This window comes from Aphelocoma coerulescens, assembly GCF_041296385.1.
Source record: "Aphelocoma coerulescens isolate FSJ_1873_10779 chromosome Z unlocalized genomic scaffold, UR_Acoe_1.0 ChrZ, whole genome shotgun sequence".
NCBI classification, from domain to species: Eukaryota; Metazoa; Chordata; class Aves; order Passeriformes; family Corvidae; genus Aphelocoma; species Aphelocoma coerulescens.
Window position 1 is genome coordinate 56571271 of NW_027184085.1, and position 144179 is coordinate 56715449.

Sequence of the window (144179 nt, forward strand, 5' to 3'; positions counted from 1 at the left end):
TGCTGTATGCTTCCATTGCTCCCAAAGCTGCTGCACGTACTTTTTGAAGTGGCCCGTTACAGTTTTTAGTGCTGGTCAGACCTGTTTGGCTTTTTAGTGAAAAGCAGAACAGTTAGTTTTGTTTACACAAATCACTAAGCTAGGGTCCCAAGTTCATGCAAGAACAGATCTCTGTTCAGGATCTATATTATCAAGTCTCTTCCCTAAACTCCGTCAACAACATAAAGGCAATGAGACGCATAGTCTTCAAGAAAGTTATGCCGAAGGCTCTGAACCACAAGGATTTTGATTCAGCAAAGAAGATGAACATTCATTCCTGTCTATTTGTAAGCTACCGGAAGGTTTCTAAAACAGTGAGCTTGTTTGGAGAAAAGCCACAGACTAACAGGCTGGATCCTCTGTGGAAACAGGATAATCTCAAATAATTGAAAGGTATGGGCTGTGGTTTCTGTGACTGCACAGTAAGGTGGAAGGATCAGACTTCCAGTACATGGGCAATCCTCTGTTGCTTTGTATCTGATTGTTGTTGCCCAGGCAGCTTCAGGGACCTGCAGGGCTGCTGAGCAGCTCTGTAGAGATTGTACAATAGGTCTAACAGTCCTGGGGTTGAGCTTCATGCGCAGTCTATTGGAGCCTCTGAGAATGGAGACCTGCAACCCCACGTTCTCAGGTGGTCATGCATAGGAGCAGTAAGAGTGAGAAGCAGTCAGAAACAAGATTCATTACCCTTTTGTTTCGGTCAATTCTTACTGAGTTGAGAAAAACAGACGAGGTGATCGCCTTTATGCTTTTGAATTGTATGTGGTGATGAAAGACGTAAATAAATTCTGCCAACAAAGTTAATTTCCCTTTTTCTGCTTTAACATGTCATGGTGACCCATAAAAACATCCAATGGGCAACAGGGAAAACACTGTGAAAAAGAGGAGATGGTGTTAGCAATCAGGTGTTCAAATATTTGTTCTTTTTTTCTTCAGGTTTTTGTCAAACAACTTCAAATCAGAATTGAATTATTTGATTGGAAAGTCTTGTGTATCATTCTGTACTACTGGTCCTATTGTATTCCTCCAGCAGAGCACAACACACATCAGTTACTATTTGCAGGTGTAGAGATGTATATATTTACTATATCTTTCCTGAAAGGCTTGAAAATAAAAGCATTTTCATTTAGCTTATTAACATTATGCAAATGACAAAATAACTAGTCTTGATTTGCTGCCACTACCTTGGAATTATTTAAATATTATTATTACTGAGCTCAAGCTTTCAGTTTTATCTCTGAAATTTATGCTTTTAGGCTCAATATATGCTTGTCAACAAATAATGATCATAGATGTGAGCTGGTTCATAATCCAGAGGTACTAGGTTACAATGTGTTGCCATGGAAACTGTGTTTTATTGCATTTTCTGTACTTGATTTAAGACATTTGACAATCACAGCAACTGTTTGCCTGTCTTCCCATATCATAAAATATTCAAAAACACAAACAACCAATAGGAGACATTCACACAGTTCTTAGACCTCACTATAAAAAAAAAAAAAAAAAGAAATTACAAGCTTATGTTTAATAGGGACCTTTTGTGAATAGTTTATCTCACAGAATGTCAAAGAGTGTTGGAAAATTCAATCAGAGGTTAGTCATCGAATGGACCTGTCTTGCCTGTGGTTCATTTTGTTTATTGCATCATATATCTTTTATGATCACTGGGACTTTAGCCTGAAACAGCATTTTCTTTAACAAGAGCCATGTTTCCTCTAACGTTGTTTATTGCATCTGAAACATTACTCTTTGAAACCACAGTACATTTTCAATTGAGCAAAGGTCTGTAACAGAATACAGCATGTCTGTGTTTATTCAGGATCGTGAGTAAAAAATATCCCAGTTCATGTAACATTAATCACTTTGCCAGTGTTCAGCTGAGGTCATTGCCACATTCCTAGCAGTATTAAGCCAAGTCAAGATTAATCACGTACATTAAACCCTGCAAGGAAAGCACGTGCAGCGGATCTGAAATTAGACATTTGGTGAAGGACTAAGAGAGCACTGTAACAAAATATGTTAGCAGTGCTGTACCAAGCTTTCAGAACAACTTTAGATTTTTAACCTCCTATGTTCTTGTCAGCTCATCTATATTTAAGGCTTTGTTGCTGTCTCCTTCATTTAGCCCATTTTTAAGAAATTCTAAATAAAACCACTAAAATCCTTTCTACATTGTAGGAATTATTTCCCCCCTTTTTTACTCATTCATATATTTTAAAAATGCATTAATGTATTCTTATGTGACTCAAATTTGGCTTCTGAGATTTTTAAAAAACAAGTAGTAGAATTCTGAGATATTTTCAGATAGAGAAGTTAATAATCAAATAGTATTTTATATCAATTATCCTTTCATACTTTCATCTCTTTTTGTATGTGCACATACATTAGTGCCATAAAGCTTCACATTTTGTGCTGATGTTGCTGGAAGTGTAAAAGATGCATTTTACATCATGTCTTTATGTTCTACATGGTAGACAGTTAGAATTCCTTTGTCCATTCTTGTAAACTTCCATTAAACATTTGCTTGGTTTTTTATGGCACACAATCAAAAAAGGATAATTGAAGGACAAATAATTTCCACTGAAAACCCCAAGGAGAAAACCTTGTTGTGACATGAAGTTTACAGTCAGTTATTTCTGTCTTGAGAATATATTGACATGTCAAAAAGACTAGATTCATGTTTTTAAAAAAATTAGGAAACTCAGCAATTCAGCAACATAAATGGGAACTAAACTGCTGAACTATAAAATTAAAGGAAGTAGATTAACATTATTTTGCCATTCTGCAGTGGCTTAGCGATGGCCTTCAATACCAAATGCTTCTTTTTTTCCAAAGATAACAGAAAGTTTTTTCATACAGCAAACATCCAAAATCTGAGCTTGCCATAACTGTAACTATGTCCTTATACAGCTGTACAGGGTCACAGAAGTATATAAAACATGATCTCACACCACCAACTCATCCAAACACACAAAATGCTCCTAGCTGGGGATGGATGGACTGCTCACTGAAGGCAATCCTTCTCTGCTTGGAAAGTTCTCTGCTGCCTGCCTGACTTTTGTGATGAGCAGGAGGGATATCCCCACCTCAGCGTCCTCAAGAAAAAGGCTGTGTTCTACAGGAAAGGTAAGTGGCACCTCATCTTGTGAAAGACTCTCATCTGGAAAAAGACACTTAGCACCAGTTTCTGCAAGGGTTCAGACACTATAGCATTTTTTTATCTCCTTCTTTATGAACTTTCACTCACCAACAGTGGGCTTTTTATAGTAGACCAGCACAGAAAACAGTGAGAAAGTTTAATGCTTCCCTGCACTTAGAGAACAACATTCCTCTTGTGGATCATCAGAGGCATCTCCAGCTTAAGGTAGAAGATGCTTCTAGTAGCAATGACATTTATGAGACATCTGTGTCATGTGTGTTTGCCACAACTTTATGCTAAACTGATGTCTGGAAACAATCCTTATTCAGATCCAATTGGCATGTATTCTTGATTTTCTTCTATAGAATTAATCTTATTCCAGTGGTTGTGTGTGAGATTCGTCTCTGCTGCAGAGGCTTACAACACTGGATGAAAAGTCTGCTGCCATCCTGGGACATACTATAGCTGTGTTTTCTTCATGTTTGGCTATAGATCTCACATTTGCTGTAAGACTTGGGAATTATTTCTGTGGCCTATGATATTTCAGTAATATGTAGAATATATTCTGCTAAAATACTTACTGCAAGGTTTTCTGCAATGGCAGGGATTTGGATTTCTTACACAGTGTCCTCTCCAAACCCATACTCTAGGGATTCAGTGATTCTGGCTGTTCTGCCAAAGATGTAATGCATGACATTCGAACTTGTTCTTGTCCAAATTACCTGTCTATCCAGCAGTTTGTCTACTACGTGTCTCTATAATGTTTTGGCTTCTGCTTCATATTCTAAAGGGGTATTTATGAGAAATAAACACACCTTCTTGAGGTTTTTTTGAACTCTTTGTGGAAAATAAGAAAGTTTTATCAAAAACCCAAAAGACAACAAAAAAAGAAGTGCTGGTCCTCTCTTTTTTGTCTTTTGCTCCCCAAAACTTTATTACTGCAAGTTAAAAGTCAACTGAAAGGATCTTGCATGTCTACAGTTTATAAAACTGCATATGCAACATTTTCCCTGGAAATCAGTTTACCACTGGCTTTATCCAAGACCAAATTCATAGACTCACTGAATACGCTGAGTCAGAAGGAAGCCATGAGGATCACTGAATTCAGCTCCTGGTCTTGTGCAAGACACCCCAAGAGTCACACCATGTGCCTGAGAACGTTGTCCAAATGCTTCTTGAACTTGTCAGGCTGGTGCTGTGACCACTGCCCTGGGGAGCCTGTTCCAATGCCCAGCCATCCTCTTGGTGAAGAATTTTCCTGATATCCAATCTAAACCTCCCCTGACACAATTTCAGGCCATTCCCTCGGGTCCTGTCACTGTCACCACAGAGAACAGATCAGTGCCTGCCCCTCCTCTTCCCCTCACAAGGAAGTTGTAACTGCAGTGAGGTCTCCCCTCAGTCTCCTCTTCTCCCGGCTGAACAGACCAAGTGACCTCAGCCACTCCTCACACGGCTTCCCCTCAAGGCCCTTCCCCATCCTCGTGCCCTCCTTGGGACACTCTCTAACAGCTCCATGGCTTTTCTGTGTTGTGTCACCCAGACCTGCCCCCAGCACTCGAGGTGAGGCTGCCCCAGTGCAGAGCAGAGCGGGACAATCCCCTCCCTTGCCCGGCTGGTGATGCTGTGCCTGATGCACCCCAGGACACGGGTGGCTCTCCTGGCTGCCAGGGCACTGCTGGCTCATGTTCAACTCACCATTGACCAGGACACCCATTTGCACTAGTACCTGTGCCAATGGCTTTAGGTGATGCCATAGTATTAGACTGAGGTAAAAGTATTAACACAGCTAAATTTTCATCACCATGACAACCTGAAAATATTTTTCTGAGTCTTTTTTGCTTTGTTTTGTTTCCTGGTTTTGGGTCTGGTTTTTTTTTTTTTTTGGTCACTATTTTGTGAGAGGGAGGTTGTTTGGCTTTTTTGTTGTTGTTTTTGGCTTGTTTTTGTTACTGCTGCTGTTGTTTTTGTTGTTGGTTTTTTTGTGGTTTGGTTGGTTGGTCTTGTTTGTTTGTTTGTTGATTGATTGATTGATTGATTGAAGTACTGATACCCCATTACAGATTTTGAATGAATAGTAAATCTATGCCAGTCCTGAAAATAGGAATACCTCTTAGAGATATTTGTCCATGCTCAACTTTAGAGCTGAAAAGACAAAATGAATGTGTCAACAATGTCAGTAAATCCTTCTGGGTTTGTTGAATTCATCACAGCAAAAATAAGACTGTTGAAATCTTCCGCAAAAAAAATATGAATCTGTGGCTTCATGTGTATTCAGTGAATGCCAAGGGAGATACCACACAAAATATTCCTCATGGGTGAGTCTAATCAACAGATAAATAGCCTGTCCGAAAAAGCCAGTGGGTATAACAAAGCAAGAAATCAGGTCACTTTGTATACTGAGCCCATGTATCTGAAAGAACTCACACAAATCATACCAAGATTTACTTTGGATTTCTAAGATTTCTTACAAATTTGGAAGATCATTCTGTAGTCAATAGCCTGAATATTCTCTGTGACTTTTCCAAATAATTTATCTGCCAAACCATTTATTGCCTTCAGCTCAGGTCATCATCTATTGCCTATGTTGATCTCACAGCCAAACTGCCTTAGTCTGCTATGAAAGGAGGTTTATTTCTCCCCTTCATTTGCTTGGGATTTCCCAAGTTCTCCATTAGCTCCGCCTTGATTTCTTTGATATATTATTTTCACTGAGAAAGTTACTGCAAAGTGTACTGTTGTGAATTTATAGCACAGTCATTCTCCTGCACTTAATCCCTCACAGTGCTGATGCTCTAAGGACAGAGGCAAATAATTTCTTTTTACTCCAGCTGTGCCAAAGGAAGGGGTTTCTATCCCCAGGTACCAAAAGTTTTTAGCTGTTCCTCTGAATGAGGTGCTATCATGAGTATGTCTTAGCCTGCTCTTGGAAAAACGAATGGGAGTGGGTTATGTCTAAAATGTGGTTGTTTTGGGGGCTTTTTTTTGGAATTCAACCCACAGATCTGGTGATGGTAGGTCTCTGTCCTTATGGTGCAGTCATATTAAATGGTATAACCCAATTTCATGGTTTACTGCAATTAAAAGGGGTCATCTTGAGCTGTTCAGGTCTCAATTTCCTCTCCCTCACTCCCACCTATACTTTATGCTACCACTGACCCCCTTAAGAGAAGAGGTGACACATCTGGTCCTCTGACTGTGGAGTGCACTCATTCAGTTCACTGAGCCAGCAGCACAACCCCACAAAACAGTCAACAGTTTTTGTTGGCTTAACAAACTCCACCGACTCACTTAGGGGTCAAATGAGTGCCAGATCTGTGCAATGGAGAGGATGAGACCACACAACTTGAAGGGCTGGAGAAAAAGTGGGAAAACGGGGCCTTAGAGAAACGGACTTCCTCTTTTGGCAGCAGCGAGCTGTTAGAGCAGCTGAACTGTCTGTCTGAACGGCACTCTCACCGTGCACAAAGGATGCCCATACGAGAAAGAATGCAGTAGTGTGCTGTAAAAGTCACACCCCTGTATACTTTGCAGTAACTTCACTTGAGCCATAACTCTTTTGTTCTGTATTTGTTCTCCAAATTCCCTCCCTGCAGGCAGGTAAGGGAAGTAGCTTCAGCTAATCCCCTTAGCATACCTATTGTCTGTCTAAAATACAGTCATTATGTTCAACAAGCCTCCATTATAACGAGTCTGGAAGAGAGAAGACACAATCCATGTGAGTCGGATACCCATTTGCCAGGGCATTCAGAAATACAGCAAACCTGCAAGCTCACTGCACCAACCAGAAATCCTAAATCTTACCCATTCACCCCATCGCTGCATTATGTCAGAGTTCAAATTACTAGACATTGATTAGGTGGGAGAAAGGTTTGCCAGAAAACTTTTCTGGCTGAATGCACATACATTGCACAGCAGAACATGTCGGGCCCCTTATCTAATTAATTCTGTAATTAACAGACATTGCCCTGTTTTGGAGAGATCAGCCTTTTTGTGAGCACAAGTAATGCCAGTGACTGGGACAGAAAATGTGGTTTTGAATTAAATTTTCAGTGACCAGTTTTGACCTATTCCCTTCAGTAATTAGCAAGAATATTCTACTAGAATCAATGGCTTAACAGCAATAGAGGCAGCTCCAGGATATGACTACTGGGCTGCAAACAACCATTGCAGATGAAATGGAGTTCTTTTCTAAGTCTACTGCGACTTGTTTATCTCTGCACTCCCATGTCTCTCATGTCTCTTCCCAGAAGTAACTAAATATCATCTCTTCCAGGAAGATCCCCCATCTAAATCACTTCTGCCTAAATGGATTCAACTACTTAAGCAGTGAGGAAAACAGTTTTGCTAATTTGCCTCATTTTTGTTGAAATGATCTAGAGAGTGCTCAGGTGGAGGGAATATGATGTACTGTCCCCAGGCAGATGACGAGTTGTACCTCTTCACTGGCACAGCTATTTACAGAGTACATTGTTTACCTCTACTGCTGCAGTCTCCCAGGAAGACAAACCAGGGATATCTTCAGCGTAAGAAACTTTTAAAGTGCAATTAGATATATACTGGATAAGCCATTAAAACATTATTTCATTTTAATGATTTGTATCAGCAAGAGGACATAAATTAGTAATGGCTTATCAAACTTTACAGTTAAAGTTACTTAAAAAGACTTCTGAATAGTAGGTGATAGCAAAATATATGTATACATGTATGTATATATGTATATTCATATACTTATATAGCTACAGAAAGAGCTAAAATCACTATTTTTGTCTCTCACAAAAGAAATGGTTCACACATGCTGTCCAGCTTGAAAGTTTCCAAGAGAGCTGATTGCCAGCAATTATTTTATGTTTTATGATGCATTCTTTCACTCTATATTTGGTTTTGTTCATATGGAGTGCACAGTGCAATACAAAGTTTTGTAGGGGTTTGGAATTCCTAGATTTCTTCTGAAAGCTTGCTGCTATTAACAGAGGCTGCTTAAAAAAACTTTTCCATGGCTGCTGGCTGCTCCTGAAATGCATAACAAGATTTCAAGGGAAAAAACCCCAACTGTAAAGAGAAAAAAAATGAGAGGACACTAATTTCCCTCATTCTGAGTAGGAGGTATAATGTCTTTATAAAGTAATAATTAAAAAAATACAAAACAATGACTGGTGCCTTATCTGGACTTTGCAGCTGTACTTCCCTCTTTTGCATTAGCAGTGTGTGTTCTAAGGTTATGAAAAACCATGAAAATTGCATCTTAAGAGGAGTTTTATTCTTTTTCCTAGGATTTGATTGAAACAGACAGCTACATTTTGTGTATATATAATTAGGCAGTAAAATAGGCTTTGAAGGCAGATTTCTGTTTAGTATGTGAGTCACACGCACAACAGTCTTTCATTCACCAACGAAAGACTGATCTTTTTAATGCCTCAACTCGCTCAACATGTTTTCTGAATGCTACATCTTGCAGGAAAGAAAAAAAAAAAAAAGGAGAGAAGGGGAAAAAAAAAAAGACGACCCAAGCAGCTTTAAAGCCATATTTCTCTCTTTCTTTCTGTTTTTTTTCCTTGTTTCCCCAAATGAAACACAATCTGAAAAGCCAATCTAGCTAGTCTGTAGTGATTTAACCTTATGACAAACTGATTTTTATCGTCTTTCTTTCCAGATGGTTGTCCAGGGCAGCACTGAATGCTGCACCAGCTCTAGGCGTATCTAATCCCTCTCATAAAAGGCCATTGTGGTAGTAAAACTGAGACCAATGGCTTTTTCATTCTCCACATCTCAGCTCTCCAAAGTAATGGCAATGGGGTCTCCTCTTCATGTTTTTCTTTTCAGATGCATAATTTCTCCTTTTAATAAGGCTAAAATAGAGAGAAATAAAAGGAACACAATCACATTTTCCTCAAAGCTCTTTCTATAAATACCTTCTGGATAACTGAACTTAGGAACAATTATCTGCATTCTGAGTTGTTGTGACACTGTGTGAATATAGCAAAGTATTCATGGAAGTTTCTGATCATTATGAAGTATGTGAACATATTCAAATTTTGGGCAGATATCACTTAGGGCTTCATATTTTCTGCTTAAGGTCACACTGGCAATCTTCTTCATCCTAAAGCCTAAGGTTGCAATAAGGGTAGTGCTCAACACTGGGACAGTTCTCATACTTATTCCTTGCAAAGTAATAATGTAAAAGCAATTATCCACTTATTTTGTGCATTTGCAATGCATTCTTGCCAACAACATTTTCCTTAAATCATAACCCATATATTTTTACAAAGAACAACTAAGAAGGTTAGACAGCAAATATTCTCTGGGAAAAAAAAATGTATTTTCCTTTTTTTTTTTTTCTCCCCCAAAAAGCCTTGACCTCGGTGCTAAATGTTTTCACTAACAATATGTTAACGGATTATATTTCAGAACTAGTTCACCATTTTGAACAGCAGTACGAGAGAGTTGGCCTGCATTTAATTACAACTTTTTATTTGACCTCAGAGGAATGCTTTTAACCAGCAAAATACAAAGTGCTAGATAAAAAGATTTACAGCCAGAAACAGTTCACATAAACTCATTTCTCCAAATAAAAAACCACTGCATTTTAATACACCTGGTTAATATTGATGTACTTACAGATATCTTTTTATATTACCATTAAAATTAAAACCCACCAACACTATTTAAATGATATAAAATTTTGATTTGGGCAAAATATTGATACAAATTTTTTAGTTCTGAGGGAATTACATTGGTGCCCTTACAATTATAGAAGTGTAAAATGAAAAAGCAAAATTTTATAATAAGAAATATACAATTTATTTCTAAATTTCAAATCTGGAGTCAAAAGGAACGAGATGTATTTACTCTGAAAAATAAAATTCCATAGCATGGAATAATTCATAAGTACCCTTGTCTTTTAAATACAAGAAATCTTCAGGGCATTCTTGATGAATATGAGCTAAAATACGTTCTGTAGAAGCAGTGATCCTCACAAGATTTCTTCCAGGTTCTTTTATAGTACATCTGTGGGAAGATGGCTGAAGCAGCACTTCTGGCTCCAGGACACCACAGACAACCTCCAGCCAGAACAATTCCTAAACATCTCTCTTTCACGAGAATTACAAAAAGTGCACCAGATTTTCTTTTTTTACACATCCCCAGGCCGTTCAGGGAACAAGACAAAAAGTCTGCTTCCATCCTGGCTTAAAAGGTTCAAAAGGACAGAGCATCTTTACATAAGGCAGATAAAACTGAGACCCCTGTGTGACTCTTGGAACTTGTCATTCTTTTCTCTAGTCCCAAAGAAGAGAGCAGTTGCAGTCACTCAAGGTCTGCTTTAATAGCAGCTATTTGCAATACATGTCTAAATCTAATGCAGATGTTCTTAATCACATTACACTTGATCTCAATATGCTTAACAAACACAGTCCTCAGGGCACCCTGTAAGGTAAGTAATCACTGTTACACAAAATTACAAGTGAGGAAGCAGAAGCTTTGTGATGAGAAGACCTGCAGGTTTCAAAGCCCAGACTGTGCAGAGGCTCACCAGCTAAACAGACCACCTCTGCCTTGTTGTCTGACATGAACAGTGCTATGCTTGAGCACACACCACTGCTTTAAAACAGACAGATGTGAGGTGCTCTGTTTAGCTACAATCACAACTTACTTCCATTAATAAGAAGAATGATCAAGCAGACATGATGATGTTACTTTCTTGTACCACAGCTGTGCCGTGTAACACCAGCTATGTTTCACGGCCCCTGCTGTGGTACAACTCCTCAGTGCTGACCGTAACAAGGTGCATAACAAGGCTATCGGAGTATTATAAACACACCACATATTAACAGTAGGAAGTCACTGAAATAATTTTGCATGTTGTATAAAATACTCTAGATTCCCAGGTGTTTTGTTGCCTTTAGCGGGAAATTCTCACTGCAAGTTTTTGGGTTTTTTTTACTTGATGTTCCTTACTTCTGGAATGTACTTCTCAGTGCATTCCTTGGAGTTTTTTGATTTTGGTCTGTTGTTGGTTTGTTCTTTGGGGTTGTTTTTGGTTTTTTGCATTTTCTCTTTTATTTACCAGGCTTCTTTTTAAATTAAACTTTTGCAATCATACCTGTGCAGAAAATATCTAAAAGCTTGATGGGTCTTCTCCTCAACCTTCAGGAATGCAGTTCTGCAATGTTTCAGATAGCTCCATGGAGAACATAAACCTTGAAATGAGTAATCTCACCTGATCCCATTTCATCATCAACTAAAAAACATAGCTGAGCTACTTTTGGCTAAAGGAATCAATGATATTTTTACATCCACTTATTGCTTTACTTACTATTTCAAGGCAAGATGGCCAAATCACAGTTGTCACAAAATGATTGTGAGACAGCTGAGAATAAACTGCCCCTATTCCCCATCTTCTGTACCAACCTTCCCTTTTTGTATTTACAGTGTCCTCTTTACTGTCTTCCTCTCTTGGTCTCAACCTCCCCCCCCTTTCTCTCCTACTGTCTTGCTCCCTGTTTCCTCATGCTGCTTTTAGAGCAAGTCCCTTCTTGTGTAGTTGAGGGTACAAAGCTCTCTTTGTGTTTCTCTCCTGCCCCAATACAGCAAAGGAAACAACAAAAGAGCAACAAGGACAATCAGGAAAGCAAGAGAGCACAGTTGCCTGCTCTGGTACACATAAAGAAGTTCTTAGGGTTACTCTCTTCACTTGCAGCTCCAGTGGTCAACATATTTAGTTTGTTTAAATGCTTCTCATCTGGATCATCAAAATTTTAGGTATTTGTGTGCCCCAGAGCATAGGTTTTCTCCTCCCTCTGCAGTTTTTAAAGCTACTGGGCTTAAACCTACATCCAAATAGACTCTGATACTTCTCTGGTGGATTTTCAAGGGTCATTCCTCTTTCAGCTCATTTCTGTTAAAAATGTAGCAGCATGTTTTCCTCATTCTTCCCCCAAGGATGATATACCTAACCTTGGTTCTGAAAACTTTCGGTCATTCCTCACTTTACAGACAGTATTCATTCTGACTGTTAGTCACCTTTATGTTATTCTTAGTATATGCTGATTTCATATATGGCCGATTCCTTCTGCTTATCCAACATCATGCTTCTTGCTCTCCTTTCACATTGGGAAAGCCCCTCGCAAACCTGCTTCTGCTGCAGACTCCTTATGCCTAGCTGGCTACTCCTCTGCAAATTCCATTTCAAGACTCATCTTCCCTCTCCCTGGCCTATGACTCCTAGCCTTTCGTCTAATAAAGCAATCCAATCCTATTCACTAAGCCTCAGTTTCATTTCCCCACGCTCATTTGTTCTCTCTGAAAATCTGAAGTATGGTACCCAGCCACTGGCCTTTTGTACATTTTTCACCTTAGCATGATTATAACGTGGACACACTGTCCTACTAAAATACTGAAACTGCATCCATCATTTCTATTACAAATTATAATGGACTGTGAAACATTAAGCTAAGGCTATGACAAGACCATAACAGATTTTAGCATGTATTGCCTGTTTCTCAGAGCACACTCCCTATTATGAAAGAAATAAATGTTTTTAATGTTATCTGAATGTTTACACAAAGCACTACATAAATAAATATGCTGTTTAAATTACTTGAGAAATTTACTATCTATACTGAAGTCTATACTCATGTCTAGACAAAGGGTTTGTAATTCAAATTCTACACTTGAACTTCAGAGAGCTGTTAATTTACAAAACAGAAAAGACTTACTAGGTCATTCAGTCCACTCTGATGCCGAAATGGAGTAATTCCCCATAGTATTTATTTTCAGTGCTTTTTCCAGCCTAATTTTCAAGTCTTATGCCATGGGACTTAGGAACTTCCTTCTTACTTATTCCTTCCCTATTTATTTCACTGATTAGCACATTTCACTGTTAGGATTTTTATGTATTTATTTTCAACTGCTGCTGTTCTCTTTTCCTCTTTCCTTTTTCTTTTATTTTCTCCATTTTCTTTTCCTTTTTTTGTTTTATTTTCTTTTGTTTTCTTATTTTTTATTTTCTCTACTTCCCCTGTGCTCTCAGAAGGATAGTTTCTATCCTCTTTACATTTTACACTCACTCTGTACCCCCAAATAAATACAAATACAGACACAGAGGCTCTTTCATAAATCATTCCCTCTAGTTGTCAGGTCATCTTTGTTGCTCTTCAACAAACAACATAGCAGCACTTTGTTTCCATATAGAACCTATATTTGTGTGCTGAAACATCAGAGACACTGACCTCTAGATTAGGTATCAAACTGAGACTCCTTGTGAATATGCAGATAAATGTAAAAGAGTCTATGGACTGTTCTAAAGAAGAAGGAAACATTGTCAGTATTGCCTCTGAAAAAAAAAAAAAAAGTATCTAGCAGGAGTATCTGCCAAGTGTATAATGACTCCTCTGTAGTTTGTATCATCAGTTCCCACACTCTGATCTGTGGATCACTGGCAGTCAGCAATGCTATAACAAATTACCCACAACTAATCTGCAGACCAGTAGTTTGTGCACACCAATTGAAAGTTCGTCCATAATACTGTGGGATACTCCGAGGGTCCTAAGGATGCGCTAATCCAAAATTTTCGGGTCAATACAATTTCCAATGTACTGCTCTCAAATCTTGCTACAGGAAAGAAACGCCACTCATGGTTTACATAATTAGTCTGACAAATAAGTCCTGATGAGAAATGGATTTTTGCCCTCTCTTTGGCGCGAAGTTGAAGACAAAGAGACCGATGGTTTACTCTTTGCAGACATGCTGCCTATAACAGCGAGATTGGAGGCGCGGACGCGTACCCGTGCTCCCGCAACATGGAACGAGGGAACAAAGGGTGCAGTAGAGAGAGGCTGAATGAGGGGAAGCAATTAAGGCTTTGCTGCAAATGACGGTAGGACTACGTGGCATTACAGCAATTTACCCCACCACGTGTAACCCCAGTGATGTCAGCAGTCCTCCCTGCTGGCTGTGCGGGGCCGGGGCGCGCAGCGGCTCCCTCAGGCTCGGGGCCGCCGCCCCCCAGGGAGCTCGCCCGGGGCCCGCGCGCGGGGGCACTGCGGGCGCGCGGCCGCCGCCCCGCCCCGCCCCGCGCGCCGCCGGCCAATGGCGGGCCGCGAAAGCGATTTCTGGCGCGCTGATTGGGCGCCGCCCGCTCAGCGCCCGGGGGAGCGGGCAGCGCGCGGGGTCCGCGGCCGCGGGAGGGGCGGGAAGGAGCCTCGCCTCACGGCACACGCGGGCTGCAGCCGGCCCGAGGGCAGGGATCCCCGCCTCGCGTCCCTCCACTGAACAAAGAGACCTTTGCCGGTGATTTTCCTTGGCGTATGCAATGCATATGTCTGGAAAGGTTTAAAAAAATACCCCCAAAAACCAAAACAAACTCCCCAGCAAAACACAAAAACGGGACGGGGGGTAGGGAGGGTGAGTGGTGATCTCTTGGTATTATTAGCGGTCTGCAGCTGCATCAATTAAACCCGGATTTCCTATTGTAGACAAACATCATTAACTTATTTGCCTGTCGTCTGTCGTCTTGTAAAATGCACAGAAATACAAAGTTGTAATTTAATTTGGCAAGCAGGTAGAAATTAAGGCGGAAAAACCCCTAAATCACACAGCGGGCCCTGGCTGCTTTTTGAAATACTGATGTTCTGAACCTGACAAGACAATGTGAATTAAGCGGTCCTTTTGCAGCCACTCATGGGAATCGGCTGCTGCAGATGCACCCACGGGCCTGCGAGCAGTCTTGCTGTAATTTCTGCCACAGAAGTGGATAAATAAAACCCTGCTTCGGTAACCATGTGGTACGCTGGGCAGGCTCCTTCCCTGTAGAGTCATGCACAATAGCCAGGAGGGAAAGGGGCGAGGGAGGAGACTTCCCTTCGAATTTTGTGATCTAAGGAGGTTTTTAAGGATGCTTTACCCATCAGGTGGCCTCTGTGGTTGGAGAAATGGCTCTTCCACTGACCGTTGCTTTAAAAAATTAAAATGATGGTGTAAGGCAGATAAAGCAGAGGCATTTTTGCAATCTCTCCCAGTGACTGTTCCTTGGCTAGTTAACAGACCATCTATTCAGAAGCAATTTTCTTTGGGCTGAAATTATGTGCTGACCGTAGCAGATCACTTCCCATAATACCCCTTCCCCCACCCAACGCTAAATACAAACCGTCTCCTACTCACTGTATAATAATGTGAAAATGACTGTAATTTCGCAGACGAGAAGCAGCCCAAAGTTAAACGTGTCTAAACAGAGGTCGATACTGAAAAATCAAGGCCATTACCTAAATCTGAAAAATACATACTGTAAAGAAACAGGAATAGTGATCCACGACTAAGTAGACCAAAAGCTTGGTGTGCTGATCTTAAAATTTTGCTTAAAATTTAAAAGTTTTTCGGTACCTTGTAATATTATGCATGCCCACTCCTCCACGAATTGCAAATGCTGGGCACAAGTGTCCCCTCCCTGGGGGGAGGCTGGCAGTGCCCTCCTTGCGGTTATCCCTGCGTTGTCCGAACGCCCGGGCGGGAGAGCAGGGATGTGTTCACTATTTACACCTCAGCATTTCTTCTTTGTACTACACACATGCCATGACTTTTTTTTTTTTTTTTTTTTTTTTTTTTTTAGCTTCGTTTCCCCTCTCCCCCCACCCCCGCTTTGTAACGGCTTAAACATTTAATGTGATCAAGGGCCTCCTTGACAATGAACTTATCCCTGCTAATAAACCCTTCATTATCAGCCCCTGAAGGGGAAGTATTTTTGCACAGGAGAAATGGAGCAGTCTCAGACCAGGCAGCCTGAAGGCCTCCCAAGGGAGCGTATGTTGGTGACCCCAATGCCCGCGGCGTGAGGCCGCAGGGGCAATCGGGAGCCGGGGCTCACAGGACCTGGAGGGCAGCCTTTCCTCCCGGGGGCCCTGGTCACGGTGACGTGGTGGCCAAAGCGCGGTCGGCTGCCATGCCACGGGCGGTTTCTAGCTCCACTAGTCTTGTTTCACCTTCCGCAAAGCCCCCTCAGCAAAGCCGGGTCTGGGGGGGCTTTGCTTCTCTGGTACCTCTCCATTAATCGCCCCTTTGATGGGAAGCGTGCAACGCGGGGACGCTGACGCGCGTGATTTGCTCAGCTGGATGAAATCCAAAGAGGTATTTTGTCACCCTGTCATGGGTGTGCAGGACATCGTAAATGCCACTCTTTGACTTCTTGCCGGAAATTTTGACTTGGGCAATGCGTGCGCTTGGCAAGAAAAACATCCCGTATCGATTTTCACAGGGCGATCAGTCCCAGCAAGATCAAGGGGAAAAGGAAGGGGGAAAAAAAAGTAAAAGAGAAAAACAAACAAAAAAAAAGTAGATCGTGCTTAAGGGTATGAAAAGGAACAGGGTGCCTGCGGGGCCAGGGGCAGTGCCCCCCACCTCCCGACCCCCCCGTACCCGCGGGCGGCGGCGGCTGCCGCCCCCATCCCACCCCCGCCGTCCGCGAAGGGTTAAACGCAATTTAACGCAGTGGTGTAGCATAATGGCTCCCAACGTAAACAAAAGGAATGATTAAGGGGGATATTTTCGAGCTACACAAAGCCCGATAGGGAAGATTTGTGTTACTAATTCCTGTGAAAGGATGTTCACGTGGTAGTTATAGGGTCGCTGGCATTCACACTTCAGTGCGTGCGGCAGTAAATCAGCAGTCTGGAAACAAAAGGGTTATTTTCTGCTCCCCTTCCTTCCGAAAAAGAGGAAGAAAAAAAAAATAAAGAAAGAAAGGAAGAAAGAAAGAATAAACCCGACCTGCCTAACTTAAGCCATATTGTAAAAACGAACATGTAGTAAAATACATGAGGAGCTGAAAAACTGAATACAAGAAAGAGGGTTGATCCGAGAGCGGAGCAGCGCCTCGGTGACCCCCAAGCAGAGGTGGGGGTGCTGCCCTACCCTGAGCCTCCCTTCAGCCCCTTCCTCCAGACACTGTTTGCTTTTCTCCTCCACTAAGCACGAAAATAATAGCACATGTGTATCAGCAACCCTCTCTCGCTGGCTTCAAGCTGTTATAATTTTGAATGAGGGGGCATTTAAAAATTATGACTGAGATTCTAAATTGCCTCTTTGAAACCGGCACAGAAAAATCATTCATCATGGCTTCGAAAACTGCCCTGAAATTAAATTAAAACGAAATGAGGGAGTCTTCCTCCCGACGTGTGAGTCTTGGCAGAGCTACACTCCACCTTGGTTTTCTATTTTTTTCCCCTCCTCCCCCTCTCTCTCTTTTTTTTTTTTTTCCCCCCTCATTTCTTTTCCTCTCCCTAAGCCCTAAATGCTATGTAGGATAATTGAAATGGGAAACACGATTTGTATCTGGCTGCAGAAAGGAGGCTCGGTGTAGGCTGCGGGCTGCAGAGAGAGGGGCTGCGTGCGTGTGAGTGCACAGTGTGTGAGTACACAGTGTGGGGGGGGTGTGAGGGCGCAGTGTGCGTGAGGGTACAGTGCGGGTGTGTGAGGGTACAGCGTGTGCGGGTGTGTGAGGGTACAAGGCGTGTGAGCGCGGTACAATACGCGAGCGAGCGCGGGTGCCGGGGGTGTGAGCGGGTGCGTGTTTGTGTCTCTCGCCCTCGCCGGCAGGCAGGAGGAGCGGCGGGCCAATCGCAGCGCCCGGTTTCATAAAAGCTGGGCGCTGATTGGCCGGCAGCGAAAGGGCATCGCGAACAAAGAAAAGTCCCTCTCAGGTACCGCGCGGAGCGAGGCTCCCACTCCCCCGCCTCGGCCGCTGCCGTGGGGGCAGCGCCCCTGTCCCCTGTGCCTGTGTGTCAGCCCGTGAGGGGACAGACACACATGCCGGGTTTTTCCTTCTCTGCCCCGTTTTTCTTTTTATTTTATCTTGGTTTCTTTTTTTTTTTTTTTTTTTTGGTTGTTTTAATTTTGTTTCTAGAAAGAAAGGAAGGTTCATGAAATCTGGTGCTGTCTTCCTCCAAACACAATAAATCTGTTGAAGACATTAGAATTTTTTTTCCTAAAATAAAAAGCGGCTGCAACAAAAACACACTCAATGCAGTTAGAAGGAAAAGGTCAACTCGATCCAATACAGACCGTAAGTACGGTTGCGTGGTGTGTCTATAGCACTTAGAGGGGATTTTTTTTTTTTTTTTTCTCTGCAAACGGGAGTGTTGAAGAGTTTTGGGAGTTGAGATAACTAGGGTTCTTGGGGAGGAAAAAAAGGAGGAAAAAAACCCCCAAAACAATCCCACAAACAGTGTGAGTTATTTGAGGGAATGAAAGCACTGTAGCCACACAAACCATACCTGACGGTGCACTTGGGGGGCGTTAAAGCGTAGTGCCTTTTTTGGGTTTTAACTAACGCAGGGCAGGGGGAGGGGTGGGGGGGGGATAAAAGTGACACCATTACAGCCAAGCCTGCATTGCTTCCCCGCCCCCCCCGGCCCCGAGAGCACGGCGCTCGTTAGCAGGAGCGATGGGGCACCGACAGACCGGGAGGCACCTCGCCTGTCACACCGAGACACCGGAGACGCGAGGTTGGAGCTGGGGGGTGGGAGTGGGATCGTCCGTCGGTGGCTGATGCCTGGGCCGCTTCCACCGCCGTCTCGTTCTCCCGGCGCTGAGGCGCGGGAAAGGGAAAGCCCCGAGGTAAATGCGCCCCCCGGGGAGGCGGCGGGGGTTCGGCGAGGCGTTCCTGGGGGGCACCCCGGGGCTCCAGCGGAGGCGGCGGGGCCGCAGGCAGGGCGCGGCCCGCCCCGCCGGGTGTGTTTGGGGCGGGCCGCGGCCCGGCCGCGCTCCGCGCCCAGGTCGGCGGCGGCCAATGGTGCCTGGCGGCGTCACGTGACGCGGGCGGCGGGACCGCCGCGCCTCCCCCCTCCCCCCGCCCTCCCGCCACCGGCAATTCATTACGGCTTTTAGCTTCCCATCGCCGGCTAATTAAAAATACTAAGCTAAAGCTCCGAGACCGTCTGACTTGGGGAGAGGGGAGGGAGGCCGAGGGAAGGGGGAGGGGGTGATAACGGTAGACTGCGAGGTTTGCTGAGACAATAAGGTGGGAGCGATCTGTCCTGACAAAAAGGTCGTCTGCTTTATCTCCTCGGACTCTAATTACTGAATTACTTACCGCATGACTGACTAGCCCAAGCTCACGGGTTTTTCGTTGTTATTATTTTTTTTCCCCCGAGACAGCAATTCGAAACTGATACGTGCCTATGCTGATTTTTTTTTTTTTATTTCCTATTTTTAAAAAGCGCTGATCTAAGACTAGAGGGGGGAGGGAGGGACGGGGGAACGGGGACAGGCACCCCCCTCCCCGAAATCTTACCCTTGGGAAAATTTAGTTCTTTTGAGAGCACGCAGTCCTTCTTCCACTCCCACAAAATGTTTTGATAACCGGTTTATCAGATCAGTGATTCCCCCCTCCCGCTCCTCCTCCTCTTCCTCGCCCCCCCTCTTCCCCCTCCCCCCGCCTCCCCCGCCCGTTTCCCCTCAAGTTACTTCAAGAAATCAGATCTGTCAGGACGGGCGAAAAAAATGCCACTTCCCAACTAACAGGCGGAATCCAGCCCAGATTTTCAGTCCTTTCTTCTTCTTTTTTTCCTTCCTCCCTTTCACTAATTTATCCCGATGTTAGCACATTCTGTCTTGTAACACCCGGGCGCCTGTAGGTTTGTTTCATGGGATCATTACTTACTGATCGGGATGGCTCCCAGGTCCGGGGCTGAAGACGGAGTGTGAAGTTGGGGAAACATTTCTTTTTTCTTTCTTTCTTTTTTTTTTTTCCCCTTTTCTTTTTTTTTCTTTTTTTTTTTTTTTTTTTCAATATTACTGTGATGATTATTACCTCTCGGTGCTTATTCAGGAAAAGCAAACAAACAAAAATCTGGTCCTTGATGCTTCACTTCTGAATGTGAAATATTACCTCCCAGCTGGTAAAGTTGTGAGGCACAGCATTTTTTTTTTCCTTTTTTCTTTTTTTTTTTCTTTAAGCAAGGACGAAAAAAACCTAAACAAACAAACAAAAAAAAAGGACTTCTGATCCGTGGGCCAAAGTAGGGGGAGATATGTTATTGACCGATTTATACTGGCTGAGATGATACTTGCTTTCTACTTGATCACTTGCTCTTTAAGTAAAATGAGGCACAGAGTTGTTGCTGAGACGAGTGGGAACAGCATTTTGATTTGCTGGTTTAATTAAAAATGATAAAGGATTTAAAGGTAAGAATTATGCATATATATGTATAAATATTTCGGCAGTCGACTGTAAAAGGGAGAGATCCCTTTAAAAATCGTTTTAACTAAGCTTTGTCAAACACACACTCATTTGCGGTCACTGAGGCCACCTTGGTGCAGATCACTTAAAGTGTATGTCTTAATCAGTTTCCTGTACAGTCAGTAATACTATATTTAACAGACCTAACAATTGTGTGACCTAGGAATACATTAGAGCTGCTTTTAAAACTGTTATGTTAAGAATATTTTCTTAAAGAAAAGAAAATTTTTATTTCTCTTCACTTTTTTTTTTTTTAATTTTAACCTATGGACTTTAATATTTTGCAGTTAACATTTGTGTTTGTAGGCTGTTGTTTTTAACAGAAGGTATATTGTGGCAGGGAAAATGAGGTTTCCCACTTCCCTTAGCACTCTCCTGCCCCCAGCCCCCCAAGAGACTAAGTGGAAGGGGGGGTGAAAGATAATATAGGAGAGTCACAAAACTTCAAGGGTTTGGTTTAAAGCCACAAAATCCATGGAATGCAGTGAAGAGTGAATCCGTGTCCTTCCTTTTCTCCTTTTCGTGCCTAGGTGGTGGTCCAAAGGGTTAGATTACAACATGTGCTCCAACAGCTAGGCACCACTTCTATGACTGTATTTCCTGAGCATTGTGGATTTAAATCATGTAGATAATTTTTCTTCTTTTTTCTTCTTTTTTCTTCTTTTTTCTTCTTTTTTTCTTCTTTTTTTCTTCTTTTTTTTCTTCTTTTTTTCTTCTTTTTTTCTTCTTTTTTTCTTCTTTTTTTCTTCTTTTTTTCTTCTTTTTTTCTTCTTTTTTCTTCTTTTTTCTTCTTTTTTCTTCTTTTTTCTTCTTTTTTCTTCTTTTTTCTTCTTTTTTCTTCTTTTTTCTTCCTTTTTCTTCCTTTTTCTTCCTTTTTCTTCCTTTTTCTTCCTTTTTCTTCCTTTTTCTGGACATGGCTTTTTAAGAGAGGTTGTGGATATTGGTATACAACTAGATTAAAGGTGCTCGTTATAAAAACATCACAGGTACTGCCTCTGGTTTAACGAACTTAAGAACGTGGCAATGGTGAATGTTTTCGCTCCCCCCTACCTTGCCCCCTCTTTATTGAGTGACGTTATATCATGGTAACACCCAGACAAATACTTGACTTTCCCTCCTCACAGGACAACGTGGACGTGGACTGCAGGTTGTGAGCCTAGACACACCTAGGGGAGGAAGACAAGAGTTGAACTTAAGAGAGAGCCCAACGGAGATAAACGAATGTCCCCTCATCTCCAAAGGGAAGTTCATCGGATTTTTACTCTAGAGATCTCATCTTCAGGATGTCATTGAACACTTCCACTGCAGGAAAAGGTGTGGATCCAAACGCAGTTGACACTTATGACAGTGGCGATGATTGGGAAATTGGTGTTGGGAATTTAATAATCGATTTGGACGCCGATTTGGAGAAGGACAGACAGAAATTTGAGATGAATAATTCTAATACCACCAGCAGCAGCAACACCAGCTCCAAGGATTGCGGGGGTCTGGCTTCCAGTGGGGCTAATGCTACCTCAGCCTTAGCTGATGGCCTAAAATTTGCTTCTGTTCAGCCCTCTGCTCCCCAGGGGAATTCCTCTCACAAAGAGACTAGCAAATCAAAAGTGAAAAGGAGTAAAACTTCTAAGGATGCTAATAAATCTCTGCCTTCTGCTGCCTTGTATGGGATTCCTGAGATCAGCAGTGCTGGCAAAAGGCAGGAAGTCCAAGGGCGCCCTGGAGAGGCAACTGGCATGAATTCAGCACTGGGTCAAAGCGTGAGCAGTAACCCAAACGGCAATAATAGCAACACCAGCAACACCACCACCATTGCCTCTTGTGGGAAAAACAAAGAGGAGAAACCAGGTAAAGCCCCAGGCAGCAGAGGCTCCAAGCGGGATAAGGATGCAGGAAAATCCAGGAAGGACAAGCAGCATGACCTGCAGCAAGGCCACCCCAACGGCAGTGGGGGTGGCAATAGCCAAATTCCCTCTGGGCACCTCTATGGCTTTGGGGCCAAGGGAGGCAGTGGTGGAAGCAGCAGCCCCTTCCACTGCACCTCCTCTGCTGTGGGGGAGGTGAGCAAAAGTACCCCGGATTCAGGGTTAATGGGGAACTCTATTTTGGTAAAGAAGGAAGAGGAGGAGGAGGAGAGCCACAGGCGAATCAAGAAATTGAAAACAGAAAAGGTAGGACAAAGCTCCTCTCCACCTCTTCTGTGTTTCCCCATGTCTATAATAAGTGTCCTGTGAGTGTCCCATGACCGTATGTCTGGCTCCTCTGTTCTCTGCTGTGTATTTGTGACATGCGTATGTTCTTCCTCTTTCCCTTTCAAAAAAAAAAAACAAAACAAAACAAAAAAAAACCAACACAAAAACAACCCACAGACCTCTTCCCTACACGGACGACACCAGGTTTCCAGCGTGCTGCTCTTCCTTGTGGTTCCCTCTCCCTGTCTTCACCTGGAGAATGTTTCTGTTTTGTCTGTTTGTTTTAATTGCGCTTGCCCAGAAGGAGAAAGGTAGAGAAGACCCTGAGTGAGCTGTCCCCAGTTTTAGCAGAGAGCAGCGGTACCAGTGGGATGGCAGTGTTTGCCTATGGGGGTGCATAGCTCAGGCTCCAGGTGCAGCAGGTCTTGTATGTGCTGACTCTCTTCCACAACATCAGCAGGCATCTGTGGCCGTTCCTCTCCCAAAGTCTAAAGGAACCCCTCTCCTTTCTCTGACCCACTGCCTGGAGCTGAGATTGTGCTTGGGGGAGGAAACAGGAGCTATCGGCAGAGACCCAGGCTCCGCTGTTGTGCTTCGTGGAGACGCAGGATGCTTATTGTGCTGGGGGGCTCCCGTGGCACTGTAGCCCAGAGGCCCCAGAAACTGGTGTAGCGGCTGGGAGGAAGGAGCCAGCAGACAGGCAGTGCCTCTTGTCTTCCTGGAAGGAGGATGCTGGGAGGAGGGAAATGCACCTTGTGCTGAGAAGCGTGTGTGCGAAACAGCTTTTGAAACAGAGGGGAGCAGTTTGTCTCCTGTCTTGGGGAGTTTTCCTCTCTGAGCCACGATGCCTCTTGGATTTGAACTACTTGTTTGTTGAGTGGTTGAAATATATGAAAGAAATCAGATGGGCGTGTGTGATTTTATTCCTTTCTATTACATTGTGAAGGATGCTTTCTGTATGAATAGATGGCCACTACTCTATTCTTCGGGAAGGGTGGAATGAGACCTTGTTGTCTTTTGTCAACTGCTGGTTCAAGGATGTTCTGGTGTTGGTGAGAGTTCTGTTCCTAGGGCAGAAGGCATCTCCTGGGGGACCAGAGGGCGAGTGTTGGCCCAGGATTACAAGTATGATAAAATTCTACAGGTTGTTAAACAAAGACAACCTGCTCTGCCTGAAAAATAAAGGAAACCAACACCCTCCAAATGAACAGTCTCAGGGTGTTAGATTGTGACTGTATTGTCAGATGTTGGTCTTAAATTACCTGCTTTTACAAGTTCCCCCAGTGAACGTTCAGCGATGGGGAAACTTTTGGGTCGGTGTTAACTGTATGGTCTGCAAGTGTCTGGGAGGGCTGAAGGTCTCATGGAGGGGGGAGTTATATCTTTTTATGACTTGTTACCAGCTTTTTGTATTTCAGTCAAGAAGTTTTTGTAATTCTAAGTCGACTGGAGGATTAGATCTGTGTGTTTGTGACATCAGATATTTGTTAGTACTGGATGACAATTCCAAGGGACTGTGTTAAAGGCAAGGAACAAATTAGATTTCATATTGTATGCCTATTATTGCTTTTAAGATAGCATATCTATGGATGAATTTGAATGAGCCTTATGACCTTGTCTAAATGCAGATGAGAAAACCAGATTGCTGTGTAATTTCATGTATATATGTTTGCACTTTGATTTATGAAAAGTGCTGTTCGCGGCAGAAGGTGTCTAAAAATCTCATGGTCTCTTTATTAACTTAGTACAGTAGGCATTTACTTCTGTTGCCAATAGTCTTCAAATTGCAGTTCTCTAATCTGTTTTAACTATCTAGATAAATTGCCCTAATCCGGTCTTCACAATGGCTGTGGTTAAAGAGTCAGAGCCATTTGATTGGATTCAGTGGCTGCCTGGAATGTGGGAGGTACTGCCCTTTTGCAACCCCCTTAGCCTTTTAATCTCTCAGCCAAATGTTCACATTCAACAATTTTGTTTAGCTGGCAATCTGAACATTTCAGTATCTCAAAGGCTGCTGCCATGGCAACAGAGATTAGAGGGTGGTGTGGTTTCTCCCTTTTTTGTGTTCTTTCAACTCTCTAGTCACACAGGAAATTGTATGAAGAATCTATATACGTACGAGTAATCTTATGTGCAATGTAAATGGGATGGCATGCAAATTCAGAGCAAACGTGTATGGAGGAGTTCAGCGTCAGTGGCACACTCTGTGTGTTATAGATGTCGCTCCAGGAGGAGGTCTGGAGCTTGCATTTCCAGCAACAGCCGCTGCTGTTGGCACACACCGACTTTAATACAGGCTTTGCACATCAGAGTCGTGCAGCCTTGGCCATTGTCTGGCACAATGGTGTGCTTGCTTGCTGTCTTAAGTAATGTCCCTTAGCGTTTTTCTTTGCCAAGAATGCTCCCTTTTAGACGAATAATAATAATGTAGCTTGTTGCTGATAATGGTTGATACTTTAAGTCCAGCCAATGGCAATATTAGTAACACTCGAGTGTTTTATGTTTGTTGTTCTGGTTTTGGTTTGGTTTGTTTCCCCCCCCACCCAAATGATTAACAGTCATTGGAAAGAATTCTTTAAAGGTTTCAGATTCCTGAAGTGTTATTGCTTTGACTGTTTATACACTAGAATATATATGCCATACCGACACAAAGCACCTTGTATCTGTAGCTAAATACATAATTTTCAGCCTGCATGTTGAAACCAATGTTCAGTTATCTTACTATTGTGCAAGACATGCCTCATGAATTTGGAAGTTTCCTCTTAGAATCAAATGAGTTCATGACTGTTGATTCAAAATCTACATGTTTTTATGTGTGGTGTGGAATATAATACTGCATTTGTTTACTATTTGTGAAAAGCTTGGAGCAGATTCCCAGGAGTTGTAGTCACTGTTTAGCTTTCACAACATGCTTCAATTCTATTTTTAGTCTAATTATTATGTTTTCTTGCTGCAGAAAGTCATGTAAAACATGATAAATTGGATCTTATGAAGCCTAATTAAATCAATGACTGCGTTCTGCTGGCTCTTTTATGCAGAAACCACAAATATGTTGTAAAAGTCGCCACTCCCCTAATATGTGGATAAAGTCAAAGTATGCTGTAATTCTAAGATGTTTGAGCTATATTCGTTCAGTCCATTTTGTGGCTAAGCCACCAGTGACATGTCTGAATAAGTAGCTTTGACAGGTAGGCTAACCACTCCTAAGATTTTTGGTGTTAAAACCTGTCTCCATTTTCCTTTTCTCATCCATACTGTTTTTAGCACAGTTACTGATTGTTTGTCAGCATGAACTCTTCATCTGTTTCAGCTAAGTTTTTTGTATTTTTAACAGCTGTTACATTGAAAAGTGTTCAGAATAGCTACAAAATTTTCTTTGTGTGCATTGTGAGGAGGTTTTGGAATTCAGTCAGTCATAATTTACTCTGAGATATGGGAAAACTGTGTTTGGTGTGTGAAAATCAGTATGTTTACATGAAATTAATGCAGAAGATACAAAGCTGTAATCAGAAGGGTTTAGTTACAGTTCTAAATGTATCAGTCTAGTGGTACTTCAGGATTGACTTTTTCTCTTTTTTTAGCTTAGTGCTTCTCATAAAGACTTCATTTCACATTTGTAAGTTGTCTTCAGCAAATTAACATGTTGGCTGGTATTATTTATTCACTTCTTTTGTTGTGTTTTAGTGTTAGGATTTGAGAGTTTTTTGTACACCATCAGGAGTCTCTGGATGAATTTTACCTATTGATGTAAATCATTTAAGTGCATGCTTTGATTAATGATGTTATGGAGATATGCTCTTCATGTACTTTTCTTGCCGGCCTTGTGTGCAGTTTATTCACTGTGAAATAAAAGGGCAGGGAGGTCACTTGCTGTAATTAAAGAACAAAGTCTATTGTTGTTTGACAGCAAACTGTTTTGAAAGCTACATAAGGGATTTAGCTGTTAAAAACATTGATAAGTATGGGTGTCTAACAATAAGCACAGCTCAAGGTTCTTAAAGTTCTGTAGTGCTGTCTAGTAGTGTGACGGTGCTTTTCGAGCTGGGTGAAGAGGTGTTGCCCTTTGGCCAAGGAAAGCTTTCTGTGTGAACCTACTGACCTCTGCCAATATGTATGACCAGATCTGCTATTGAATTCCTATGCAAAGCAGGAGTTAGTGTAGCACAATGGAGGCTGGTCTAGAACATCTATCAAATAAAGTAGGGAAGCTGATAACCATACTCGGAACTACTGGAAAAATATTTCACCTTGGGCATTGGTAATTTTACAATTTTAATAACTTCATAAATACCCAGTAAAAAGGAAAGGATTGATTGTCCAGATGTCATGAGGTTAACCACGTTCTCCATGTTAAAGGGCTTTCCTGCAAGATTGTTTTAATTATAGCTATATAAAGACTTGTTTTTCCAAAGTAGCATTTTATAGTCCAATAAATGAAATGTATGTTAAAAGTGCTAAGCAAAATCTCCCGTAACCATAGAGGTGTTCAATAACCAGATTCAAGTAACATGGAAAGTACCATCTGTTTCTAGTTTTCAGCATGAGCCCAGGAATTGAATAGCTGAGATTTGCTCGTATTTTTCCGACTCTCTTTCTTTTTTTAATTATTATTATCATTATTTTAAAAAGTTCACCTGGCACTTTATAGAAGCTTTCTGAAATGCAATAATACAGGAGAGACTGTGAAAACACATGTTCGTACACACAGTTAACCAGTTCCACTTTCATTTAAAGAGATTTCCAGAAGCTCAGTCATTGAAGAATTTATAATAGTGAATCACCTCCTGCAGGCAAACACAATAAGGGTCAGTTCTTCAAAGGTCTTGCTATTGAGGTAGAACCTGATTTACTCTTTCCTTATGAAGTAAAAGGAAGGGAAAGCCCCCCCCCCCAACAATAACAACTAAAAAATCCCACCCCAACCTCTCAAAGGATAACTTTAGCAAGCTCTTATCAGGCCCTTAATTGCATATGATAAAACTATTGACTAAAATTTTCCATGCAGACTTTACTGCTGTTCAGGGAAGTGTTCTAGAATTGTTGATAGGGAGAAAATCACTCTTTTAAAGATAACTTGTTCTAAACTGATAGGCAATGAGATTCTTGGCTGTAGCCTATGAGCCCTGGATAAAACGCCATCCGGCCTTTGTTTGAGGTCTTTTACTAAAGCTAATGACTGGTCTTGTGCCGCCCTGAGATAAATGACATTATCTCTGAGTGGTCTGACAGGAAACAGACATGTTAATGGTGAAGCTGCGGGGAGGATCTGCTGTAGTTCTGACAAAAGAGTAAAGCTTGGACCCCTGGTTGTGATCATTAACACAGAATGCATTCCTTCATAATTGGAAGGCTATTTTATCGACAACAACGTAAATCATAAATCTGAAATGTGCAGGGTTTTTTGTGTGGTAAAACTGGTGCCTCCCCCCTCCCGTCCCCTCCGTATAAGAAATGGGTTATCTCCATAGTACTGACATTAGTGGGAGAGCCTGGGGTCTGCTTTCTGTTAACTGGACACATCCTTTGCACGTTGAATGCAGGTTCCCCTTTTTGTGCCCTGTGTTATCCATGCGATTTGCATTTCTAAGAGAATAAAATAACACCTGTGTTTCTTCACATCTTATGCTGTTATTGATACACGTGCTACTGAGCACGTTTTACAAGCATCGTCAGGAGTATCATTGCAGTAGTATTAACATTTCAGATATCCCTTTCACCTTTACTCCCATTTTGGATAAGGACGTATATATCTTTTGGATTTCAGTCACCCACTTTTGAAAAGGTTATATTGCTTCTGCAGCAGTTTGGGCAGCTTTGTGTTATTTTCACATGGTCTGTATTTCTCAAATGTAGAATTCCCATTTTGAGCGGCATGTTCCAGATTTGTTCCAGGGTAGACAGTTGAAATTGCTGAATGTAACCATGTTTCAGAGTCTCCTGTGGTCTGAGCTAAGATACTTTGTACAAATGATCCAACAACCAGGTTACTATTTTTATCATATGATTAACACTTTACCAGCTTTATATTGTACCTATATGATGTTCTATTTCACATGGTGATATATTGCTATGTTCTCTGAATGGCTGGAGAGATTGACTTCTTAACTGTGCTTCATTTTTTACAACAGAAATACATCTTCCCCTGAGTCCTCAGGTAGGCTCACACCTGTGGATGCAGTGGCTTCAACTGAAGGGCTGGCCATACTTTTTGCTAAAAACTACCATTTGTTTTAGTGTGTTTACGTACTAAGGAGTTATTTCTATTTCTTAACAAACAATCACAGAATATATATATGGATATTTTAAAAAAAATATGGTCTGTACATAACATTTCCTGTTGGGTGAAAGACAGAAAAACGGTCTTCCATGAAAAATTCTGATGATGACATAATTGCAAAAAGTAAATACCTTTCTAAAAATCAGAAAAGTTAATTTTATGTATATATTTTTTTTCTATTTCAAAAACCTTTTTCTTTTTCTCTTTTTGTACCAGTGTTTCTGCCCAGTGCAGCTCTTTTTCAGTGCAGCCTTTCACCAAAGTGAACAATAACACAATCTATCATTCTATAATTTGCTTAAAAATATGTTTGAAATGTGATAATTTTAATAAAGGTAATTGCCAGTTGTTATAGGAGGACTTGAGGGGTTTTCCTAAAGGAGATTTTAAATCACGATTGTTTAAAATTATTATTACATTCTTGATTTAATACCACAATTTACTGAAGGAAATGAGTAGCCATTTGGGCAAAGAGGAAGGTCAGACAATGACTTTTGGTTGTGCTGTAGGATTTCAGTAAGCATTCTCTGTTGCACTTTCTCTTTTAACTCTTACAGAATGGTCTTGGCAATTGGAACAAAGCCTTTACATTTGAATGAAAGGTTGTAAAACTATTCAGAGCGACTTGACTGACAAGCAAGCTCTTTGTAATATTTTTTTTCTTTTTTGAAAAAGCTGAGAGAAATATCAAGCTGTGGGAATAGGTAGTTTGCTCTGGCACCCCATCTACGTGTATGCTTCCATAATATATATGCATATAAATATAAGACTACTTGATTAAACAATTCAAGCAAGCACGCAGGGCAAGTTGCATGCAGTGAAGTAGGATTCATGTCTGTATATATAGGTTTTCCAGCCTTAGGGTCACTATGGTGTTGATTAGATTTTCTGAAATCTTAAGCCAACTCCGCAAGTAAGAAAGGTGCATTTAGTGACAGATTTATAATCTTACTTTTACTGTAAGTTGACAAATACTGCTAAATCTCAAGGTGAAAAGATCAACTTCTCTAGCCTGTAATATCTATTGGGAATTAAATGTGAAGCTCTTTGTTTCACTAATTTTGAAGTGCAATTGTGTTATGTTCAGTTGTATGTCCTTTGTGATAAATCTTCATCAACCATCTTCAGAAAAAAATGCCAAACATTTGGTTCCCTTATCTTCTCACAGCTTCTGAGTCTTCCTAGACTAAATCTCACTCTTGTGCACAAACCCAGCTTGGCTGAGGTGTTTGTCTCCAGAGAAACTCCACCAAATAATAATGGATGGAAAATGACCTCACAAGGATGTTTGAAGCATATGCCAATAATGGCATGTGAATGCAGTTTTTGCAGTCAAAAGAGCAAACTAAAATCTATTGATTGTGGTTACTCGGTGTTTTCAAAACACTAGCATTCGAGTTGTTGAATTGTCCTGTCATGTTAACCAAGAAGCAGATGGCATAACACCACAGAAGTGTATTTTTACTTAAAGAAACTTTAGAGGTTTTGATGTGTTTTCTTTTCCTCTTATTTCCCCGATGGCTTCTTTTTATTGAAGAGTAACATGAGGAGACCTGGTAGCAATTTTATTGCTTTCCCATAACAGTTTGAAATAATAGGTTGGTCTTTGGTTGCCAGTCAAATTTCTACCAGTCAGCTTGATTCTGTTTTTTATCATGTGGCAGTGGAACATAAAAAGTGTATGTTTGTAGTTTACCCTCAGAAACTAGCTTTTTTCTCCATGCTTCAATTAGCAACAGAAGACTAAGCTTCAATTGGTCACACTTTCGTAAACTCTGAGAGCTTGCTTTCTTCATTCTGATAAAAGAAAGTGCCAAGTTTAGGCTCTGTTTCCCAGGAAATTTTGAGGCACATCTGGCCTCTTTAACTGTGTTCACTAGACAGTTTGATTTTGCACACATTTAGTCGTTTGCATTATCCATTGAATTAATTCAGGGGTTTTGTTAAGCCCATCCCCCCTGCAACACAAGTTCATGCTATTCAAATGCCACCTTTATTGATGAATTTCAGTGATGCTGTGCTCAACTGTGGTAGAAAGAGGTCTGTGGGTACCATAGTTGCTTGTTACGTAAGCACAGCTTTCATAATTTTCACCGCTTCCCTCACCCAGTAAGAAGAGTGAAAAGCAAACTGTAATCTCCTTTCTCATAGTGCGCAGGGCCAGACCAAATTATTTTTGGATTTCCTGTCACCTCCTTGGCTGATTTCTGTGGATGGCTTATGTTAAAAGCAACAATAATGTTTGAATTGGAAGGGTTTTGGTCTTTGGGTTTTCGTTCTTCATGGAGAACTGTTTATTTGAGTGTGGTTCACCACACTACATGGATAGTACTATCAAATCTGTGCTTTATTATAGGCTTGTAGCAGTGAAGTAATGGCTGTATTTGCATGTTTCAGGGTTTCATGTTCTTGCCAATTCTTTCTTTTTGAAGGAGGGAAATGAAACTAGATCTGTATCTCTTCAACAAAAGGTAATAGTTAGAAGCAAATACAATTAGAAATGGACCACATTACTTCATTGAACTTTGTTTTGCTGGTAGGAGTTTTAAATCTGATTTAGTAAATATTGAGGGATTTGTTTAGTTAGCTTGCACTGACTACAAGGATCTAATATTCCAGGAATATTTATGGATATAATAAACATATTTGACATTAAGTTTTGATGGTTAATTTTTGCCCTGGGTTTAATGTTAGGCACTATATGTTGTATTGCACCAGAGTTCTGAAATTTGAAGGAAAAATACTGCTGCATTTTGAGAACAATGAAGGTGGTTTTTCCACACCCAGTTTTACTGAAAACATAAATTGATGTTCTTGCCCACTTCATCTAATAGTAAGGTGCAATATTATGTAATAGTGTTACTAGTTGCTGTTTAAGGAGATGGTTGTGTACACATATGTGTGTGTATGTTTATCAGTACAGATATTCACATATATGGTGGAGGTGTGTGTATCTATATGTATACACATACATGGACATACATACACAAGAAAAAAGAGCTGCTACTGTTTTATAAATACAGCAACTGAGTTTTGGCTAATAGTTTTATTTACATTTCATGTCCAGATCTTTTAACAGTCTTTCCTGTGACGCTGCAATGGATGCCAAGCACTGAAGGAGAAAGCTAGCAGCTGTTTCCATTACAGCATTGGTACATTAGCCTCTGCACTTTATTTTCATTTTATGATCTCCTCCAACCTTTCCTAATCACCCCTTAAAAAGGCTTTTCCCCTTCTGCCTCTGATTTATCTGTCTGCAGGGTTCTGTGTTTTTCTTAGCTTTAAAAATGTAAAATCTGTGTGGTTTTTCTTTTTTCCTAAGAGCTTAATGCTTTGACTCTTACTCACACTGAGCAAGGGCTTATCATCCTTTCTCAATTCAAGTAAGTAGTTCCTTGTGTTGTGTCTCTGTAAGCCCTTACTTGAGATGAGTCCAGGTTGCAAAACAGGACCCACTGTGACCAATTTGATTATTCTTGTAACAACTTGAGCCTCTGTATGATTTACAGGTTTTTTTGCATGCCACCTGAATAGTGTTTTGTTCATTCTTGCTCTTTCCTTCGCCATCTCTCTGAAAATAATTGTTTCATGGCTGTATGCTCTTATTGCTGAGATATGACTGAAAACTGCATGCAGTACAGTGAAGCACATTCATTTTCATCTAGTACCCGTTTATTGCCTTGAGCACTGTAAATCTGTCAGCTCTTCACGATGCTTTCACCTCTTTCTTCATTTGCTCCAGCTTCTAGTTTGACAATGTTCCCCTGAGGCAGAATTCTAATCTGCTTCCAATTAGTTGCAAAATGTGACTCAAATTTCCACATTATGGCTGCTGTTTTACTTGCACGAACACATCTAGAAACAAATTAATGCTCTTGAATATTTATTTTTGAGCCTTCAGATTTACTCTAGGTGGAAAAGTTGCCAACTACATTCAAACTGCGTCCAAGATTTATATTTTTTCTCAAACTGAAATATTCCTTAAAGGTTTAAAATACCTCTTAGTGCTTAATTTTCACAAACCATTTTCAACTGGTTGGTAATTATTGAGGGTACATTGTATTGTTATAAATTAAACAAGTTTGCAATACACATAATTAGCGTTTAAATATGGATGTGATTGCTGTGTCAGTTTAGGATAAGAGGCATTTCTTTTCTGCAGGGCCAGCACAGTCTTTTTCGGAACCTTTAAGTAGTTTTTCAGGACGAACATACATACTTGACACCTGTCTGACTGCCACCTATTATCTGCAACTTCAGAAGTTGTCATTTGGCTGAGGGGGAGGGAAGGAGACTCATTTGATCTCTAGTGAGTCTTAATAGGTACAGCTAATTAAAATCTTTTTGTGCGTCCTTTTGTATGCATCTGTGCTTGTCTATGCATCCATATAGATGAGTGCATGGGTGTACATTTAAAATACGATATCTAAATTAAGTTTCCAGGGTTTTCCTGTAGTGTTCATTTTCCTATGAGTAGCTGCAGTAGGAATATGCTATATTCAGTGGGGAAGAAGTCAGATTTTCTGTGGAGAGTGTGGAAATCAGGATTAAAACACCAAGGAGAGGACTGGAATCCAATGGGAGTCTGAAGTTCATTCCTTATTCAGGCAAAACTAGCATGAGGGGCTCCATGACAATTCTACTCTATTGCCCATCCACCTCTAATGCCTATGTCTGTAGTTGCCTATATAGAGAAACACAGAGTATTTAATTCAAATATACCAGTAGCTGAACTTGTAGGTGAAAATCTTTAGTGGAGATTAGCACTCTAAAGCCTGGCAGATTGATGTCAGCAGTCGTAATAGACTTTAAATAGGCTTGCAGAATTTCATTGGAAGTATATTGCTGAAATTGAAATAGCTAAGTACCTGTCATTTCTAAATGATATTTACACCTGTAAATTTATCTTTCCATTTACAATACTTTACTTATTTAAAGTATTAAGTATTAAAAACATACAGACATGTTTTTCAAAAAAAAAATTTAATTGTCTTTACTGTTCTGCATTGAGGTGGTAGCCTGCTAATCTTGTGTTATATGTATAAACATGTCTGTGAAAGCAAATATAGACACGCTGTGTTCTGGTTTTAATCCCTGAGAACTTATTTTCCAGAAAGAAAAAAACCTAATTTTGCTTTATCTCTATTTTTATCTCAATGTTATTTTATTTTCTCTTGAGTCATGAGTGACTTTTAACTGCAGAGATGAAAAAGCTAACATTATTTATTTCTCTGAAGGTTTCACTTACTCTAGTAGACTCCTGTGATTCACAATGTCATTCTATAAAGAAACAGTATTTGCAAACATTGTGAAATGCTGCAGCAGCATGGCATTTTTTTTTCTCATACAATATCAAAGTACTTGAGGTTCAACTTTGTAGCCGTGGTGAATCACAGTTCCTGTGATTGTCAGTTGTTGATAAAAAGTACACAATTAAAATTCGAGTGAAATGCATGTATTTGTAGCTTAGAATAACTGACTTAGACATGCAGAGTGAATAACCAGGCCAGTACATGAAAAACCTCCTCCACCGTATCCACACGTATGTGTACACATATATAAACATGCAATCACACATTATTAATTTTTCAGGCAAAAACCACAGTGCTTCAGAGAAGCATTAAATGCTTTTGTTGGTAGCTTATAGTTTTATAAACTCTAAATGAGCTTATTGCCTTTTAACCAGCACTAAATAATAGAAGAACCTATGAGCCTCCACATTGGACAGCAGCCAAGCAGCCAAAGAAAGAGAGGGTAAAAAAAAAAAAAAAAAAAGTGAATAGCTTAATTGTAGAGCAAATCATTTGTTTACAGATTAAGAACTATTTGGTAGCTAAATCCTATGGACAAGGAGGTGAAAGAATGAGGCACTAAGGTACAGGAAATGAGCTTTATATTTTGTGCCCAAGACCTGCTATTTTTGCCTCCTCCTAAAGCAGAGGAGGCAAGGAAAAAATGAGTTGTATAACAGCAAAGACTGCTGAACAAACCGTACATATTAAGTAGGAACAAAAGGGTGGGAGAAGGGAAGTGTTGGTGCACTTACGTGCTGACAGGAACCTGACAACTGGAGCTGCTTCCAGCTAAGGGGCCACCAGCAAGATGAGCTGCCCTATTTTGTTTTCCTTCTGAATGGGGTGGGGGAGAAATGTTTCTGTTAATTTGAGCAAACATAATATATTTTCTTGAAACTCTCTCCCCAATATGCCGTTTGGCTTGCTCACTAGAACTGCCTACCCCCCCTTTTTTTCCTTCTCGCTTTTTCTCCTCTCTTCTTTTTAAGAGCAAGGTTTTTTTAATAGGCCTTTGTTTCAGTATTGTAATTAATTAGTTGACAGTTCAAATGGTTAAGAATTGCTTGTGGTTCCTGCTTTATTGTTGTACAACATTTTTTTAAAGACCCACTTACTGGTGGCCTGTAAATTTGAAGATATCATTTTCATGAGTCATTGGTTTAAAGATCAAAGCCAAGAAAGCATTATAGCAGGAATGGAGTAACCTCTGCAGTAAATGTTGTTTAAGTTTCTTCAGTTAAAACTCACTTTTACAGTAATTCATAATCTTCCAAAATTCTTACCTTCTGAATAGAATTTTCCGTGGCTTCTCTTCATCACTGCTGTGAAAATGAATTTACAAAGTCTGAATAAGGAAATAGGTCCATAGGTCATGGAAAAGAAAACATTTTATTTTACAGAACATCCCTCCTGTCAGTATCTTGGTAGGCAAAACCTTCTGAGAAAATGCGCCATGATTATTTGTGTGGAAATTGGCTTTGATTTGATCAGATCATAAACCATCTGAAGAACATGTTTGGCCTGTGTAAAACAACTATTCCATTTTCCATCTTCAGTGGCTGTACTAATTTGCATGGGAAAAAGAGTAGACATAGCTGAGTTTGGTAAATTGTGTCTGGTCATCTGTACTAATAAAATACATTTCGAGTTTGATCTCCTTAACTTATAATAAAATGGACATTTTTATCCCTTTGGCTAGTGGCAAGTTTGTGCAAAGAAAAATCAAAATATGCATGAAAAAAAGAACTTGTCAGTTGTTCTTATTGAAATCCAGTATAGGAAAGTTTTTAGTGTACGTTATACTGAGTAATTTTCGTAAGGGGACAAGGAAAATGTTAATGAGCTTCAGGTGTGACCTTTTAAGTGCTTGGCAATGCTGTGCCTTGTTTCTTTACATATTGCTTGATTGAAGTTCACTGATGTGATATAAAATGTTGCGCTCTTCTTACGTATAAACAAATGTAGAGTGTGTTGCCAGTAGGTTGTGCTATTAAGAATGTATCTCCCTCCAACTAGGAGTCTACTAAGTAGTAGCCTTAAGAAAAATATTCTTAATAGCACTTCTTTCTTCAGATTTAGTTTCTTCTGCATTTCCTGATCACAAGAATGAGATATAGTGCATGGAAAAGTCCTCCCAGCTGCATTTCCTAGTCACAGGCCACTTCACCCATCGCATTTAGGCACAGCAGCTGATTGCTTCAAAATGAGCAGCAACATGAGCACTGACATTTCTGCAAGAAGAATGCTGCTGTGAAAGTTACGTAAGAATTGTGTCTTTTATATGCAGTCTAATTATAAACATATTTGTATATGTTCATGCCCCTTTGTGTTTTCCCTAGGCTGTGAAATGACTGTGTCTGTTGGAACATTAAACCAGGCTGTTATCTGATATCTGTTTGGTAAAATGAGCATTGACATATTTTACGTGATTGAAAGCAGTGTTCTTAGTGGCGATTAAAGAACTTTACATTATGTGCATGGCATTGTGATTTTGTTCACACTGTACTTTAAAATGTGTATAATGTGACTGGCAAAACTATAACACCTGTTTTTAATAAGAAATTTGCAGCAGGAAATTTTAAGGCAAAATGGTAGTAATTTTTGCATCTACTTACACATATATAATTTCCATGTTATTATTGCTTCTAACAGATACACAGTTGGTCTTCAGACTGCAAGTTAAAAATTATAACATTGAAATAAAAAGTGAAGTTTCATAAATTTTCAAAACAGAATTACTCTTTTTTTTGTGGGTATGCATATGAGGCTTAACTACCAGTAGACAAATTCACTCCAGAATAAGTCTTTCATTTTTGATAAATGTAGTGAAGTAGGACCATATTTTTCTTTATCATTAGTACCTTACCAAATGCTTGATGGACTTAATAGACTTGTTTGTATCCTTGGCAGAGTAAAAACCAATGATTAAGCAATGTTGCCCTGACTGTGGGTCTCAGTAAATTCAAAAGGAAATTTGCATTCTAAATCAACAATTTTAAGACAAAGAAATAATTTAATCTCAGGATTTGGGGAAATTTGATTGAAATTTATTTTTTGTTATTGTTGTACTAGAAGCCAAGGGTCTGGTAAAAGTCTGAGAAAAAGGAAGTTGCTGACATTAGCTCATTAGGATAACAATAGCTCTGGATGCTATTTATGGTGTCATAAGAGCTCATCTTTCATATAATTATCAACTTTTAATTCTTTCAGGAAGAGCCATGCTAATACAATATTACTATCAGAATTGAATGGGGAATGAGTGGTGTGACTTGCACTAACAAACTTCATTATTTTGCATGGGACAAGCCTTTGATGAGTTTAAGTATAGAGGTCAGAGCACAATTTTCTGTCCTGTTAGGCTTGCCATTGTTGCACAATGAGTCACTGTGTTTGCTTTTTTGAATAAAAATCAGTTCCAAGGATGAGGAGTATGACACTTTCGTGGTTCATTCCTACACTTGTAGTATTTTCAGTGTTTTGACTTGGAGAAGGTCATTTGATCTGGAAGCCTTGAAGCCGGAAGTCAGTATACCAGGTTTGTCAAGTAATTAGGCTAATTTGTTTTAGTTGTTACTGAATTTGTAGAGCATTTGCTGACAGACCAGGCTATGAGCAGGGAGGAAATATTACTTAGAGATCAAGTAAATCTCCTTTTAAATTGCGGCTTTATTTGAAATTAAACTTGTAGCCCACTTTAGAGTTGAATTACTGCATTTGTTGGTTTGGGGTTAAAGTTAGGCTGCACTTAGAGGAAACAGCATCTCCAAGACTAAGTCCTCTTACAGCACTACAGAAATTCTTCAATCTGGCTTTTCCACTGTGGAACTGGGCTATGGTAAATCTTGTTTTTTTCGGCTCTGGACACAAAAGATGATATTTTTGCTCAGTTCTCCCACAAAAGGTTTTGCACAGAGCTCATGCAAAAGAGTGTCTGCACAGGTCTTGGCTGTACCCTAGTCTTTGCATATAGATAAGCAGTGAAGCTGTATCTGTGACATGGGTAGGAATGAAGCAGTGCCAGGACAACACTGTAAGCTGATGACCAGAGCATGCCTCAGCCTGCAGGTATCAGTGGAACAGTTTTGTTAGGTTTCTGAAAATGAAACTTGAGCTGTAATCCCATATTCTAACAGCATCTACCCAGAATACTATCAATACATATCACTGAGGTGTATTTCTGCAAGGTGGGCCATTCTCTAGCCTGCTCCAAAAAGAGGTCTAGGTGATCCACAATAGTGTGCTTTTTCTAAGCTAGTGTCCAAGTTGACTAGGGTGAAAGGGGAGGGTATACAGGCAATGTAAAGGGAAAGGCAGTGAACTCCAGAATAGGTGTGTTTGGGTTGGTGATGAGTACCTAGCTTTGATACCCTCATTTCTATTTACCTCAGCTGCAGAAAGGTATGTGACTGCAGCCTAAATCTGTTGAGTTTATTTGGCCATTTAAACTGACGTTTGGAATCTCCTGGATAGAGCAATTTATTTTTAAAAGTAAGCATTACATTGCCTGCTTTTTTCATAAAGGCCATCATGACTCGATGTATCATGCTTTCTCCTTCCCATGAGATGAATGATCATTCAGACTTTTCCTTGAATTTGTGAGATACTTGTTCCTTGCACATCGTAGTGCCTTCTAGTATTTTTCCCATCTTACTCCACATTCAGTGTTAGTAAAAGAGGTGGAATTTAAGAATAAAATTACCTCAAGACTCCCCTGTTAATTTGACAGATTGTGCATGAAGTCAAGTCTCTGGTTCCATGGTGTATTATGTCTGTCTCCCCTGTTGTTTCTGTGAGCTTCCCAGCTGGTTACTGAGGAGAGAAAAGTATTTCCAAATTAATAGGAAAATCTGTTGTGAAACCTCAAAAATGTACAGAAGTCTCAAGGGTAAGCTGTGTATCTGGAACACTTTGTCAGGGCTTTCCTTTTTTAAAAGCTTTCATTAACCTGAAGGGATAGTGCTTGTAGAAACCTAATTGCTGAAATCCCTGTCTCCGTTTGCTGTCCTGCTTTGGAGCTCTCCATCTCTTTAGCAGCATTTGAAATTCTTATCTGGCTGTCTGGTGGCTAAGTGCTCTGGATATAACTAGGAAGAATATCACAGGTAGCAAGGACAGATTTTTCAGGCATGATGGTCAGACTTGGAACTGAGTCACTTGATATAAATGAAGCTCACTTATCTAAGATTAAAATTCATGCTTAAGTTCTTCAGGGAAACTTTATCTCTTGGAGTGAGGTTGGGGCAGGGGGTGGAGATTGAACATCTGTTATCTGGTCATGAGGAGGGGGGTTTTTTGTTGTTTGTTTGGTTTTTTTTTGTTTTGGTTTGTGGGGTTTTTTTTGGTGTTTGTTTGGGGTTTTTTGTTTTGTTTTGGTTTGGTTTTTTTTTTCTGCTTTTGTTGGTTATTTTTGGTGGGGCTTTTTTTTTGATCATAGTTTTCACACTTACCACCAGACAGACAGACCACCAGAAAACATTTCCTGTAGGTGTCACAAGATAGGAACAGCCTTGTCTTAAACAGTCTTTTGCTTCTTCATTGGTCTGTCGATTGTCTTGTGTACCCAGTGAATTAGTTTATTACAACTTATGGAAATAGGTAAGCATACAATTCCTAGTGTAAGTGATGCAATTTGACAGATTCTGTGTTTATGTGTAAATCTCTACTGTTTAGGAGACAGATGTGACATTCTTTTCCTCTGCATTTAATACACATTAACTAGCTTTCTGTAAGATATTCAGTGATGAGGAAATTAAAAATCACCTCTTTGTAAAGGAAGAGGAAGCAAGTGAGTGTGTATGCCTTTGGCAAGGGAAAGGCAGTCTTTCCAACGACTGTGTTGCCCACTTGAAGTTGTAGCACAAAAGTGACTCTTGGCTATTTTGTCCCTCTGTGGCCTGAGCCAGATACTATTGGTGGTGCTGTGTTTAATACTGAAATGTATCTCAGTAACCATTATAAATCAACAAATATTTGTAAGCTCCTTCCTGTTAGATATGTTTCACAGTGCAGAGAAGGCTATGGCACTAATCGCTGAAGAGGTAGTTTTTTCTTCAGTATGATGGTGTTTCCATATAGATGCTCATGTGTGTAGTTACTTGGATTTCAAGCTATTTTCATCTCATCAAGAGAAGCCTAAGAAACATAAGAGATGTATACTGGCTGTGTAAGTACTGAGGGCTGAAAACAAAACACTGTCTTTCTTTCCTGGTTACAGTTAACCTCTGGTTGAACTCTTGACGGCTCAAACTGGCACCAGCCCCATTTCTTCTAGAGCTTCCTCATCCAAATTTATACATACAGATATGTGGGAGTTACTAGGATGATGACAGATGCCATTTACAGGACACTGGAGGGCTAGCTTGATTGACCTGACCTGAGAAATGCGCTTTAAGTAGCGGTAGAGACAAAGGTATTTAATGTGTGAGGCAAACAAGCCTAGTAATGACAGTAGTTTCCAGACTGCTTTCCTTTGTCTAGCCTAATTAAATATCCAGAGAGTTTTTTTATAAGCTATGTATTGTTCAGAGAGCCATAGTTACTTCCATAAAAGTAAGCTTAAAGAAATGTGCATAATTGGAGAAAAGATTGTGGTGGCATGGGTGTGGCTGCAAATCTTGAGTTTATAGACAGGGAAGCTGTCTTTGGTTTGCCCGCAAAATCTGTGGTTAATCTAGTGGATAATAACGTAGCCTTTGATTATCAAACAGTTTCAAAGTTCGGTGACACAATGTTTGTTTCCAAGCTGTTAACTTTCTGAAAAGTCACTGTATCTCAGTTAATTAATAATGTTATAGGATCAGCATGTTGCTCAATAAGCAAATTCATCACATTAATTAAAACGTGAGTGTTGTAATCTTAAAATACAGTTATCTGACCTTTTAAAAGAACGGCTTGTGTGCTACTCCGTGCCACTGTTATAATGAATTAGAAATAAAAATCTAATAATGAGTATGTTTTCTCTCTAGTGAAACTAAGCGTGGAGATCTTTTCCCTGTGTGTCACTGCTGTTACAGTCAAGGGTGTTGTCAGTATTAAAATTTAAATACCACCTCCTCCTCCTCGGTGTGATGACCCACCCTTAAGGGGAAGGTGGGTCATCACACGAACTCATCACCGCTGAATAAAGTTGGTTTCGATTGTAACTTTACAGATTAGCAGTTCCTTAGTTCCCATATTGCTCTCCAAAGCACAGGGGTAGCCTAAAATGGCTGCAGATTATGATGTATGGCTGCTCTTGTGAAGCTGCAGCTGTGAATCTCAAAGAGGATGTAACCATGCAGAATCGCTCTTTTAGATGGTCATTAGCGCTGCATAAGTACAAGCCTCTTTTTCAGATAGCATTTATTCTTCACGGTTCTTCTACTAGTATGTGATGGCAATGTCATTTGCCAAGCATTGAATAACAATGAATGTTTTATTGAAGTACAGTATTCTGAACCAGTGCTTTTTTAAGCTGTTTAAGTGCTTAATTTTCGTTTGACTGCTCCTTTTCATGCAAATGTGAGTGTAGCAGAAAAATCCAATACATCCTCCTCCCTTGTGCTTGTGTGATGTATTGGACTAAGCTGAAGGCTTTTGTGTGGCAGAAGGAAACACAGCATAATTTATCAGTTATCCACTGGCACCCTATCCTATTCCGGTTTTAGTTGTCTTTTCTTCAGTTTGTTTAGAACAAACATGAACAAAAAACCAAAGCGAACAAAAATACCCCGAAATTTTTCTGTGTGATCCTAAGGTAAAAAGCAAGTCAAGAAACAGTCCCTTCCTTGCCCTTAAAATTCCCGTCAAACAGAGAAAAAATTAAGCACAATATTCCTTTTTTGTGAATGAAAAGTGGAATTGGGTCTAAATATTTCAATGCATGGTTCTTTCACTCTTCTTCCAAGGACCAAGTTGCACTTGGAGGCATTATGACTTCATTTATGAAGGGCAGGTTTTTAATGTGGCTAACATCTACATCTTTGGCAAGATTTTTTTGAACAGGCTAGCACCTACTTTTGCCATTATGAGGATCTGAGGCTAAACTCATGCACCCAGTGTGCTTTGTCCTTTTGAGCATCTGGCCCCTTGTTTTGATTTGTGAGCTATCTTGAAAATCTGGCATCAGTCCTGGGGTTTAAGTTCTAATTAAATAAAGTACACAGTCTGGCCATAAGCTTTGCAATACACTGAGGAAAGGAAGAAGTGGGAAAAAAGCTATCTTCCTTTTATAGTCAGTGAAATTGAGATGGCGAGACTACAGAGTTACTGAAAATAGACAATATATTTCCATGCTGAATATTTCTTTCAAAAATGGCTTTTAGAGCTTACATACAGACCAAACCAAACGTGTCTGTGTTCTCAGAATTCCTAGGTTTTAGTACCATAAAGCAAGTTATGACATTATGGCATGAAAATTAGCCATGCCATGCCATAGTCCAATACATGATTGTATGCATTCCTGTATTATCATCAGACTCTTTACCATGATTTGGGAATGCAAAGTAATTTTCACTTGTTTGGGGGCAGAACAACAGATACTGTGCTTGTTCTATGGAACAGTAAACAAATACTTGTCAGAATTCAAGTGCTGTGATTCTAATTTTAATAAAACACGTGATCTTTTCTTCCTGACTATAAACAATATCAAAAGCAAGTGGTCAGCCTTCAGGAGATACTCAAATTAATCCAGTCTAATGTCTCTTAAATATGTACTTCTTTGCTATGTAAGAGCAGAGAACTTTCTATATTATGCCTATCAAGATCAAAGAAGGTTGTGTTTATCTGATTCTTTTTGCCATTTTTTTCTCTATAGAAAAGCTAAGTTGAAATGTAAGAATGTGTATGAAGTTCTTTGCTTGTGTTCAAAGGTCCACTAGTTCTACCTCTGTATCTTGGGTGTATGATTTTTCCAGAGTCTGTGTGTGTGTGAGCCTTCTTTCTCTATCCTCAAAGAAGCAATGCATCTTCAGGTATCTTTGATCCATTTTCTGGTTGGCCATTAGTCATATTGATTCTCCAGTGATAAAGGAAGCTTTGTTCTCAATGCAGTTTTAACAGTTCAGTGTCAAGGTCTGTCACATAAACACTGTTGACATCAAAGATAATTTGCAAAAATGTATAATTTTGCAAAAATACAAACTCAGTTATATTACACCTTTTGTATTTGAGATCGGGAAAGGAAAACTGAGCAGGTTGGTTTTAATATCCAAGAGGAGGGAAATTCCAGGAGCAAATGAAAACAAAACAGCTCCCTCAAAACTGAAAAATAAACATGTCCTTAATTTCAGTATCTGAAAGTAGTGATTTGAACTACTTTGTTCACAGGTAGGCTTTGAACTAAAATACTGTTTACATACATATTGAGAACTGTTTTCAACTGGTGCACTTCTTATATTTTATTGTAGTACAGTGCTTGCTTTAATCCGTTTAATCCATCCAAGAGTCAGTCCAATGAGAAGGAAGGGAAAGGCAGCAGAGGTGTAATAAACACTGATTTAATTTTTACAGCACAGTACATTATAGAACTATAAAATTGTGTGATTAGCCAACTCATTAACACTGTCTTAAAGCAAATAAGTGTTTAGAGCTTGACACACTTAGTGCTGAAAACCTTTCTAATAGTAAATTTTAAAAGTAACCAGTGTTGCTTGGAATAAAGATTGTGCTGCTGTGCATCATCAGGAGCTCTGTATTAGGACTCTCATCCAATGATTCAATTCTAGTGCATTCCCTGTTTTACAGCACTCCTGTCTGTACTGCTTTGACACTTCCTTGAGAGTGGTGCCATGTAGAACCTGCAGCACACTTGTACAGGACTGCCACAAAAATAACTTAATGATTTAAGTACTGCCCTCCACTTTATAAAAGGGTTTCTTTTCACTTGCTCTTTTGTCCTGCATGTATTGGTAGTGACTTAGGAGGTATAGTAACAGCCAATATGAGTCATTGCAGTCACCTGAAGTCTGTACTTTTCTGGTAGAATCCCACTGATCTAGTTGCTGTGTTAGTTGTTTATGCCCTTAGCATTTTCAGTGATGATTTAGGAGAGATCTAATTGCCTGGTATGAGACATCTGAAAATTCTGAAGATTTTTGTACATAGACTGCCCATGGAGTGCTTTTTGAAAATGATGTATTTGAGCTGAAAATTTAGAAAGTCTTGACCCCTTTTGGAAGAGTCTAAAAATAGATAAACAGTCTCTTTTTAATTTGCTAGATACTGGGAGGCCACTCCTGTCAAACTTAACTCATGTCACTTTGTGAATTAACTCCAACATTTGGTATTAATTTGTATTAGTTCTTTCAAATTTGAAAACAATGTTAGAAAATGCTTGGAAAACAAATTTACTGTCTCAGCCAGCTTAACAAAAACATGTCATCTCAATAAATTTAACCTTTTTTTAATCAGATTTTTTTTTTTTTTTAAAGTAATTATCAGCTATACAGTGGTGAATCACTTTCTTGTTTTAATCCTGTGCTTACAAAGTTACTACTTTGGAAGAGATGCGCCTGATGAATGTTTCCCCAGGTTAGCTTTTAAGCAATTGAATTGTAAGATCACTAGTTGTTACAGAATAACAGAAAGAGGGAGCACTCTGAAATTAACATCTTGAGATGTTTTAGGGTGAGGCTCATAGCACGGTGGGTTTTTTTTTGGGTATATATCAGAGATAATTTTTTAAAACAGATATATTCCAAAAACATGTCTAGGACAAGTTAAAATGTATTTCTAAAATTGTGTCAGCCATTGAACTACAGGTGATCTATCTTTAAGGGCCTGTTGTGTTCCAGGCATTGCTTTTGCTATGGGAAAATAAGTGTAAACCTGAGTGAGCAAGGGACTCTCACACACAGTATTAGGCTATGTGATTTAGCTCAGTGATGCTTAATCACGTGAGTTTAGGATGTTACATTTCTCTAGCAGCAGTTGCCATCGGCATGTGCTGACAAAATGATTGTGAGAGAGAGTTCTGTCCCTTTTGGTGCAAAGCACACACGGAGCCTGTGGTTCCACCTCTGGAGAAGCCAATTTCAGACTGAGCTGTCACTGCCACGCTCTCTCATGGACTCTGTACAATGAACTGACATGTCAAGAATACCACCAAAAGTGTGAGACAAGGTGCGGGATTTAGGTCAGATCCGAGTTGTCCACAGGTTTGGATGTTAGAGACACAAGTACTGCTACAAGACTGTACCCTTAGTGAAAGTTGTCATTACAGGTGTCCCTGGAGCAGTAAAGCTGTGGAAGCTAGAAGTGCCATGGCTGCCTGAACAAACAGTCTGGGGCTGATACCTCTTTAGTCCAGCTGTTTACTAAAGGAGGAGTTCCACAATATGAATCTGGTGCTTGACATACTTGGTGCCTTTATGTGCTTCCTCGAGTAGTTAAGACCGTCTTAGCTGTGTCAATTTGACTAACAGGATGCCATCCTGAAGTAGGATATAAGATGTGTGGTACTCTACGTAAGAAAAGTAAAGGGAATGATTGTCTGGAAGACGACAGCAAAGTGGGAACTGTTAAAACTGGTTTATGTCAGAACACAATATGTACTCTGGAGCTGTGCCTAGAGCTACTGGCTCTGGGACAGTGAAGAGTCTAAAAGGTTCTTGCTTCTTGCTTCCTCTTTGCTCAGAGGTTAATAACTGGCAGTAACTGAGATAGCTTGTATAAAGGTAGCTCTGGAAAATCCCTACAAATAAATTCTCTCTTCCCTTAAATACACAGTATTGGTAGGATTGGATTCAGGTTTTTTGCAGCCATGCTGTGAAACCTCTCTATTTTTAGACCCTTGAGTAGAGTCCAGAGAGAGCAGACAGTGATGGGACTAAACCATCCAGCTGAAAGTGCTGCATTTAAAATGTCAGCAACAAGGCGTTTGAGGTCCATCTTCATAGGCATGTTTACTTTCGTACAGAGGAATAACTGTTCCCGTTGGAGTTACACTCTTGGCTGGTTTCCATTCATTTATATGCAAGAAGAGTAAACCTCTAGTCAACTGCACTCCATAGAAGTCATTAAGAAAGGCATAATTGTGGATTTTTTTTCTCCACACACATTTGAAGACCAAAATGAACCTGAAAATGAGTTGGTAGTATTTCTACTTCAGTTTTTCAAAGTCATTAGCAATACAGAGTAAATGGATGCCTTTAAGTCTGGCTAATTTGTATATAATGGTAAATAGATCTGGTTTTGAGGATGAGCAACGTCATCAAACACTTCAGTGTATGTATATTCATTTCCAAGTATCCGAATAATAGTTGCAGGATTGATGCGTTCAGGAAAGGAACACACAGAACTTGTTGCCTTTGTCCACCAGCTAGAGCTTTTCCAGCCTTTCACAACTTCCCATATGTTAATGAAAAACATTTTCCGAGAAATTGGCCGCTTCGTGCTTTGTAACTAATGCCAGCTTTTTTCATGGACCAGTTCAAGGCAGAGCAAAGGGAAAAATGCCTTGTTTTAGTGCGTGAATTACTCTGACAAGCTTTCACATCGCCCCTCCTCTTATTAATATTCCTTTTGATGTGAGCTTGTAAAACAGAGGATTGGCTGTTAATCTCTGGGATCTCAAGGGCTTTTGGCAGTGGCCCATAATTGATGTGTTCACATGGCTGTTGTCTGACTACTAATGATTAGACAGCAGTGTTATCTCCCAGCTAAATCAGTGTTGCTTATAAATCACACTTGATAAAGTGCAGTTTCATTTCTTCAAAGGGTCTGTGCATGTCTATATAGTTTGATGCAACTGCCAGAGCCATTTCATTATTTTGTGACAGCTTAGATTAGGTTTATTTTTATGAGCAAGATATTTGAATTTCTACCAAGCATTCAGAAATGTTTTTGTTTTTTGGGGGTTTTTTTGGTCTTTGTTTTAAGCTTATTGTGCAGTGGGTAGAATAGAAAGGATATGTGCAGTTAGGGCAGACCATCCTAGAAAGTGCAAGTAACTGGAGAATATAACACATGAAAAGTGGAATACTTGGACGGTTGAATTCTTTTGCTTTGTTTGAACAGAGAGGGTGCTTCATTTGCAGTAGGTGTTGATCACTCTGTTGCACTATAAAAATAGTCTGTGAGAGCATAAGAAAGGACATATGGAAACACAAGGTATTTCAACAATGGTGTCTGGGATTTTCTGGGCGAAACTGGGTCCTTTGCATGCCTCCCTTCTTTTTCAGCAGAACAGGAATGATAAATCCTTTATCAAACTCTTCAAATAAAAACTGTGTTTGGGTTCCTAGAGAGCATGCTAATGAGGATCTTAAGGTACTAAGGCAAAATCAATAGGCAAAAATGTTGTTGAGATAGGGACATGAAAACAGAGATCTCAAGGTGACCTGAATACTCAGCCACTGAAAGGACAAGATTTGTCTGTCTGTTAGGTAACCTGTAATCAGATAACTTGGTGCTGATAGTGAGGATGCTCTCATGAAAAAGAACTAAGAGGACACTAAATCTGGGTTTCTCCTCTCTGCCCAAACTGAATGACCTCAGAGTTGAGGCAATTAGGTCAGAAAATTTTGAAAGATCTTTCTTGCTGACTCTGGTTCTTGTATTTGCCTTCATATTGTAAGATTAATCCTTCAGTCTCATTATTAAGGGTATTGAACACTTTGTGTCAGAAACCGGCACCAACCCAATAATTTGGAGAGAACAGATATTAGTCGTTTCCTCCTCTCAAGGATTATTTACCCTTAAAAAAATCTTTACTGTACATGTATTATTTTTGGATTTTTTTTAGAGCTCTTATTTGAAATGCTATCTACTTTTCTCCCTGGTAAAACAACCACTACAGTCCAAGCTCTGCCCACAGTTATGCTTCAGTGAACCTACTCTGGATTTATACCAGTGAAGGTGTACATCAGCTGGGAAAAAAAAAATGTCATGAATTGTCTTTCCTGAAGACACTGTAAATAGATCAAACTGCATTTGAGAATAAAGATTTTAACTAGATATCCAACAATGGGCAATTTCAAGGAGAGCTAAACAATAACGTTTCAGCTCCTTTTTCAGTTGAACTGTCACAGTGAAAAGGAAAGCTGAAAGGTCATTTTAGAAGTTTTCCTTTAGTGACTTGCTAAATAATCATGAATGTGTATGTCCCATTCTTGAAAGTAATAATACTGTCTTGTCCTTTAAGTAAAATTATGACACAATATCCTACACTTGGTAGTGCTTGTAGCTAATAGTGTGAAGTTAGCCTAAGGAACATAGAAAAAAACCTAACTGATACGGATTCTATGCACTATCAAAAAGCACAAGGAGACCTCTAGAGCAATAATACAGGAATATATTAGTCAAAGACCCACATGTCTTGCCTAAAAAGCCTAAGGGCTTTTTAAATTAAAAATTTTAGGGTCTGTAGACACCAATAAATATGGGGCCATTAAGTCAAATGCTTAATTTTCAGAACATGCTGAAAATGCCACCCATAAGAATGTAGTCAGGCACTTTAAAGCTTTTGGTATGCATAGGCCATCAACAAAGTTCAGTTCTGTTTGTGAGGATTATAGAAGGTCTTTGACAACCTTTTGGAAGAGAAATTAGTTTAGACAATTTTTCTTAACAAAAATGTACTGAATTCAGGGAGCAACAGCCTGAGACATAAATATGTGCAACTTTGCAAAGTGAGTGTTCAGCAAGTGGGTAAAAGGCAGCAGTGGGCCGTTGACATGCAGAAAGTCAAAAAAGTACAATGAAGCCATTTCTCTTCTGAGTTTTGTTTGCCACTTTATTATACATTGTCCTGGAGTCCTGGAAAAACTCCAGAAATTTTATTGAATGTCTTATGTTCCTGTACTCCGGAATGGCTGAAATGGCAGCTCTTCCACGAGACTGTGGTTGCATCATCAAGTAACTGAAACCATCTTTTGGTAGTGTCGAAATTCTGCTGTGGAGTCATAGAGTCATGATTTGGTTGGACATTAAGAATGAAAATTTGCAGTGGAGCAGTGAAATGATGATGCAATCAAATTAAATATTATCTTCCTATATACACCATTAAGAATGAGAAAATTTTCCTTAGTCTGTTGGAGTCTTGATCTGTCATAGAGCAACCATGCCTTCTTTCTCGGGTTGAAGTCTTATATGTGTTAGAAATAAACATTTGAAAACTGAGGGTAATATTTATTTATAATGCTATGAGATTTATGTAAGCAAATACCATATCTATTTTCAGGCTCAGAACCCTGGAAAGTTGACTGTGGCAGAAACTTTGGAATAAAAAGAACTGATTGCCATTGTTAAAATGAAAAGTTTTTTTCTTTAAAATGAAAAGCTTCTAAAGGGTCATATAACTTCATAACCCTCATAACATTCATAACCCTAGGAACCTAGCTGTCACCAGTAAGTGGACAGGCCTTGGTTTTTACCATATTCAGTTGCATGACTCTGACAGATACTGGACATCATTATGCAGTTTCTATCTAGCCCCAGACAATCCAGAGAAATATCTTTCTTGACTATTCAGAATAATAATTCCTTTCTTAATTGTGGACTACTGTGTACCTCTCTACACAGGATAGATATCTTGAGTGAATTTCAGTACTTGTTTATTTTGTATTAAAGCTTAGCAAAGCATAATGGCTAACTGAAGAAAAGTTTGGAAGTGCAGATTGAAAAGCTGACCAGGAGAAATCAAGACTCAATTTAGAAAGGTGTTCTAGAGACAATTATCTCAACGAATGTGATTTACTTAGGCTGAATGAGGAGAAATGTCTCTACGAGAAATTTGCAGGTGGTGATGGGGGCATCCTCCCAGGACTCTGCCAAGCGTTAGAGTTGACATACAATTTTTCACAGACACAGCCTTGGCAAAAGATATCACTGGCAGCTGTCAAATGCTAATCTTTCTCACAGTAAAATATGTGAATGGCTTGGGAAATCCCAATCATCTGAGCTAGAATGGGAGATCCAAGAGAGGACAAGGAAGTTTCCTTGCCTTTTGCTCAGCACTGTTGTCCTGCATTAGACCCTGCTCAGAACTTTGGTTTTTCATCATAGTCTTCATTAATGCTGTTCTGAAAATAAAATACAAGCATTATCATGTCTTTGGAGGTGCTGCAGATACATAATGTCACATAGTCGCATAAGGTCTGAGGAGGTCTGGAGGTCACCCTGTAAAAAGAACATGCAACTGTCAAAAGATGAGTTTGCAGAACTCTGTGTGCTGGTCAACATGGCTGATGTGAGTGGCAAAGAATATTTTGGGTACAAGGGGGACTTTTTTCCTTGTTCCCTGTATTGAAAGTTTAGTAGCAGAGTAAGAGTTATAAGTGGATATTTTTTTAGCTTAATAGCAACTGTTCAGAATATTGAAGTCATTCCAAATGTGAGTGATTTGCTGCTTTACTAGGGAAAAAAGTGTCAGTTCTGTTAAGGCCTTTTTGCTCTCTCCAGCAACTCAGTTGATTGAAGTGGAGACGTTAATTTTAAGAGTAGGAAATACTTGGAAACTGCAAGTAGATGCTACTTGTGTTACTCAGTTCAACAAAATTACGCATCGCGTTTCTTGTTGATAATATGATATTTGTAAAGCATAAGCATTAAAAAAAATATTCTCAAGCAGAGGTTTCAAAGTGGGAAATTTGGATGAAATTTATCGGTTTGAATCATCTTTGTTGTTCATTTATGTTTAAGCTCTTGTGATTCTCAACTAGGTTCACCAAAATAAGTAATTTTCTTAGTATCTCTGACTTTCCTGAGTTTTGAATGTAAAGCTTGTAATAGATATGTCTGTCCTATGGCAGAAATTCCCTTCTACATCCATGTCTTACAGTATTTCTTTTTTTCTATGCTGTCATTTATGGTATTGACTTTTCCCCCCCCCTTAACAATTTGATGTAGAACATTTGAAGAAAACAAAATATCGTTTCTGTTAAGCATGATGTCACAATGCTTCTGAGTTGGCCTCTGATATGATTTATAGGCAAGAAATCCTGAACTGAGATTAAAATGGGATCTTTCGGACAAAATGGAGATTTTTCATAGTGGCAATTCCTGTCACATGGTAGAATATGAAGGAGTAGCTTTAGGTTTTGGATATGTAAATTCTCTGTAGGGCAAGGTGTGTAGCAAGAGGAGAGTTGAAGATTGGTGAGATGTTTGGAAGTGCAGACATGCTTCTGAGCACACAGGCATTTTTTTCATGTCACATTCTCCCATATTTGTTTTCTTCCAAAGGAGTTACATTAATTTCATTAAAATTACTTCTGATTTATGATGTTGTGCATGAGATTACAGTGAGGTCTTCTGGGGTCACTGTTGCTTTAGAAAATCAAGATGGAGGCAGGTATACTTTATGTAAAAACAGGCTAGTCTCCTTTTCACTGTAAAATCTAGAGAAAGCAATTTTTAGGACTCAAAACTTCCAGATAGGGCTGAATTCCTTTATTTCCTGTTTTTCTTTCCAGACACAGTGATTCTGTGAAGTATTAATTCATAACTGTAAAGAACTTCTCAATGTAATTTTCAGAGTTGGAAGTTTCTTAGTCCTTTCTGTCTTCATGTTGTTGTCTTTGAGAGGGAAGATTTAGGTTTGCAAAGGGCCAGGCTTTGGTTTTTAGTTAGACCATATAATAGGATTCAGATCTTCTTTTCACATTCTTTCTGTTAGTGCAAACATTCCCACTGGGAATGCTTACAGTATTTTTCTTTTTTTCTCCATTTGAAAAGAAGTGCTTTCTGGGAAGGGCTTGTACTTAGCCTGAAACCTTCTCCTCTGCCTTTCTGCTGGCTGTGTTGGTAGATGGATTAAATGGCTTTTGGCATATACATTTCAAAATCACCTGGTGTATGACACTGCAGTAGTGTATGACCCACTCTGGTCTTAGATTGGTAGACCATGTTATTGTTGATATCTATCTTCAAAGATACACCTTCATGAAATCAGGAGGGTGAGTTTTGATGCACAGCACTTGATTCCAGCATGTAAAGTGCCTGAGTAACTGAATGGCAACCTTGCTTATTAGAAAGTCTTGTCTATTTCTTGTTAGTATGATATTTCCTTTCTTTTCCATGTGTGCTTCCTCCTACTGACAAATGTTATGCAGCCACCAAAATAGACTTTTTTTTTTTTTTTTTTTTTTTTTTTTTTTTTTTTTTTTGGTAAATGTTCAGATAAAGGATTGCTCCATGGAGCAGTGACTAGATTGTTTGGCAGGCAGTCTTCATTTTCTGTGAGCTTTCTGCTACTAAGCATCGTAGCTCTCTGATACGATCAAACACTTGGCAGTGGAAAACTGCCATGAATAACACTGCAGCTTTGTAGCCTTTGTCACCAATCAGCTCTCAAAAGCTCTTGGAATTAGGTGAAGAAAATATTGCTTGAATATTTCTGTCCTTTTGTACTCCTTTGATTATGTGTCTAAAGAGAGCATCTATGTAAATAACCTTCTTCAGATTCAGATTTTCAATCTCATATTGGAATCTCTTGTGTGATAAACAGCAAGGCTACTGTTCAGTATGCGCCAACACCTGGGAATAATAATGAAAAAATAACAGTGAGAAACTGCAGAGCATCTGTTCTTGACATTAACTTTCCTCAGTTTGACAGACTGCCACCACCAGATGTTAGTCTTATGTGCCTTTTTTTCCACTGGAGATGGCGGCCTTCCTGCCTCTCTTTGCCTCTAATAGCTTACATCAGTGCCCTTTGGAGAATTCATGAAAACAATTGTGTCACCACAATGATCTCTAAGAACCACCACTTTGCAGTGCTGTTATGATTATCAAACAAGATGGGATAATTTTAAAACATAGAAATCTGGAGCAATGTTTAAGCTTAGTATATTTTTTTCTTTTGAGTAAGGTCAATGAACAGGTACCTCAGGGACAGTAAGTGTCCAGTTATTTCTCAGCCAAAGGTTTAGTGTTTTAATTCACAGAGAAACAGCCCCGTTTAGTGCAAGCACTCCTATTTGGCCTTGTCCTGGGTGAACGTTTCTAGTGGAAAACATGAACGTTTATTAATGGCAGACCTGAGTACAAATATTTGTTACAAAGAACTTAATAGGATACACTGTCAGATCCATGCTTTCGTTAGCTCCCCCTCACTGTTTATAATACTCAAAAATGGAAAACACATCTGTCAGTTTAGTCTACATTCACTTAAAACATTGGCTAGTTTAGTATGACCACAGAAAACACTTTGGATTTTTTTCCTCTGGTTTTGTGATGAGTATATTTTACAGAAAAATGATGTTGCATTTGTAGTAGGAGGTTTTGCACAGCTTTACAAAACACCATGTAAACTGTCAAACAGGCTATTCATCAGCATTTTTTAGGTTTATAATGGGATGTGGCTTAGCTTTTCCTAAGTGCTAGGCTCCATTTACCTGCCAGTTACTGATCCCAGTTCTCTTCTGGCTTGAAGTAAGGTATGTTAAGAACTCCTAAATTATGCCTGGGGTACAGATTGACCCCGTTTCACTGACAGAGCACCATTACACAGCCAGTGCCAGGGAGCAGGGCTCTGTGCCATCCAACCGTGTGCCTCCACTTGGCAGCAGACAGCAGGAGCTGTAGAGCAGAGAATCAGTGTCTCCCCACGCACGGCATACACAGTTATGGTTTTGTGTGATGTGTGCTATTAGATACTGCAAGAAACAGCTGCTGCTGGGGGTCAGCTGATATTTGACTTTCCTGTGTGCATTCAGGTCTGCTCTGCAAAGCATTCTGCCTGTGCTTTAACTGTGCCGCTCTGTTGGCATAAAGAGAAGAATAAAGACATCATTGCTTGAGTGCATTGTTCCTATGCCACAGGAGCTCTGCTTTAACCAGTAGAATGTTGATAGTATTAGTAGATTTTTACTCCTTAGGGACGCTTTTAGTACTTATGTTTTGCTTTGGTTTTGGTGTTGTGGGGTTTTTTGTTGTTGTTTGTTTGTGTTTTTTTGTTTGGTTGGTTTTGGTTGTTTTGTTTGTTTGTTCTGGTTTTTTGTTTGGTTGGGTTTGTTTGTTTTGGTTTTTTTACTTACCTTGAACCTGAAGATTTCATTCTAAATAAAAAGAATCCCCTCTAAATGAGGAATACTTTGGTGAAGACTGTGGTTATGGGTCCTTCCCCTCTCCTGCCTAGTTCTAATGTAATTGAGATCAGAATCCAGGCTGGTCATACTAAGATCATACAAAACATTTTTACAAAGTTATTGAGAAGTGTTCAGCACACATAAGGCTTGCATACACAATTAAAAGCCTTGACTCTCAGTTTGCGTCAATGAATGATGCTAAAAGCAACAGAATTTGTTACAAAGGCCAATGGTACCAATTGTTACAATTTTTAAAAAGGTCTTCCTAATTTGTCATTTTATTTTCTCATTGTGAAAAGTGTCCATTTGATGAAGTGAGTCGATCTATTATACATGTATAATACCTTTTAGTCTGTCCTTTTCTTTGTATCCCCATTTTGCTTTACAAGAACGCAAAATGAACTTTGATCTACATTAAGATACATTTCAGCAAAACCTAGATGATGTACGGTGAGTCATTATGTCTTTTCTGTTGAGTCTTCTTACGAGGTCCAAAATTAAAAACATAGTCTTGAAGACATCTGATCATCTATTTTGATGCAGCTAAAAAGCAGCTATTTTTAAAAAAAATCATTATGCTGAAAAGTGGTTTCTTCAGGTGATATCTGTGATCCAGTGGGCTAAATGAACATGAGTTCCAGGTGGTTTAGGTAGTTGAATGGGCACACTCACATCCTTATCTAGCTGTCTTTTATGTGACAAGGGACGTTAGAGCCCAGTAACATATTGAAAACCTTCAGCCATATCTTTACACAGAAAATCTGCTACTGAGGAGATTGGAAGTTATATGGGAGAGATGATGATGAACTTCTTCAGTTCATATGCAGATATTGTCTCTGTGAATTGTCTTGTGCATAGGCTGATTGTCTGGCGGGATGTATTCTTCTAAATATGCATTTTGGAAACCCTGAGAAATTAGATGGTTTGGCTAGATTCTTACAGAAGTCCTCATCTGTTATTCCGAGCAGAAAGATCCAAATGTTGTCTGTAAGGTATTAGGTGGGTCATCCTAATGTATTTTAAATGATTGGATGACAAGAGATTGTATTTGCTGTCGTATGGATATTAGAATTGTTCCAACTACTAATTTCTCTATGATACACATGAAAGAATGGCACTTGTGTCTTTGTACTGTCTTTATAAATGTTTTTCTTTAAATAGAAAATGAAGTTCCCAGTTCGCAAAATTAATTTCCATCCACAAATCAGTCTCTGTCAGTGCCAAGAAAAAAGTAAACTTAATCCTTGTTTTATTATTTCATACTAACAGTCTATCACAACAGGGAATAGTCTAGTAGAAACTTAGCAAGTTGCCTTGTTTAGCATGTATGATAGATATTTTTGTACTTAAGTTTTCATGTGCAGCATTTGGGCTAATGTCAAAAGATTGGAACTCATAAGACTGAAATTACCTGTGATACACCAAATCCCTTCATAAAGAAATTCAGTCTTGGCAAACTGGGCTTCTTATACTTTTAAAAAAATTTATTTATGTATTTTATTTTTATTTTATTTTACTTTTATTTTTTTAACTCTCACAGCACCATTATAGTAAGTTTGTCTGTTGTTTTCAGGTTGATCCCCTGTTTACAGTGCCTGCACCTCCACCTCCGATTTCCAGCAGTATCACACCTCAGATTCTGCCTTCCTACTTTTCCCCATCTTCATCCAATATTGCAGCACCAGTCGAGCAGCTTTTGGTACGGACACGTTCAGTGGGTGTAAATACTTGCGAGGTTGGAGTAGTTACAGAACCTGAATGCCTTGGACCCTGTGAGCCTGGGACCAGCGTGAACTTGGAAGGAATTGTGTGGCATGAAACTGAAGAAGGTAAATTGTTTTTTCCACTAGGTTTTTTTGTGAGATTTGTTGACAAGGGGATACATGCTGTATTGGCCTGGGTGCTAACTAAAGGCTTGCTAAACTGTTGGGACACCATTATATATACAATGACAGTCACAGCTTTACAGCTCAGCTAGTGAGTTTTTATTTTGAAAACAAATGGCAGGCCTTTCTATTGTTTAAAGCAACTGTGTTTTCCAAATGACCTACCCTGTAACCCCATCTAATAATAGAATTGTTTCCTCTTGCTATACTAAGAAAAGCATATGAAGAAATTGCTAGTAGAATAGCATAAATGTGCTAATTAAATGTACATCATGAAGAGGTGTTTATGTGATGGGAGTTGATATTTGAATAGTTTAGATGAAAACTTAGCTGAATATTTCAGCTGATAAGAAATGCCACCATTATGTAACAATAGAGGCCCCAGAGATCCTGAAAATTGATGTGATTATTTTTTCATTTTGGTTATCTAAAATATGCTTTAAGAGGAAGGCTTTCTTGCTTGAAGAAAAGTGTTCATGTGGTGAAGAAGTGCTATCAAAACTAGACTGATTTCTTTAATATCCTTTGAAGACATTTGTCCGCGTAGGAGTGCTGGAAAGCTTTGGGGAACACTAAACACTGATTTGCTATGATTTAGAACAAAGTAGGTAGGAAGAGGATTATGCTGTGATATGCAGATTTTTCCATTTTGGTTTTCAAAAGCTTATTATTAAAATACCCGCTTTCTCCTGCTAAAAGTACTGCATGTGTACACTAAACTTCTGCAATTTTTCATTTAATAATAGCAGATGTTTTCATTTATAGCTGTGTGAAAATCTTCCTGTGATAGTTCTTCTATTTCTTTTGAGGATTATTTAATTTTTAGTGGTCTACCTTCCTCAACAGTGAAAACAAGATTATTTACAAAATGATATAATGACAGAATACAGCAGTGCATCGCTTCATGATAAATCCTGACATGCTTCAGACCGTATGCACAATGGCATTTCGTCCTTTGCAGTGATATATAAGACCTCACCAAAGTGCTCTACACTGTCCTCTCAAAAATCAATAGAGAGAGTCAGATTTACTTGCTTTTATATGCTTTCATCCATCCATCTTTCTCTCTGTGTATGTCTGCAGCAGATTCATAAGGTAGATTGATCCTTTCAGATTGTTTTTAAAGCACAGTATAAATTCTGTTTTAAAATATCCCTGCAGAGATGACTGCCCTTAGCAACTCCAATCTTTCTTGACTGGCCTATATTAACCAGAGTTGGAATGTGTGGGTGTTAACTGTGTTGACATGAAAGAGCAGTAGCTGTTAATGGTGTTATTCTTGCTGAATAAACTAAACTTCTGACCCCCACTGAATTTAAGAGGCCTTCCTTGCGAAAGGTTTGGCACCAGAAATGAAGTATTAAAAAAAGTGCATTCTGTTTACCAGTATCTCAGCACTCTAATGGTTTAAAAACCTTTGTTAGTTAGCAGAAATTAACTCCCTTAGCCTTTTCCTAGTTTGTTTAAAAGAATTTTCTGAAACAACTCAATTCAGTGATGGCATGTTTGAGCAAAACTGTTTTGAGTGTGTCTGTTTTCATAGCTTTACAAACACTTCGGGAACACTACAGCTATGAATGACTACAAATACAGATAAAATGGGATAGTAAAATAGTCTAGAAATTTAACTAGAGTGTAGATTAAGAGACTGAAGACAGTTGATATGATTTCTTATTGTGTGCTTTGTACCATGCTCTTTGTGTTTGAGTGTTTCAGACCCTTCTGACTGAAGAAAATAATAAAAATTTGACTGTTTTGTCCCAGAGTTCACAATCAACACTGTATTAAGAAAAAGGAGTTCCTAATGATGATTTTTTGCATTTAATTAAGTTTTGATGTTTGGAGCACTCATATAAGTGTATATTTAGGTGTTTTCAAATTTTCTGACATGTTCATGAAGCAGCTATATAGAAGCTTGCATGGAGCCATTTCTGTCTAATTCTAGGGAACAGCATGCAGATGGGTCTTCTATTTATCTTTAACAGAACAAAAAATACTACCAGATACTAATTTTCTCCAGTTATGATTTTGACTTTAGGGTAGAACACAACCTTTCCTAAACTGGTGTAAATCCAGCTTACTCTAAGTGAAGTCTTTGTAACTAGGTACATCTAAAACCATCTTGATGTTCATGATGACCTACAAATTTCTTTTGTGATGTTCATAAGTTTCTTTAGTATTCACTCCCTTTACTGCTTTCCAAAACTTAATAACAACACACATGCAAACAGACATTTCTTTAGCTGTCTGGATATCCTATAGCTTCTTAACATAAAACAATCCTAAGAAGCTAAGGTATGAAAATTTCTAATCTTGGGTTGTGTTTTGAGATATTTGAATTATTTTATATCTAGTTTAACCATTCTGTGAAGTTAGTTGTGAGGTGATAAGAATAGGCTTGTAGGATGTCTGCATACAGTATTGCATATGAACCAAATATGCTGCTGAGCAGCCTTCATGTCCTGCAGCAAGTAGCTGTGGGAATGCAAATACAGAAAGGATGTGGTGAATCACAGTTATTACAACAAGAATAGTAGTGTGAGTGGAGAAAGATAAAATCAAATCGTTTATGTAGAACTCATTATTAGCAAAAATGTAATACATGCTCTATAAAAAAGAAGGCATATATTGAGAATTCCTGTTATGAAGGTATCTGAAATAACCAGTTTTATGTATGTTAAACAAGTTGTCACATTCTGTTGCATTTGTTCTTTGAGGTCAGGAAAAGGATGATGTTCAGGTTTATGAGTCATATTTTTAAGATTATCACTCCAAGGGTGGGGGGCAGGGGAAGAAAGCAACACTGGATTTCAGACAAAATTCTGAAACACCAAAAAGGGCATTGGTACACAGCTCATTACTTCCACACCACTCTATTTAGTTGACTTGATGTAATAAATCAGACCATTTTTCCCAGAGTGTTTTAATCCTAAGAGGTGTAGACGGAAGCTGGCATCTGACGTCTGTGACATTTAATTACAGGGGGTGGTAACTAACCATAGCTGGTTACTCCTACAATTGATTGAGACTGCTGGTTATCACGTGGGCGTTTCTCAGTTGCTCCTCTAAGCAGTGTAGTGCTTAATTTCTACCTATGTGTGCCAGAGGCATTGTCATCTGCATGACAACCTTGTTTGGATGTGACTTGGTAGTGTGGCCAAAGTGGTGGTAATGTCTGTGAAACAGAGCATTGAAGGAACTATCTGAGACTACCCTGTAGAAGAACAAAGAGAAATTATTATGTGGGCAAGTCAACACGAAACTGGCAGCTGATGTGGATATTTGACATCAGAAGCTATCTTCAGTAAAAGTCCTCCACAGAAACAAGCTTGGTAGTGTTGACTGGAGTGTATATTCTGGTTTGGTTGGTTATTCTGATGTTCTGGGAAACAGCTGCTAAAAGTCTCTATTGCTATACTGAGAAAAAAGTTTATCTAGAATCAGGTACTTGCTAAATTGTGTCATTATCTTCTGGGAAAACAATTTCGAAGCAAGTAATAATTGTTTCTTATTGCCTGGAGGAAACATAAATGACCCAGAAGAAAGGGAAACCACCAACCAACTTTCTAAATTGCTTAGCGCTTGCATCTTTGTTTTGCCTCTCACACGCAGTTGACCCAGTTGCCCTGGGTCGTGTCCTGGTTTTGTTTCTGCATCTAATAGTAGTGTTTGCCTTTAGATGGCAAGCAGTAGTTCTGATGATGTCTTGTTTTCTTGAAAACTGCATAGGAGACAGTCCTTGCTGCCTTTTTGTGCAGAATGAGCTGTCTGTATGAGGTGACATTCTTCCTCTTTGTGCAGTTCGGGTGCAACCTGCTGTTGTTCAGTAACAAATAATGGGGAAATGAGTTGTGTTTTTCAATCAGGGTTAGCTTGTTGGTCTTTATAACTTGAGACTGGTTGTCAAATAAAAGAAACAAGAATCTGTGGGATCTCAGAAACCTGATGGGATCATTTCTAGGGTATTCCAAATTTATCATGGCATCAGTTCTGACACTATTTTGCAGCATTTTGCAGAAATTTAGTAGAAAGGAGAAGGCTTAGAAGACAAAGAGGTATGCTGGTATTTGTTGTGTATAGGGTTTCCCAGCCTGCCACTTTTGCAACTAATATGCATAATTTGTTTTGAAAACATTATCTGTTGCACAGAGCTAATGTGGATTCTTCTCTGCCTTACTATGTGGTCTTAGTTTTGCAAAGAATACTTTAAAAGAACAGTCTGTTTTAAATATCTTTGGTTAGATGTGTTTGTACATGTGTGTGTAAGTAAGGGTGTGTATGTGTCAACAGAAATAGAAGAATGAGTAGTCTGGCTGCCTGTTATTCCTGTTAGCAATTTTTGTGGTTTAACAACCACATTTTCTTACTTTCACAAATACAAAGGCATGATGAAACAATGAAACTTGTAATGGAGAAAGCCATGTCAAATATGTAAGGAAACAAATGTAGGCATTAGAGAGTTTTATCAAAGAACATTACAACAATTCGTATAAATTTAGAGAAACATGTTAAATCACACTGTTGTCTTGAGTTCAAGCAAGGTTTATTGAGAGAGGCAACATGTTTTATTAAACCTAGAGGTACAGTTGTAAACAACAGGTTTGCTTTTAGACTGGATGCATTTATTTTGCTGTGTGATGTAGACCATTGACTTGCTGGGTAGAGGGAGTGGTGGTTGGGTATTGGTAACCACCATATTTAGTTCAGAATTGTGTATTTATATGACAGAAGCATAAAGATAACTTCTGCTCAAAAATCAGGCTTTGTTATGTCCACGTGACAGAGGAGTAGTTTGTGGAGATAGTAGGGTTTTTTGGCTAGTTATGTTAACAGAACAGCTAAAATCGAGCTGTTTTCTACTGGTGCATGGGTCATCTGCTGACCCAGTATGAACATCACCTACTATCAAAATGCCATCGGTTAAGAAAAAGCCTTTACATGTATTTATATTTTTACATGTTATGTTTAATTTCTGCTCTTTCTACTGTATGTGATACCACACTCAGTAAATCAGTGGATTTATGGAATCCTTAAATATGTGATTTTTAAATAAACCTCAGCTGTCTCATTGTCTCAGGCACTTGGAGTCTGACACCTAGTACGTGTTACATAGAAACTTGAAGCAGAAGAGATATGCTCTGCATCTCACAATGGAAAGCCACAGTCTTGCGTAAAAATGTGGTTTGTGGGAGGTCAACCTACTTTACAGAAGGAATCTGGGATGTACACAGACTATCTTAAAAAACTTTTAAGAGTTTAATGTTACCAGGATTCATTCTGCAAGATGGATTTAGCTGTAGTTAAACCAAGGTTTGTTTTGTTGTGTCTGAAGGGGCCATTTTGATCATCTCAGCTGTTTGCCTGACCTTATCAGAGTATGCACTTGTTTAGGGACATAAATTCTGGCATCATCCTCTAACTGGCTTCTGCACACTGTTTCTTGTGAATTTCCTTGAAACATGAAGTGCTGGCCAGTGTTAGAGCCAAGTAGTGCCTACCACTTGTAGCTTATTTTATACAGGTTTCATCTAAAATCAGTGAAGCAAACAGTAATTTTAGGGTATCCACAGGCACCCCTCAATGGGTTTTAAACCATTGGGACTGACTCTATGAACCAGGTGCACATGGTTGTGATGTGGCTTCAGTGAGTTGCCCTGAATCAGCTGGGTCATGATAACCAAGCCTTTCAGGCTCTTTGTTCTCAGCAAACAGTACATAAATCATGTCAGTATAAACATCAGTGAAGCAGAAATTAAAAATAGGCTGTGGATGGTCCCTGCTGGCAGAGGAAGGTAGTCAGGAGATATTTTGACTTTCTTGAGTTTAATTCTGTTGCAAAGAACTCCTTTTCCCAAAAATGTTCAATTAGTCATTCATATAAACATAAATTAAAGTTTGAACCTGTTTGTCTAGGTGATGTAAAGCACCACAGATTAGTGAAGATCTGTAAAGGAAAAAAAATGAGGTGAAAATAGAGCCACTGTTAATTTCCAGGCTTTCTAAGTGCAGCAGAGAAGTTAAGCTAGCCCATTACCTTTTCCATTTCATCTCAATACCATTGCTTCAGATTTTTGACAATACTGGAAGAAAAGCACTTAGGAAATTTGTGCTGTTAAATGTTAAATTTGGTATTTAAAAGTCAGCGTTCCTCCTTGAACATAAGCAGCCCACAGGGTCTAGCCAGCTAGTCCTACAGATTTGTTTAGAGAGGCTGTATGCCTCATTGCATGGAGGAATGTGTGATTTCTGTACCGCCTAGTGCCTCTCTTGTTGGTTCACTCTTACTATACTGGTGTAATGCTAAGCAAAGTGTAGCCCCAGTACAGTCATGATAACTGACCAAAAATATGAAAAGTGTCTTATTTACCCTGGGTAGCAACAGGCAACTTATCTAAAGGGACCTGGCAAGTGCCACTTTTTCCAGCTGAGTGAGAATCTGGGTGTAATTCTCTTGGTATAACCCAAAGCAGAGAATGAAAAAACAAATTCCAGACTGTGCTTACATAAAACTCTGCATATTGCCAGATTCCTACAGAGGAAGACTCCCTGTGCTGCTTGTACATACATAGAAAATTATCCCTTTTACAAACAAGCATATGGGGGCAGGGAGGGTGCCTAGAAAAAGGAAGGAGGATAATTGAGATTGGAAACATTTGCTTGGAGCTATTTGAATGTGAAACTGAGCCTGCTCAAGCAGTGAGGTTATGAACACCGAAGGAGTTGCTTCAAGAAAAGCAACAGTTTTGAGCATTTATTGCTCAGAAAGCAAAATCACAGTAGCTGCAGATTGCTTAGAAGTGAGACTGTTCCAGTACGAAATACTTGGAACATGCGATGTTTGGATTTGTAGATAGCAGGGGGAGAGATGACTGCTAATGAGGTGTGTGTGCATCCAAGTGTTTCCTTACTAAATAAATACCAGTGGAGTAGGGAATGAAAGCACAACTGAAATGGCATGTTTAGTTGCTGTGCTTCAGGGATTAATCCACTTATTTAAAGATGTTCTCTTGGTCACTCTTAATTTTGTACATAGTTTAAATACTTAGGACAAGCTGTTGTATTCCAGTGTTTCTACACTCCTAATCAGTGCCAACCTTGTGCAGTGGTAAATGAGAGGTTCTCTTGGTTGATAAGACTGTATGATTTACTAATACAGATTAATATAAATTTAAAAAATAATAATTTTTCCACTGTTTCGGGCTACATCATAAAAAGCTGCTTTTGGCATCGGGACTAACTTTCCAATGTAGGATCAGTGGCTGGCCTAACAAGCATTTCATTTTTTTAGAAATAGTAGACACTTATATTTTGTCATCCTGAGGCATATTTGTAATTCTTCCCAGTTATTACTGTTATCGTAGTAACTAGATACTAATATGGAATTTTTGGTGACAAGTAGCAATCCAAAAAGCAGAAGGAAAAATGCAATTAAAATATTTTGAACAGTGAAGAGATCTTTGACCTTCAGGGTTAATAAAAATTACTGCTTATGTTTTTGTTCTAAAAGAGGGAGGCAGGAAACACAGAGGTTGAAAATGTAGAGGTTGAAGGTGAAGAAAAAGAATATATATAAAAAAGAGAAGCTCAAGGGAAATATCTTTCTTGATTTAGTCTGAAAAACTAGGTCTAGATTTACAAAAGCTAGTGTTACAATGGAAAACACAATCGAAGTTCATCAGTTTTATATCCCCAAGTGCCATGAAATTTAGGGTAATAAAACCCCCTAGAAACATCTGGGATGAAAAACAAAAGGCCAGTATTAGAGCACTCTGCTTTAATTTGGGTTCGTTGTTTGTTTTTTTGTTTGTTTTTTTAAGGAGTATCAACTAAAGCAAAACACTTACATGTCCATCAAAATTAGCACTGGTTTGTGTTTACTAGCTGTAAATTTAAAGCTTAATAGAATTTAAAGGGGATATAGCTATGGAAGTAAAATTTATAGAATTATAGATTTAATTTTTAAGGGCAGATTTTTACCATCCTTGTTAAAGATTTAAGTAGAATAAAGAAGAATATTTAAGAAAAATCCTTCTTTTGCCCTACTTTTTTTCTTTTCCCTGTTTTAAGAGGTCAGTTAAGCTTATTTGGGATGTTTACTAGTCCTTCAGTTGGGTTAGTACTTAGTGTATTTAAGTGATTTTGTTTTGTTTGAGTTTTGCTGTTGTTTCTGTTTCAGTGTTTAGGGGCAGATCAGGCCGTGCTAGTTCTCTAGTAATTTAGCTAATAGTATAACGATCTCCAGTAATGAAATGGGGCTGACGCTAGTTGTCAGGAGATGGCAATTCTGTAGCCAGATCCTAACACTAAGGATAAGTGTTGTGGAAAACCAGTTTCAAGTGGGGGTAGTTCCAAATCAATCTTCAATTAATCTAGAGGTGGTTTGTTGGTTTTTGTTTTTTTTTTTTTTTTCCCCTGGTCACTTAAAACTTCTTCATTTAAGTAGGTTGAAGCAAGTAATTATGTTTTACTGGCTGTTTACTTTCCCCTGCAGTGACTGAACCTGTACTTCTTAACCTTGCGTTCATATAGAGCTGGCTTTAGTGGATCTTTGAAAGCCCTGAGGCTATGTGACCTGCTCTAGCTGGGATTTAGAAACAGTAAGAAGAGTCTCAGGTTTCACTAAAGGAGCTGTTTTCCTTAGGGAAGAGAGAAACTGACGTCAACTTTTAACAGAGTATGACTTCTAGTGTGTTACAGGTTTTAAAAAGAAGCTTACTTTATAGATTTTTCTCTACAATTTTCTGAAAGTCTTAAAAGTTAAGACTCTAGATTCTGTGGAGAAAGTTCTGCAATAAACTAATACTGCTTCTTGAGAAATTTTGTTCAAACACTACCTGTGACAGTGAAGGCAGTAAAAGTTTGTCTGCATCCAGGCTAGTTTCATCCAGAAGAATCACTTGCTGTTGGTAGACTTCATATAGTTCCAGACTAGGAAGAATCACTGGTTACAAGACTAAGCAATTTAAGAAAGTAAAAAAAAAAACCAAACTCTCATGTTCCTGAAATTTCCAGACAGACACTTTTATTTAGACATGATACAACCTGAAGGAACGCCAATAGATGCTGCTAATGTTCATTACTTTAATGAAGATCAGATTATTTTTGCTGAATGTTGAAGTGAGAGTGGCATCTCTACATAGTCTGTGAACATTTGAGAAAGCCTTTCATTTTTCTGTTACTGTGTGAAAGAAAGAAAAAAATTTCCTTGATAGTCTTAAAAAATTTAAAATTCAGGATTTTTAAGCACATGCAATTCCCAAGTGGCAAAATAATTTAGTCCTTTGACAGTATCCCATTTCTGAGCTTTTTCAACTTCATGAATTTTTTTGCAAACCCCATCTGGGCCCCATTTCTTTCAGGGTGCGGCCTACTTAAGATAGGAGTGAAAGATCTGGGGTTTGAAACATAATGACGCAGTAGTTTGTATTTCATTAAACTGCATAGTCAGGGTTGGTTAAAAACAGATTTATCTGGGAAAATGTCCGAACATACTTCAGGGGTGGGAGAAAAGGCTGCAGCAATGTTTGTGGTGGAAGTGTTGCTGGAGAGATCTCCACAGCACTTGGGCTTTCTCTGGCCAGTGTGGACATCTTGTTTGAGAGCAGTCTCCTAGATCTCTCTTTTTTTAGTTTTTTGGTTTTTTTTTGGTTTTTTGTTTTGTTTTTTTTGGTTGTTTTGTTGTTGTTTTTGTTTTGGGGTTTTTTTTGGGTTGTTGTTGTTGTTTGGTGTTTTTTTTTTTTTTTTTTTTTTTGTTGTGTGTGTATTCCAAAAGCTGGACAGACTGGTTTCCTTACTCCAGCACCTACACTTCTGTGGGCCTCAGCCGCTGTGCTGTTGTGCCAAGGCACTCCCACTTGCTTAACAGGGAAGCTGTGGGTGTCAGCTGACTTGAGGTGGGTTTTGAATGACTGCACCTCCCCTGCAAACACCTTCCTGTTGACAGTGGGGATGAAGTTGTATAACATTTTAGTAATTTATTCTTGATACTCACTGAAGGTTCTTTTGCAGGAACTGACAGTTTCTCCCTCGGATAAAGATTAAAGGCAGCACAGAGGTCCACACTTATTAACTGGTGCATTTTTATGAAATATGAATGGATAGGCTAATGCCATTTCTTCTTACTTTGATTATGCCCACACAAGTGGAACATGAAATTAGTGAAAATGAGGGGGAAGAGGGACTCTTGAGGGGCAGGAGTAAATCTGTACTTGGTTTTGCTTCAAGGCAGTAGGTGGTGATTGCATTACAAATTGTTCTGTTGGTCTAGACAAGCAAGTGACAGGAAATAACTTAGAGAAAATGTTTTTGTATCCCCAAAGCATTATCTATAAGAAGCACAGTTAGTAATGCTGTTGTGAAAAGAAACCTCCATTTGGACAGACAGCTTGATGTGGGCAAAGCTGCTAATTTGTTTTCAGCTTCAAGGAGATTTAGAGTCTTTGCATCTTTGGCAGTAATACACAACGTAATTGTCTCCTTTCCCCTTAATCTTCAGTCTAGATGCATTGGCTTAATGTGGCTAGGAGAGGCTGGAATGTTGACTGAATTAGCTGCACCAGATAGCTTACCCTAACAGGCGAGGAGAAGTTATTCCAGCACTCTTGACTTTGTAGTACGAGAGGAGAACACTGGCTGTTCTTTTCATCATTACATCTAGTGGCAGAAACCCTTTTAAGCAGAATGGAAAATAAATTGCGGGGTATGAAAAGGAGGTGACAGAACTAATGTTCTTGCACTGGCAACATTACTCAGCTCTTAGGGGCTCTCTGTAAGTAACGGCTTTGCTTTCATCTATTTTCTGCCTCTTTCTTTCACAGAAGTAATTTTGTAACACTACAATTTTTAAGTACTGCAAAAAAAGCTAACTGTGCACCGGGAGATTTGTTTGCATTCCTGTTATTCAGTTTGGCATTGTTGGTGGGCAGCAGCTGCTTACACTTTTGGAATATGTGCCATTAATATGCCACTGGTTTAAAACTAGCTCAATTCACCAAAACTACAATATTCAGTAAAGGGATATAGCACATCATTGAGCAATTACATTATTTAGTCAATCCAGTGGTTAAGCTTGGGTCAGCTTTGAAGGGTAAATTTCATTGCTGGGATACATTCTTGGCTATGAATGAATGCATGAATAATCTGTCTTTGAACCCTAAGATGCACAATAGACACAATAACTCTTGAGTTGAACTCTTGAGAGTGGGCTGATTTATGGACAGCTGTTGAAAGTGCTCCTAGTCAAATTATTTTTTAATCTGTGAAGTAGAAACCTAAAGTATATTAATTAATGTATACCATTCCAATGGTAGACAGAAAAAAGCTGTGCAAGTTTTTGTGATGGGTTTTTAATTTATAAATTAAAGATTAAAAGGAAAAAGTAATGATTTTGACATGGTACATTGCCATAAACTGAAAATCACTTGTCAGGGCTCCAGCAGACAAATAGCTGAAGGCGTTGTTGACCTCAACTGCTCAGCCAGTTGATCTGTGTAAGTTGCCTCCCATTTACCAGAGGCAGCAGTGGGGACTGTGCCTGTTCCCAATGCCAGCAGGTTCACAGACCTGCACAATCCAGTTCTACTTTCATTTACATTAATGGTATGATTGCAGGTGACCAAGGATCTGAGACACATTTATTTCTACCTTCCTTGTTCCAAGGTCCGTAGCCTCAAGCAGAGGGCAGGGGCTGACATACAGGAGGGTGAGGGTGTAACATTCACTACACCAAGATTTGGCCAAGATGGTATGCTGGAAGGCACCAAGAGGTCTCTTTTGTGATCAGCAATAGTGGCACAGCACCTTTTCAGTGCTGGGGAGGAGGGAATTTTTCTTGTCTCAGTACCCCTTTCTGAGCTATTGTGTCTACATTACATGGTGCTAACAAGGTTTGCTGATTGTTGTAAGGCATTCTGAGATATTAAAATGTGTCATGGAAGTTGGGGGTTTTTTGGGAGTTCTGAGAATTAGTTACAGAAGGAGCAATTTGATTTTATTTTCTTTCAGCTAACAGGCCAAACAGATGGGGAAACAGACCTGGAGTAGTTTTGCTGGCTGGCTGCCACGATTCTGTAAATTTTGATTTGTATGGATATGTAACAGTTTTATTTTTCCCTTTTTAGAAATGTATGCCTGTAAGTCTTTGGGAAATTAATCACTGGTTTCCTGTGAAACGTGCACTTGTAAAACAAATATTGTAGCAGTGTGCCATGCAGACCCTGTGTTGTGTCAATTAGGAAATGTGACATCAGCAAACTCCATAGACTGTCAAGGGCTAAAGAACTTTTCAAAGCATTGTTCATTCACAGCTCTCCAGAGAAAGAATTAAAAAAACGACAGAAATTTGAGCTGCAGTTCAGTACAATTTTATTGTTTTTCTTCGCCACTCAAAAGGCACAGCGCTTGTAATTCTACCTAAATGAGATTTTTAGTACCATTTGACCTTGCACTATTTTGTATTTGAAATTAACAAAACATTCATATTTTCAAAATCTGTAGTAATAACCAAGCATGAGTTGATCAAAATGTGGAAATCCTAAATTTAAAGTTCCAAGGGAGAAAGAAGAGAAATAAACCCATGTTTCACCTTTGGTCTTGTCTCCCACCACTTCATGCTACTCTTGGCACCTCCACAACAGAACAACCTTCAAGAAAAAGTTACTAAAGCATTTATTTTAACTGTGGTATTGATGATGACATAGCCACTAATTACACACCAAGAGAGCTACATTTAACAGTAAAAAATGCTAGAAATTTAGGCACATGACTGACAGCCTGGGTCAGAGTTCTCTTTTTGTAGCTTTTCCCCTGGAAATTTAAAGAACTGAGTTTGTTACTGCTCACTCAGCATTTGGATCTTTGAGATCTAAAGGCCTTTCTTTCAAAGAGTTTCATGTTGTTATTTAAATGGTAATTGGATCTATCCTCAGTTCGACTGTGAGCATTTTAACTTCAGTAGACTTGGGATTTTCATTATTTTCAGTTCTGCGCTTCTAATGGAGGAAGTGATCTGGGCAATGATAAAGACTAATTGCAAATTTGGAAGCTAGTTACTAGTGACAAGAGTTTAGGAAGTCACATAGGCTATTTGAGCAACATGTGCTCCATAATGAATGATTTTGCTGCTCTAATAATTTGTCCCTTCTTTAGTGGTGACTTTTGCAGCTGGAGTAGTTCCTTACTGACAGGTTCATATTTCTGTGTAGTGTGGACTGTGAAATATACATAAATTATGAGATTTGTTACGTTATTTGCCTGCAAACTTTTGGTTTGATACAGTACTCTCTCAAGAGAAGATCATGGCCATGAAATGCTGATCTTCAGGGGGACAGTGCTTGAAGACTACTTAACTTTGGTGTATACCTTTTACTGTAATCTTCAGTACTTTCTGGTGAAGAAAAAATGAATGTTGCATCAGTCATCATAGGAGACAGAGCCAACATTCTGCTTTAATTCCTACTCTGCTGAACTGGACTTCAGTTCCTCTCTTGTGAAGTCTATTATCTTCAGCTGTCAGTGTGATGAAGCAGCATGAAAATTGCTATCCTTGTTATCCAGGAAAGACGCTTTCCCAAGGAGATGTATTGCTATATGATATCACTATCACTGTAGTAAGTAAAGTACTACTGAAGAACATGATGAGACGCAACTGTATTTCCTGTTCTTGGCGACTTGGTTTTCATTTTACTCTGGGGAGACCCCAAAACACCCTCAGGTATAAATACCATTAAAGTGGCTAAACTGTGTTCAGGATTAAAATGTCCTTGTGCTAAGCATTACACAAGAACCTGCAGACCTGAGTCAGAGAAACAAGTAGTTGAGTGTGACAGTTTTCAGAACACAACAGTACAACTTCCATGTGTAAAGGAAAGAGGCATCTGTAGAGTCAGCAGTGGGGTCTTTGTATTGGTGGTATAGCACCATAGACTGCATTAAAAATCTCTGGTGTTTTCTAATAATATTAGATGTAACTTCCCATTGATAAGCTCATTTTCTTTAGACCACCCAATATCACATCTAACCTGAAGCCTTTTTTCCTCCCCAGTCTCCTTCCTACCCTCCCCCAAATGTATGGTGCATGTGTATTCATGTTTTTGCTTTCTGTCCACGGAGATATCCAGCTGGGAAAATATAGTGTGTACAATAGTTTCTGCCTTCAACTGACATTTCTCATAAATTGCAACAGAAACACTGCTATCAGCAGCTAAATAGCAGGTAGAATACAGCTCTACATAGCAAGTCTCAGCAGGACACAGAAACTATGGTTACCAAATTTCCAAAGAGAAAAGGTTGGGAGGGAGAGTTTTTATATAAGAATAACTGGGGAAGGGGGGATGAGAAACATTTAAAATGGATTCATTGAAAGCTGCCTTTTTTAAAAAAAAGGCTTATAGGGGCTGACTCAGTGGCTTCACATTCACTTTTGCTGAATTGTTGTTTTAGAAGACCTCACAAGAGGTTTCTATTATAAGCAATGCAAAACAGTCTTTCCTAGTTGGTTCTTAAAAACACCCCTACCCTCCACACACATTCCTTGAAATACTTTTTGGAAAATATGTAATACTTAACTGCTGCTGTAGTATAAAGTGTTTATGACAGAAAGCCTGTGTCAGCCACAGTGCATTTATGGATTGGTGTAAATAGACTAGTAAATATCATTATGTTCCTAATCACAGGATTTAATAAGTTTCATTTGCCCTCAGCTCTACTCAAAGTCAAATCTTGACTCGAAAAAGCTAGAAAATAACCTCACAGCATAGTTTAGAAAATATAACACAGTATTTATGGACTTAGGATTTTGTAGGGTTTTTTCCATGTCTGGGCTTTTGCTGTTTTTTGGGGTTTTGTTGTTTTGGGAGTTTTTTTAGTTGGTTTGGAGAGGATATTAAGTTGGATGAGATCTCATTTATAACAGGTTGGTGTGTTCTTTGTGACCATGGCAGAAAGGCCAGGAAACAATGATCTTAGGCTGTGGCCAGAGAGGTTCAAGTGATATATTAGAAAAGCATTTCTAACAGCAAGGGTAATGAGGCTGTGGAGTAGGTTGTCTAGCAGCTTGTAGAGTCTGCCATTAGAGAAAAACCTGTATGAATGTTTTTTTAGGATAGATGCTGACACTGCATCAGAAGTAGGAGGGGTGGACTGGGCAACTCTGGAAGTCTTCTTTACTCTGTAGTCCAGTTCCGAGAGCAGTATAGTTCATAATTGAGTCTAGTTTTCATTTTGGGGTTTTGTTTTGTTGGTTTGGTTTTTTTTACTTCCCACATGGAGATTTCCTAGGAAATTAGGACATGGTGTGTCACCTTCTTCCTTTTTTTTTTCCTTAGATTAAAAATTAGTTGAACAGCATTAGTGAAATATTTTTAAATGGCCATAAAAAGGAAATTGTTCTGCCTAAACCGGGGCTATATATAAATTATAGCAGACAGCTATTAATCAAGGGCTCATTGGAACCAAATATGGAACAGAGAATAACTCTCTTATGGACAGCTTAGTAATGGAGACCAACTGTTGAATCCATATAGCTAAAGGAAGAATAAGGAGAGAGTGAAGGTACTCTTTGCTGGAAAGTTACCCCTGTGCTTGGCTTAAGCTTTAATTTTTCATACCAGTACCTAGCTAGTAAATACCTCAACATTTTGAAGGATGCCTCTCCAGTAACCTTTGCGTTTGTGCAACATAATCTTTTAAAGCTGTCTTATGAGGAATGAGGGAAGGCAGTGTTATAAACATAGTACAGCATACCGAGATCCAAGAATGCCATCAAGTCTGAGTGAGGCACATAAATAACACTAATCTTCCTTCTGTGAGGACAGCTATTGGTTTCAGTTTGGAGGGTAATGAGGATATACTGCTCTTCTTCAGTTTATTAAACTATTTTCAATGGAATGTTTTTCTAGCAGTAAATCTTCATTAGCATTTTTGTTTGTTTCTTCGAGTGGTATTGGTTGTATGCTGAGTTTTGCTTGGAGAGAACTGGAAAAAAACCAACTCTTCAAGGTCTCAAAGGTGGAGCCAAGTCTATTTTATTTATGCCATCCATAAGACAGTTGGCAGACAGCCTTCAAGAGACAGAGTTTCGCTCTCAGTCTTCCCACTTTTCTCATTCTCCCTACCATCCAATGGTAATAGTATTTAAGGTTTTCCTAGTTATGTGCTGTTTTCCCTGTAGCTTATTTCCCCGTGACAGATAAAGAATAAAAGTGAGCTTTACCACTAATGTTCTTTTTGATTCATCCTTCATTTGGCTTCTTTCCACAGTCTTCCCTTGCACTCCTGAAGTTTTATGAAGTCTAATATCTCATACGAATTTCTCAGTTGGTCAGCCATATAGTTTTGTCAAAGAGCAGTCATTATCCATCTGGTTGTCTAACCATGAATTTCCTTGGCAGTGAGCAACTAGCTTACAAATGCATTACACTTCTCTCTGTACAGACTCTCTAAAAGAAAGAGGATGTTTTCTCACGGACATCAAGAGAAAGCCCCATATTTCTCTAATTGTGTAGGCAGATAGTTTACTAATCTCCCATTGGGAAGACCTTTAAGAAAAAGACCTTTAACCAATAACCACACAGCTTTTGATTGTAGCTGCTACATTCTCTAGGCAGGACAGGTGAGATGAGGAGTCAGAAAAGTAAGTTTAAAGTTTAGAATGAAGACACCATTTCATCCTTTACATCTGCATTGATTATCATTGTGAATCTCTGAAATCCAGATAAATTTGGAAGGTTCTTTGTGAAATGCCTTTGCTTTCAAAAACAAAGACCAAAATTGGCTTAAATCTTATTGGAAGCATTCTTCCTTGACTGTCTTGTGACTGTTGAATATTGGAGAGAAAAATTATCTTTCTACTCTCTGAATGTTTCTGACAGCCTTCTATCTCTAGGGTACAGCCTCCTGTCCATGGAGGTCATTTTCAGCAATTCCCAAATATACTGGGTGTGGGCATATTAAACCCCTAAACATATATATATCAGAGAAAAAATAGGTCTTAATTTTTCTAAAACACTGGCTGTTGGCTTGTGAAATTTAAAAGTACTTGAAATAAACTCATGTGGATGTAATTTTACGTGGAATTATTTCTGAACTCCCTTAGTCTAGCTACTGAAAGAATCACTTTACAGTCTTTTAGTTTAAGGATGTTTTACTTCCAGTTGCCAGTTTTTCAAGTTTACCAGATTTGCCTTTTGTCATTTTTTGTCTCAAGTCTTTGGACTAGTCTATTGGTGATTAAAAATAATAAAAAAAAATCAGAAAAAAAAGAGAAACTTTTTGAAAGGAATAGTTGTTAAATTCGTATTTAGGAAATACAGATTTTTTCATGACCGTGCTTATATCTTCAGGATCCTCTCAGTGTAAACAACGTACTTATAGTCCTTGTGAACTCTTTGGTCAAGTTTGCATTTCTAATGGCACAAATGCCAATTTTCGTGTTCTTAAAAATAGGTCTTAGTCACCCAGCAGTTTTATCAAGAAAGGGAAAAAAAAGCCTTTTCAGAGGACAGAAGCTAAAAGTAATATAAGTTTGCAAATCTTACAGGAAAGTTAGAATACATGTGTTGGGCAACAGGGAATCTTTGCCCAAGAGGTTTTTCGATAGAATCCTGCTGTTTTCAAAATATTCAAACAAGGGTAAAGGTAGCAGCTTTCTGCCAGCCTACCAATCCTATCAGCTGGAAAAAGATAATGAAAATCTGATGTGGATTTCTTTTGGTGTAGCTCTTGTGTATCCTGCACCCTTCTTCCTTGGAATCTGATTCATTTCACCAAGCAGCCTTTTCATCTGTCTGTCCCCAAAAGGTTTCCTACTAAAAAGCAAATGTTTCTGATTGTGCGTGGGCCTATGCAAAATAAAATAAGGCTTGTAGAAAGTACGATGCTAACTAGGTTTGGGTTGTCTCTAGTATGGTGAAGGGAAAAAGACAAATCCTCTACAAATCTTTTCCATGGACACTGGATAAAATCCTAGTGTACTTTCCTTCTCTTTTGAGTAGTCTGGTAGCCATTTTAGATAGTTTCAGATCTCTGTTAACAAGAATATATCAGTTCCTGTTATTAAATCTTCAGTCTTCAAATCTACACTGGTGTTTCTTGTTTCAAAGGCAAGTCCCTTCTGTAGATTTTTCATAGGTAATTGTAATTTTCTTTCTCAAAATGACATTTGCAGAAGATTTTCAACCAGAACTGGAAAGGTGTTCCTGGAGAAAACATCCACTTACTAGTGGACACCAGTCCTGCTTTTGTTTAGTTCCCAAAAGGGGCAGAAAGACCTCTATGTTCTTGTGTCCCTTAACAGATGTAACAAATGTATGGTCTTACTTTGATCTCTAGTACTCTGTCACAGAGGACAGGCTATGAGAAGAAACCCAGCCTCTGTAATCTAAGCAATTATTTGAATAAAGCACTCAAAGATCATTGGGAAGACCTCTGAACACAGTGAAACTGTGAGGAAAAGGTGCCACAGCCTTGGCTGCCTTCTGGGTGAAGAGAGAGGCTTCTGCCAGAGATTTGAAAAAGGCAGCCAACTGTCATTCCTTTCACACCTTCCCAAAGTGTTACAAACTTCTTCTTGTGGCATCTGTTGTTACTGCATTTGGTTGTCTGCTGCTCAGAGATGCAGTTCATCAACAGGAGCCCATGGGTGGAGACATATGGAGGTCTGACTTTTATTCCTCATTGCCACCCTTCCTTTGTCAGTGCTGCTTTTTTTTAACCTGATGAAATGATGGTAGAGATCCTATTTTATCCCTCCTTTTAAGTGGCCTTAATCTTCTGGTGAATATTGCACAGGAAGCATAAGAGAATAAAAAACAAGTACAGGATCACTTTTTGCTGATCACTTTTGTGGTTTCAAATGGTCATCTTCATAAAATCATAGAATATGCTGAATTGGAAAGGACCCACAAGGATCATGAAGTCTAATTCGTGGCCTTATGCAGGACACCCCAAGAGTCACACCATGTGCCTGAGAGCATTGTCCAAATATTTCTTGAACTCTGTCAGGTTGGCGCTGTGACCACTGCCCTGGGCAGCCCAGTGCCCAGTCACCCTCTGGGTGAAAAACCTCATCCTGATGTACAACCTAAACCTCCCCTGGCACATTCCCTCGGGTCCTGTCACTGTCACCTCAGAGAAGACATCAGTGCCTGCCCCTCCTCTTCCCCTCACAAGGAAGTTGTAACTGCAGTGAGGTCTCCCCTCAGTCTCCTCCAGGCTGAACAGACCAAGTGACCTCAGCCACTCCTCACACGGCTTCCCCTCAAGGCCCTTCCCCATCCTCGTGCCCTCCTTGGGACACTCTCTAACAGCTCCATGGCTTTTCTGTGTTGTGGCACCCAGACCTGCCCCCAGCACTCGAGGTGAGGCTGCCCCAGTGCAGAGCAGAGCGGGACAATCCCCTCCCTTGCCCGGCTGGTGATGCTGTGCCTGATGCCCCCCAGGACATGGGCGGCTCTCCTGGCTGCCAGGGACACTGCTGATTCCTATTCATGCTGTCATTGACAGGACTCCCAGGTCCCTTTCTGTGGCTCTGCTCTCCTGCATCTCATTCCTCAGTCTGTCTGTACATCCAGGGTTGCCGTGTCCCAGTTGCAGAATCTGGCACTTTGCCTTGTTAAACTTCATATGGTGGGTGATTACCCATCTCTTCAGGCAACCTTGTCTCCTGAAACACAAGACTTCTCTTTATAAGGCAGGTTAGGTGAGTTAAAAGATTCTAATCATAAAAATAATGTGGAGAGCCAAGAGCAGGAGAGCAGTCTTACCATGCAGTTGTCTCTCAGCCAGTAGGATGGTGAATATCCACCCCAGTGAACCCCCACAATCTCTAGGGCTATATGAAAAAGTGCATTGGTTAAATGTATTTATGAAACCACATTCACAGGTTTGGACTGAGGGAGCTAGATTTTATAAGGATTTGATACATCACACTGGCATTTCATGAAAGGGGAGGTCCACTTGAGATATGCAGATTATTCCATGTAGTAAATGATGGCATCATTTCCCTTGCTTCCATCCTGACAGAAATAATTAGCTGTAGTGGATTAGCTGATGTCTGAGTGGAAGTTGTTCTGACAAAGATGATCATGTAAGCAGTGAGCTGTAGTTTTATATTAGGAGAGAGATCAGAAAACTAATGCATCAGAGGATTTGAAGAGAAAGAACAAAACACTCTCAGAAGCCTTGCTTTTGTGGCCTGTCAGAAGCAGCTTTCTTCGTGTGGCCAGAAAGAACATAAATGACAATAAAACATGGAGTGAGGAATTGTATTTAATCTGACTTAATGCTGTATATAAAATCTTTATCAGTCTTTTCTGCTCCTGCTGTTACAGGCATATATTTTCAGACATTCAGTTCATTTCCCCTTCCCTCTTGCTCCTGGTCAGGGGTTGCAAAAATTCAAATTTGTTGGTATTTTCAGTATCATAAATAGAGAGTGAAGGGTAATACTAGTTTGACCCTAGTTCAGACATGACATTTCTTTCCTTCCACCCCCCCCCACATCAGTTATACTGCATTACTAAGCACAATTCACAGTGTAGTGGTGATCGAGTTTACAAGCACTGTCATCACAAAGATGGGAAATGAAAATGCTTCTTGCCAAAATTTATGAAGAAGTAGCAGGTGAGGCGTGGAAATCAGAATTAGGCCCTCGGGGCTTTTGGTCAGTGTATGGTGTACTCTCCAGCGCAAATCTGCATAACAGAATGAAGGGAAGGGTTTTCCTCATTAATTCATGTGACAAGGAAGTGAAACAAACCACACAGCTTGTACCACAAAGTTTTTATTGCTTCATAAATTTTATTGAGATAGAAATTAACCAGTTTCCTCTGTGTTTTAAACAGAATCAGTTTGTGTTTATTGACACAGGGGAAGCTCATCTGTGTTCAAGAATAGATCTGTTTTCTGTTAGAAAAGGCTGCAGAGAATTTTTTAATGGTATAATGTATTAACTTGACACACCATGCTTAAGAATCTGTGGTTTGGGATTTTTAATTTAACAACAGCAGTTTTTCTACCTGATTGGTTTTATGATAAGCAGTGAAGTATCATGAAAGAGGTATTGAATTATAAGAAAACCACTCTGAGCTGCAACAGATGTGCCATGTTTATTGAAGCATTTGAACTTTTTCTGCTCATTTAGGAAGGACTGTTTAGGTATGGGCATCTTATGTTGTGGCAAACATATTCACGATTGTCTTTCATCTAAGCTGTATTATTCATTAAGAGTTTTAATACATGCAGAACTTACACAGATTTATTTGGGTGCTTCAATGCGGGCATGTCCATATTTGAAATGGAAGCTTAATGATCTGTGACTATCTGAAAAATGAAAACATATAGGCAGAGCCCTTGAAACGTCACCTATCTTTTTTCTCTTATTTTTACAATAAGGATTGTACAGGATGGGATTTGCATCTCTGAGCAATGAGTTAAATACTTCCAAATCTCCTTGAAATCAATCTTGTGTGTTCATGCATGCAGATTGAAAACCATGACTTTGAGATTTACGTTCTGTGAATAAAATTTACGTTCCCTGAAAAGCAAAAAAGGCTGTCATTTCATGCTTCCTAACCTTCATTGTCTATTTCACTTCAGCAGAAGCCCCATGCGCCTGCGCACAGTCTTGAGGAGCAGCTTTCTGCTCTGTCGATTTTTGTTTCATAAAAGCCCTGTTTTCTTTATTGGATTTACCTATTACATCTGTAAAATTTATTAAAGCTGTGACAAATTTCTTTTTGGGCCTGGAGTCCTAAGGAACAGCAACCATCGGGCTGTTGGTAAAAGATTTGTTGGCTGTGACTGTTCATTAAATGGTAAGAGTCTGTGGGTGAGGCTAGCTGTCTAAAGCGGCTCTGAGTAGGTGGGTCATGGGCTGTACTTAGTGAATATACATCATCAGAGAGATAAATGTGCTTCAGCAGCCTTTTGTTTTGTTCAACTAAAACGTGTGTTGCTTTTGGAAAGCTCAGCAAAATCACTGTCATTTTTCTAAATTAGATATCATTCAGAGCACCCATGAAAAACAGCTTCTAGGTTAAATATAGCAGCATTACTTGCCGGTTTGTAAGTTGACAAGAATAGCATTACATTTATTTCCCTTAAAAAAAAACGCTCAAGCTGAACACAGTGCCTGGGAGTGAGAGCTAATTGGCAGCACTGTAAACAGGAACCCTTGCTCACTGCAAGCCCTGTACAGTCCCAGGTGCTGCAGTGCTTACCTTTTCACACTGCTTGGCTGGTTTTTCTCAGTCACATTTTATGTCCCTGTAGGGACAAGAAATTTAATGTTGGTACTATTTAAAAGGAAGGAAATAAAAGAATATTCATAAGGATAAAAACTTGAGTTACTAATACTGTGACTGTTTGATCCACAGTGTCTACATAAATAAATTGAAAGGCCGAGTGTATTTTTACTTTTTATTATGCTATTCCAGCACAACCAGTGCTTACTGCTCGTTTTATTCAGATGTCCACCAAAGTAACTGTGAAACTTCATCTTCAGCACAATCTGAAAATAAGGTATTTGATGGACTACAAATTATGAGTTCTTCTCATTCTTCAGGGTGTAAATATGCTTTCAGCTGAAATCCAGGGAGGGAGGGGAATCCTTCATTTGAAACAAGCTTTTAGTCTGCACTTGATCTCCTCTGGTTTTGTATGAAAAGCCACATTGGACTGAATGACAGCTGAAAAGGCAAGCTGCTGTGTCAGAGGATTTAGCAGAAGGAAACTGCTGTTCTTTCAGCTAGGACATTCCCAGAAAGCTCTCTGCATCTTATACCAGTTCAGTGCACTTGTGAAGTTGGAGCACTAAAAATATGTGGATGAAACAGTTTAATTGAAAATACGTCTTGCTGCCTTAGTACTGAGATTCAGGTTTAAGAAAGTAAATAAGCCTTCACTTATGGCTACCAATTTCTTGTCTGTAATTTAAAATGAAATGATCCTTTCCTAAAAGCTGAAGTTACAATGGCAGAATCATCTAAGGCTACAGCTAAGTTAATTTTAAAAAAACCCACCACCACCCCCCCCCCCAAAAAAAACCCCACCCAAAAACGAACAACAAAACAAAAAAAAGGCCCAAAAAGACAAGGAAGTCTTTGTCAACTGCAAAATCTGGTCATGTTACACAATGTTGAAATTCATACACAAAAAAGGTGTTTTTGTGTATGTGGTGACAGCACCTGTTGGTAGTATTAAGATTTATGCATGCAGCTGAAATCATACAGAGTTGTCTCATATTAATAGTAATAATGAAGGGCGAATGTTTTCAAAGATAAGTCAGTGTTCTTCCCTGTCACACATGTAGAAATCCCACTTAAATGATCTTCAGACCTCAGAACAAAACTAGGAAAAAATAATGACATCATGATTAGTTCTGAAAGTCTTTTCATTTTGAGCACAATGTGATACTGATCTTGAAATACTATAGGGTGACTAAAGAAGAAAATATTCATTTGTCCACAGTTAGCATAGCACAATTCCACTAGGGATATTTTTAATCAAATCTGTTATGGTCACTGGTTCTCTAATACAGAAGCTATGTTATGGTACATGACAACATTTGTATGACAGTTCTGTGTGACTGAAAGGTTATCCTTCTTGGTGTGCATAAAATTATCTTCAAAAATCTTTCTTAGTATGTAAAGATGACAATTCTATCTATGTCAGTGTTGTACCTTTCTTTCACATAAGTCTAAGGACTGATCTTTGTTGCCTATGATTATTAGCAATTAGGAATGTGTTACTTTCAAGGAAAAGGCTTTGGGGCCATTGTTGTACAGCTCAGAGTCAATAAAATCTGAGCTGCTCATAATAGCCTTTCTTTCTCATTCAAGCCTTGGACTTGCTCTAACTTCATCAGAGCAGAGGAAGAAAAGAATGATGTGAACAATAGGAGCCCTGGAGTTTGACTTAGGCCTAATGTGAGGAGGCTGTAAAAGCTGTCAGGGAGCTTGATTGATTGGCTCTTGGGCTGCAGTCCTCAGTGCAAAGCAATAATGTTCCTGCCTCTTGTGAGAGGGCTGGATGTGTCACCTGGGGTCAGAGCTTATCAGCCTCAGGGGCCAACATTTCAGATGAGGCCAAAGTGCAGTCAATAATTTATACAGAAATTTGTGTGTAGATTCTGGAGTAAAGCAAGCTTTATCTTGAAACTGTTTGTCTGACCAAGGAAATAATTAAGTTATGTCTGAAAGTCCAGTCTTCCTCCCCCCTTTGGTGACATGGGAAAACAGTCTCCCAGTATGGAAATATGTGTTTCTGTCATCATGGTGGTTGTACTTTTGATGAGGGAGGGCATGCCTATGATAATCCTTTTAGGGATGTCACATTGCCAAAAGAAACAGAGATTTTTAGCTGAGTATATTAGATTTCTTAGCATCCTGTTTTTGCCTACCTTTTATGCAACACTGGGCTATCTTCAGGGTCTAAATAGTTTTGTTTCTAAACCTATGAGGGTCAAAGGTTGATCAGCTCCAGTGCATGAAAAAGCCAAGAGAAGCTGTAGTAGAGGCATAGATCACAGCAGGCCTGGGTAAACTAGCCAGGCTGCTGTTAATAGGTGGAGAAATTGGGACAGCATGCGCAAAGGATACTTACAGGAAAGTTGTTCAACCAGTTGCTGGCAAAAGAAGGAAAGTCTCACAGAAAGTATAGTCATCTCTAGTGGGACATCATTTTGCTGGTAGTCTGCCTTTGCATTGCATCAGTATTGGCAAGCAGCTGGAGTAAGCCAGCTGGTTAACTAGATGTTTTACTAGTTTACCCACTTGGAAGATAATTTAAAACATAGGAAAGAAAATCATGGTGAACTTCTCTGCAGAATTTTGACACCTATTGAAGTAGGCCAGCTAACAAGTAGCTCACTTTTGTTCTGTCCCAGCAAAATGAGTACTTTGCTTCAGCAAATGCTAACAAAAGCCCTTTTACCTTACTTCTGCTCAAGGAGAACACTATTAGTCACAGTTCATTAGGCTTGTTTACAAAACTGAACTGGTATCTTAAGTGTGTAACTGAAACACTTTTGACTGCCAGCGGCATCTCTTCCACCACAAAAATGCAAGAATTTTATAATGGAAAGGATAACACTGCCTACTATTTTTCAAAGAAAATAACTAGTTTGTAGTATAAGAACTGTAAAAATTATGTAGCATATAGCTTTGGCAATGCATAATATTAGTTTTGTGGTTTTCAAATCTAGAAGGTGAAGTTTCAAGCATAGTTTGGCTTATAATCTGTTAGCTATAGTAACAAAAGACCTTAAAATAAGGTTACACCAAATCCTAAACTGAAGCAATTGTGTAGGAAGAAGAGCCCCCAATTTATAAAGTGCTTGATCTGCTTTTTCTACACAGAAGAAAATTAGAAATGCTGAGCCTGGCCACACCAAATTGATTCCTTTTTGGTGCATGAGTGGGAAAAAGGTAGAAGAAAGAGAATTCATCATTTACACTTGGCAGTTTTCATAGGACTCTTATGTACACCCAATGCTTGCCTATAGACCACTTTCATTTTTATGTATTTTGCTGTGAGGTTTCATGGTGGCATATTACTGCATTAAGATCTTAATAGAGTTTATATCCACAAACATAAATGATGTGTCTGTGAAAGTCCCATAAACTAAATGAAAGAAGAGTTATTTGTCTCTTGTTAGCTGTAGCAAGAAAACCTGAGGGAGTTCTGCAAAAGAAATCCCAAATGTTTTTATTTCCCTCCCCTTTGTCTTGGATATGTCTGTCTTAGGTATTTACTTACCCTTTTCCCAGGCTGAAGACAATGAAGTCTTCATGAAATCAGTGAAGCTTAATGCAGAGAGAGAAAGAGAAAGATGTAAAATGCAGTTCAGTAGATTTCAATGTTTTCAGCCACTGATTTAAATTGCTATTTTAAATTCTAGTGAGTGGAATAATAGAGAAGTTGTCATGTCTACTAACTGCAGTTGGCCTTTGTAAAGAATGGCTTGTTAGGAGGCTTTATGATTTACTGAGGCCACAGCTGGCTGCCAGCAGAGCTACAGGAGTGTGTTCTCTCTTGGGCCTGGAAGCTAGAGATGAAAAGGATCCAAAGCTGGCACAAAAGCAAATAAATGCTTTGACTTTAAATAAAGCATCATAATTTATAAGGGGCTCTGCTTCTCAGTCCCAATGAGGTACATGGATCAGCAGCAGTGCTTTGAGTTTGAGCAGAATTGTCTGGCTGGCTCGACTGCAATTCTGGTATCTGCAGTCTACAGATTTGGAAGAAATTTCATGGTTTGGGATTGGAATTGTTTCTTTATTCATGCTGTTTCTTTTCCATAAATTCTCTCTCTTCTGTCTTCCATTCCTTTATGTTTCATTAGTTACTCTACTGTTTGATAAATACTTGTACCAGTGTTTGCACCTGGCAGCACTTTATCATGATGGGAAACTAATCACCAAAGACACCTGAAGGTTTATAGGTGCGTTTTGTCATCTGTTATTTGCTTGGGTTTTACTCAAGTTCCCACAGTAGCAGAGTTCAGAGCTGGGACAAAAACTTCTATTGAGATATCCTAATACTCGCCTTAGGAAGAAAAAAAGTGTATGAGCTCCTTACGAGGTTTTGGGGTTTTTGTCGGGTTTTTTTTATACATCTACACACACGCATACTGACATAAATTTATACCAGCTTCCTCATTTCTGCAGCTGTTTCTCAACAGTCTGCTGATGAAAACAGTATTTCTGTGGTCTGGTGTCTGAGAAGAAGAATAGAAATGAGGCAGATAATTCTTAAAAGGAACTCCTGAATGCTTGTCTGAGTGAGAAAAAAATGGTTTTGGTTTTCCCTTTTTTGGCCCTACTTGTTGTGTTGAAACAATAGCTCTTTCCCCCATGCTCCAGGCTTGTTTTGCTTTGCTATTTACTTGCTTTTAAGGGAGAAACAGTTTGGGAGAGAAGTAAGTAGCTGAAGAGTTCCTGTAATTAATATAGAGTGCAGGAAGCAAGTGTGACAGATTAGTTGAAAAGCCCTGTGTTCTGTTGCTTATCTGAAGTGACATATGGTCCTGGAGTACAAGCAAAGGCAGTGGATTGTGGGGCTTCTTTTCCTTTTGCTCTACAAGAAGTCAGAAGAGTGTCCATGTGTTCAACAGGCCAGCAACAGAGGAGCTGAAATAACACTCCTTGAGAAGTGAGTGGGAAACTCAGGGGATTACAGAACAGCATTTCCTTCTTCTAAAATTGAGACTGTGACACTTCTCAGTGTCAGGCTATGTGAATCACAGTTATGATTACTGAAGTAAAAAAGAAAAAAATCTGCTAGAAACAAAATACTTTATTTCTGAAACAGATATGCTTTTCTTCAGAACACACAGATGTTAAATGATTTTCAACTCACATTTTTAGTATCAGCTGAAATAAAGTAAGACTGCAGTTTTATTCTCAAGCTGCAGTGAAACATTGAAGTTGTTCAGTTACTGTGCCCAAAGAAAAGGTAAGGGCTGCACAAAAACTAACTCTTTAGTTGTACTCCAGAGGTCAGAAGCTTATGGTTAGTTTATAATAACATTAATTGCACATTTTCCTGTAAACACTGCAATCATGTGGTCTGACATTCAAGAGGTGTAACAGCAATTTATCCAAAATTTTTCCTGGTCCTGCCAAATTCTAATCACTTTGATATAAATCTGGCCGGAGAAAATTATGTGGGTTGCTGTGGCTTCATAGATTTCAAAATCACCACTCTAAGTAGCTCATATTTTAGTAGAAATATTTAGTTGTGGATAAATCAACAAGCCATTTGGGACCCAATCTGATGTAATTTCTGGGGTACTACCCAGTTTTCATTGAGTCTTTTATTGGTCTTCTAATGAGTGTGAATTTTAGCCTTGTATTTGATTAGGACCATTCATATTTCTTTCAGCTCTCCATTTGCATCTAGATCTTGGTCACTGGTTATTTGTTAGGCAGACCATCTTTAGAAGAAATATATACACTGGAAAAAATACAACTATCATTATAATGAATAAGGGATACGAGCTCTTTAATTAGACGCTGCCCTGTTTTCCAGAGCCAGCCTGACCCCAGCATTTCAGTCATAGCTTTGTCCAAAGAAACTACCATTTCAGCTTACCCTCAGCTACATGTCTTCCTAACATGCTGGGGTTTTTTAATACTAAAGCTGGAAGAGGATAATGTTGCCAGGGAGGCAGGAAAAAGAAATGAAACCAGAGCTTCTTTTAGCTGACCACTCAACTGAATATTGACCACCTGTCTTCCTGAGAAAGAAATAGATGGTGGTAAATAAGCTGGAGTCTAGTTTTCCAAGAAGTTCAATGATTTTCCCAAATCAATACAGCCCATCAGGCTTCAGAACAAAGGATGTGGGAGACATGACAGTGATGGAAGTGGCTTGTGTTCTTTTGTGTATTAAGCACATGGGCTCATGGGGAAACAGGATTTCTTCAGTTATTTCAGTGTTTATTCTTTTATATGCACTGGGATAAACTTCTAGATTAAGAAAATCTATTACAGTAATTATTAGGTGGGATTAAAAAGTTGTCTGCTTGATGGCCCAGATCCATGTTTCCAAGAGCTATTCCTCACTGTATATTTGCTGCTTCTTGTTTGAATGTAAATTGGAATATGTAATGCATGTCGAGGGAATAGGTTCTATATAACAGCTATTTTCAAACCAGGGTGGTAGTTCCCCCTTTCAATATTACCTTAATTTTACCAATAACTTCATAATGAAACGAAAAGAAAGGGTATGACATTCAAATAAACTATCCATGAAATGTAGGTTGTCATTACTCAGAATTTACTGGAAATCACACAGATCTAATCTTACTCTGTTACGCCGTTGCAGAAGCTACTGTAGTTTGTAGCCCATCTTTAGCCACCAGCAGGGCAACATTAACTAAAATAGGGTTTAGGCTCTCAGCCCTATAACCTTTAAACTTCCTATGCTTTCATAAAGTACAGAATGCAGAATTAACACCACAGCTAAGTGCCTCAGCAGTTTATGACTATACCAGACGTGTTTCATTACGCTTCTTTTCCTTGATGCTATCCAATCTTCTCATCTTCATTGCTGTACAGTATTTGTTCAGATAAAGTCCAGTGCCCAGGATGACTAATTGCAGATCTGTGCTCCAGATGGTCTGATTACAGGATGTGGTTAAAATGACTTTTCAAACATTCACTGCAGCAGTAGGGCTCTCAAAAAAGCCCCCCAAAAATCCCACCAACAAAACAGAACAAAAAAAGCCAACCCAACAGTCTTGCATTTTCAGGCCACCTGACAATAATTACATTCTCAGGCTGACTGATGTTGATGCCTGTTACATGTGCACCTGCTGTAGATGTAGTTAAGTTCTTGTGCCATGCTAGACAGAGATTGTGATTAAAGTAGTAAATAAAGTGTACGTCTCCCAGATCAGCATTCAGTGTATAAGATGTGGCTTCATATGTAAAATGTTTGCTGTTAATTTTAGATTACTTTCTGGATGGAAGCAATCAAGGAGAAATAAGCCATTTGAATTGCAAGTCTAATATAAACATTGTTTTGTGTTTTTTCTGCTTGGATGAATTGCAGGTGTATATGTGGATGTGGGATTGATGATGATGTGGCAGATATGGTGGTTGTGAGGCAAATGAGTTACACTGCTTTTACTAAACCAGTGGCTACAAAAAAGTTGAGATAATCCTAAGAATATAGATTTTCATCTTGCAGCTTTTTGCACTTCATATTCTTTTAGTATTGTTAGAAAATGATGTCAAATGTGTGGGACCAAAAAAATTGCAGTGCCACATGCAGAATAACACATTTAATCGATGGTGGCGGTGTACTCACTGATGACAGATATGCCATGGTTTGGCTATCCCAGGCATGTTGCAGAGCCGCACAGGCATGTCTGTGTTATTTGTACTTGGCATGGCTGGGACAAAAGGAAAATCAAATTTGACTTACAAACAAATCTGTAGATTCACTAGTCACAAAGATACAAGGAATTGATTTTACTTAATTTTGCATCAAGTAATGATATGATGCTTCTCTATACCAGGGATTGCATCTCAGCCTTCAAGAACTACTATGCCACAGAGATTTTTGCCACAAGGATTGATTTCTCATATTAACCTTTTAAAGAAGTAATCTTATTAAAAAATTCTGCAAAGGGTGGTATACTTTGGAGATTTTCCTGTGGCATCAGCAAAAGTTGTTTTAAAATGATACTCAGGATAGTAAAGGTAGTAGGCAGAACTGTTAATTTCAGAATTTTGACCACAGAGGAATCCATTTATGTTAAAGTGTAAGTGACTTATGTGACTTTTAAAATATACATGACTTTTTAAACATACATGACTTTTGATGACAGAAAAGCAGACAAATCATTCCTAGTTTTGAGAGATCATTTAAATGTACTTCAACAAATCAGTTACAAAAGTGTTCAGAAAGACTTTGAGCAGATCTGCTTTCTCCAGAATTTTGCAGATACTTATGGCCAGATTCTCTACTAAGAGCAGAGGGAGCAGTTCCTTTTACAAAAATGAAGGCTTACCCATTCTGTCTTCTGAGTTTCCTGATAAAATAATCAGCTTGAACTAAACCAGGATTTTGTAGCATTTGCTGTGGGTCTGAAAACAAAAGCAGCCTATGCTTAAAAATTAAGTCAGGCTTTCCAGTCTGATTAGTTGAGTAGCGTCTACTTTTATTGGAATTTGAACATGTTTGTTTTCTAAAGCCTGTATTTTTAAAAGCCAGGGCCTGCATTTAGGATAGTAATGTGATAATTTGATTCCTCACCACATGATCTCATTTTCAAAGTTTTGAATACAAACATAAAAATTCTTGGCTTATGTTCATTGCAGAAAAGAGAGTCAAGAAATCAAAGAGATTAGTATCTGTTTTAGACTAGATACTTCAGGGGTTTTTTGTCTTTAAATGAAGGAACATCTGCAAGAGTGTAAATGTGTCTGCTAAAAGTGCGGGGCCAGAGTAGTCCATATGAACAGTACCCTTGCCTGATACTGAAAATGCCTTTGATTGTGATGTTTTTATGTCAAAATAACACATCTGCATTTCTTAGCAACAAGTTTAGTTACTTCATTTCCAATTTGTGATGACATAGTTCATTCTATGACATATAGTTAATACTAAATAGCAAATTTTGATTCCAGTTTTGTTATGCAGTCACTGAAAAGAAGGAAGTGGGGAGGGGGAAAGAAAGATTCATTATATACACAGAACTTATTAAAAATGTTTTTTTCTATAGGTTTCTGAAATTATTTTCTTACATACCACTTTTGTGACACATGACCTTTCATCCCATAATAAAATTCAAGTACAAATTGTCACAGTTGTTTTGTACATTTTATCTATCACAAGTGCTTACGTAAAATGGCTTTGTGCTCCTACAGGCATGGGTTAGTTCTTCCTGTCTGGGAAATTTTTTGCCATAAACATTGTGGTTATGATTATGATGAGTAAAGAAAAAGAGCTCATAATGGTACATGTACTGGGAAGGAAAACAGCAAACTACAGCATCTCTTCTTACTCCTAAAAGGCTAATGACATCACCTTTGATGTTAAAAGAGGAGCTTCTATGGACTGGTGCGGGCACCAGGTGACATCCTGGGTGTACCACTGTCATACCTTAATGCTTTTGTGTATGATCATGCCTTAGCTAGTAACGGATTTTGGCAGAAAAACTACAGTAGGTGAACTGTAAAACTTCTGGGTAACATGACCCCATTTTCTTACATTATAACACCATTTTTTAATTCCCACACATAAAACATTCATTACTTACTATGTCTACTCTTTAATGATAAAGGGTAGCATGGGTAGTAACTTCAGAACTTTTAATTCTAATATTCTATTTTGCTTTCATTTACGACACATGACATTGAAGACTGCAGAAATTATTGCTAATTTTGGATATACTGCAACTGTGAATAGTTACATAGTTTGCAAATGGAATGATAATCCAAATTAAACCAAGAAATGTATACCCTTATTTTGGGAACATAAGTTTTTCTCTATTACACCTAATTCTTGTGAACTGTGCTCTGGTAATTGGTCAAACTCTTTGAGTTGACACCCTTAGTTGCTCAAAGAAACATTTGCATGTAGTATATAGTTACTGTTGTCTGATCCAACCTCACAAGAACAGAATTAGATATTTGGCTAGGTTTCCTCCTAAATTAGAATTAGAGAGTCCAAATACCCTTAGGTACACTTCATTACAAACATCTGAATTTTTTCCCATTCTTCAGTAATAACTATTTTTAAAAGTTTAGCCTCTTGAGCTTTTCTTAAGGTGAAAATTCATCTTTGCGTTCAGACAATGTGAAACCTGTGGGCTCCTCAGACTGTGCACGTTCTCTCTTGTTCAGGAAATGTTAAATAAATTATTGCTACATGATGGGTAGTCTAATGTAATAGGAAGTCCCATTATAGTGACTTTTTATGACTTGACACAGTCCTGGAGAGGTTTGGTCCTGTATGTGATATGTTCCTTCACAAGGTTGGAGGGGGTGCATGGGCACACACATGCACAGAGAGGAGCTGGAACGACCTGGAGAAGGGTTAGTGCATCTCTGAGTGCATGGCCATCGTACTCATAGGTGATCCTTGGAGCTGAGCTGGACACTGCTCTAGCTCTGCCTCTGGGACAGCTCAAGCTCAGCAGAGGTTCATGGTTTGAGCTTGAAGTCCTTGCCAGGACAAACAGTACACCCTGACTTAGACGAATAATCCTTTCTCTTCAGCACTGCATCAAGGACTTTGTGTGGATTACTTACTCAGTCATCTCCATTTTAATTTTCCGGTGCCTTGGTCTAATAAGCCTCCACCAGTTGCATGTTTCCTTAGATCAGTCATACCTCCCATGTTACTTATATTCTCCTCACCCATTCCTATGATAATCTTAGAGGAGTAAATGAGCTACCTTCCCTGCCAGTTCTGTGGAATCTTACCTGGGGCTGAGCAATGTGCTGTCCATTAGGGAAAGGAAATGTATTCCTTGCCACAGCCTCTCTAACACGGCGTGGAGATTAATATTCTTTCCTACTTGCAGGGGATCTTTGCTAAGTGTAACAAATTTAACGAGAGTTAAATTGTATATATATGTACATATAGTATGTATATGTAAGTATATATATGTATTCATGCCATATGTAGCAGACTTTAAGGGGAGGAACTTGTGTTTGCTTTTGAAACACTGACTTTCTTACTCTGGAAGGTCATTTAACTGTCTTCTTAGAATTACTGAAATATGTATTGATTTCAGGGGCTTTTATTATTTTCACTATTCAATGCCTTCTACCTTGCCCTCTTTTCTATCAATAGGTAACAGACTATCCCTAGGTCTGGTATATAAATTAATAAATGAATAAAGTGCATGTAGAGATCAGCAAGATTACAAATATCAAGAAAGATGGATGCTTAGGTCAGAATAAACCTTCACTAACACTGCCCCCCCGCCCCCAAACAAATGAAAAAAAAAGGAACAACCCCCAACTCAAAAAATCCCCACAAAAATAACAATTACTTTTTTAAAAATGGATAAAGGTGAACTAGCTGGGGAAGAATAAATGGCACAGACAGCTCGTCAGTAATACTCTGTGGGATATCAGAGAGCTCTCCTTACTTGGTACGTTAAGGAGACTGGACAAACACTGGTATGTGGGCTGGAGGGAACAACTGTGTTGCTGCAATAGATGGGCTGCATGCCGTAACAGAGTTTACCGGTGGAAAATACTCATGATTTTCACTTGAAGCCTTACAGAGTCACAGATGACAAGCTGTTGTAGTGGAAGGAAGGCATCAAGGCTGCCCGAGAAACACTTTTATAATCTCTCCTCTCTAGGGTGTGAATGGCAAGTGGGAACATAGCTTGGAGTTGCTCATTGTGAGAAATCCCATTTCCACTGACAGGTATTTCCTCTTGGATGCACAGGATTGTTCTCCTCTTCCTCCTCCTCCTCCTCCTCCCTAAACCCCAGCACCCCCTGGCTGCCTCCATGCCTACACAGGGGGCAAGATAAAGCAGCCTTGGTGTTTGCAGGCTGCCTAGTTTGCCTAAGTCATAAAAATACAGCATGGCATTTTAACCCTGATCACAGAATCACAGAGTCAGTTAGGCTGGGAAGGACATCTGAGACCATGGAGTCCAACCTATGACCCAACACCCCCCTGTCAAGTAGACCATGGCACTGAGTGCCACATCCAGTCTCTCCTTAAACACCTCCACCATGATCCTTCTAGGCACTCAAAGCCTGGCTCTGACACTGGCTGGAAGTGCTATTTGTCTTTCATGCTTCAGACCAATTCACCCCAGTGTACAAAATTCCAGTTGCGTAATCACAATGAAAAACCATATGGGGGATAAATTTTAAATCTGTTACAGAGAATTTTCAAGGAAATCCCTTCTTCCCTGGTACTTCTGCTAAGAACATTTAAAATACTTCCCTGCTGCTAAAAGAACCCTGAGGAAATGAGCAGTTGGCTATGTGTTAACTTCACCTCACTGCAGCAGAGAGGGATGGTTTTAGTGCAAAATTAGAAATTGCACTGGTAAGACAAAGAGAAAAGATGGGCTGGAAACATTCTGGCACAATGCCATCCTCGTATCTGTTACAGACGCTGCAGATAGAATAAGGGAAGTGCAGAGGAAAAGCAAGGCTGTCAGCTGCAAGTTGGTGTCTTCACGCTTCTCATAAATTTGGAACATTTTGTATTGTGCCTTCCTTTGTTAGATAAAATGTGTTTTTTATTTCAGTGTGTTTTCCAATGAGAAGAGATGTCTGGTTCAATAATACTACCTTGTGTTTATCTATGGCAGTTAATGAATTAAAGGGGTCATTATGCTGGCTAGTCCATAAATATGATAATAAATTACATGAAGAAGCATTTGAGGGCAACCTGAAAACATTTGAATGGCACCTCCCACATTTATTTTCCTGTTACTTACAATAACCTTACCATTCACAAATTTTACAGGGATAATTCAAATAAAAAAAATTAGAATTCTGCTTTAGGCAGGCAAATTTGCATTTAATAAAAGTCATAAGTGGAAAAGCAATTAAATTACAGTAGGTTTTTGAAAGGATCCCTCTTCCTATATAAATATATATTGCAATTACTCTTAACCTTCACTGCTGTATGGTTGAAGTTTCATGTCTAGTCCCTCACTTTTCACAGAAGCAAAGGCAAGGCAAATAATACATTTTTCCAGATATATCTACTGAACAAAACTTGCCGTGCATACATGTGTGTGTTTGTATGTTTGGATATGAGTAATTTCAAGTAAATAGAAGCATCATTATCATATTGTTCAAAGCAAAGCAGATTATTCTTCTCAGTCACCTTCTGATTTAAACACTGTAACTGGTGCTTAGTTTATGCTGGCTGGCTGCCAAGTGAAAGCAATTATGTGCAATAATAGCAAAATTAAGAGGTGAGTGTTGCTGTTTTACAGCAGGACATGGCAAAACCCATTTCCTTCTGTCAGCTGTATCTTGATTACACACACACAGTCACACAGGCAAGCTGTCTTTCACACACATGCATGCACACATTCTTGTTCTTTGTCGTTTGCTGTCTTTCCTGTGGGTTTTAACTTGAGGTCACTGAAACCAGAAAAGAGGAAGAATACAGACCAGAGTGTTTGAAAGCAAATGAGAGTAAACGTCTTACTTTGTGGGGGAAGGACAGAAAAAAAAAAAAAAGAAGAAAATAAAAGAGCAAAACAAAAAGCCTATCCCAGTTATTGTTCTAACTGTGATAATTGTTTTTTGCTCACTGACAGGTGTCCTAGTGGTAAACGTTACATGGAGGAACAAGACTTATGTGGGAACACTGTTGGACTGCACAAAGCATGACTGGGCCCCTCCTAGGTAGGCAAACATTCTGAGTCTGTTTTTTCTCTGCTGTATTTTAACCCCTAATCTCAGGCAAGAGACTGAACAGAGATTAATAAAACACAACTGGTTATAATTGAAAACATGCACCAGTGAAACGAGTAGTTCTCTGTTCCAGGGTGAAATGTGGGGTGGAAGTTCTTTTTTATTTTACTTTTGTGTTTTTGGGAGGGAAGGGGAATACATGGGATTCAGTCAGAGAGCAGTTAATTTCAAAATACATTTCTTAAGTTAGCAAAATTTTTGCTCCATTGTTCTAATTAAGTGTCCTTGCCATTTTTGTCCTTTTTCATGTCTTTGCCTTTGACACTGTAATATTCTCATTTTTCAGAAGAACATCTTTCCTTTAACATGTGATGGTGTTCTTATGGGATGTGGTGGTGGTGTTTTTTATTTTTTTAGTTCACGGCTCCTGCTGATGAAATCTATTGTTTGCACAGGTTTTGTGAATCGCCAACAAGTGACCTGGAAATGCGTGGAGGACGGGGCAGGGGGAAGCGGGCACGGTCCGCTGCAGCTGCGGCTGTACCTGGAAATGATGCGAGTTTTGCAGAGTCCAGAGGACTTCAGAATAAAAATCGAGGTGGTGCCAATGGGAAGGGGAGGAGGGGCAGCCTTAACGCGAGTGGGCGCAGAACACCCCCGAACTGCGCCATGGATGAAGTCAAAGCCAGCCCCTCATCCACAAACAAGAGGAAATCTAAGCCTCCTATGGAGCTAGATTTGAACTCCAGTTCAGAGGACAATAAGTCTGGAAAACGCATTCGTACTAACTCTAGAAGCACTCCTACCACCCCACAGGGGAAACCTGAGGCTACTTTTTTGGACCAAGGCTGCTCTTCCCCAGTGTTGATTGACTGTCCTCACCCCAACTGCAACAAGAAGTACAAGCACATTAACGGATTGCGTTACCATCAGGCTCATGCACACTTAGACCCAGAAAACAAACTGGAGTTTGAGCCTGACAGTGAAGACAAAATTTCAGACTGCGAGGAAGCACTGAGTAATGTGGCACTTGAATGCAGTGAGCAAAGCACAAATTTGCCAGGCTTTGATCCGCTAAAAGCACCGACATCTCCTTCCTCCATTGCTACCCCAGGGACCCCCAAGGGAAAAAGGGAACTGACTAGCAATGGCCCTGGTTCAGTTATCAATTCCAAAACTGGCAAGAATTCTGGCAAAAAGAAGGGTCTGAACAGTGAATTGAACAGCCTTCCGGTAATTTCTAACATGGCAGCCACACTGGATAATTGCTCAGTAGCAGATGGCAATTTGCAAACCGAAATGCCGAAATTGGAGGCTGAAGGGTTAATTGACAAGAAGAGTTTGGGTGATAAAGGGAAGAAATCGAACAATTGCAAAGTGGATAAAAACCTTTCCAAACTGAAAACAGCCAGGCCCATTGCCCCAGCGCCAGCACCAACTCCTCCCCAGTTAATAGCTATACCTACTACAGCCTTTACAACCACCACTACAGGGACAATACCGGGACTGCCCTCTCTAACAACTACTATTGTTCAGGCTACACCAAAGAGCCCTCCACTGAAACCTATTCAACCAAAGCCCACAATTATGGGAGAGCCAAGCACTGTAAACCCAGCTCTCACATCACTCAAAGACAAGAAGAAAAAGGAGAAGCGAAAGCTGAAGGACAAAGAAAGCAAAGAGACGGGCAGCCCCAAGATGGATTCTAAGCTGGGGAAGCTGGAGGATTCAAAAGGGTCTGGAAAAGACTTATCTGGACATTTTTTAAAGGACCATCTCAACAAGAATGAAGTGCTAGCAAATGGACTGTCAGAGTCTCAAGAGAGCAGGATGGCAAGTATTAAGGCTGAAGCTGATAAAGTTTACACATTCACAGACAATGCGCCCAGCCCTTCCATAGGGAGTGCCTCCAGGATGGAATGCAGCACTTTGGTGAATGGACAATCTGCCATGGCCCCACTGCACGTGTTGACACAGAATGGTGCAGACAGCACGGCCGCTAAAACCAACAGCCCTGCTTACTCAGATATTTCTGATGCAGCTGATGATGGTGGCTCTGACAGCAGGTCAGAGGGCATGAGGTCAAAGGCCAGCTCTCCATCAGATATTATTTCTAATAAAGATGGTGTTGTAAAAGGACATTCTTCAACCACAGCACAATCAGCTCAAGCAAAAGAGTCTCATTCTCCCTATTACCATGGCTACGATCCTTATTATTCCCCAAGTTACTTGCACTCTGGACAGGTCAGTGCCCCAGCAGCTGGGAACAGCAGTACCCCACAGGGGCTGAAGATTAAAAAAGAGGCTGAGGAAGAGGCTGAAAAGAAAGAGAAGGCAGAATCGTCAGATGCCAAGAAAAGCGAAAGCACTTCCTCTAATCTGCAGCCACAACACCAGTCAGTAATAACTCAAAGACACCCTGCACTTGCTCAGTCACTTTATTATGGACAGTATGCCTATGGGCTCTATATGGACCAAAAGTCCTTAATGGCCTCCAACCCTGCTTACAGGCAGCAGTATGAAAAATATTATGAGGACCAGAGACTAGCAGAACAGAAAATGGCACAAAGTGGGAGGGACTGTGAAAGGAAGAATGACCCCCCCTTGAAGGAGATTGGGAAGGATGACAGCAAGCAGAAAAATATTCCATCTGCTACTATTTCAAAGGCCCCTTCAGCTCCAGAGTCCAGCAAAAATAACACTAAAATAGGGTCTTCAGTTCCTAACAAAGGTGAGGAGACAAGCAAATCACAGATCCTTTCCAATCACCAGCAGCAGCTTCAGTCTGACACTTTCAAAGCCAAACAAATGGAAAACCACCAGCTTATAAAGGAGGCTGTGGAGATGAAATCTGTTATGGACTCCATGAAGCAAACAGGAGTAGATCCAACCACAAGATTTAAACAGGTAAGATCACAGGAAATGGAACAAGAGTGTCTTGGTTTATCTTTTAAGTCATGTGAGATTTTCTCCCTGATTCTTCTGTGTTCTTCTGCCTCTGCAGCCAAACAAGCTCCACCATCCTTTTTTCATGCTGGATGGTATTGTAGTCTATGAATAGACCAATAAACCTTCCAGATGAGCTGTCTGAAAAGAACAAAAAAATAAATTAAAAAGTCTAGTGAGGTGGTGACAGAACCCAGGCTTAAGACCTGAATAGACTATTTTAAATTATATGCATGAATAAAATAGAATTAGATTTCTCTTTTAGATGTAAATTCTAAGCATTTTGCTTAGTTCAGAAATGAGAAATTTCAAGCAAAATAAGCAGCTTTCATTGTAAGAGGACTTAAAGTAGATTTGAAACATGGTTTGAAGTGTTTCTTTTTTTTGTTAAATGACAGTTGGCATTTACTAAAGATGGGTGAGCTGGTTCTTTGAAGAGTTGGCTTAAAGCACAGCTCTTTATCTTAACCCAAGGTGACCTTTCTGAAGCAGTTAAGTTCCCCTTCTCTCCTCAACCAACCTCAAGCCCCTACAGACCTACACAATGGATGAAATCCTCTCTCCATTGAAGTCAGCTATAGTTTTGCCATTGACTTCAGTGTAACCAGAATTTTATCCAGTGGCTTCATGCTGACCTTCGTAGATGTCACATTGCCTTCATTTGAGGCAATGCCACTGTCTCCGTGCTCTGAACTGGAGCCTCAATGCTCGGTGCTTTCATGTTCTGGTCTATGGTACATCCCAGACTTCACCCTTACGGGCTGTCTTTCAAGGTACAGTGGGGTCAGGGGAGTGGGAGTAGCAAGCTCTAAAGGAAGTGGGATGGTACAGCTCTAAGTAGGAGAAGATTTCTGCTGATTCAAGTGAGTATTTGAACCAGACTGTCCAAGCATTTAGCTGTGTGCTTATATTTCTATGGTGCATGCCACAACTGTCTGTCAGTTGGAGAAAATGTTTACAATTAGCTCTTGAGTATCCTGTATTAGAAAAAGAAGTCTTTCTGTTACTTCTCCATACCAATTTGCTGTGGTGCTGTAAAGAACTCACCTACCTAATTCTATCACATTTATAAACTGGTCTGTGTAATATATTATGTAAAAAAGTATTTACAGTGCCCAGTACATGTTCATTAAACCATGTGATCCTGATCCAGTAAATACTTCCCCATCTGTAACTTTACAAAATTGTCAGCTGAAAAAGTCTGCTTTAATGTCTGACTTCCACTGATTCCTGGATGTTTGTAATATCGGAGGCAGTATTAGAATCTTTCCAGATAGATCAGCTTTTCATGTGCATTGTTCCAGGTATTCTAAGTGCTCTGGCATATCATTAGCCAGCTCTAATTTTGTGGTTCACAGATACTTTTTCCTCTCTAGTGGGAAAAATCTCTCCATGGGCTTTAATTAAAATGTTTTATGAATAACATGGTCTCAGAACTTTATTACATTGCATATGTATTTCATTATTAAACTAGTTAAAGGCATGAAGAAGGATATAAGATGAAGCAATTGAATTAAATTTTGATAATAGACTCTTGCTCCTTCATGGGAATATTGGTTTGACTTTGAGCTCGAGGCACTCTGTAGCAAGCAATCCTCTCCTCTATGTAATAGGGATATGGTATTAAAACAGCTATTAAAAATACATTAACTGAAATATGGGAAATATCAATAACAAACTTAGTTCTACATCCAAGTTCAGAACAATCTTTTTCTCCTCTGTATTAGGATCCAGATTCACGAACATGGCATCATTATGTCTATCAGCCCAAATACCTTGATCAGCAAAAATCAGAAGAACTTGATCGTGAGAAAAAGTTAAAAGAAGACAGCCCTAGAAAAACACCTAACAAGGAAAGTTCCCTGCCTAACCTTCCTGTCTCATTAGCAAGCATTAAAGAGGAGCCTAAAGAGGTCAAGCGTTCTGATTCTCAATCAGTGGATGAGAGCAAGATAAAAAACGATGATCAAAAGACTCCTGTAAATTGGAAGGACTCTCGGGGTGCTAGAGTAGCAGTTTCCTCACCAATGAGTCAGCATCAGTCATACATCCAGTACTTGCATGCTTATCCGTATCCGCAGATGTACGATCCCAACCATCCAGCCTATCGCGCAGTCTCTCCTGTCCTAATGCACAGCTATCCTGGTATGTATTCTGAAATTTGTCTTGCGCTCTAGTTAAGACTTGCATCCTCACGTTCAGCAAAATCTGCATTTTAATATTTCTGTTAGTAGCTAGGGTAAATTAGGAATTTCATGGGTGACGTTGTGTTGCTTGTGCTTCCACTAGGGAAAGTTCCGTAGATGAAACTGATTTAATACAAGATGTTCCTTTTATGAACTCCCAAGTTTCTCAACACTTGACAGTCTGCTGTTGCTGTTAGACTGACAGGTAGTTTATTGCCTATAAAAATATTCTAAGCACTTACTGTCAGAACCTTTATAGTTCCTATTCCTTTTACTTAAAGAGGACCCATAAATGTCTGAAATGGCTATCAACTCAACCCTCTTTATAACCTCCATTCATCAGGGTAAATTAGGTAATATGAAATTGAAGAGCAGTGGTGCCATTTGGAAGTCATGTGACCTACTTTTGATGTTATTCTCAGTTCTGACATTGTCTCCTCCTACCCTGATAAAACAAAAATGTAAAAACAGTAACTTGACGTGGTATTTATTGTTTACCTGCAGGGGCCTATCTCTCTCCAGGATTTCATTATCCAGTTTATGGGAAGATGTCAGGGAGAGAAGAGGCAGAGAAGGTCAATACCAGCCCAAGCATCAATGCAAAATCAACCACTGAGTCCAAAGCACTGGATTTGCTCCAGCAGCATGCCAACCAGTATCGCAGCAAGTCACCTGTTGTAAGGCTTCGTCCATTCCTACTGAAGAGTGTTACGTACAGGGAGGGGTAGAGCAGGAACGTAATCATAGGAAGCACACAATCTGGCATCAAGCTGTGAATGCATGATTCTTCTTCAAAGTACTGCTTACAATAAAAGCAATTTATAGTCAGGATGCTTCTGTGGCATAAACAGGTAGTGACATACACATCTAACACAGTTCTGTGCTGAGTTTTCCTGTCTTGAATGGACTCATACAGAAATACAGATTTAGAGAGACCTCCTGGTGCACAGATTTTTGCAGTTAAACAGGAAACTCCTGCTTGGAAACAGATAATGAAATGAAAAGTTGGGCTATGGGATTTGATAATATCCCCTCCTTGTATTTGCCAAGAATTCACATTTTCCAAGTATTACCAGCCCTGATTACTGATTACCTGCCCCCATTTCTGAAGATTTGCAAACAAGATTTACAAAGTTGGAACAAATACTATTATTTCACTTTCAGATAAGTTGGTGCTGGTTTTAATTGTGACCAAATCACTGACTCTCATTCTATTTTTTAAAAGGCTTTTCTACTATTCAGTCAAACCTGATCCCCAAAATGTTTTAGAAGATTGAGGATTTATTAACATCCCTTTTCAGCAGCTCACCTAGGTTGTTCAGGCATTGGCAAGCCAGCCGAGCTTCAGGGAGCCCAAAACTAGAAATCACCATGGTGTCTTCAAGATGCAGTGTGTTGCCCCAAAATCTCTGTGCATTGGGAAATCTTCCATTAGCCAGAAAGACTAGCATTAAACTAGAATCAAGCGCAAATACTCCAGTGGAGATACTTCTTCAGAAAAAAATTAGCTTAATCATTTGTATTCAAAAGGTTTTTGACAGGTAGTAGCACATGGTTTTGTTGTGATTTCATTCCTTTTAAAATTCTCACATCAGTTTTCTTTCAATTTCTATTACTAGCCTGTGGAAAAATCACCAGCTGAGCGTGAACGGGAAGCAGAAAGGGAGCGAGACCGCCATTCTCCTTTCAGCCAGCGGCATCTCCACACACACCACCATACACATGTTGGAATGGGCTACCCCCTTATACCTGGACAGTATGACCCATTTCAAGGTGAGCAGAAAATTTTTAGTGGATGGGATTGGTTTGCCTCATGGAATTGTTGCCTTGACATTGGAAATCATGCCTACATGAAGCATTTTGAATAGAGATCCTGTTGTTAAATCAGAAGTGCTTTACACTTACAAAGGGTTAAAAATTCATGGCATGTGCTAGCAATAAATTAATAGCTTCATGCCTGAGAAATACCAAGTTTTGTTTCCAAAACTGGGTGTCAGAGCATTATTAAAGATGTACAAGTTAGGCTGTCATCCACATGAATGTTTTGATTCCTCCCGCAAACTGACATTAACTGGCTGAAACACAGTAAAAAATCCAAACCAAACAACCTCCTTTTTGTATAATTAGGGTTGTGTAAGCAATGGAGGAAGTGTAGCAAAGACAAAAGCTTTTTATACTGAACATATTTTATGTACAAGGCATTGCAGTCACAAGGGTTTGTGCTTGTTATAATTTGACTGTTTGAAAGAGGAGTCTTTGTATTTTGGCAAATGCCATGCACAAAGTTGCAGTCAGGGAAAAAGCAGCACAGTGAGATACGATTTATTCTCCCTAGGTTTTATACCAGTCTTTGAATGTTTTTTCTCTAACCGTGGACTCTAGCTGAATTAAAAGGAGGTTTCCTCCCATGCAGCAAAGTATGTGCTACCACAGTTGGTGGCTAAATGACATTTCTTCTTTACGTTCACTTGGTGCCTCAGTACTTATTTTTCCTGTGTAAAAATCTTGACATTTCTCAGTGTGATTCAATGATTCCATATGCCTTTTGGGAGGCATTATGCTTGTTCAGTAGCAAAACTGTAAAAATGGTAAGTTATTATGAATGTATTGTATCCTGAGCAGCTGGCATGTCGTTTCTGTAATTCACTGTGACTTTTGATTCTTGTTGTTTCCTGGTAACTATTATTTCTACTGAGCTTCCTATTCATGAACTCATACAAACCACTTAGCATCATGCAGTGCAGTATTTGGAAAGGAAAGAAGTAAGTCAAAATGCTGTAATTTCTTGCAGAATATCTATCAAAGACAATTCAGTTTATTACAGAAAGGTATATTGATCATACTGGACAGGCTGTCTTAACAATGTTCCCTGAAATATTTGCCATTTATGTAGTGTTAACCCCCGCCACATTTTCTGGCTGTTTGCTTTAGAGATCCTTCCTACCATTTCTCTGAGCACAAAAATCCATTAAAACCAGACGTACATCAGCATTCCTTTGTTTTTTCTTTCCCTCAGGATTGACCTCTGCTGCCCTTGTTGCCACTCAGCAGGTGGCTGCACAGGCATCTGCATCTGGTATGTTTCCTGCACAAAGAAGGTAAATAGACAATAAATTATATATCGTAACATAGAGAGGAGAAAGCAAATCATAGAGTTTTTAGCCTGATAGTGTGCATTTCCTTGTACAACACAGTTTTTAAGGTTGAGGAAAAGCTTGGTACTTTGGGTTAATTGCAGTTTTGTTCTCCTTAGAATGACATTTTGTCCTTCCTTAGTTGTGTTCTTTAACTGTAACATAGGTCATTAAGAAAGAACAAGTAGTCTGTCTTCTGAGATTTTCCATAGAATGTGTTTTAAGGATTGGTATTAAGAGAAAACAAGAGATTATGAAATACTATTTAAGATCCAAATTTTTAATGAAATTATTTAAAAATTAATGTTCAGTTGACTCCATGCATGACCAGGATAACTTAGTATTTGATCTATTCTGCAAGCTGGCCTGGTTTGCTGATCTTGCTTTCAGGGAGGTTTGTCTGGGAGCCTGTTAGAAATGGCTTCATATTTAAGTTACACACCCATTTCACACATTTGCCTCTCAGTTATTTACTAGGCTGTCAAGAGGAAAACTTCTGTATCATGATAATCCCATATCCAGTGAAAATCCCAAAGCATCTTTTAACATTAGGGTTTTATTCATAGCTGCCATATTAAACCTCAGACTTTAATGTATTAAATAGAACTATGAAGGTCTCTGTTACAGTTGTCTGTCTGCAAGCTGATGCTGAAACAAGCAACCATTAGCTGGAATTATTTGAGTAAGAAAGGTTTGTAGCCCTGAAAGAGCTGATGGATAATAGGGTATCAGAACAGAGGATAAATCCTGGCACAGGTTACTTTCTTAGGATGTCATTCCTGGCAGGGGAGGGATGAGGACACGGCTTGGTGTCTTTTCTTCTTGGGTTTGAGAATACTTGTACAGATTTCATTTCATGATATATTCAAGGTGCAGGACAAAAAGTGTGAGGAAAGGATGCTGCTTACTAAAACCTTTTTCCTTCTCTTTTCAGAGAATGATGAATTTGGGGATGAACATTGTCATGTGACTGGATCACATGAGGAAGCGCTTTATTACAGACATCAGTTCCATGGTGTTAATTTGAAATGCCTTAATGGCAGGCAAAAACCAGTCATTTCATTTTTGTAAATTGCAGATTTTATCACAGAGTAACAAATGTTGCTGTAATTAGACTTCTGTTTTTATATATATATATATATGCGTATATATATATATACATATATATATAAAAATATATATATATTCTTTACTTTTTTTGTATCAGTACCAAGGCTCGCACACAGGGTCTGCTGCTAAGTTGCGAACCACACACTAAATGGAGATATGTATTTGTCATGTTTAGAAGGCGTTAACTGCAAAAGGCTGTTTGTTTCTTTTCTCTTCTTCTTCCTTTTCTTTTTCTTCTCTCTTTTTTCCTTTCCAACTGTAAATAAATAATGTTATGTATCAGTGTGCCTGAACCTTGCATACCCTTCTGGTATTTCCCACAAGCTCTCAGAGAGGCTAACTGTGATGACACTTTGGTACAATGTAGATGTCTATTTGGTGGTTCCTATTAAGATGCATCAGTGTAAAATGTTACTGTATTCACTGTTTCATTGTAATTGTGTATTGTGAAAAATATACCTTTGGAAGGCATGGGGATTCTAGTACCACAAAAACTGTGTTGTATATAATGTATAGATTTTAAATGGAGATAATGAGCATCTGTGAATAATGAAATGTCTTTTTTGATAATCTTGAATGGCAGATAACCTAATAGCCTGCATATGAGAAGACATCTGTGATTGTTCTATTACTTGAATAGTCCTGCAGTCTTTTTTTTAATGTTTACAATTACCCAGATTTAGAGGAGAGACTTTAATGCCATTACCTGTTTACTTGTTTTATGCTGTAACCTAGTTTATTTTACGTAAAACCTATATCAAATGCTTTCATTTTTTTACTTGCCTTAAATAATTTGGCAATCAGAATAATGAAAAAAAAATTGATTTTTAAAAAAAAATTTATTTTATTTTTCTTTTTTGATTTCTGGGTGTCTATGAGCCACTTTGAAAGATGTGTCATAGCTGTAGATAGCAGAGGCTGCAGCAATGGCACAGCTCCTAGTCGTGCTCCTGCTGGGCCTGTGCCATTGCCCTCTCCCAGCGGGCAATGCAGGGTCCAAGCCAGATGGCAGATGGACTTCTTTCAGTTGACCCTGATAGGCTCAAAAAGGCCCATGGTAACACTTTGGATGGTATTAGTGGAACTGAAGTCTCTAATACCTGTTTTAGAGCAGCTCTGTATGCTACAAATTATAGGCAATTCTTTTCCTATTATATCTGTATTGCCCTTCCCCCCAAAAATGAATAGATGCCTAAAAACAGAGGACCTGTCAATTAAAAAAAAATAAAATTCCTTTGCTGTGTTGCCTGCATTGCCACAAAATAAATGTTTTATGTGGCTATACCACCTGTTTTGTTACAATGCAGTTAACACAGTACACAGTAACATGAAATCACTAATCATGATGTGAAAAAAAAACAGATTTTCTGGTCAGGTTTTTGAGGCTTTAACTTTTTTCCTTTTTTGCATATCCCAGTTACATTGATTGTCAAAACGGCTTTTTAAAGTTTTACTGGTTTTTTTGTTTTGTGTTTGTTGGGTTTTTTTTGACAGGGTGAATTACTGCAAGTTAAAGGTTGTTCTTGAAGTTGGTTCCATTTCTTCTACCTTGTGAATACTTAATACAGAAGGATGAATTAAAGATTCCCAACAGACAAGCACACTTGGACTTTTATATTACTATGATGAATCTGCCATTAATATTGCTATAATTGTTTTATTTTTATAGGCATAAAATCAGTTCCCTTAGTGAATAGTTATAAGGTTTATTGATTTTTACTACACATCATTCATCTGTGGCTTACTATTATTGTCTTGTTCTGAACACATTCAGAAGTCTCACAGTGGTGACATACTACAAGTTAGCCTCATAAAAATGGGAAGGAAGGGTTGTTTTCTTTGAAAAAGGGGATATTGTGAATGCAGGGCTCTTGAAATAATAAATGCCTTATTACTTCTATAGTAAAGGCTCAGATGGCTTTTGTGTTGAAATGTACCATTGACTTTTGTTTTTTTCCACCTAAACCATTAATGCTACCACAGCAAAACAGGTCTTACAAATTCACACTATTGGTGATTTTGATTTAGTGTGGTTTGAGTGTCAAAAGTAACTGGAATGAATTACTCTGATTGATACAGAGTAAGCAATGGTTAAAATTACAATAATGTTATAGCTTTATTGTATCCTTGAAGTCTACAGAGTGGCTAACATCTATTGCCATTTATTGTCTTCTTCCACTTAAGATTATTATGTTTTTCATCTAGCTTCATAGCTTTCTTTTTGGTTTAACACTCTCCATACTGACCTCCCTAAAGGCTATGACACAGTGTAGCACTCTCTGGTTCAGCATGCTCCGAAGCCAAAGGCTATCCCCCCACATGTCTGAGCACTGATGTGCAGCTGCCAAGGTCATCTCACCACTGTATGAGCATCCAAAGGCAGAGCAAACTGAAGCAGTAATACAAGGACGACAATTTATACACCAGGGAGCTAAGAGCTGCAGAGTCTGGTCACTGAAAAGGGGCAGCAGAAGCATTACAATGCAGATACATTTGCACTCTGTTTTCCACAGGATGGAATTACACTTTTTGCTACCTCTAGCTGACCTCTACCACCCTGCCCTTCCAGCAGTGGCTAGCAGTGACCTTGCTTCTGTCTTTCATCCAGATGCTGCTGGATGTCTTGCAAAGGTGAAGTAGTGCTTATGCAGTACACTCATTTGAGTTTCTAGTCTGTCCATGTAAATGCAGCTAGAGAAATGAAAGGTTTTTCAGTGCAAGCCCACCACTCAGACTCAAAAACCCAGCCAGGGAGCTACTGCCTCTGATACTTGCAGTGGCAAAAAAATGGGTGTGAACAGCAAAGTGGTGTGGGGTGCTTTTTGAGCTACCAGTAGCTCTAGGGGCTGAAACAGGACTGGGATCTAACCAACTGAGCTGGCTGGCTACCAGGGCTAACCTAGAGCTGGTGAAAATGGGGGCTAGGAGAAACATAACTTCAGTTCTGTAATTTTGGATTGCCTGGTGGCCTTGAGGAACACCAGAGAAGTCACAGAGCTAATTCTGTGCCATGCATCCCCTCCTTTCTTCTGATAGGTGCACTGGTTGGGCTTAACCATTTGGTCACTTGTCACACTTGTCACTCTGCTGTCAGAACAAGGATCCCCAAAGGACATGAATTTAGAGCATCCCTGAATCCATTCTAAAATGCACATGAGGGATTGTTGATAGCAAAAAAAACTGGCATAAACAAAGGACACTACAGTGCTTTTCTACAACTCTCCACCCTGGCTCTTCTCAGGGAACCAGTGAGAGTCAGGCAGGGAGTCTAATTCATATTTCCTTCTGGCATCAGTCTTGTCACTATCACAACCGACAAACATACTGTCCCCATGTTTCTTTCTCAGAATCTCACTCCAGTGTTTGCTTGCCACACACTCTCTCTTTTCTCCTTTTCTCTTTTCTCCTTTTCTCTCCTCTCTTTTCTCTTTTCTCTCCCCTCCCCTCTCTGTGTCACTTGCTAGCTTAATGAGCCCTCTTACATCCATCTGATATCATCAAAACTCTATTTGCACATCTAAAAGCTTTCTGCATACATTTGTGAGCTTGACCCTTGATTAGTCCTCTCTCTTTCTTTTTATCACAATTCGTCCATTGACCTGTGCCTTTTTTTCTATCTTAGACTGTGTTAATGTATCCTGCCTCTCTTTAGCCTACAATGTTTGGGACACAGAACATGTCTCACTTCAAATTCATATAGCATAGTTCATATTTATAGCTACCTCTTAGTAATAGCTACAGGACCTCGTAGATGATAGCACAAGATGCCATGAGTAGCTAGGACAGACTGCTGTTAACAAGGAGCTTAAGGTAAATGACAAAAAAATCACAGTTTTCAAAGGTATTTTGAAACCATCCAATGACTCAAAATTGTGAATGATACGAAGCCCACATAGGAAGTCTGAGCCTTTATCTCCCTGCATCAGAGAGAACTGGAGACATACAGTCATTACTTAATGTGCCAGCTTTGTTCTGCTTTAGAAAGAGAGCGCTGATTTCAGCTTTAGCACTTTATGTAGCTCTCTGTACTAAACACCCTATAGCATTACTGTGAACTACAGTTCTCTCTCAGGAATTTTTTTTTTTCTAGGTCAGTATTTCCTACATTCTCATGGCTTCAGCCTTTTTTGCAAGGTTGGCTGTTTTTTCTTTCTTTTTTTCTTTCTTTTCTTTTTTCTTTTCTTTTGGAGGGGGTGAGTCTTACTGTTACCAAGAAATGCAAAAGGGTTTTCATTCAGGAGAGGAGACATCAGCTGAAGTTGTGCATGTTCCAGTGGTGGGGAGATAGACACCAGTAAAATTCTTACACTGGCTGTTAGTAATTTTTGTGCAACATATGCTAAATAGGGCTTTGAACCTCAGTAGCAACTCTGAAATTTCTCATCTGGACTGATAAACTACCAAACTGAAGGACGGAGCAAAAGTAATTATTACTTGCAGCCTAGAAATATTTGTCATGAAGAAAACTTAATCTCCACCATAACATGATAGAGAAATGTTCTGGGGACTATGAAAGCAGATTTTATTATAAACAAATGAACTCCTGCAGAGCCAGCTGATACCTGTAGTTCAGTCCCAGTAGCCTCACAGATGTTTCAGCAGCATTCTGTGGTCATTTTGAATGGCATAATGATGTATGTTAATTAATTACATGATAGCTATCATTTGAGTTTGCTGATGGTAGGATGGTGCTTGCTTACTGCTTTGAACACAATGCTACAGGATTTCCTCATGAAACAGTGCAGCAATGCCTTATAAAAAGTAGAATTAGATCAGTAGGCAAAGGCCCTCTGAAAGCCTGCTTAAACCCTCAATACAGGGGACTAATTTCAAGCCATCCATCTTGACAAATAAATTACTTCTGCTCTTTTAATTGTTTCCAAGGCCCTGAGGGTATTACCAAGCCTTGCTCGCCCCGCCCAGCCACCCACGGAGCTTGCTCTCCCCACCCCTTCTCGGTGACCCAGGTCTCCTATTTCAGTCCAAGCTGTTCGTCCCTGGCTCAGGGACACGGATGCCTTGGGCTAGAGCTGTACCCTGGTTGTCTTGCCCTTGGCTGGGGGCAGTGTGGTGGGACCTGCCAGCCTCCAGAAGGCCCCAGCCCTGGCTACACCTTCAGAACGAACAAGAATGTGTGGTTTCTGCTCTTAAGGGATTTGTGTTTAGGCTGTTTCTTAGAGAACATTATGCAGGGAAAGGGCTTCAGTAAGACCCCTGCTAATATTTTCTTAAAAAGACAAATGTAAGGTTAAAGAGGAATTTTGTCTTTATATGTTTCAAATCAAACATTGGAAATGAGGTGTGGAATAAAAAGCCCCAGACTGAAGAACCCCCCTACATAGTTAACACCCGCCATGAAAAAAAACCAGACCTTTTTTTCCTTAGTTTTTAACCCTTCTTTCCTCAATAGTATAAACTTGCGTTTGAGAGTCCAAGTGACACTAGAAATAGGGTACAGGAGCATTTTTTCCCTCTCTCCTTCCAGTGAGAGTGACTGAAAGGGACAATTAGCTGTAAAAGGAGCTGGCTCTTAATACATGTACTCAAACTAGGCACCTTCTGTATACAGAACGTGTTTCTTATTAATGAACTCCCTATTCAGCAGTGGTCAGCTCTGCTGGCTGCTTCAGCAAGCTAACTGGCTCCTTCCTTTGGGGCTCTCTGTTCCCCAGAAGAGAGTGGGAGGCACCACATCAAGGGCTACATGGACTGCAAAAACAGCTGAAATTTCCGCTCTTCCTTTGCTTATAAAAGCCAGAGCAAGGCTTTTTATAATTTCCTTTTGTCCATACCTTTCCCCACTCTGTCACTAAGTCAGTTTAAGTATTTGCAGTGATGAGCCTCATCAAGCCACTGATTTTCAAGTAGAGCCCCAGACAGAAAAGGTCATTAAAATGTCAATGACAACATGTTCCATGCCGTGCATTGGAACATAACAATTTAATACCAAGTTTTGCCACAAGTATCTGCAGTCCTAATTCATGATCTTCCTGCTTGAAAAGAAGCTGATTTCCTTGAATAGAGAAATTGCCAAATCCTCAGACTCTAAATGACTCGTGGCTTTCCTGAAACCACTTTCCCTTTGATCTGTCAGGAGTCTGTCCCCATGTTTGGATTTATTTTCCCAAAGAAAGCATAGAGAAACTGCTACAGAAAGAAAATACTAAAAATAGCAAGACAGAGTCCAGTTCTTTGTGCTAGAACACCTCTCATTGGGCTTAGGCAGGCTCTTCTGCAACTCAGATAAGGATTTGGTCCCTTGAGGCAGAGCAAGTAATTGCTGTTTGGTATAGCTCCTTCCTTCTTCCTTGAGTACAGGCACATGTACTCTCTCAGATGCTCAAGTACTCAATCTCCCCTTTGTTACAGGGTCACACATAAATGCTATATGCGTGATTTGATACCAGTTTGCTTAGAGGTTTCTTTTGTAGCCCAGTGGCAAAAAAATAGCAATGACTGCTCAGCTTTGGAGTTTCATATCTGCCCTTCACACGAGATCACAAGCTTTTAAAACCTGTCCCACTTGTAAAAGGGTTAGTGAACATACACTAAAATTCATTTTTCTTAAGGAGAGATGTACATCAGTGTGTTGGCCTAACAAATCATTCAAGATGCACATGGAAAGGGAACAATTAAAGCTGGCCCTGATACATAGGCAGGACAGGAGGCACTGACATAAAAGTGACCGGGCAGAAAACTTCTGAGTCTGCTCTAAAGACTTCGGTGCTGTGTTCTCTAATGAAATACAGGACTTTGGAGATTTGTGGGTCCAGCAAGGTCACCCAAGCAGCACAAGGAGCAGCGGTGTCACATACACCACTGAGCAGGTGCAGGTGAGTGCCCAGACACTGACACTACAAACTGCAGTGAGACTAAACAGACTAAAACTAAAGAAAGCTCTGGCACTGGACAGGCAGACCCTTCACTGTGGAGTTAAGATGGGGCAAATGTCCTTGGGGCAGATCTGACTCTTCTGAAGCTGTTTAGTGCTTGCTACAGATTCACATGCCACTGCCTTATGAACTGCCCTCTCAGAGTGCTCTGCTTGCCTCAGTGGCACAGGCCTGCAGCATCAAGGGAGAGGGTGTTTACAGTCCAGAGAGAGGTGAGAGTTACCCTAATGCATCTGAGAAACTTATAGAGGATAAGACAGGATAAAGCATGGGTCAGTCTTAAAGTTCAAGCATGGCCTGACAAAAAGTTTTCTTTAGAGAGCACTACACCTGTCGCATTACTGACATGCAACTCCCCTCCCAGAGGACATGATTTCTCCTGCTTCAGGCTGCTATACAGCAAAAATACACCTTCTCTGTCTGCCCTCTGAAGGCAGGAGTAAATTGTAGAGAAAGAGAACTATTGCAGGGTACAAAATTATCAGTTAAGGGACTGTATGTGGCAAACCAGAAGTGTATGTCTCCAGTTACACTTCCTCTCACGGCAGTAAGTTGAAACCTTCGGTACTTTTCTCTTTCATTGTTTGTTATCATTATCAATTCTTACATTCTTTTGGGCCCCATTAAATGGCAGTATTAGATTACTTGTCACCGGTGTAAAGGGCCCATATCTCTTCATTAATAGGCTGATGTGTGTTTGAGAAGCCATTTTGAGTATTTTTCGCTGTAAGAAGGATATTTCTATCATGGGATGTGATCATTTTGTACTTGCTTTTGTTTTGGCTGCTCTGTTTTTAAACATTAGCACTTCAGTGTTCAGCTTAGATGAGCTCAGCTGAATCTTCAGGCTACAGTATTTCATATGTGTTCCTAAGGTGAAAATCAGTACTATACTTTCATATTAAGTGCCCCATATATTCAGTAATGTGTTATAGACTTGTGGGTTTGTTCCTTGTTGTGGTTTTGCTTGTTTGTTTGTTTGTTTTAAGCCTTGTTCAATTGAAAGTGAAAAATAAGCTTGCCGTAATTCAATTTTGATAATTTGGGGCTTTTTTCCACATTTTTTTAAAAGGACAAAATTAATTCACAAATCTTTCAGATTCTTGTCAGGATCTGGTAGCTGATAGGGAAAACAAATTTCAAAACAAGTCACTGATTTAATGAAGACAACATTTATCAATAATATTACCCCTCTGGCTCATGCTAAGACTCATTTGAGTAGTATATAATGATCGCTAGGATGAAAATCTACTCAATTTTGACTCTGTAAGGCAAACACAGGAAAGTTTTCAGGAGGTTTTATCAGGGTGGCTAAGAGCAGTTAGGGATGCAGACCAGACCGCCATCTCCCTCTCACAACCCTGCACCCCTTTTAGATTATGCTTTGCCCCTGTTGCTACTCGAATTTGTTATCCATTAGTCCCTAGTGATAGCATCAAGGTCGGATGCTGTACTCGAATCAACATCTGAATTACCCCTATCTTCTGACACCATCAAAAGCAAATTGCTAGCTAATGACTTAGGAAAGGAGACAACAACAAATAGTTCTGTGACCAGTGAAGCTAATAAAGACCAGTTTTCAGTGGATCTCTTTTGTATTTAGACCCTCAGATGTTCAATAAAGTGTGAACTTCTTAAATTTTTCCTACATGAGGCATCTCTGCTTTGCCTTTTTAGTGATACTTGTGAAAGTAGAGACTGTCTTTGGAGCGTCAGGTTTATTTGCAACTGGTCAATAGGCTCAAGTGTTTTGTGCTAGGGAGAGGTTGTAGGCTTGGTATGGTCACAGGAACTGTAAATGAGAGCTTTGCAGGGGTCTCCTCTGCATGGCCTTGTTGTGTGTGTCTCCTGGGCAGTTGAAAAGCTGAAAGATGCCAATGTGTTTAAGAGCATCTTTTTGCCTCACAGAGATGAGGCGTGCTCAGGGCCAGGCCATGGACCCTTTCTGTGAAATCACTCCACTCCACTCCACTCCACTCCACTCCACTGTCTTTCACCATTTTCTGCGCCACAAGTAAGGTGCAGAACATCTCTGGCATAACACCTGTTGTAAACAAAAGAAACTGGCTCACAGTTTAATATTTAGACTTAGGGTAAAGTTATGAACGAGGGAAACTGAAAAAAAAACTAGGTCATGGCTTTGAATCCTAAATCCATCAATAATCGTGACAATATATAACTTGGAAGTAGTCTATTATATTTATGTATTTAGCTGTAGGCTTTATGTGTCATTATTATATACACATAGGCAAAAAGGGAGCCTGGATTTAAGAAAAGCTGTAGTCTCTTTTAAATGCTTTTGGGTGCCAGCAAACAACAATGAATTTTTCTAGGTTAATAATAAGCTAGTTAAGATACAAAAAAAGAACAAAGTTATTTTTGAAAGCTCTAGATAATAAGAACATAATGGTTTCATTATCTAAAGTTCAGTCACAACAAGGACAAAAAAATCCCTCTTATGTATGCTGAAGAGCTTTTCAGTTTTGAAAAAAAAATCAATACTATATTCACACTAATGTTGACTTGCATAAAATATTGACTGTAGTCACACTGGTGGTTTTACATAAAGACTTAAAAGCAATTTTGGTTGTCTGAAAGATTCTAATTGTTTTTTCCCTTTCCTGAAAGAGTAATGAAAGGGCGACTAAAAACCAGAACTATATAGTTATTTTATAACTGGCACTAACAAATTTCACCAATTATAGAGTCCATTCTGTAAGCAATGAATGTGTGGCTCCCAATTAATCTAGTGTACCTCCAGGCAAGGTCTAAATCAGCTGGATACAGCTAAAGCAATTTGCACACAGCTAAAAGCAAATTGGAAAATAAGTGTTCCATGCTACTGCCTATCTTTTCAAGCCAAATACACAATCAGTATTCTGGCAGCAGCACTCTGTCATGTTATTTGCAACTATCAATTTTAATTATAACAATTATTGATTAGTTGGGAAAGTGAATAATCTAATGTTCAAATGAGGTTGGCGTGGCTGCTGGGGATCGTTCTTTGCTTTCATGCACATGTACATTCAGTGTTAGGAAATACCACGCACAGAATATACCTGCAGCACAGTGATGAGCTCACCTTTGAAGGTGCAGCTGTGATTTTTCTTTTTTATTTTTTCAATTTGTTTACAACAAGCATCCAGTTTTAGGATTCACCACTCTGCTGTACAGAAAGATATGAATTCTCTTTCTCTATAAGATATGAATTGAATTAGGGTGTGAGAGGACCACTGAGGAATATAGGCAAATACTTTCAAACTTGGGTACCTAAAATCAAACTCCAATTTTCTTACTTAACCACCCAGAGTGCTCTTGTTGCCCACTGGCACAGGCTATTTTGCTAACCTATTTGCTTTTAGACTCAAGCTGTTCCTTTGTAGAACAATGCTTCTCTTGGAACAGAGAAAAAAGAAATATCCAGCCCTAGCTGAACTAACAAGAACATTATGTGTTTCAGCTAAATAAATAGCTGGGGGAAGAGGGCATCCTGACTTGAGCAGAGTTACAGCCACAAAGGCTGAACATGAATTCTCTGAATCCGAGTTCCTGGTACAGGTTCATCTCCACTGCTAATCAAATGCCCTGTGTAGTGTTTCTGAAGACATTCTGTTTCCATTTGAAGTGACCCAGTAAACATTCCACTAATAATTACTGTGCTCCAGAGAAGCCTTTCAAGTGCCCTGCAGACTGCCTCTGCCAAGGCTGGGAGAGAGCAGGAGAGTGTTCCCGTCACACGTGCTCCTCTTGCCTCGTGGCTGAACGCGTCCGCTGTGCTGGGGACACATCCTGCAGCACGGCACAGAGCTGGAGCCCGGCGCTCCTGCGGGGCAGGCTGGGCACAGCCACTCCACCTGGCTGGCTGCTGCTCACACAGGCATGGCTTCTGTGTTTTAAAAACGTAACGAGGGTGGCTGGTCGTAGCAATATCCCAAAGCTCTGGGCTATCACTGAGGGCAGACGAGCGGGGTCAGATCCAGGATCACAACACTGCCCATTCACGTGTTTTTGAATTTAAAGCAGTGTACTAAGCAAACATTTTTTGTGCAGTTTTGCACATAATGGCCAGTGGATAACTGGCGTAGTAGGTGGTGCATTGCACTGTTGCTGGGAAACTGTGGATGGATGTGAAACTGGGAAGGTCAGCTGCTGCAATTAGTTATCAAGAGAGAATAATTTCAAAGACCTGCACAAGGATTTAGCTATGCAACGCCCACTGTCTTGGCAGAGCCTAGTACAGCTAATCATCTGCTTTGAAAATGCGAGGGAATGCGTCCTTGAGTTGGACAAGAAGATCTCTCTGCCTATTCACCAGCCAAAAAAATGTGCTTACAGTGTCTTATACTGAAATGGAAAATAAGAAAGGAAAAAAAATAGCAAAGGCATGGAAACGAACCCTGAGTGTGCGAAACATGGGAATGCCAGTGTCTAATAACAAAAGTGCTCTCTGAGAAAAAAAAAATAGTGAGATGCCTAGATAAGTATGCATACATATGAGATAATCTGGTAATCAGGTACAACTTTGGCACACGTGCACACACAGTGAATGTAATACTGTTGGTCTGACATGCCTCCTGCTCAGTCTTTTGTCATTCTGAACTCTTTTGTTTGGAGTTTAAATTATTTTATCCTGCCCACCAAAGCTTCCAACCTGCACTTCATAGTTCTGCACAAATGCATTTGCAGGGAGAGGCCTATCCCCCACATATTCATTCTTCTTTTCTTTCTCTTTTGTTTTGTTGAGGGGGAAAAAAACCCCACATATGGCAATTTCCTGTCTATTAGTATTTACCACTACAAGTATTTTTGTAATAGAGAATCACGAAAAGTTATAGACTGCAGTCCTTTAACCTGGTGTAAAACAGTGTGATTTGTATTTTGTTAAGCCATAAATTGATAATGTCACACCTTCTCTATTATTTAAAACGTAGTATTTATATAATATAATATTAAAATTGCCGTGCCTGCCCTTAACTTTGGGATCAGATATGTACCTCAAGGGATCTGCCTCCATCTGCAATAAGTGCTTTTCACTTCAGATTAATATATTTTCATTGCCCTATCAGCCTATGCAGATGGAGCAGGCCTCAAACCACACGGGGTCAAGTAGGAGCCCAATTAGGCAGAGTTATTTTTAAGTTCTGGAGGGCACAGGGTCAGCACACTGGAGAGATTTAAGCACCTAAAGATGTACATAGGTGCCTCATGTATTTTCAGAAGTGCTATCACTCTGCAGTCAAGGGGAACTAGGCATCTGGTAGCTATCTTGAAAAACACATTCTGAGATTCCTGCAAAGAGCTTGAATCCTTTTGGAAATTCAGGTTTTTCAGGCCATGTAGCTGAGGCCACCAGTGGTTTCACTTTCCCAGTCTCATTGTCTCAGGTCTGCTAAGATTTATCCTCACAGCCAAGATTCTTGCAGCAGCTCCTGGACATGCTTGCATTGGTCAGGGGGTCACATGTGCATCGGCCATCCCAGGAGTCCAGAGCACTGGGCGGGGAATCCATCAGGAAAGAGGGAAGCCAGCAGCCATGGGTGAGCCAGCTGCATGTGGGCACGGCATGGGCATCTCTGGTGGATATCTTGCCTGGCTAAGGGAAGGTCAGAGAACATAAACTCAACCACTTTCCAGCTAGCTCTGTCATCAGTCATGGCCATGATTAAATGCCTAGAGAAGAGCAAGAGCAGGGAATGTATCAATGCTGATGCTCCTCTATCTTCTGACGATTTTCAGGGGGGTTTCTAGTGCAGTTTCTCTATAAAATAACTTGCAAATTTTTTTTTTTTCTTTTAGAAAAGTCAATGGGTTTTTTCGGTCTCCTCTTGAATTCGGTATGAGCTTTTTGTATCCACAATGTTCCCCCTTTGCTAAGGAGTTTCCCACATGCATCACCAGTCACACAAAGACCCTCTCTGTGTCCTGGATACAGTCCTTCTTACCATTGTTTGATGACCAAGGATTCTTGTACTGGAAGTAACAGCAATACAATGTCTTTCCTAGTCATCCTTCTATACCTATCATGATTTTATAGTTGTCAATATATTTCACCTTTAGTCATTTCTGTTCCACACTGAAGACTCCCAGCCTAATTTTTTTTCTCTTTGTCCTATGTGGAAGTTATTAACCATCCTTGCTATTCTTCTTTGAAACTTTTGTATTTATAATATATCCTCTGTAGATGTAGGGACTCATATCTTTCTTTCTGCTGTAGAACAGCCCATTTCTTCCTACCATTACCTTCCTGATTTTGGCCAGTTAATCTTTCCTATGTGTGTTTTTATACTTTAGAAGGCATGGGGAAGGTCCCTGTCAGAAGCTTTATGGGAAGACAAATAGGGGCAATCTGCTTGAACCACCCTTTTTCATATGTACATGAGTCCCCTGACTGTCAACAGGTTTGTGAGGCAGGACTTCCCTTGCCAGAAATGGTATACAGGAACCAAGCTTAAAATGTTTCCAGCATGAAAGAGAAGTAATGTCACTTAGAGCTAGAGGCACTTTGACATTTTAATCTTACGCTGTGAATTGTCTTGGGATTTTAGACACTCTTGGAATACAGCAGTCTTTTGGAGTCTTTTTAGGAAACAGCTTAGGAAAATGAGAAACGTGCACCCTCAGCTATATTATATTAAATCTACCTCATTTTCCTCTTAGAATCACAGAATAATTTCTCCTGGAAGACACCTGTAAAGGTGTGTAGTCCAGCATCTAGCTCAAAAAAGTTTTGATTACAAGAGGTTGTTCATGGCTGAAGAAATTTATTTTAAAGGATGGAAATCCCACACCTCTCCAGGCTTCTGTTCCAGTATTTCACCACTTTCATGGTGAAAATTTCTTCTGCCATGCCTAGTTGAAATTTCCCATGTACTATCTTGTATCTTTTGTCTTTTCTCCTGTCCCTGTCTAGCTTTGGGTGGGGTGTGGCTCCACTTTCTCTTCAGACTTCCACCAGCCCGCAGTCAAATCTCCCTTCCTCCTTCCTTTCTCAGGGCAGAGCAAACTCAGTGATTTTTAGCCACTAAGAGGTGATGCATTGGTTTGACAGCACCAGCATGTTTCAGTTCTTGTTCCTAATAATGAATGGGACAGGACCAGGATGCAAATGTTGCCCACACAGAGTTGGAATAAATCCTTAGCAGGTTTTTTAATTAGGTTCTTAAAAAACAGGGAGTTAGATCTAAAGAATTTCACTGGAAGTCAGCAACTAATTAATTTCTGAAGCATTGGCTGAATTAAGTAACATGTATAGTACATACCAGGGCAGAGAGCATGTGCACTACGAAGTTAAATCCTAACAGAGAGGGTCATCAAAAGCCAGTAGAAATTAAAGCAATGCAGGATGCTCCGGCTTAGACTAAAGTGATTTCCATCAGAGTGGATCTGCAAAGACCAGATGAGGTTTTAACTGCTAGTTTGCATATTTGAGGTCTTACAATATCCAGCAGCTGTATGTGTTGCTCTTGATGTTCCTGTGGTTCCCAGCAGAAGAGATGGAGGGGAGGCAGAGAGAGCCTTCACCACAGTGCTGGGAGTTTCTGTGTTAGGTACTATCCCACTCAGTTTTCTGCCATTCCATTTTTATCAGCCTACCAGAGAGGGAAGTGGGTAGGTGAGTCTTTTCAGTCTGCTGGTGATACAGATTCATACGTCAGTTGCTCTACAGAGCACACTGAAGTACATTTCCCAGAGTCTGAGTATGGTATGGGGTATGTAAAGCCAAATCAGCTGAAATCAGTCTGGAGGATGGCAAAAAACCCTTTTCAGAACAGATGCTTTCATAAAATTCCTGATATTTTTGTAGGAAATACAACTGGCAGCTCAAGAGACATTGACCACAGCAAATCCAGCCTTGACTGTCTGCTTAGATTGGAATCCAGATCTGAAATTTAAAATATTCAGGGACAATTATTTCAATCCAGCTGTGTGTCCTTGCATCTGCAGTTCTGAAATTTCTTGCAAATCTTTACCATTTCCAGTAAAGTGTATTTGGTGAGTGTCAAAAGAGGAACAATGCTGTAGATCACAAACCAAGCTCCAGTTTCAGGTTTTTTTGGCAGTCAGATACACGACAGTGGGTCAGACCCTGGTGCTTGCTCCAGACAAGGTTTGTCTAAATATGTATTGATAGCTATGGCAGGAAAAGTGGGCAAGTGCTCATGTGTTTGGTATACAGTTTGGTGATCTTGACACCTGTATGTGCTACCATCCTGTTCTGGTTTCTTCTCAAGTTCATTTTAGCCTTGATAGAACTTTTGTGAGGCTCGTGGGCAGACAAGTACACAGACCTCGGTACCCACAAATCTCCTTTAAGAGAATATTAGTATTAGTTGCATGTGTGTGTGTGTGTGTGTGTGTGTGTGCAGAAAAAACAGTTCTGCCTAAAGGGACCAAAGAGAATCTGATCCATTAAATATTTTCAGTGTCGAATATGGCATTTTTTCCAAACGGCTTATACTTCACACTTTTCTTTGTTCATATTTATTTCAGAGATGATAAGATGAACCTGGTATAGCAGTTCTTCATCTTGGTTTTCAGAGATAACAAGTGCTAAAAATGCAAAACAATATCAAGCAAATCTGGACAATGTGAAAAACAAATAATAAAAAAAAGAGCAGCCAAGGCTGACCTTGACAACATTTCTGCTGAATGTGACCCAGTCTGAATGATGCATTTATCCAACCCGAGAATTTAAGTCTCTTACAAGTGTGTTTGTAATATGACAGAGTAAGGGTAAGATCTTTTGAAAAAGAGGAGAAAATGGGCTCTGATGCAAAGTTTAAATGACAAAAGGCTCATTAAAAAGCTTGTACTTAGACCAAATTTCACAGTCAAGTGTATTTCTTTCTGTTTCTAATATTATATGTAAGTATACATATTATATGTAAGTCTACTTTTAAAATTTTGTATGTATAGATATTTATTTAAGTATGTATACGTGCATGTAAATGTGTAAAACTACAACTGATTTTCAGATGTTTAAGCATAAGTGAACTAAGTGCAGAAGCTTTAAGGGCTATTTTTGAAATAAGCCAGTTACTTTTGAATTAAACAGAGAAAGAATATGGATGTAGAAGTGGTGAGCTTCTGTTGACCACTAGCCCAGGGTGCATCCCAGCCCTGGCTGATATCTGTGGCAGGTTTCCCTCCATGCTCCAGGAGCAGTGAATGCCACCACTGTCATCACTGCAGTGAGGGTGGCACTCTGCCTGTGCCCTCCCTGGCACACCAGGCACAGTGATCCACTGGGAAGGGCATCAGACAGCATGTGCTTGTGGAGGGCTGTTAGGTGAGTCTTTACTTGGTTGAAGGACATTTTTTAGGTGTTGGGGGCTGTGTTGGGTTCTCCTCATTCATCACTATTTCTAATTTGTTTTAGAGGACTTTAATACGTGTAAGATAACATACTACATTCCAGCACATGTTTAGCCTATACTCCAGAAAGGTTCTGCCGTTTTTCTTCCCCCAGGAGCATCACTCAGTCTGGGGAACAGTGCCAGTCAAGGGCAGGCTTTGGAGTAGCAGGAATGACATTTTCTTTGTATCCACAGCAGCCTTCTTTTGGGTACTTTATGTCCTACCTCCCAGCCATCTGCTCATCAAGTCCTTGAATGTTTGGATCTGTTAATGCAGTGCACATTTTGAGTAGGTAGAAGCTGCCACCACCAGCGAGGTTCAAAGGGATGATGAAAATGTTATGGTGGCCAAGTTTATTTTCTTATACTGACTCTTTCGTTTTGCTACTTCAGCTCCACTCCACTCTCAGCAGGTAAATCATACAGATTTATATTCACGGTGCCAGAGATGCTGACCTCCCCAATAAATTCAAATTCATAGCAATGTCAAAGGTATAGAGGCAACTTGGCCCGGTGGATAAAGTGGAGAGTAAAAAATATTCTATTCCCATAGAAATTAATGGAATTTGTTTTCACTTAAAGCAGGGCTGACTGTGGTTCAATGACACTGAATTTCACAGATTTGCATTGATTTGCTAATGAGAAATTTGCACCACAGTTTTCTTGCCTTTAAATTTGACCCTTTCACTTCAGCTTGAATTGATGATTACTGTGGGAACAGAAGGAACTGGATCCACTTCTCTGGAGTGAACATAATTCAGTGAGCAAACTATAAAAGAGTTCGAGGGTAAAGTAATCCAAGGATTAAAAAAAGTCGACAAAGAAGCAGCAGAAGAAAGAGTGTCTGTCTGGTGGATGGTCACTGTGACTAGGATGAGATCTGTGGCACCCCTAAATGTTGGGGCAATGCCCCCTTGTCCAAAATGAATGCTGTGGAAGAGGGCAGGTGTACACAAATGTGATTTTAATAAACTCCTGAAAGGTGGTCTGAAATCCAGCCCGCTGCCCCTGGGTCCCGTGGGCGTGCGGGCTGCCAGGGGCCTGTCTGCGGGGATCTTGGTGGGAGCAGGGTGGTGGGTTCCAGGGTGCAGGACCCTCTGAGAGTGGCTGCAGGGTGGGCCGAGCCCAAGTCACACCCTCAGAGCCGAGCAAGCAGCGCGGGCACCGGCGCTTCGGAAGCGGCTCACAATGCGGCGCTGAACCGCGCACGGCTGACCTGCTTCTGCTGAAAGGAAGAAAACCCACATTAGCATGTAAGCAAAGGAAGTCAAAATGATCTCATTCATAGAGCTTTCTCCCATCTATGTCAGGGGAGTTGGTCCCCACAGAATAGCATGTCTTTCTCTGGGCCACACAGGGCTGTCTGCCTAATTTTCCTCATTCTTAACCTTTGCCTCTCCATGGGACTGAAGTGCAAGACAATGCCAGGGAGCTTCATTCTTCCCTTATACCTTAGCTACAATACTGAGGGGTTGGCAGGGTTAAAAATGTTTGCACACCCATGGGACAGCTTGAATTCAGGGAGCTGTTCTGGCATTGCTTTTCTGAGCTGCAAGGACTCACCAACTTGAGTACCTGCATCTCCTCCACAGAGATGAGTGTGGAGCAGGCAGCTGCAGCCATCTAAGCTTAACTGTAAGCTATCGAGTTTCAACTGATGGTAAAAAATAGCTCCTAAATAATAAAAGTCCCCAAAGCAAAACTTTCATCTAATACTACTAATTGCCTTTGAATTAGTTCTTCTCTATAATGCCACGTTAGCACAGCAGCACATTAATTATTAAGCAATATTTAAATCATTCTGAACTAAGTAATGCATTCATTTACCACCTCTTTTAGATGGGAAATACCTTTTGTAATATGTTATATTTTTAAAATATATTATTTAAAATAACATTTTTTGTTTGTCTTTCCACCTTATATAGTTGTGAATTTTTGTGAAGACAATGCTGCAATTGAACTGCAGGTTCAGGAGAAAAGTACTTATCATATTTTTAATCTAATAACTAATATTTTTTTAAAATTATGCCTCTTAACAAAATATTTTTTTTGCTGTATTGTTGGACAGCTTAGCAAATTGCTTTTTAAAGGAGTCTACCTGGATTTAATTAATTATATATGACACTAATAAACTAAGTATTCATAAACCACATTGATTGTGCCAACACAGACCTTGAATCCATCTCACAATTGAATAGCTAATATTTACATTCCTCTGGAAAAGAATGTAGCCTTTCTGTGACTTTATGAGCTAACTGTGCAGTGTAAAAGGTGAAATAACCGTACCTAAAAGTAAAGGCAGGAACATACCACAGTAGAAATATACTAGCTAGAACTTCATTCCTTTATCATTATATTATTCTACAAAATCTTTCTTCTTTTAGCATATATTAAAAATATGGTTTTGTTATTTTGTAAGACCTCTTTTGTGTTGTCCTATAAAAAATACACCTAGGTATCTGTTCTATTGCATTTATCAAACAAATGCTTTCCCCTGGGTTTTTGAGGTGCTCAGACAAGAGATTCAGCTCCTGAACAGAGACATCTGAAGATGCAGGTCAATACATCCTGGCCTATGTAAATAAACCCTCCCAGAGAGCCTAACCCCCCAAGAGATATGAGTATGTTCTCATGGAGGGCAGGCCTGTGAGGATGCTGACTTTACAGGCACGCAGGACTTTGCAGCAGGCAACGCAGTATTGTACATGTATGGAGTTGCTGGGAAAAGGGAAGAGGCCCAACCATCAGTGCTTGTCCTGACACACGTGCTGAAGACATTCTTCACAGCTCAGACAGGATTTTTCTTTTCCCTCTCCAGCTCTCCATGAGCTCATCTATAGGATGCTGTAAGACTCAAATGAACCTCTAAAGAGTTTCATAGGTGTTACAGGAGCATCTACCTTTGCTGTGCCAATTTGCATGACCTGCCCTCAAGTGCTACACACAAAATTTGGAGGCACCTCCTTTGTGTCCTTCCACTACATGTGGTGTTAAACTGAAAACAGCTATAGGAAATCACAATTAGATCAAAGCAGGGGCAGATCCAGACTTTCCTACTGTCCCTGAGAAAATTATGGTACATGTCCTCTCGTAAGCTATTTTATCCAGGCATGTGGAGGGCAAAAATGTGACTGGGAAAACCAGTACAGATTTACTAAAGATAAATGGTGCCTGACCTCTCTTGTCACCATCTGTGGTGAAACAACTTGCTTGGTGGTGAGCAGAAAGCTGAGGATATCAGTTACCTTGATTTTAGCAGGATGCTTGATGCAATTGTGCCATTATGTCCTGGCTGGCAACCCATTATGTTAAGGGCTACCAGGAGTATGAAAAACTGTCTGACTGGCTGGTGGTAGTCAATGGCTCAAAGTCAAACTGTTTGCCACTCATAAAGAGCTCCTCAAGGTGAAAGCTGGGACCAGCAGTGCTCAGCATCCTTGTAACTGGCCCAGATGATAGCACTGAGTGCATCTGCTGCTCCAGGTTCATGTGTGACACAGCAGGAAGAGCTGTGCATACTCAGGAAAGAATAGCCGCTCTGTAGAGAGATGAGATTGGGTTGTAAAGACATACAAGGTCCAACAAAGGGAAATGTGAATTCCTGCTCCTGGGACACAGTGATCAAAAGCAAAAGCACAGGCTGAGGTCTGCCCAGAGGGGCCCTGAGGTTCCTGATGGGCAACAAGTCAGCATGAGCTCGGGGTATGTCTTCGCAGCAAGGCAGGCTAGTCCTGGGCCACATCATGACAAATTTTGCGCTTGCTGTCACACCAGTTTGAAATATGCATAGTCAGACTCATATACCAGGTCTGACAGGGCCCTATTTCTTCATTCTCAGATTTCTCCTTTTTACTCACTTGTTCCATACTGGTGCTTCTGATGTTTATATTCCAATTTTGGGCTCTTGCAGGACTCTACTGTCTTCTTCTGGATTCCTTACCTCATGCCATTTGCATCTAGTTCTATGAAAAGCTCATTTTTTTTCACTGAGGTGGTATTTTCCCCTCATATACTTCTGACATTTAAATCTTCCGGACAATATCCCCTTTGTGAGAAAATCCTTTAGCTTCATAACCTCAGCCTTCACCAATATTTGCATTCATGTTGGAACTATGCCCTTTCCCCCAAGCTGTACATTTCCCCAGGTGACTAATAACTGCAGAATGTTCAAGTGTTTGATGGATTATAAAATTGTTTAGATGACCCACTTGTAGGGCAGGATTGGAAGGAATATATGGAAGGATATCTGAATGTTGTGTCTCCAGTTTGTGATCCTTCCAGTCTTATCAGAACTAATGGAAGGGATCATGATAATGCATAAACATAAATGACTTCAGCAGAACTTTGCAACACTAAGTGGGAGACTCTACACAGCAGTGATGTGTAGTTTTGATGGATGACCTCAACACAGTAGACAGAAGAAATCTTCTAAAACAGGCCTTATAAATGTGAAGCATGAAATTTTTCACAATATCAAAGTGGTATCATCTAAAGAAGGTCCAAAGATGGATATGTCTTTGTAAGCACAGAGGATTGCAATACAATTTTAGAAATGTGTAAAATCTATCTTTAAATAAATTCTGAGTTCAGTATTTTTCTAAGTATGCTCACACTCTTCAGCAACAGAAGGGTTTCTGTGTAAGTACAGCTGGAAATCTTTGCAAAGCTTTAAATTGATGTTTTCAGATGGGGAGTATGGACAACCAGCTGTTCTGCATTTGGCACTTTCAGAACTACTATAGCAAACTGCAGTTTGGGTTTGATGAGATTGCTGTGAGGGGGACTCGCCTCTGGAACCTGGGTCACAGGCCCTAGCCTGTGATAAAAACATCTTTTATTTTGTTTTGTTGTTTTCCCCACCCTCCAGTTAGTCAGTTCAGGGCTGGTTTTTCACTTTTGCGTCATGACTGTGACTAACACTCCCTGTGGGGATACTTTCTAGGTGAATTTTCAGTCTTTTGTTTCCAGGGGGTTTTTGAGAATTTATGCCTGCTGGGACTTTGATTCACACCTTCCAGCTCTTTCCATATCTGAACAGCCTATGATCCTCAGCTGCTACTATTTTCTGAAAGGTAGCTTGGAAGTTGGCACTATTCAGCAAAGAGCAAAAAGAGCAGCTGTGTCGCTGGAACACTTGAGAGTTACTATTTTGTTCAGACTGAATTACTGGTCTGAGGAAACCACCTTTTGGGTAGGACAAATATTTTTCAGGCATGTGACATGCTATTTCTTGTGCCTATACATCACTCCTGAAGTGATGTATAGTGATGTCTATACATCACTATGCAAGAAAACATGATGTTTTGTCTGTATCTCATTTCAGACTGTGTTTCAGATTCACTGTCCGTGGCACTTTCCTTCTGGATTGTTTTATCCAGCTTGTGCTGTAAAACCAGATGCCTAATTATTTTTAGCCTGAATGTAAGAAGTGTAAGAAGATGTTTTGCTGTCTTTGCCAAGAGCAATTAGACGGCCTGATGGAAACCAGTTGTCTCAGCCTTTCTCTGAGAATTGGGTAGGAACATTTTGACCAGGGTAACAAAGTGGTGAGTAACCTGACGGGTGAGCAAAGGTCTACCAGGAGATATTTATCTTCTCCAGACCTACCTGCTCTTTGTCCCTACTTCACTGATGAGATGATCTAGGAAAACAGGAGAGTAACAAGAAGAATAAAGGAGTATCATCTACTTCAAAGAGATACTGAGCCTGCAGAATCACTGTGGGAGGGATAAACTCTGAGTGAGAGACAAATGCAGATATTCTTTTTTGTGATGTGTATCCTTTATTGTCCAAGAATAAAGTGTTTTAAAAATTCCTTCCTTGTTCTTTTCTTTAGCAGTGGTTTCTAAGGAGAAACACTTTTGACAAGAGTGCCGTGAAAGAGGAGCTCTTGGAAGATTGTATGACCTACCAAGGAATCTTTGTGGTGGAGGGCTTCTTCCCTGACTCGTCCAAGATCCTGTTCCCAAGCAAAAAGGAGGCTCCCAACAAAGCACATGCACCGCATTACACGCAGGTAGCTCATGAGTAGAAAATATTCGGGATCTTTTTTGAGGGAAATCACAAGATCCAGACCCTGGGTAGGCTGACTGCCAAGCATGTGGTAAGAGTCAGCCTGTGCTACAGTGTAAATAAAGCAAGAGGTTAAAGAGCAAGATGGGAGAATAGCATTTCTGTAAGTGTAAATGTATCATCTGAAGCACTACAGGAAGAAGGACCCCATCAGGAATGAGAAGGTAGGAGACACCATATGTTGGATAGGAAGAGATGCAAGATTAGGATGTAGGGAAATCCTCTGATGAGAAAGAGATGAAGGGATTCAATGGTAAGAAAAAAGAGACTTCAGAGATAAAGGATAAAGAAAAAATTAACATGGTAGGGAAAAAAAACCCAAGAAAAAAAAAGAGTAGAATGCAATAAAAAGAATCAGAAGAAAGAAAATAAAAAAGATCACAGGAAAAGGAAAGGAAATGTGTGAGTCAGTAAAGAGTGATAGGCATAAAAGCATTAAAGAATGAATGGAAAAGAAACACTCCTTTCAGAGAGAAAAAGAACAAATAGTTACTGAGGAGAGGCAAGAGAACAACATGCAGAACAATAAAAATCTAAGATAAATAATACAGATGTGAATGAAATTAATCATAACTAATAAAAGAAAAGCAGGGGAAAAGACTGAAGAGAAAAAAAAGATGAGTCAATATTCAGAAAAAATAGATGATGGCTTTTAATTGCATTTATTTGTTTGTCTATATCTAATGGTCTTTATGTAAGAGGCGTATGTTCTGAGATTTTGGTATTAAAATTGGTGGCCATCTATAAAACAATGTGCTACATTTATCAAATTTTATGATTATAATGCTCATGGAATGGCTTTTACCAGTGCTGCATTAATATAATCTGAATAATAGAGGGAATCTGTAGGAAAGGTTACCCTATAGGCAAAGTGACCCTCCCCCCCGGATTAATTATTCTAATTATTTTTTTAGAGTAGAATTGAATTTAATTTGGCCTCTTTTAATTAAGGGGCTAAAAAAAAAATCATCTCCTTTTGAGTCATGTTTTTATTTCTTACACACCCTCTGTGTACAGTTCATCTGAAATCTGAGGGTCATATGCCCTGCTCTTTTGCACACAGCAAAATCAGCAGCTTACGTTTAAGATGTTTTGCTTCTTTTCTGAGCCTCTTGCTAGTGTACTTAGCAGAGAATGATTAAAACCTCTGCTCTGTTAGAACTGTTGCAGTGTTTAAACAAGGAAGTCTGTGTTTGTTTAAGAGAATGGGGAAATGGTTATCTTGACAGATTAGACTGAAAAAACAGGACAGCCACAGTCTAGCACAGATGTCCAAATTTGCCACTTGGCTGGTTTTTTGAGGTCCTCTAAACAAAACTTGCTTGTGTGTTTGTTCTTTTGCTCTGTTTGACACCTGACTGAGGAATGTGATTAAGCACTACTGCCAGAGATTACATGTCTCTCGTGAGCAAGTGTTCGCAGGGCTGAAGTTTCCTCATGTCTGTCTTACTGTGTCATAGCCTGCTAAGGCAATACAAGAGAAACATCTCAAAATGGATTAAAGCTCTTGAAAAAAGGCTGGATTGTAATGAAATGACTTCTTTTGGACTGAAATCCAGTGAACATTTTTTTGAGCTGAGTTTTCTAGCATCTCCATTCACTCAGTGACAGAACACATGGAAGTGAGAAATACATAGTTTGTGAAATGCTGACGCCATTTGCAAGACACATTACAGCCTCCCAGACATAAAGCACATCTCGGTGGAGAGAAATGTTACGTCCTTAATCAGTGTGAGATGATCATTTTCTAATACATTTAAGATGTATGCTTCACTTGATAAATCCATACAACTCTCTACTCAAACACTTTATCAACTTCCATTAACATTATCATCTTGAATTAGTTGTCCTCACATTACTTCCACAATAGAAAAAGCACTTTTAAAACCATTGCCATTTAATTTCTTTAAAACATGCTTATCTGTAAATGAAGTTTTGCTTGGTTCAATTAACGTTAAGCTGAAAAACAATAACAAGTACTCGATAGATAGAGGCCATTTGCCTACCAGAAGAGCTCACTGCACTGTTCAGGCTCATGTGTGTGTTAGGGTTTGTGTTTTCACAGTGCCACATGAGAAAGTACTTTGCTTGGTGTGTGTGTTCTATGTATCACATACATCCTGGCCATGTACACATGGGACACCTGGTGTCCCAGGTCCCCAGGAATATGTCAGAGCTCTGGGCCAGATCTCAAAAAAACCCAGCATTTCATGGTACCTGACAGTGGGGATGTATAAATACCATTACAGCAATTGCCATTGATTCCAACCTTCAGAAGCGCTCTGGGGAATTCCATCTTTATATGTCTGTGTGATTACAGCAGGTTTTTGGCACTATTAATGGTGAATATACAGTTAGAATGAGAAAGATCTTTTTTTGAGAAATTACTGGAGATATGTTGATGAGTTATTCAGACTCCTGTTAGCACAGTGCTGTTGGACAGACATTTTATAAAGCACTTGTGGCAGAGGTATTAATGCAAATCTTCTGTCTTTTTTTCAGGCTGTCCTATATCTAGGGTTCAAGTAGTGTTTTACCAAGATTAAAGATATGTACCTAACATAAATATGAAGCACCTGATAAACACATAATACATGATGAATGTGAAATGTACAATAAATATGAAAGTGAAACTTCTCTGGGACTCAAGTTTCCATACAGCTAAAAGGACCCTGTAAGCAATTCAATTTTATGACCTGTAGAGTTGTTCTAGGGCTTTGAGGAGAGATTTTGATACCTGCTTGCCTAAGAGTTTAACGTACTTCAGCATCTGCTGAAGTATCATGATACTATTTAAAGCAGTAATGAAATTGTAGCCACAGTCTTGTTCCACCTTGAAACTCAGCAGGTGTTTTATTTTTTTGCTGAGGAGCTGTGAGAATTTTCAGCCTGACATCAGAAGAAATGTGAGAAGGCCAAGGACCTTAAGGGAGAAAGTGTTTACGCCAGAAGACTTTTATTTAGTTGCTGATAGGCTTTTATCTGTTTCTTTTATCACCAGTTCCTGATTTTTGTTTTCTGTCCAGACTTTGGGCTTGAAAGTTATGACGGTTCTGAAGTTATGTGCCAAACATGCTGTGAGAGCAGAGATGAGTAAACTGCTTGTGGTTGAAATTATTGGCTTGAAACGTCTGACTTGCCACAAGGTGCTTAAAAAGTCTCTGAGTTTTTATACTGTGCCTGTGCAAGTGTGAAAAAAGGGATTTTTTACCAAATCAAAACTGGAAACTGTACTAGTTGTTTTTTTCTGGTTTTGTGCCATGGTGCAGAAATAATTCCACCACCCTTGCATGGTGAAGAAAATGGGAATCCAGGTTAGTGCATCTTATTAGCTGAGGCTAGGAGGTAAATTCATATTCAAATTCACTGAATAATGCTATAACAAATAATAAAACACACTCTATGTAATTACTTGGAACAAGTACTTCCTGGAGTAAAAACTTTTCAAATGGTATTAAGAGTGATACATAAAAAACAACTCTTTAATCAAAGCTTTCAGGGGCACAAATATGGCTCTGCATATGCATGATAAAGGATTTCTACAACTTTTGTAAGGTTAATTAATCAGTATATCTAGCTGCTACATCCAATAGGGGATCAGTTGCCCCAGTAACCCACCCTTGGGTCAGCCCTTTGGAATTGGTCCAGGGGCTTCTTTGTCCCATTTCTTTTTATGTCTCTTAAGTTTTGTTGGAAAACAAGATGTCCTTATCTGAAATTCTCTTCTTACAAATAAGATGAAACAGAATTTCAATAATGTATTTCAATAACACATTTTGAGAAAGGGAAGGAAAAGTTCTAGAAATCATACAACTCTATATTAAAAATCTACAAATTTACAAATATATGAAAAATATTTATAAAGCTAAGAAATCTTTAGGCATCACAAAGAGTTGTGTAACTGTCAACAAAAATGAGCAAATAATTTTAAAGTAACCAAATCTTCTTCTCTGATAGGGCATTAGGAGATTAACACCAGATGTTACCTATCTTGACTGTAGTTAAGAGACAAACTGTGTCAATACACACTTTGGCTGTGTATTACACAACACTCCCAAACCCAAGTGGGGGAATTGTGGTGTTGTTAAGGTGTTGTGGAGTAGGAACAAATGTGACTATTAGTCTGTGTTTGGCAAATAATTATCAACACTTCTTGGTCAAACTACTGTGTGGACTGAGAAGAGACTCCCATTCAGCTGCTCTGAGACCACTCTTCAATATATTAATCAATACCATACATACTGAAATAGAGTATATACTCTTAAAAATGTATAGCTCCTCCCAAACTGGAGCAGGCTGGAAGTGCATTAAGAGATAGGACTGGACTTCTGAATAACCTTCACAAACTGGAAAAGTACAGCACAAGAGATACGTAAAACATGATGCATAGGTGAGGAAAATAAACTTGTACAAGTAGTGGTTAGGTAGTGGCTCTCTAGGGGTTTATCATGGATCAAAGTGAACAATGTCAACAATGTCATGCTCTTGTGAACACATCAACACATCCTGCTGGGATATGAAACAGCATGGAACACATTAACTAACAATCCCTCTCTACTGAGCAGTGGGGAGAAGTCAGCTCTGTGCCCTGTCTCTTTTGGCCATTTATGTTTCAAGCTGTGGTCTGAGTAGAGTGAGTGTGAAGGAGAATAGGAATTGCTAGAATTGGAGGATTTCAGTTTTGAGAAAATCTGATCAGAGGTGGAAGTCTTAAAACAAAGAAAGAAACCTCCCAAAACAGGAAAGCAACTTTACTTAATGGAAGTCATACATAGGCTGAGAAGCTAAGGAAAGAGGTTCCAGCAAGGGAGGTTTACATTACTCTCTACAAAGGCAGAGTGTTAAGGATTGTCTTAGAGGGTCTTATAAAAATTTTTGTAAGCCAAAATACTGGTCATATAGGCAGTCATATATATCTGATCCTTGAAACATTGCTAAGGTGTAAGGTGTAACCTCTGAAGACTATTTCATACTGAGATCCAGCCAGCATATATGTGTAATTTAAATATATATATTTTTAAATACATATATATCTCTATATTAAAAATGTGGTGATATTTACATGTTCCTAAGGGGGCTTTTTAGTTTTGCATGAATTAAGCATGTGCAAACACCATGGTTGCTTTAGTACACTAAATGATAATGATGATGATTCTCTCTTACCAGGAGGAGCGTTCGTGAGAATGTTCCTGCTTCCACTTATCTTTTTGTTATGCCTGCAGGTTTCTAGAATTGCATGGGCAATTCCCAAAAAGATAGGGCAGTTTCCCTTTAGCTCACTATGCACCTGTTGGAAAAACACTTCTGTTCTTTTCCAGTTTGTTTGTTTGGGATTTTTTTAATTACAATTATTTGTCAAAAAGATTTATGCATGCTGAGTTCCACGTTTTTTTGTTTGCAGTCCATAACTGCAGATTGCTGGGTTTTTCAGCTCTTGTAAAGCTGGATGATCTCTGAGGAAAAATATTTTACTGTTGAATTGCCCAATGGTGTCTTGTGGGACCAATTAATTAAGCTTTGCTAACTTTCTGTAGCATTTAGTGCTCATTGATTTACCATTGATACAATCCTTTTGTCATCCTGTTCTGGACACAAGCAGCTCTCCCCACAGTAAGGTCACCTCAGAATATCTGAATTTACTGGATTTTTCTCATCTCTTTTTTAAAACTTCATAACTGAATACGAGTTGCAGGGAAAGCATAAGGCTGTGAAAGGAATATGCTAGCTGAGACGGAAAAATTTGTAAAATATATTTTGACTTACTCAGATGCTGTTGTGGTGTCTACTGACCTTTCTTTTATTTCCTGCAAGCTTTCTAAGTAAAATTAATACAGAAGGAGTAGATTTACTCCCCAGAAAATTTCAGGAGCATCAGAATAAGCCTCCTGCTATTTCTATACCGCTGAATTAAGGAGACCTGGGGACCATGCTGGTCCTAGGCTTACCTGTCCATACTGACACACTACCAGGGCTCTTTCATCCCAGTTTTGGCCCACACCATCTGCTGGGCAAGAGGTGGGTCTATACCCAAGTTGTAGGTTTGGATTTGGTTGCCCTGTTTTGAACGATAGGATAATTTAGGGGAAAGAATGTGTGCTGTTCTGTGTAGGTTGGCTAGAGAATGGCCTTGGGCACACTGAATTTACTACCATGTCTTAGGCTATCTGTCCTGGGCAGACAGGAAGGAATTCATGTTTTACTTCTAGCAAAGAAGTTTATACCTCATGGTGAAGGTCAGTAAAAGGTCACAGTGAAAACTATTGTCCTCTAATTGTTTACACAGTAACTACCTTTGCAGTCTGCACAAAATCCACCATCTCCCAGTGTAACCAGTGCTTTTGCTGTTGAGAGCACTGATATTCACTAGCAATAATGAGAGGAAAAAGACATGGAGCTTTGTTCTTTAACGTTTGACGCATTTGAACAGCACTGAAGTCAAAGGATTGGAAATTATAGCTGATCTTGTTTCTCAGTAATCACGAGTACACCAAAACATAGAAAGAATATCCTAGCCAAAGTTTTCTGGCCCAGACATCCTTATAAACTGTAAGTATATTGTGAGTGGTGCAGCCACTGTCCTTCAGCAAAAATAGTTGTCAACATTGTGCTATTGGTAAGAATTTTTTTTCTTAATAATAGAACATTATTAGAAACATTGATGTCTTACAGAGAGAATAACACGCTCCCCATAAGACCTGGGATTTAACCTTGGAGGAATATCCTGTGGCTGAGTAGAAATCTGTATCTCTCTAGGTAAATGCAGAGGACAAACAAACAAACAAACAGAAAATAAAAATTTGAATATGTCCTTACAAAAATGTCAATATAGATGTTCTCATACTGGCTCCAAGGAATGTTCAATATGTTTGCTGAAAAAATTTAATTTATGGCAACAACCATGTTATTTCTATTGTTCGTAAAGCTTCAAGGAACTAAGTTTGAAAATTTCAAATGAACTACTAGGGTAACATCAGTCAAATATGCCTTGCATATTGCTCCTAGAATGAATGAATACAATATCATGGCATTTATTTTATTTAGCAGCCTCCAAAAAGTGCATGATAAAAAATGAGAAAAGTGTGACTACCAGAGAGCCTTTAGCTTTTTCTGACAGCCCCCTTGCAGATGCACTCTTACAGTAGCTTTGGCCTTGCTCCTCTCTTGACTGTAACCCTAAAGCTAGAATCACACTGAGACTCACATAGGGCCGCCAGCCATCAGAAAAACTTTTGCTTGTTTTCTTGAAAAGAAAGTAGATTTCAGTTTTCTTGACTGTTAGGGAGCACTTGTAGGTAGTCAGAGAACTGGTTTAGGGGTGCAGGCTGCTGTTGCTGGGTGTGTCAGTACAGGATCCTAGGCCCCAGAAATGCTGCTACAGACTTGTCGGGACACCCAGGCTTGGAGCATCAATGGTGACGAGCAGATGCAGCACCTGGTCCTCTGGCCCCAGCCCAGTGACTGCCCCAACACTGGAGCCAAGGCAGCTCCAGGGTGAGCTGAGCTGCTGCGGTATCCCAAGGGATTGGGGTGCCCCGGGTGAAAGAGTTGTGGGAGGAGGCTGCAGTTGCTGGGGTAGGTAAGCAGGATCTTCACATGCCTGGTGTGCTTGCAGCTCCCAAGGTGAGGAAGGCTGGAAATTTGTGGTGGCTGGCAACAGAAGGAAACCTTTCCCATCAGCAAATGCATTTGCAGAATACCAGCAGTGTCATGGTATCAAAGAGCTCTTCTGAGGGACAAGGCATGAGAGGTGGCTGAACAAAAGCTGGCAGCATGAGTTGCCAGACCAGTTCCCACTTCTTCACCTGAGGGGTGCACAAATAGTGGTGACCATGGATGGAAGAAGGCAAAAAGGTCACGGAGCAGAGAGGGGAACAGCTCAGTGGTGTTATGAGGACTCCTCATGCACCAAGAAGGCTGCCACAGTCAACTCTGCATAATTCATGAAGTGCAAACCCTATTGCTTGTTTCCCAATATACTCAAGTCTATCAGGCTCCAAAGTCCAGTTCAAAATCCATGCTATGTGTTTATCTTTGAGCTGGTAGCTTTAACTAAATACAGGGAGAGAGGGAAGGAAGTGTCTATTGAAAGAGAAGAGGGAAAAGCAAGAGTGGAAATGTAGAAGGACTCAGTAAAAATAATACGAAAATAAAGTTTTTCTCTTCATAATTAATGCTCCATTAATTCTAAATTCTTAAATAAATACAATTCACATTGCTCATGTCTTTATGAGTTCTGCTTCACAATGTTTCAGCACACAGGCTGCTTCATATTCCATTAAAGAAAACGCAAACCATATGAAAATACTTAAATGACTGTACATTTTGGTATGTTATTGCCTTTTTTTGATTGATGATGTGAGATTGCACACCTCATTGCAAAGTAGTGCTTTTAACTTAAATCAAATCAATTTTAAGTGAACATGTTTTATGCATTTATGCTTGTAGTTTGAAAAAAGTGTTTCCTAAAAAACAGTACTGGCTTTTAATTATCCAGTGAACAAGTCACTGGAGATGCTTGCATGTCTCAACCAGTGAACATTTACCTGTATTGTCATGCAACTGCTACAAGTTTAGGGCTCACAGAGCTGCTGTAGTCTTAATGAAGCAGTTAATGATGTGTGAATTATAGATCCTGACAGCCTCTTTTTAATAAAATCAACAGGACTGCATCCACAGTCTACCATAGCTGCTAAACAATGACAATACTGTCTGCTTTACATAATGCAGTATCTTTAAGTAAAGTACGATTCTTGAATGCTTTTACTGAAAAAATCTCATCAATGTAAAGAGGAATGTGTGCAATGAAGAACAAGCTGATACACATGACACTTCATTTCTTTCAGTTTGGGAAAGAAATGCACTAGACACAGGGAATTCACAAATGAAGCTTCATGTAAAGCAATGTGTTTTTCATTGTTGTTGTAACAGCACTTCTATGAGATCCTTCACTGGAGTAAAGAACAACATAATGGATAATGGACTTTAACAGTCAAAGTTTTCAGGGTGTTTTTTTGCTTTGTTTTGGGGGTTTTTTTTGAAAGCATGTGAACTTTATCTTCCCAACAGCTTTCAATGAACAATTGTCTTCACATTGTAGCTAGCTGGAATGTGATTGTTCCACACTTATATGAAAATAGGTACTTTATATAAATATATATGTCAAGGGATTTTTTCCATACATTTAGCTAATAGAAAAAGAATGATTGTTGTAAGAATGAAAGGGCTGGGGTTTTTTTTCTTTTTACTTTTTTTTTTTTTTTTTTGGTGTTGATTTTGGTGATCAGTCTCACAGCTAGCTAACAATTCAGGGAAAATTTTATGTGCTCCTTGTGCATATATTCCCTAAATAATCTTTATTGCCTGATAGATTTAAACTAAGCACCAAGGACTTTGGAAAAATCCAAGGCTATTTAATGTATGTGTTTGCTCTTTTTAAAGTTCTTTTTCCACAAAGATTTCAGGCAGCTGTCTTTCTCTCACTTATTTAGCAGATAGTGAAGCGAAGAAAAGGGAAAAGATCCAAGTCACATTCACTAGCTCGTGTAATCACTTCATTTGCTATCTTGGTTCAGGCAATATCAGAGCAACAAAATACCAAAGCTAGAAAGAAATTGACATGTAAAAAACCCTCCAAGACAACCCAGCTACAAAAGAAGGAACTACCTAGCCTGTTATGAACTTGTGAATATATTCAGGATACAATAAACCTGGTCTGCTGGACTGAATTTACCCAAATGAAATTTTTGTTTCCAGTAAATAAGCTACAGTCTGTAAAGCCTGTTGTAATTATTGTGTGCAAGCAAAGCAGCATGACTTGCTTAGGGAAGCACAGCCAAACATTCCCCAGAAGCTCAAAGTCTGTTTTCCTGCATTGCTGCAGCCGTTTGTATAACAAACATTGGCCATTGCTGTACTCTTGAGCAAAAATCTTGGAAGTGCTTCCTGCATTTGCACCTTTCCACTCCTCTTTGCCTTCTTTCTTTTGTCTCCTGCCTCAGTCCTGTGAGTAGACAGATGAAAACACTTATTCATACAAGCAGGTGTTTACATCTCCTTTCTTATGTGTATCTCTTAGTTTCCAGTACTTCGTGACTGTCCTCTCTTCTATAATCTTTCTTCCACCCTTCTCAGTTAACAGCTTGTTTAGCCATCCCAAATAATATCCTGTATCCTCTGGTCCACTCAGCAACTACAGGGAAAAACACGACTGCACATCCCTTATGAATTGAGAGACCACCCCTGCCAGTGAATCCATTTTTCCTCCCTGATCAGCCCTCAATGCATGGGGTCAGATTTGCTGCGTGGAGCAGATACTGGAGAGAAGATGGTGAAAAGAGAGGCAGACCCGCTGTTAAGACCATTAATCTTCCTACAGGTGAAGAATTTTGAGTGACCACAGGCCTTCCAATCATTTCTCTCTTTCAAAGCAAACTCAATTTTGTATGGAAGAAAACCAATGTGGAGAGGGTAGATGTACCTCTTGGGGAAAAAACTTATGTATCCAGTGCTGTGGATGAGGTGGAGATGGTAGAGTAGTAAAGTGCTCAAGCACTTTTGAAATTGAATACATGGAAGGCTTAGAGCCCTAATACCACTCATTATTTTTGCTATTACTAGAGTAATGAAAAACCCCAAAGTTGAGACTCTTTTATAAGCCAAAATCTCAGCCTAGTAGCTACTGTACAGCTCCTTTCACTTGTCTCGTCATTAGCATCAGTGGCAGCAAATCCTCGAAAAGCAGCGGTAGTAAAACTGCCGTTGGAGAGAGGCTGGGAATGTGCCTGCTCGGGAGCACGCACAACAAGAACTGAAACAGAGTAAATCTCCCTCCAGTGCAACATGCCATACACTTCAGGCATCCTGAGTGGTGCCATATGCTGTCAATATTCCTGTTCACATCAGTCACTTCCTAGGAGAATAAAGCACCACAGCTCCTGGGAATTATGGAAGGGCACGGGTCTTGAATTGATAGTCTCCAGCACTGGAAAATCAGTAACAAATGTGAAAGAACTTAATCTGGGGACAAGATTGAAGCCAGCTTTATCTTTTTGGTGAGAAAGCAAAAAGTATGCTAACATTTTACTTATTTAAGGCTTTTTCATTTAATTATAAGGTAAATATCACAAGCAATATTGCTTTTCTTTTATTTTAGACCACCTACCTAAAAGAGAATAAGAGATCCAATCATGCAATGATCCTCTGCTTCATTACCACACAGAAGAGGTTTAGAAAAGCTTAGGATAAGCAGTGGGATTTGTGAGCATGTTTCTGAGTCAAACCTTAGAGATTTCTGAGTTTTGCTTACAATCCCTTGCCTTTTTCCGCAATCAGACCTTAGAGGACCTTGGAGAAAGACAGGTCATTAAATGATTCAGTTCTAATCTATAATGGCTTCTATTGATATCAGCAAAACCTGTGCTTTCCATGAACCATATCTCTAAGCAGTATTCTTTAACTAGGAAAATACTGGCCTATCCTGATTTTTCAATGAGATTTTTTTCACAGTGGTACTTTTCTTTTGTTTCTCAGTAGTTTATGTATTCTTCTGTTGCAATGTTCAAGAGAAAATCATTGTGAAAGTGTGTCTTGCACTGCAGATTGCCTTAGCTGCTTCAGAGCTGGCAGTGTGACATATCTGATTACAAAAATGGCAGTATTTTATTATTGCAACAGAAAGAACTAGAAGGTGAAAATCAGTTACACTCAATAAGCTCTTAAAATGCGTAGGTGCTTTCATTGCTGTTAGTGCTTTTCAGGGTTCTGAGGGGGCCAAGCCAATTTCATGTGATTCAGGGACTTTTAAAGTGGCGTCTCAGTGGACCGCACTGCTGATTTTGTTAAAGCACAGATCTCATTGAGGCTGGTGCTGTAGGGAGTGTAAACTGGCATGATGCCACCAAAATGAATGCAAATCTGCTGCTTTTTGCATTGAGAAGGTTGCCCTGAAATAAAGCAAACTCAATTCATGTCCTATAATGACAAGGTAATGCACCACATAGAAGTACTTTTAAATTTGCTTTGAGTAAACTCAGAAGAAAAGCATGTATCAAAATACAAAAAAAAAAAAAAAAAAAAAAAAAAAAAAAAAAAAAAAAAAAGAGTCGTTTTGTCTCACCTAAGAATACATGTATATAAAAGAGTGTAGCTTTGATGGAGGCACTAGTGAATTGGTTATGTTTTCATAATGACTTCTTTACATTATTGAATACAATGGGAACTTTAAGGCCAACTGCAATAACAGTTTCTCATGAAAAATTAACAAAGAATTTATGGAAATGTAGAAAAAGTCCCAAAGCAATTAGCTTAGATTCCTCTAGAGTCTGAGAAAAGCCTGGATAATTGCAGACAGAAACTGCATAAAGTGGCTATTTTCATTATCACAGGATACAGAAAGTCCATTTTCATCACAATGGGGCATAATGATGTTAAAGCTAACATGGAGATCTGTTAAAGAGATTGAAGCACAGTTTACAGAATGGTTTGATTTACATGGCATTCGGATCCATATTAAAGATCCTTCTCTAAGTGATGCAGTGTTTTTTACCTGGGTCTTCAAAGCCTCCTGCAAGGTAAGAAAGTAAAATAGATTTCAGACTCAGGAAGCTAATTGCACATTACGAGTGGAATGCACAGGAATTAGTTTAACTTGAACAGAGATAAGTGAAATTGGGATACCAATCAGTACATAAATGCAGATATGAAAGTACTCATTATATATATGTTTATAAGCTAGTGCTACATAGTTTGGAAACAGAGTATTTGTGCAGGTTAAGGTCATGTGAAAATCACCCTTAAAATTATAAGAACATTTCTGAGAGCACCTGTAACACCTCCTCAGCCCTATTTTCTGTTTTGTCTATGAGATCCATTGATGCATTTTATTTTATTTCATTTCACTATTCTGTGCATGGTGCGCTCTCACCAATCTAATTACTCCTCACATGAACTGGAAAGTCATATTCTGGTTGGATGCCCATGCTCAGATGATTTATATTACATAACACAAGCAGCCTATCGTAATCACAGATGTCCTTTGCAATGTCACATGCTTCAATCTACAGAGTATTTCTACAAAAGACCTCCATAAATGGCTGTAGGTAAAAGTTTTCTATTACAGCGCAGAATAATTTCTACACTATTACAGTACAGCCCTGTGGTCATTGTGCAGGTGAAGTTTGCACTGGTCTCCAAGGGGATTTTGACTACACATTCAGGCCTTATATGTTCTCACAGCTGAGTACCACAAATAGCATACAGTCTAGCTGTTAGGTTTGATTATAATCTTGTTCATATCAGTGTAAATCAAAGCAGCCTTGCCAAAGTTTTGCATAAGTGGAAGTCTGAAGTACAGATGGGCTAGCTTTTTTTTCCACTAGTTTGCCAGTTTACTTCTCCCTGAACACTGATGTATATTGGTATAATTATAATTTAGATCCATTTTACAATAGATTAAATATGATTAATATATGCTAATGCATGATCCTTTTTTCGTCCATGAATATTTTGATAATCTTTTTCTCCTATGCGAGCGGGAAGGATAAATGGTGTCAGTGTTTTAATTGGCAGGGAGTTAACATCATAAATCAGAACTCATGGGTAGCTGCTTATCACCTGCATGAGCACAAGTGAATTTATCTACATACTCATCTGACCAATTTTATCTGGTTTTGTGTTTTCACAGTTTTAAAAGTAAATATGCTCCTAAAAAGTTACCTATTTTATCCTATAATACAGTTACTTTAATTGCTGTATGAGACTAAGTAATAGTAAGAGTCAATGCTTAAATACAGCAAATGGTTGTGATCTTTTTTTCCCCAAAGACTGCTTCACAAAAGGAAAAGAAAAAAAAAAAAAACAAACAGGAAAAACCTGCCACATTAAAAAAAAAAAAAAAAAAAGCTCCACAAAAATATTTCTATAAGCCTTCAAGGACCAAAACCCAATTTGGATTCACTGAACCAAAAGCTTACTTGAAACTGTGCTGAACACAAAACTGACATTAAACACCCTTGGATCTGAAACTTCTGAATGGTTTAGATACCAGCAGGTCAAATGAAGTCATTGCTCAAGGGCTAGTTTAAAACTACTTGTAACATGTTTTGATTTACAGATTATCAATTCAGCTGAGCAGCAGAGGAACATATTCGGGGAATCGCATAAACAAATACATTCAACTATACTGCGGATTAACCTAAAGTGACACATTTATTTAAAAATCTGCCTACTACTTGTCCTCATTGATTAAATGCCCTTAAGAAAGTGAGTCTGATGAAATAGAAGCCATTAAGATTCAGCACACCTCCTCCATTCCTTTTGATGGTTGACACATTCCCTGGAGTGGGAGATTGGACGGCTGATAAGCTAACACTGAATTATAAGCACTTTGTGCAATGTCACCGGCAAAGGAAAGATCTACTGTTTTGCTTGCAAAGCAACAGTGCACCTTAACAGCACAAAAATATACACGGTGCAGAATTATTTCATCTGCTGTGCTGGGAATATAAATGAATGTATGTATATGCATTTATGTACATCATGTGTGGATTTTTATGGCAGAGACCAGCTCACAGCGCAATACAGCTTGCTTGGAGGCACAGTACCATTGATCAGGAATACAGGAGTGTCTGTTTCAGTGTTGTCAGAAAGCCAAACAAGCATGGTGTGATATCTCTATTGTGTGTGCCATGGGAAGATTTTTCCGAAGCCAGTTCAGGGAACAAAGAAATGGAGACATGTCCTTCTCCCTAAGTCTTACTGGGCTCAGGAGGAGATTATGCTTGAGTTTTAGAAGGACCAGGTGAAAACAGTCTAGCGATTACTTGGAAAATGAGCTTTGGCATTTTGTACAGCTCTGCATAACTGTCAGGCTGTTGGGAGCCATTCATGCTAATTACAAAACCTTCTGCAAAGGTGATGATCTCTGGGTTATTCCAAGTGACCAAATAGCAGAAACTAAACCTACAGTCTCACAACAGTGTGTTCAGTAGCAATGAAGGCGTAGAAAGCTGAGTCTTTCCCTTTCATCAGTCACTCCTTTAGCTGCCAGCCCAGGACACCACAAGGATGCAAGATGACCCTGAACTGAGGAGCTGGTCTAGTAGGGAAAAAAAAACAAACCTCAAAAAAAAGAGTCATGTGGACCCTACCACCAAACAAGGAACTTCAGTCTCCAGTTTTTTACAGAGCTTGGCATGAGCTCTGTCCTCTCTGCCACAAAAAACCCAAATCAAAACTAAACCACTTGACTGTGCTCTAAATTGTCTTAGCCTGTTGTAGTTCCAAGCATTGCACAGATTTTATTTGCAGGTAGCTAATTGTGAGGTCCAAGACCTGCTGTCAGTGCCTGTGTTAATACCTTATTGGTTTCTCTTGACATTGTTTATTCAGTTTGTTGTTAGACACATCTGTGGTGCTGAGCCAGTTTTGACAGCTCCAGATCAGCTCACCTACTCATCTGGGTTATTCAGGGCTCCAAATCAGTCAACTGTACTGTAGATATATTTGGAGTCTTGCTGTGGGACTTTCATGATTATTAAGAACAGTTGCCGAGGAAAATGTTCTTAATAATGGTGACAATGCAGCATGACAAGCTCTGCCTCTAAAAACATCAGTGTAAATTGGCAGGAAAAGGAAGGGCTAGAGGTGAAGGCATTTAGACAAATAGAACAATCAAGCCCCACATTTGTTAGTTCCATGAGCTTACTGATGGGTTGCTCCTTCTGTTTATAAAAAATAGTTTTCTCTGAATAGGAGAACTAATGAAACCTGTATTTCTACAGAGCAGCATGCTTTATCCTGCATTTACAGTGCCATCCACATAGTCAGTGCTGCTTCTCTACCCTTCTGCTGACCCCATTGCAAGGGGGACCAGTCTGCTCTGGTGCTGCTTGTGCACTGCTGGCCAGTTATGGCTGAGTACAGCCACTCTTCCCCTTTGCGGGGGCACTGGGAGTATTTCTGGCCTCTACCCAGCTGCCAGTTTTCACACAAATTCTAGGAACTTTATTATCCTGGAATTCTACTCTGCTTCTTAATTCAATGGAATTGGCAGAATTACAGCATGTCTTTTCCTCCTTTACTACTCTACCTGCAAATTTCCCTTCTCAGTTTCCTCCTGGCAGTTTTATGCCTCAGCAATATATGAAGAAACACTCAACGTACCCCCCCCCCACATGCCCTATGCTAAATACAGCTCTTTGGCATAGCTGTAAACCACACATTTGTGATGTAAATCACAACATTTTGGTGTTCGTGACAGGGAGGACAAATAAAGGATGGACTAGCACTGAAGTTTGTGCAGGTGAGGAGTGTTTTGGGTAGAGAGACTGATAAAAAGCACAGATAAAGGCACGTAATAAATTGAGTGGGTGGCTGGGTATGTGTCACAGGATGACTTTTTTGAGGCCACCACCTTTGCCTTGAAAGAGACAGAGAAAGTTGTTAGAGTATCTCCTGACTTCCAGCATTTGAGCATCTCCTAGAGTGTCTTTCTGCAATTGAGCACTGATGGACAGACTCAGCTGTCATCCATAGAAGGATGTCAGTGACATGGTTTTCCAGCTGCCATTCCAGAAAGCCACAGGATTCCCAAACACTGACATCACCTATGCACAAAGATAGTGGGTGTCTCAGACACATGAAGGTCTGGGAGTGGCCATCACTTAACAGCACCTGTGTGTAGGCAGTGGAACTCATCCCCAGATTCATAAGTAGCTCCATCAGTGTGGAAGGAGAAAGTGGGATTGGGGATTCTGGGTAAATGTTTCACTTGTGGGGTTTTGCTTGTGAGACCACACCTGGAATGCAGGGAGGACAGATATGTCCTGTTTTGGTTCCCCAGTGTATGACAGATGTGGGTCCACCAGGGCAGTCATTGGGCTGCAGCACTCGGCATGCTGTGTGAGCTGGAGGGAACTGAGTTAAAACAAACTGATCTTGGCCCTGAGAAGCCTGATCTAACAGGAATGGATCTGACCTCCCTGCATCCCTTCCCTGCCATGCAAGCACAGGAGCTCCATTCAGTAGCCACGGCACCTTCAGGCTGGGCCCACTCCCCTTCATGTGGGCCAGCAGAGGAATAGGCAGAAGGTTCTGGGCCATAAGCAGAGATACTCAGGGACACTGCTGAGCCTCGGGGCCTCTGGGCTCCCAGCTCATGCTGCCACTTGGCCTCTGCTGTGAGAAATACTATCCTGAGATGGCAAATTTGTGGTGACTTGGGACATAGAGCTTGACCATCTGAAGAACAGTCTTTTTCCCACATTTTGACCCTATAATATATTAGTTTCAAATGTAATCTCATGGAAAAGCTTTTAAGAAGCATCACTCTAATTCCTTAGCAGATGCTAAACATTCACCGGGGGTGTTCTGGCATTCAGACCATTTCTTATCTAAGAGCTGTCATGTGAGTGAACCTTATAATAATTTTTGTTCAGCTTCTATTGCTGTTTTGAAAAGTCCAGATGTACTCTGTCTACCTCTTAAGGCTTCTGAAAGGTACTGGGATACAATGACAACTCTATAATTATTTCTTTGCCATAAAGAAAGTCATGCACAGCATAAAAAAAGCAGCAAATAACAGAGTGCACAACTCCTGCATGATAAGCTTACATCATGTACTTGATTGATGTCAGAAAACCAAAGCCAGGCATGCAAAAAAACCCAAACCAGCCCCACCAAAAGAAGCCATTGTTGTCTAATGATATGTCATGGCCCAACCCCAGGCAGCCACCAAGCCCCAGGCAGCCTCTCACTCACCACCAGCAGGAATGGGGAGAGAATTGGAAGCTGGAAATTTCCTGGATGGCGATAAAGACAGTTTAATGGGGAAAACAAAAACCATGAACACAAACAAATTAAAACAAGGAATTATTTCTTTGCTTCCCATGGCAGGCAGGTGTACAGCCATCTCCAGGAGAGCAGGGCCCCATAATGCGTAACACTTTCTTGGATAAATGTCATCTCTCCAACCTTTCCCCACTTCTTCTTTCTTCCCCCCAGCTTTATGTACTGACCATGATGTCACATGGTGTGGAATATCTCTTTGGTTAGTTGGGGTCCCCTGTCCCATCTGTGTCTCCTCCCAGCCTCCCATGCACCCCCAAATTCCTCACCAGTGTGGAAGTACAAACAGCAGAAAAGGCCTTGACTCTGTGTAAGCCCTGCTCAGCAATAACAAATACAATTCTATATTATCAACCCTGTGTTCAGCACAAATTCAAAACACAGCCCCATACCAGCCCCTGTGAAGAAAGTTAATTCTACCCCAGCCAAAACCAGAACATGACAAAAGCTGAAATATTCCAAAAATCACTGAACATGCATCTCAAAAGACCCCTTTTATTGAGATGCACATTGCCTTGCTGATGATGTTGATTCAAGCGGTCTTTTGGCACAATAACAGGTTTTAATCCTTGAAGCCTTTGTAGAAAATGTTGCAGAGAGAAAAGATGACCAAATATGATTTTATTTCTTCCTTAATTTCATACTATCCTTGATATATAATCTATACATGCTGCTAAGAATCTATATTTTCAGAGAATAGGTGTGTGTAAGCACATATTTATTTGTTCCAGAAATACAATGAAAATTTCTGTTTATTCATTTTTAATGAGTCAAACTTGGAAAAACTGCCAACTTTTTAATACTTATCAGTATGAATTTCTGTCAGAATATTTAGCATTCAGAAAATATGACTATACTTTTTAATTTATAGCTTTGATAACTGAATCCAGGGATAAACGGCAAGAAACTAAAAAAAATCTTATCAATTTAACCAATTTTATCATGTAAGTTGAAACTCCTTTAAAATAAAACAAAACTCACAGTGAAAGAAAAAATCTGACCCACTTGTTTTTGCACCTTTAGACCAGAGTAAAATTTTCCAGCATGTTCATTGAGTCTTTGGAAATATACCCAAGGTTTTTCATTTGCATAATTATTTAATCACATTAATACATGTTCCTCCTTACCTCTGTGAGTTCCCCTGAATAATCAAGTAAACCTTGCTCAATGCATGGAGTCTCTGTGGTTATGTACAAACAAAAGTGATGGTCCCACACTTGTGCCAAATTTACCACTAGGTATTACTTGACCCTTGATGATAATTTTAGTTACCATAGACCAAATTGTCTGGAACTTGATCCACAAAACTAAAGTCTTGATTGAATGATACCTCTTTCATTTGCTTAGAGTGCCTTTGTTAATAAAGGTTAGATAAAAATTATAAATCTTTGAAAAATATTAGATTCTTCAATATGGCACTGTCAAACGCTTTCTTTCCATCTAAGGACATAGGGATGGGAAGCCTGCCCAGTCCCCCAGCAGACAGTCCTAAATAGGTCAGTGCTTCTGCTCTCTAAATCTTCACTGGTATTTAACACTGCTTGGGGAAAATGTTTGTCATTTCATTTATTTCAGGTACATGTGTTCACAGTGCACTGTGTAAAGTAGTCCTAGTCCTACTTAATGCCATTTTTTTTCAGCTGTGATGTAATAAATCATGGAAGTAAAGTCTAGATTGTGAGCTTTCAAAATAAACCTGACCTCACATTACTCAGATTATAGCATACTATAACTAGCTGATTGTATTTTGTTACCTACACTCAAATCTGAAGATTCTGAAAGATCTATTAGAAAAATCTAAGGAAGGACATAACTGTTAAATATTTATGGACTCAGTTGAAAGGCATTTAAGGCATATTGCTTAAGAAAATAAAATAGGAGTGTTTTTTAGGAATTGAATATGAAGTTCAAGGTTGATACAAATGTGGAAGTTAAGAGCATTTAAATGAATCAGATATTCAAAGCTAGCTGCATGTGTTTGACCGTACTATTACTCTCTGTGTGGGATTGTTTATTAGAAATTCAAAGACACATGAAGACCTAGTATTTAACTTGGCCTTCAGCTGGAGGTGCTCATATTTCTTCCCAGCTGGACTATGTATACATAGCAGGAAAATGCAGGCGAGAGCTACAGGAAGTGTGCATGCTGTTATAAACACATAGCTCAGAAAACAGTGTCTCAAAACTGTGCTGACAGGGATTGTCTTGATATTAATGAGATGCCTTCCACCGGCACGTATTTCCATAAAAGCGTATTAATATTTAAAAATGCCATCTAAGATTGAAAAAAATATTTTATGTTTGCTTAAACGTCAGCATGTTCTAGCTGAAGAATACATACTTAAAACACAGTGCTGAAGAATGGATGCTGCAGAAGGGTGCAAATGAAAGAAAAGATTTCCACCAAAAATCCCAAATAAATAGAGAAGTAAAGTGTACTTAAAGATCATATTTGGAAGAAGGCTCTTTCAAGAAGAAAAGAGCTATCCATTAAAAGAGAATAGTATTTGAAAAGGCATTTGAGTTGTGGTGTGTTGTGGCTCTGTGGCATTGCACTGCTTGGCTGAAGAGAGGTTATGAAGAAAGACCCACCCACGGGAAGACACTGAACATCTCATGTGTGTTTCACTGCAGCCTGTATTGGCTCGTAAATCAGTGACAGCCTCTGCAAGTGCAACGCTTTTTGAACATCACTTTTGAACATG

At 39.5% G+C, this 144179-nt stretch overlaps 1 protein-coding gene across 3 annotated transcripts; it reads left to right on the plus strand.

Annotated features, from left to right (window-relative positions):
• Window positions 1-17848: 17848 nt before the first annotated feature.
• On the plus strand, window positions 17849-103191 carry ZNF608 (zinc finger protein 608). Of its 3 annotated transcripts, XM_069001611.1 has the most exons (11): window positions 17849-17868; window positions 18072-18230; window positions 21533-22576; window positions 55751-56006; window positions 91837-91924; window positions 92389-94840; window positions 96607-97024; window positions 97570-97742; window positions 98685-98838; window positions 100082-100141; window positions 101134-103191. In XM_069001611.1, the coding sequence occupies exons 3-11, from the start codon at window positions 21692-21694 to the stop codon at window positions 101268-101270; spliced, it is 4623 nt and encodes a 1540-aa protein (XP_068857712.1). In that variant the 5' UTR covers window positions 17849-17868; window positions 18072-18230; window positions 21533-21691; the 3' UTR covers window positions 101271-103191. The 3 variants fall into 3 exon arrangements, with proteins under 3 accessions (XP_068857712.1, XP_068857713.1, XP_068857714.1); XM_069001612.1 differs by lacking the exons at window positions 17849-17868; window positions 18072-18230 and adding an exon at window positions 19871-20353 and having other exon boundaries at window positions 100082-100163; window positions 101134-101211; XM_069001613.1 differs by lacking the exons at window positions 17849-17868; window positions 18072-18230; window positions 101134-103191 and adding an exon at window positions 19871-20353 and having other exon boundaries at window positions 100082-100212.
• Window positions 103192-144179: the final 40988 nt, after the last annotated feature.

Bases quoted from the DNA above. Each gene is read 5' to 3' on its own strand.
- ZNF608 (XM_069001611.1), top strand. From the start codon at position 21,692: ATGTCATTGAACACTTCCACTGCAGGAAAAGGTGTGGATCCAAACGCA. The intron at 22,577-55,750 runs GTAGGACAAAGC...TGTTGTTTTCAG, and splicing joins AGAAATTGAAAACAGAAAAG to GTTGATCCCCTGTTTACAGT. The intron at 56,007-91,836 runs GTAAATTGTTTT...GCTCACTGACAG, and splicing joins GTGGCATGAAACTGAAGAAG to GTGTCCTAGTGGTAAACGTT.